This window comes from Perognathus longimembris, chromosome 7, assembly GCF_023159225.1.
Source record: "Perognathus longimembris pacificus isolate PPM17 chromosome 7, ASM2315922v1, whole genome shotgun sequence".
In the NCBI taxonomy this organism is placed as follows: domain Eukaryota; kingdom Metazoa; phylum Chordata; class Mammalia; order Rodentia; family Heteromyidae; genus Perognathus; species Perognathus longimembris.
The window spans coordinates 156,984-279,568 of record NC_063167.1 but is presented as its reverse complement, the minus strand read 5'-3'; the positions used below and the strand labels follow the sequence as shown (position 1 = coordinate 279,568).

General features: G+C 52.6%; 4 protein-coding genes and 1 long non-coding RNA gene across 9 annotated transcripts; 3 read left to right on the top strand and 2 right to left on the bottom strand.

The window, feature by feature from the left end:
• The first annotated feature begins 28,533 nt into the window (after nt 1-28,533).
• On the top strand, nt 28,534-44,359 carry C7H1orf159 (chromosome 7 C1orf159 homolog). 3 transcript variants are annotated; one of them, XM_048350037.1, is made up of 11 exons: nt 28,534-28,654; nt 33,018-33,133; nt 34,033-34,293; nt 34,516-34,624; nt 36,893-36,959; nt 39,571-39,666; nt 39,978-40,043; nt 41,408-41,542; nt 42,374-42,399; nt 42,492-42,522; nt 43,365-44,359. In XM_048350037.1, exons 4-11 carry the CDS (start codon nt 34,553-34,555, stop codon nt 43,460-43,462), a joined length of 591 nt encoding a protein of 196 aa, XP_048205994.1. In that variant the 5' UTR covers nt 28,534-28,654; nt 33,018-33,133; nt 34,033-34,293; nt 34,516-34,552; the 3' UTR covers nt 43,463-44,359. The 3 variants fall into 3 exon arrangements, with proteins under 3 accessions (XP_048205994.1, XP_048205993.1, XP_048205995.1); XM_048350036.1 differs by lacking the exon at nt 28,534-28,654 and having other exon boundaries at nt 32,556-33,133; XM_048350038.1 differs by lacking the exons at nt 28,534-28,654; nt 34,516-34,624 and having other exon boundaries at nt 32,556-33,133.
• Nucleotides 44,360-47,845: 3,486 nt separating this feature from the next.
• Rnf223 (ring finger protein 223) lies at nt 47,846-51,207 on the top strand. The gene is made up of 2 exons (XM_048349803.1): nt 47,846-48,369; nt 49,691-51,207. The coding sequence occupies exon 2, from the start codon at nt 49,700-49,702 to the stop codon at nt 50,465-50,467; it is 768 nt and encodes a 255-aa protein (XP_048205760.1). The 5' UTR covers nt 47,846-48,369; nt 49,691-49,699; the 3' UTR covers nt 50,468-51,207.
• An 8,597-nt stretch (nt 51,208-59,804) lies between these two features.
• Nucleotides 59,805-94,743, bottom strand: Agrn (agrin). Of its 3 annotated transcripts, XM_048350033.1 has the most exons (37): nt 94,350-94,743; nt 92,098-92,359; nt 79,579-79,626; nt 73,390-73,605; nt 73,084-73,308; nt 72,773-72,997; nt 72,389-72,595; nt 71,177-71,395; nt 70,906-71,100; nt 70,614-70,814; nt 70,386-70,534; nt 70,209-70,314; nt 69,558-69,674; nt 69,313-69,477; nt 69,025-69,168; nt 68,813-68,937; nt 68,631-68,736; nt 68,206-68,538; nt 67,987-68,124; nt 67,440-67,567; nt 67,202-67,316; nt 67,006-67,125; nt 66,538-66,885; nt 66,238-66,430; nt 65,865-66,080; nt 65,308-65,537; nt 65,088-65,222; nt 64,797-64,896; nt 64,545-64,709; nt 64,237-64,348; nt 64,013-64,024; nt 63,693-63,809; nt 63,369-63,561; nt 63,198-63,285; nt 61,765-61,989; nt 61,405-61,508; nt 59,805-61,123 (listed from the first exon to the last, which is right to left on the bottom strand). In XM_048350033.1, exons 1-37 carry the CDS (start codon nt 94,554-94,556, stop codon nt 60,966-60,968), a joined length of 6,147 nt encoding a protein of 2,048 aa, XP_048205990.1. In that variant the 5' UTR covers nt 94,557-94,743; the 3' UTR covers nt 59,805-60,965. The 3 variants fall into 3 exon arrangements, with proteins under 3 accessions (XP_048205990.1, XP_048205991.1, XP_048205992.1); XM_048350034.1 differs by lacking the exon at nt 64,013-64,024 and having other exon boundaries at nt 94,350-94,742; XM_048350035.1 differs by lacking the exons at nt 92,098-92,359; nt 94,350-94,743 and adding an exon at nt 80,209-80,446.
• On the top strand, nt 76,273-82,595 carry LOC125354446. Its single transcript, XR_007211491.1, has 3 exons — nt 76,273-76,284; nt 78,208-78,212; nt 81,482-82,595. It is a non-coding gene; the product is annotated as an uncharacterized LOC125354446 (long non-coding RNA).
• A 1,003-nt stretch (nt 94,744-95,746) lies between the features above and the next one.
• Nucleotides 95,747-97,626, bottom strand: Isg15 (ISG15 ubiquitin like modifier). The gene is made up of 2 exons (XM_048349802.1): nt 97,526-97,626; nt 95,747-97,074 (listed from the first exon to the last, which is right to left on the bottom strand). Exons 1-2 carry the CDS (start codon nt 97,526-97,528, stop codon nt 96,586-96,588), a joined length of 492 nt encoding a protein of 163 aa, XP_048205759.1. The 5' UTR covers nt 97,529-97,626; the 3' UTR covers nt 95,747-96,585.
• Between the last annotated feature and the right edge of the window lie 24,959 nt (nt 97,627-122,585).

Genomic DNA, 122,585 nt, shown 5'->3' with positions numbered 1-122,585 from the left:
ATACATGCAATGTGGCCTTCCCTGACTGGTCAAGGGACCCAAACTCTCCTTTACTCTTCCCACAGCTGAGTGTTGTCATGCGCTGTCCTTTGTTCCCTACAGCTACTTTGCACCTGCTCACTGTCTAACCTAGGGGCCTGGGAGGGCCAAGTTATAGGGCCATGTGCCCCCCAGGCTTCCTTGAGGTTCCCAGGTAACAGCTGGTTTGTGAGGGGTGATCCCACTGTCTCCATCACCGTTGGGACAGTTCAGCTTCACTGGGCAGCAGCAAGGTTAGACCTCCAGAGGACATGTGGGAGTCATGGGGCTTGAACTCAGAGCCTTGGACACTGTCCCTGAGCTTTTTCACTCAAGGCTCATGTTCTACTGCTTTGAGCCACAGTGCCACTTCTGTTTTCTGGTGGTTAACTGGAGATGAGTGTTAGAATATATCAGACATTGCCAGAAACCATGCAGACATCCAGGCACAAGAAAACAAAGGAAAGGTTTATTGCCAGCAAAGGGACCAGCAAGACCCCTTCTCACCAGGACAAGTGAGAACAACTGCGGTCTATTGTCTGGGGTGACCTATATAACCTAGGAGGTTTTGGAGGCGGGGACCTCGGTGTGGATGTGCAGACCAGGGGCTTCACCATGTAGGGCTATGATTGATGGCTGCTGTGGGGGGAGGGGGGGTCCTGCAGCTGCCTTGACCCTGGAGTGTCGCCTTGGGGAAGTGGGCGGCGGGGGGGGGGGGGGGGGTGTCTACATGGTTGCCGCCCTTACTACATGGGCCTATTGTTGCTTAGGAAGGGAGCATGCTAAACCTATGGGGGGGGGGCTATCAGGCTTACAATAAGAGTCTCACAGACTTTCCTTCCTGGGCTGGCTTTGAACGGTAATTCTCAGATCTCAGCCTCCTGAGTAGTTAGGACTGTAGGCATGAGACATTAGTGCTTAACTGTGCAAACCTTTTAAGGACTCTTGGTCCATGAGTTTATCCACAGTGGGGCCTCCTCATATGTCTCCTGCCAGGTACAACTACCTACTGCCTCTAGAGGAGGCCAGATGCTGAACGACTGTTGGTGGTTGCCAAGAACCAAGGCGGGTAGGCAATTGGCACTTGGGTCTCCACCTAGTCAGTGGTGCTAGGAACTGAATTCTGAGGACACGTAGCTTCTGGAAGGATCTGAGCCTGTCAGCTGCACCCAGAGCACAGCTATGTGGCCACTGTAGAGGTAGAATGCTATGCAAGCCCTGACAACTCAACAAGTGCCAACTATGACTATGACATTAAGTATAGATGCCTTAGGAGTCGTTAGAGGTAGCCTGGATGCTGAAGAGGTCACCAGAAGAATTTTCTCTCATAAAATCTATGACAATCAGCAGAGTGAGAGACAATCCATTTCATCACCTCCCTCACCATCCCAAGTGCCTTGAGATCCACAGTGAGACAGGAAAATGGCTTTCAAGAGCAGTACTTGGTATCCAGTATTACATTTCATTTGGGCCCTTGAGTCATTCAAGGAACGGTGAGGACAACACTGTCCAGAAACCATATCCATGCGGAGGAGGAGGGAGGGAGGAAGCCTGAGATGGAGACATCTGCATCACTGTCCGGTGACAGGCAATGCTCAGGGGGCTGGCCCAGCCTGAGGCCTCTCTGGTGCTGCTTCAGCCTCCTGGCTAAGTCCACAGGTTTTTGTTGTTGTTTGTTTGTTTGTTTTTTGCCAGTCTGGGCCTTGGACTCAGGGCCTGAGCACTGTCCCAAGCTTCTTTTTTTTTTTTTTTTTTTCCTCAAGGCTAGCACTCTACCACTTGAGCCACAGCACCACTTCTGGCTGTTTTCTATATATGTGGTGCTGAGGAATTGAACCCAGGGCTTCAGTGTATATGAGGCAAGCACTATTGCCACTAGGCCATATTCCCAGCCCCGAGTCCACAGTTTTGTTTTGTTTTACCAGTCCTGGGGTTTGAACTCAGGGCCTGGTCGCTGTCTCTGAGCTTCTTTTGCTCAAGGCTAGCACTCTACCACTTGAGCTGCAGCACCACTTCCGGCTTTTTCTGTTTATATGGTACAGAGGAACAGAACCCAGAGCTTCATGCATACTAGGCAAGCACTTTACCACTGAGCCACATTCCCAGCTATGGGAACCTGTAAGTACAGAGCTATGAGGTCTGCCAAAGAGAATTGGAATGCCATTCTCTGACTCTCAGAAGGCTGAGAGAGGCCAGAGAAAGATCTATTGCTCTTAGCATTACAAAGCCCACAGATTCTCCCCTAGGTGCAAACTATTCCGCTTCCAACTCCCTCAGGCCTTGGAGCCAGGCCGGAGCCTAACCAAATTGGGTTTGTTTGCTGCTCACCTTCATCTCCTGTTTTCAGGAAGTCACCAACCCTAGGATTGTTTCCCCCATTCTGGTGTCAATAACTTAAAAGAGACTGCTACCTTGCTTTCTGCATGCACTCCCCTATTTGATGACTAATAAAAGCCCTGTTCATGGTACCCTCTGGATCTGTTGCTGGCATGAGGCAGCAGGTCCCCTGGTACCCTGAAACCAGTTCCACGGTTCTGTCTCCATCATTGCTTTGCTTCAGGCTGCAGCGGGGACAAGGCATTCACAGTGGTTTGCAACACCTGGCCCCACAGTTCTTTGGTGAGGGGCTATTTTAATCAAGATAGGGAGTGTGTCAGCAGGGTTGTACTCATTGTCCTGTTCTTCCTTTGCTGCTCTGGGAGCTGGAGCAGCTGCATGAACCTGGTAACTAAGCACCAGCTCTGTCTATGGAAGGCCATGGACTCTTTGCTGGACCTCATTGCTCCTCAGGATCCTGTGGCTGAGCCACCACTCAGTCCTTCATGTGTGTTTCTGTGGGCATTCTAGGGACAGCACACTTATCCTGTTGGGTGGGTCAAGGGGTGCTTCCACCTGAGAGTTTTCCCCCAAACTTCTCACTCTGCAGATTCCCATTCCTTCCCCCAACTGCAGTCCATACTACCCTGAGCCCAAACTGCCTTGTGACCAGCAAGGTATCCTGCCTACATATGGACAGATAGGGCTCTTTTTTTTTTTTTTTTTTTTTGGTCATTCCTGGTGCTTGAACTCAAGGCATGAGCACTGTCCCTGGCTTCTTTTTGCTCAAGGCTAGCACTCTATCTCCTGAGCAACAGTGCCACTTCAGGCTTTTTCTGTTTATGTGGTACGGAGGAATTGAACCCAGGCCTTCATGCATGGTAGGCAAGCACTGTACCACTAAGCCACATTCTCAGTCCCAGGGGCTCTTCTTTTATACTCTATGCACCCCCAGATCCACTCAGTGGCAGGGAGGAGACCACATATGTCAGCTGGCACATGCGTACATTAACAGGTATGTCATCACAGATGGGCACATACACGTGTATAAACACACACACTGCATCCCTTCTTAGTATTAGCTGACAATGAAGGAGAACTGAGACTTTGGAAGGTACAAGTGGTGAGACCTCATGAATATTATCCTCAGGAAGGCGATGGACCTCAGACACAGAGCCTGGAGGAGCACAGCCCTGCCATTCAAGGGGGATGTAGGTGCTCACTTGAAGGGCTTCTGTGGCTGTGGGGGTAGTGGCCTGGGAAGCCCCACTGTAAAGGGACCTGACCCCCTCTCAGTGCAGAGCCTCTCAGCTCCTCCCACAGGTAGGCATGGTTGGCCACCCTGGGCAGGGCCACACATTGCTGCTGAGGAATCTGAAAGCACTCACAGTGAGGGTCCATGTGCCCGGTGGGGACTGAGAAGGTTGAGAAGTGGAAGGTAGGGTGTGGAGGCCTGGCTGACAGAGGCCTTGAAGCCAAGTGGACCTGGCAGAAGGATCCTAACAGGTGGAGCTTCTGGTGGGAAGAGTGAGCATCCCAATCAATGTACAGGGTCACACATATGCTCAGAAAAACTGAAGAGTAAAGTTATGCTCACACCTCAATCCGTTCCGCAAACATGATGCAAGCAAGGCCGCAGTGTTACAAAGGGACAACAGGGACCCGGGACTTAGAAAGCCACAGGACACACTTGTGACTCCAAGAGAGAGAAGCTTCTTGAAATACAAACATAAACAAAGAGGAAGACTGGAATTTGATCACATTCCAACAGGAAGTATTGTATGAAGGAAGATGCTAGAAGCAGAATTAAAATTCAAGTAATAAGCTGGGTGCCAGTGGCTCATGTCTGTAATACTAGCTACTCAAGAGGCTGAAACCTGAGGATCACAATTAAAAACCAAGCCAAGCAAGAAAATCTGTGAGATTTTTATCACCAATTTATCACCAAAAATCCAGAAGTGGAGTTGTGGCTTAAGTGGCAGAGCATTAGCCTTCAGCACAAAAGCTCAGGGACAGCACCCAGGCCCTGAGTTCAAGCCCCAGACCAGCACCCACCCCCCCCCAAAAAAAATTAAGTAATAAATTGACAGAAAAGAGCAGCATCATACCTTACAGACTCAGGATTAACATCCAGAACATATATGTCATCGACCCTGATCTCTCTTGACAACATTCCCACTATGCAAAGATTGATTAAGGCTTTCAGGCCTACCCTTCTCTGTCCTGAACCCAGAAGGCAAGGGGCACATGCAGGACACAGCACTCCTGGGCTATGAGGAAATTCTGTAGCCCACTTCTTTCCTGCCTAGACCATCCTGAACAAGCCTCAGTTTCCCTATCTGTACCAAGAGGTCACCCTTAGCCTTCTGAGATGACCCTTCAATTTCCTGTCTTTTATAAAACAATCCTCAGCCAGGTGCCAATGACCCACATCTGAAATCCTAGCTACTCAGGAGCTGAGATCTGAAGATTGTAGTTTTAAGACAGCTCAGACAGGAAAGTCTGGAGTTTTTTTTGTTTTGTTTTGTTCTGTTTTGAACTCAGGGCCTGGGTTCTGTTCCTGAGCTCTTTTGCTCAAGGCTAGTGTTCTACCACTTGAGTCACAGTGCCACTTTTGGTTTTCTGGTGTCTCTGTGGAGATAAAGAGTCTCACAGGCTTTCCTGCCTGGATTGGCTTCAAACCATGATCCTTAGATCTCAGCCTCCTGAGTAGCTAGGATTATAAGCATGAGCCACTGGCACCCAGAAAAGACCCTGGTTTTGATACCAGGTATCACAAAAACAGACAAACAAACAAAACAAAACCCTATAGACCTACTCAAGACCTGGACAAGATGTATGGTTCCTGGACTTTGGAGTAAGTTTGTGCCTTATTTGGGAAACAAAAAACACTACACACATTAAAAATGTACTGGTGGGCTAGGAATGTGGCTTAGTGGTAGAGTGCTTGCCTTGCATGCATGAAGCCCTAAGTTCAACTCCTCAGTACCACATAAACAGAAAAAGCAAAAAACCACATAAACAGGGGGGAAAAAAAAAGGTACTGGTAGCTACGTACCATGGCTCACACTTATAATCCTAGTGGCTCTAGAGGATGAGATCTGAGGATTTTGATTTTAAGCCAGTTGAGGTAGGCAAGTCCCTGAGACCCTTATCTCCAATTAACCACCCCTCAAAAGCCTGAATAGGAGGTGTAGCTCAAGTGGTAGAATGCCAGCCTTGAACGGAAAAGCTAAACAACACCACTTTGGTCCTGAGTTTAAGCCCCAGTACCAGCACAATAAATAAATAAGCAGGCAAGCAAGGGGCTGGGGATATGCCTTAGCGGTAGAGTGCTTGCCTTGAATGCACGAAGCCCTGGGTTTCAATTCCTCAGTACCACATACACAGAAAAAGCTGGAAGTGGCGCTGTGGCTCAAGTGGTAGAGTGCTAGCATGCCTTGAGTAAAAATAAGCCAGGCACAGTGCTCAGGCCCTGAGTTCAAGCCCCAGGGCTGGCAAAAAATAAGCAAGTAAGCAATGGCTCAAGTAGTAGAGTATTGCCTGGTAGGCACAAGGCACTGAGGCCAAACCCCAGTACCACCAAAAAGAAAACAGACAGGAAAACAGTCCTTTACTAACATCACTTTACACATCAAGGATGTGTGAGGTGCTGGGAACTGAAGGCAGAGTGTGGCTGTGGCAGGCACACACTCCACTGCTGCACCCCAGCCGCCGTAAGTGACTTTCCAGCACCAATAATCTAAGGATGTCTATCCTCTCAAGGTAAAAGATGCTACCTCTGTCGAGACTTAGCTTTTTGGAAGATTTGCTGCATTCCACAGACCATGCAAACCTCACTCTGAGCTGGCCCCAGGTGTGGAGGTGAGCCAGTCTGGTTCCTGGAGGACTCCTGCAGCCCCTCTGGCTGGGCCTTGTGCAGCTTTGTGCTGAGCTGCTTCCCTCTTCCCTATGCTTCCTTCTTTGACTCCTCTGTGTCCTCCAGAAAAAGGTCACTGAGGTCCATGAAGCACTGGAAGCAGTCAGAGAGGTATTACTGGAGGAATAGAGGGGCAAGGGATTTCCAGCCCCATTTCCGTCTGTAGAAGGTGGAGCCTGTGGCTTGAAGAGGCTTGGCCCAGCCCTCCAGCTCAGAGGTCAGTAGAAAGTCAAGAAGGCCCCAGACTACTGAGACCCTAGGAATGTAGTCTTTCTGCCCTGCCCTCTCCTGGGCCCCATGGACTTTGTCCCAGGCCCACAGGAGGCAGGAAGCACAGCGAGCCACGCTGGGGTAGTGCCCTCTGCATTGGTGTGCACTGTTGTCTGCTTGTGTGTAGGTGGAATGTGGGGTGTGTGGGTGAGCACATGTGGCATGTGACTGTGTGCAGGGTCGTGTGGGTGGGTGTACAACCACGTGTGCAAGTATTCCATGTGAGCAGGTACGATCATGTGTGTACACAAGTTAGGTCACTTGTGTGCAGATATATGATCATGTACATGCGTGTGTATGACGTGTAGGCAGGTGTCATGTGTGCACGGGTCGTGTGTCCATGCTCACCTGGGTGAGGAGCCCAGAGTAGCCAGGGAGGGGACAGGGAGGGAGGGGACAGGGAGGGAAGGGGCCCTGGGGGGGGGGCTGTGTCGGGGAGGGAGGGAGAGAGCGCCATCCCCAGCCCCTCCTTCTCACGGTGGGGCGGTGGAGCCCAAGCCCCTGAGGTCAGCGCTTCCGGGGTAGTGACCTAACGTGTGCTCACACACGATCTGTGAACCCGGCCGGGTCGGATGGCAATGCCACGCCTTGAGGACGGGCCTGGTGACGGGAAGGGGCCGAGGGCCCTCTCCAAGCTCCACTCACGCCAGGCTGGGGGGGGGCGGCGGCATTTCGGAGCTGGGGACCGAGGACAGGCCAGGGTCTGGCGGGGGGCGCGGGTTCGGGGAGGGCTGCGGACGGGATCTGAGCCCCTCGGGGGGCCCAGGAGCCTCCCCGTCCGGGCCCGGGGCGTCCGGGGCACGCGGCCCCCCGAGCAGGGCCCGGGACCGGCAGGCCGGCGCCGCCCGGGTCGCGCACCTGGAGGCTCGGGTTTCCTGGCTCCGAGCCCGCGCCCCGCCTGCCTTTGAACCCCAGAAGAGCAGAAGTGCGGCGTCCGAGAGACCCCGCCTTCCCGCGCGGGGCCGGCGGGCCGGCGGGGCCGGCGCGAGGCCCTCGGAGGCCGGGGCGCCCTCCCCGTCCGCGCCGGGGCGGGCGACCCGGCCGACCCCGTCCAGCCGGGCCCGCGGGCGGCACCTGGCGGGCGGGGGCGGGCGGCCTCCCGGGCCCGCACCTTTGTTTGTCTGAGATCCGCCCCGGCATCCAATTAACCCCGACCCCCCAGGAGCGCGCCGGAGCCCGCCGGAGCCCGACCGCCGCGGGCGGGGCCGCCGGGCCGGCCGGGCGCGGGACTCCGCGCCGCCCCACGGCGCCCTTCCGGGCCTGCGCTCGGGACTCGACTTTCAGGGCGGGTTTTTAGCCGTCTTCTTCGAGTTTGCCGTCTCAGACCCATGGCCACCCTGGGAGACCAGGGCCCACTGCCCAGCCTGCCCTCACCTCTCCTGGGGTTCTCTGCCCTGGCCGTTGCTCTATGGCCCCTTGTCCAAGGAGTGACCAGATAGGCCCAGCCGTAATTAAGCACTGGGAGGCTACAGGGGCGATGGGTATGGCCAGCCTCACCCAGGCTCCAGGCTTCCTTCCCAGGAGGACATCCTGACTTCCCATGACCCTTGGCCTTGCGGTCCTGCTGTGGGGTGGCTGCTGCTCCCCCACCCCACCCCACCCCACCCCACCCCACTCACAGCCTGACCTCCTGTGTGTGGATTTGAGGCTCCTCCCCAGGGCAGTAGCCTCTGCTCACTCCCCAAGGTGTGTGCTCAGCTCTGGCCTGGGTACTGCTTTCCTAACCTGCACTTTCCTCACCTTCCACCTGCTCAGAAAGTTTTGCCCACCCCTCCTCAGCTGCTCCACCCATGCCAGAGACTGCCAGCCCTGTACTGGAGCGCTGCCAAGCTCAGGCCATTTGTCGCACACAAAGCATCACCTACCACAGGTACAGTCCAAGTCCTGCCTTCAGATGTGGTTCTAGCCCTTGGGCAGAGGGACCCATTTCAGACTTAAAAGTAGGAAAGCCCAATTTCCAGAAGCCAGGCCTGTGAGCAGTGTGCCCCCCGGTGCAGGGTCCAGGTGGATGAGGACTGCCAACAGAGAAGATGTGGGTGGGGGTGGAATAACTGTTCATAACTGGAAAGCTCCAGAAGCCCCTTCCTGTGGGGGACTGGCCAAGGCCAGGCTGAGAGGAGCCTGGTAGGATGGGCACATGGAAATCTGTGGTTAGCCTCCACGGGGCCAGCCAGCATAGCCTGGACCCCCCCTTTCAGACCTTCCTAGGCCACTTCCCAGGGATGTGGCAAGGCCCAGGAATGGGGGGGTGTGGATCTCATCTATACCCAAAGGACATCAGGTGCCAGCCTCCTCCCACAGCCTCGGGCCCTGTAAGCAGAGTGGGCAGAGGGGAAGGGGGTCAGGAATGGATAATGAAGGGTGTGGGGGGGGGCGTTCAGGGGCTGCATCTAGGACATCAGCCTTGGGAGGCAGGATCATCAAGTGAATGCTTTTGGCAGCATCCAATGCTGTGGAGGTTAAAGTGCTTAGAAACCACAGACAAGTCAGCTGGGGACCCTGAGGAGGAAGGGCCTGGGGAGACAGTGACCCCTTCTCTGCCTTGTGGGAACCTGGTAAGGAGACCACATCCCTAAATGAATGGGCTATGGCCTCAGGTCTGCCATAGTTGGGGTCAAGGAGGCAGGGTAGGTCAGGGGTCCCCTGGTAAAAAGTGGTACTATGAAACAGGCTGGAGGGGCCATGAGGTTCAAAGCCGTATGTCCACACAAACTTTTCCAGGCCTGTGGGAAATGACTCCAGTCCACCTGGACTGTTGAACAAGAACATCATGGACAGGCCTTGGGGTGGTGAGGGGGAGGTGGTGTGGATCCATGGAGAGAGAGGCTGGCGTGTCTATAGAATATAGCAGTTTGCCGACGAGGAGGCTCCCGTGACGTGGAGGGCCGGGAGAGTCTGGAGGCCGCACAGAGAGGCTGGGTTGGAATGTGAGGCTGAGGTAGTCAAGGAGTTAAGGATGACAGTGGCTGGACCCAAGTGACCTGAGTGTAGATCTGGGGCCCCAGCGATCTAGATGCTAGTGGGAGACAACAGGCCCCTCCAGCAGCAGCTGTGATTGTCCAGGAAGTCCACACTCCAGGTCCGAATGAACCATGGCCATCCCAGCCTGAGAAGAGCCCCTTCTTGCCCATTGTCCCAGAAGCTTTCATGTCAGGGCTCCAACTGTGCTGCCCATCCCCTGCCTATAAATGCCCCTTCCTGCGGTGCAAACCCAGAGCCAAATGTAAACACTGATGTGAGTGCCTCCCACTGGGTCACTTCTGTGGCCTGGCTCTGGGCACCTGAGGTAGACCATGGGGTCCTGTAAGTGGTCTCCACTAGGGTCTTCCACAAACCCTGGCCTGAGTCACAGGTCTTTGGTGACTCTTGGTGGTGCTGAGATTCCCCTCACAGGCCACAGGCCTGCTAGGGGACCACATGGTGATGTCCTGTAACATAATCACAGGTTGATGCCAGTGGAAAGGCATTACAGGCTGATGAAGAACGGTCCAAAGGGGAGAAGCAGAGGCCTCTTTTGATCTTCTCTGAGGGGTGAGTAAAGCAAGAGACAGTAGACACCAGTACTTCGTGCTATGTTTATAATACTACTCACATTGGGTCTCTTTCATGAGAGAAAACCCTCTTCCTGACATGTCACCTACCAGTAATGAGGACTAGTTAAACCATTCTTTTTCAGGAAAACAAAACACATTCCACTCCCTACCTACAGGGCCAAACTACAGAACACTTCCTTGTCCAGGTCAGCCAGGAACCCCTGACAACTGGTAGAGAGACAGTGAGGGTCACACCAGAATTCCAAATGGGCCCTTAGGGGAAGGCCCAGGCCTCTCCCCAGGAGATAGCTGGCCATCTTGAGCAGCAGGGATCAAGGCCTGCCCTGGGTTAATCATACTAGAGAGGAAGTGAGGCATTGAAATACAAGTTGAGCATGGCTGCCTTCCCAGGCTCTTCTCCCTAGGAGGGCTTGAAGACATTTGGACAGACCTGGGGCACTGTGCACTGCCAGCAGTCTTGAAGCAAGGCAGTCAACATCTGTCCACTAGGAAGTGCCAACTGGGAAGGAAATGCCAGGGACATCAGACTGACTATCCCTATCTCAGAGCCCTGGGATCTCCAAACTAGAGTGTGCTTGGAGATGGGCCTTAGAAGAAGTAACTGGGCAAATTGGGCCTGAAAATGGCCCTTGTCCAGACCCACTTGTCCTTGTAGAGAAGTCAGAACACTCACTGAGTTGCCAGAGAGAGGTGGGTGCAAAGAAAAGATCACAGGAGGACATGTGTGACAGTGCCAGGAAGACACCTGAGAAGAAGCCCTGCCCACACCTTGGTCTTTGGCTGTGGCCTCAGGACTGTGAGGAAATGAGCTGACCATGGCTTAAGTGCACAGTGTGTGGCATTTTGTTATGGCAGCTGGAGTTCAGACACACCCAGCCAGCCCTGGGGCACTCAGCTTCCCATCAGGCAGTGAGGGATCCTCTTGGGGCCTGGGTACCCTCACTGAACCCTGGCACCTTCATCAGATCCCAGCGTGCCTGCACAGATAATCTTAGGGAGAGCTCAGACGGTCTATCCTGAGGCAAGGGCTTCACACCCATCCCATAGCAAGAGCCGCTTTGGTTCTTTCAGCTAGCAGACATTTCCCATCCCATTGCCATGGTGCTTACCTGGCCCCATCAAGGGCCAGTCCGGACAGCCAGGACTCACAGCTGCCCATGCCACCTGACCTCAGTGTAGGACAGCAGAAACAGCAGCTTCTTATCCCCAACTCCTTCAGGGGCCTTTTGTTAGGTCTACCCCACAACAGCCCCTCCTCCCTTCTTTACCTGCCTGAAACCAGTAATCACCTGCCGGTGAGTCCCCAAAGGACCCCAGACTCGGAGGTCACTTCCTCATCCACCGAGGTCACATCCTGGACCGCCCTGGTCATGCCTTCCTCAGACAGTGAGAGGTTCCCCAGGCTCTGAGATCACTTTTGTATCCACTGTGGTTCCACCTCCTGCCTTGCTCATCTTTCTTCCTCTCTTTTCAAAGTCTTCTCTTTCGGGCTGGGGATATGGCCTAGTGGCAAGAGTGCTTGCCTCATATACATGAGGCCCTGGGTTCGATTCCCCAGCACCACATATATAGAAAATGGCCAGAAGTAGTGCTGTGGCTCAAGTGGCAGAGTTCTAGCCTTGAGCAAAAAGAAGCCAGGGACAGTGCTCAGGCCCCGAGTCTAAGCCCCAGGACTGGCCAAAAACAAAACAAAATCTTCTCTTTCTCTCGTTTTCTCTTCTTTCTTCCCCTCTGTCTCCCCATGCCTCCAGGATGCAGTTTGCTCTTCCCCCAATAAACTCTTTTCTGCTTGAACCATGTGTCAGGTTTCCTCTCCGGTGAACCTTACACCTTTCTCAGGGAAGTTCCGCTTCCTGGGAGCAGACTTTGGGCACAGACGCGTATGTGTCAGTGCTCAAGATTTCCCAACACTCAGTAAGTCTGACTGTCTTCAAGCCTCACAATTCCTTGGATGCCCTCTGGATGCCCTCACCAGGCCTTCACCACCTTTCTCCAGCTTCTTTTTCTTGACAATTTATAAGACTCCTTAGCACATCATTTTTGTCATCAGTGTTAAAATATTTCCTCTCATCTGAGTCTTGTCTGTTGCTGTATTTGTGGAATGTGTTGCTCTATCCAAGTTGGTGTGTGTGTGTGTGTGTGTGCACATGCATGCACACCCATGTGAGTGCTAGACTGGAGCTTAAACTTAGGATCTGGGCACTGTCTCTTAGCTTTTTCACTCAAGGCTGGCAGAAAAGTACTAGGGTTTAAACTTAGGGTCCAGCACTGTCCCTTAGCCTTTCTGCTCAAGGCTGGCACTGTACCACTCTACTTCTACCTTCTTGCTGGTTAATTGGAGGTAAGAGTCTCATAGGCTTTCCTGTCTTGGCTGACTTTGAACTGTGATCCTCAGATCTCACACCTTAGTAGTTAGGATTACACGTGTGAGCCATCAGTGCCCAGCTGTATCACAAGTTTTAACTCTACTACAGCCAATGTGATGATGAAGCACCTTGGAGATAATCATTCGTAATAGTGATATATTAAATACAGAGTCTTTACTTGAGGACAACTAAAAACAACAGCAAAAAAGCAAAATCGCAACTATTTTTAGAATTTGCAAAGAGATAAAACATTGTGATTATGGAGTAAGATTAGAATGTTATACAAAGAGCTCTTCAGAGGACAGAGCTAAGCGCTTGGGAATCAGCTTGATCAAAAACAGTTGGAGGCCAGAGTTCAGCAGAACTCCTTAGAAGTGGAAGGACAAAGGAAAGGAAATAGAAAAGACAGAGGGCAGGACCAGGTTTCAGTAATGTTTACTACAGAGAAAATAAGGAAAATATAAGAGAAGAAATAGTTAAAATTATAATTTAAGAAAATCCCCCAGAACTAAAAGCAGGAGTTTCCAGATTGGATGAGGCATTGCGGACCTAGCAGAAGAGAGGAAAACAAATCCACATAAAGATTGATATGCAAGGAATATTGGTGCCAAGCTGAAAAAGGATGGTTCCTAGGGGGGCCAAACCAGGCTCATATTGAGTTCCTGGAATTCAAATGGCATCATACGTGTCCCCAGCTGCACTAGTGACACAGAGTCGAGGGACTGAAGACTGTTAGGATCCGGCACTCAGTTCAACCACTGACCGCCTCAGAGAATAGGGCGGCACGCTCAGCGCCACGTGGCTCACACACACCCCTTCTTATTCTCTGGGTGCCACCAAAAGGCTCGCTCCAACACTACAGGAGCAGCCCAAGGAAGAGGAAGTGTCGAGTCCAAAGAAGTATGTCCAAGGGATAAACACTGGGAGAATCTCGGGATGCCAACCCCACTATGGGACCAGGAGGGAGTTAGGCAGAGAGACCTCCTTAGGAAGACCCAGTGCATGTGAATCAAAGGCACTGACTGGGGGTGGAAAGTCTGAGGATGAATTAATAATGAGTTCAGGGAAAACCAAGCAAGCCAGGAAGAAGAAAGGCAATCATTAACTCCATGGAAAACAGCACAAGGGTCTGGGTTAGAATTGGTGCCAGGAGCTGCGGCCGATTGTGAATGATCTCATCACCACGGGTGGATCTGACTGAGCACCTAGCCTAATGGTGGGGAAGGTGGGAATGCAATGGTAGATTGCCATGGGAGGTGCCTGGGGGATGGGAGAAAGAGCCACCCTATTCTCCCCAGGTGAAGTCAGTGTGTCACACTGGGGCAGCCCTTGCAGGCGGAGGGGAACGCCATTCGCACCAGTGGAATGCATGGTCTTAGGCTGGCATGGGCTGGCCCGGGGGCTGTCCAGCCTGCAGGATGTTGTCTGGGAAACAGCATGAGCACAAGGGATGGAAAACAAGGGAACACCAAGCTGGTGCTGGGAGTAGCTGCAACACGCAGCCGTGGCCGGTAATTACAGGCCAGCCAACACTTGGCAGCAGTGAACTGCTCTCTTTCCAAGGATGAGTCTCTGATCACCTTCCCTACCTTCTACCAGAGACTTTCACGATTGACTCCTTGTTTTGATAGTTGGTATCAGGTTTTCCCATCAGCAGGCTTCATGCCCTCCAGCCCGTCCTCACCTTGTCTATTCATCCTCACCTGTGTCTACCTGTCCTCACCTGTGTCTACTCGTCCTCGCCTGTGTCTACCTGTCCTCACTTGTGTCTGCCCGTCCTCCTCTGTCCTCACCCGTGTCTGCCCATCTTCACCTGTCCTCACCTGTCTCTACCTGTATCTGCCTGTCCTCACCTGGCAAGGTCTCCATGGCTCCCACCCAGCAGAGTGCCCAGGAGCCTCACACAGGAGACCGGAGGCAGGTCCAGATTCACCCTGGGCTTCCAGTTCCCTGGGTAGGTCTGAGTCTTAGCTTGGATCAAACATGCCAGGGAAGTCCAGCCCTGTCTTGGCCAGTTCTGGATCCCCCACTTACAGGGCATACGTGCCTCTGAATGAGTAGAATATGTAAGTTCCCATAAACACACCTCTCCAGGGTGCCAGGCACAGGCCACAGTAGCCAGGCCAAAAATAACCCCCAGGGAGTGCATAGCTTCTCACAGGGAGCCTAAGAGACCCGACACAGAGATCCGAGAGACACAGAGACCCCAGAAGCCCTAACTTCTCCTGGGCAGGCATCGGAGTCACTTCATGGCCTTTATGTGAGTTTCCCCACAGCTCTGGCCCCGAGGGAGGGAGGCAGAGCCTCAAAGCAACTTGCTCAGCTGATTTCTCACCTTTCAGCTTTCTCATTTTCAAATGAGCTTAGACCACAACACAAGGCTCACTCACTCTAGCCCCCAGCACACAGCCTAGAGAGCTGCCAGCTTTCCTGCAGACACCCACAGTCTCCAGATGACCTGCCCTGAGAAGCCACTTTCCCAGCACATGCTACATGGGACCAGGGAGAAAAGCTTCAGGGTGGAACTCGGGCTTCTCGGAAGCATAGAGGTGCCAAGGTGGTGCGAGCCCACACAGGGCTGCTCAGCGCATCCTAGCAGACTCCAGGGGAGCCTGGGTCCTACCTGGTCCCTGGGGCAGGTCAGTGGGTGCTGAGTGGGCGAGCAGGGCTGTCTTATCATGGCCTGGCTGGGCGGAATGTGGTGGAAACCTTTGCCTGGTACAACTGGCTGCTGCTCCACAGCCCAGGAATTTTGCATTGAATAATTTTTAACTTCTGCTCTGAGAAAAAAACCAGGGTTTGTGTATAGTGTCCATCTACACAGGAATGCCAAGCGGCTTTCATTTAAAAGTAAATACCTTGTTAGCATAAGGAAAACCTGCTTAGAAAAAGAAAAGAGAGAGAGAAAAGGAAGGAAAAAGAAAGAAAGGAAGGAAGGAAGGAAGGAAGGAAGAAAGAGAAAGAAAGAGAGGGAGGGAGGGAGAGAGGGAGGAAGGAAGGGAGGGAGGGAGGGAGGGAGGGAGGGAGGGAGGAAGAAAGGCAGGGAGGGAGGGAGGAAGGAAGGAAGGAAGGAAGAAAGAGAAAGAAAGAGAGGGAGGGAGGGAGAGAGGGAGGGAGGGAGGAAGAAAGGCAGGGAGGAAGGAAGGAAGGGAGGGAGGGAGGGAGGGAGGGAGGGAGGGAGGAAGGGAGGGAGGAAGAAAGGCAAGGAGGGAGGAAGGAAGGAAGGAAGAAAGGAAGGGAGGGAGGGAGGAAGGGAGGAAGGGAGGAAGGGAGGGATGAGGGAAGAAAAAGGAGGGAGAAGAAAGGAGAGAGAGAGAGGGAGGATCATGGTTCAAAGCCAGCCCAGGCAGGAAAGTCCATGAGACTCTTATCTCCAATTAACCACCAGAAAACCAGAAGTGGTGCTGCAGCTCAAAATGGTAGAGTGTTAGCAATGAGTGAAAGAGCTTAAGGACAGTGCTCAGGACCTGGGTTGAAGCCCCACAACTGACAAAAAGAAAGAAAAGAAAGCAGTTCCTGGGTCTTAGGGACTAGCAGTCTCCAGCCAGGAGGCCTGATGCCAACTGGAATGCTGTGTAGATGACACTGTCCCGAAGGAGAAGCTGAGGGCCTTGAGGGGCAGAGATGACTCCCTGGCTCAGGGTAGGTCTGTGATCCTGGTTTGTACAGGAACACTTTTTCCCAGCAGAGCCTGGATGACCCTCAGCCACTTACCCTGCCAGCGTCTCCTGCTTTGTGGCCATCTAGGTGTGGGACAGCAGCCCTTCCAGCCTGTGCTTAGTGACAGTCACACAACTGAATTAGCAAACTCTAGACCTAAAGCCAGCCTTTTCTCTCTTGTTTCCCCAGCTGTGGGACAGGCATGTCAGCTGCAGTTTAGAGCACCCAGGGGTGACCTCCAGACCCCACAGGAGTAGTGCCAGGCCCCTCAGGGCCACCAGGTCTCTTGACATGAGGAAAACGTTGTGGGGCCCAGATGGTGGTGTTGGCCTCGCAGCCCAGGGCCCCAGTTCACTCTGGTGCTTACTCAGCCCAGCTGGCCCCTCCCACAGCCACTGTGGAGGCCATCTTGCACACAGGGTGGGAGGAGGCCACGCCACACATCCTTTATAGCACTCAGAACTTTCAGTGCCCCCCACATCCCAGACTGTGCAAATTTTTTTTGGTTGTTCATGGGGCTTGAAATCAGGGCCCTGGCACTGTGCATGAGCATTTTCTGCTCAAGTCTAGTGCTCTACCACTTGGAGCTATAGCTCTACTTCTGGTTTTCAAGTAGTTAATTGGAGAAAAGAGTCTCATGAACTTTCCTGCCTGAACTGTGATCCTCAGATCTCAGCCTCCTGAGTAGCTAAGATTACAGGTGTGAGCCACCAGCACCTGGCTTTTCTCTCTTTTTTGAGACAGTTTCACTCTGTAGCCCAGGCTGGCCTTGAACTCACAATTCTGCTGCGTGGCCTCCACACCCAGCATGGGCTTTTCTCACATAGCTGGTGCCAACACTCTAGGTTCATAAAGGCAACAAACCACCAGGGGTTTACAGAAACTGGTGGTTGGTGGTAGATGTCTACCTGAGACCAATTGTAGTGCTGTCAGGCTGAAGAGATTCAGGGCTCTTTAGACATAAGGGTTCGTGTTTTCCTTATCTAGGGGTCATTTTGAGTGTGGCACTGTCAACCCCAGATGGCAGGCTCTGGTGTCTTCTTAGCCCTCTCTCATTCACCCAGTATTGGATGCAGGATGTATCTGTGTGGTCCCTGAGTTACCATCCTCACATACAGCTCTTTAAGGACACCCCATGCTGGATTCCAGCTTGCCAAGTGTCCTGATGCTTGCTTGCCCTATCCACTTGTCCATAAAAACTACGTTCTTATACAAATATCGGGGCCCAGTGAATGGGTGATGGAAGCCCCTTCCTGCCCCTTATCTTCCTGGCTCGTCTCCAACTGCTGGGTACAGCTGTCCTCACAAGGGGCGTCCCCTTTGGGAAAAACACTGTTCATGATCCTTGCTAGTGTTTGGAGTTTCCATCTCCCCTGTCTATCATAGGAAGCCTTGTTTGGACAGGACCATATGCATGCATATTTTGCCTCTTGTCTGTATGCATGGAACTCTGGCTACAGCATTCTTTCCTTCACTGTCTTAGGAATAGTTAGCAATAGTTAGCATTACTAGTTAGCAATAGTTAGCTATTACTACTGCTCTCTAGACCATGAGCAGTTTGTCCAGATCTCGCTGTTCAGGGAGATAGGGTTCCATTTTGCTCTGTATCATAAGTGTTTTCCCCTACATTATCTGGCAGACACCACACACTGTTCCCTTGTGGGGGTCTACGCTGCATTGCATAGGGTCTTTGCCAGACTCCGTTGGCTCTTGGAGACAGAGTCTTTTTTTTTTTTTTTGGCCAGTCCTGGGGCTTGGACTCAGGGCCTGAACACTGTCCCTGGCTTCTTTTTGCTCAAGGCTAGCACTCTACCACTTGAGCCACAGTGCCAGCTCTGTCCGTTTTCTGTATATGTGGTGCTGGGGAATCGAACCCAGGGCTTCATGTATACAAGGCAAGCACTCTTGCCACTAGGCCATATCCCCAGCCTCAGTTGGCTCTTGGGCCCAGTGTGTTTGCATTGACTGCTTTCCAATAGGCCATGATATTTGGAGGAGCTGGCTCCCTTTGTTTTCTTCCTTCCTTCCTTCCTTCCTTCCTTCCTTCCTTCCTTCCTTCCTTCCTTCCTTCCTTCCTTCCTTCCTTCCTCCCTCCCTTCCTCCCTCCCTCCCTCCCTCCCTCCCTTCCTCCCTCCCTCCCTCCCTCCCTCCCTCCCTCCCTCCCTCCCTCTCTTTCTTTCGAAAATCCTGGGGCTTGAACTCAAAGCCTGGGCACTGTCCCTGAGCCTTTTGCTCAAGGCTAGCACTCTACCACTTGGGCCAAAGTGCCGCTTCTAGCTTTTTCTGTTTATGTGATACTGAGGAATGGAACCCACTCTAAGCCACATTCCCAGCTCCAATCTTCTTTCTTGCTTTCTCTTTTCTTTTCTTTGTGCTAGTCCTGGGGCTTGAACTCTGGGCCTGGGCACTGTCCTTGAGCTTTTATGCTTAAGGCTAGCACTCTACCACTTGACCCATTGCTCCACTTCTGGCTCTTTGTGGTTCACTGGAGATAAGAATCTTACAGACTTTCCTACCTGGGCTGGCTTTGAACCCTCATCCTCAGATCTCATCCTCCTGAGTAGCTAGGATTACAGGCATGAGCCACCAGCACCCAGCTCCCTGTTTTCTTTATTTCTTAAAGTTTGCTTAGTTATCTACACCTCCTCCCACTGACAAATTTTAGTGTAAATGTATGTGGTTTGTAAGAACTAGCATGCTGACAGTATTCCTCCAGGACTGGAACCTCTGTATTGATTCAGATCCTTGGAGTTTAAGGTTCTCCATAGAGGTGGTGTCTACTCACATGTGTTAATTTCTAGATACTTTACAGCTTCTCTTGCTATTGTGAATTATATATTTTTTCAAACCAGCTATTGCTGCTGTTGAGCAATGATAGTGATTTTTTTTTTTTTTTTTTTTTTTTTTTTTTTTTTTTGCCAGTCCTGGGGACTGGACTCAGGGCCTGAGCACTGTCCCTGGCTTCTTTTTGCTCAAGGCTAGCACTCTACCACTTGAGCCACAGCGCCACTTCTGGCCATTTTCTGTATATGTAGTGCTGGGAAATTGAACCCAGGGCCTCATGTATATGAGGCAAGCACTCTTGCCACTAGGCCATATCCCCAGCCCCTGATAGTGATTTTTTTTGCATTTAAAAATGAGGCAAAACTTATGTAATATAAAGTTAGCCATTATGAAGCATACACTTCTGCTCAACACTGGTGCTCTGCCACTTGAGCCACAGCTCAGCTTATAGTTTTCTGGTGATTAATTTGAGATAAGAGTCTCATGGACTTGGGCTGGGAAGCCCTGGGTTCGATTCCCCAGCACCACATATACAGAAAACGGCCAGAGATGGCGCTGTGGCTCAAGTGGCAGAGTGCTAGCCTTGAGCCAAAAGAAGCCAGGGATGGTGCTCAGGCCCTGAGTCCAAGACCCTGGACTGGCAAAAAAAAAAAAAAAAAAGAAAAAGAAAGAAAGAGTCTCATGGACTTTCTTCCCTGGGCTGGCTTTAAATCATGATTCTTAGTTGTCAGCCTTCTGAGTAGCTAAGATTACAGACATGAGCCACCAGTGCCTGGCTACTATTGATTTTTTTTTTTTTTTTTTTTTTTTTGGCCAGTCCTGGGCCTTGGACTCAGGGCCTGAGCACTGTCCCTGAGCTTCCTTTGCTCTAGGCTAGCACTCTACTACTTGAGCCACAGCTCCACTGCTGGCTTTTTCTGTGTGTATGTGGTACTGAGGAACTGAACCAGGGCTTCATGCATGCTAGGCAAGCACTCTACCATGCAGCCACATTCCCAGCTCCCTTGCTCACTTGTTTGGTTTTTTTTTGGCCAGTCCTGGGCCTTGAACTCAGGGCCTAAGCACTGTCCCTGGCTTCTTTTGGCTCAAGGCTAGCACTCTGCCACTTGAGCCACAGCACCACCTCTGCTTCTTCTATATATGCGGTGCTGAGGAATCGATCCCAGGGCTCCCATGTATGTGAGGCAAACACTTTATCACTAGGCCGTTGCCCCTTGCCCACTTTTAAGTGTGCAATTCTATGTATTTGAGCACAGTAATCTTGTACAGTCCTCACCACTGAGGTCTACAGGCTTTTCATTGTCCCACATTAAGATCTTGTTCTCAGAAAGCACTGACTTCTCTCTCACCCCCAATCCTGGAAACCTCCATCCTTCCATCTGTCTCTGAACATGATAACCATAGAATCCCATTTTAGGAAACTAATTGTGACATGGGGAAGGAGAACATACCTCACCTTTTCTCATGGGAAATATGACATGAAAATGCTGAGGATAAGGTCCCCAAACGTGTGAAGAAACAGAACATTAGAACTTTAGGTGTTTCTCAGTCCTTGGAAAGATTAGCATCAAGTGTCATACAACCAGAATAAAGAAGCTGTAAGGTAAATTTATTTGGATAAATGAATTGCTACAAGGTACTCATGTGCCACTATAGCAGACAAGAAAAAGCTACCACCTAACACCCCTTTTCTGAGGGACACCGCAGCTCCACCTGTGCCCCAGGCAACAGAGGGGCAGAAAGAGACCTGCACACAGCCCTAATGATATCCTGAGTCCAGTTAGGAGCAGCCCAGTGCCAGGCACAAGCTGAATAACAAAAGTGAGCATCGAGCCACATGCCGGTGGCTCTTATTCTGGCTCAGGGGGCTGGTGAGCATGAACCAGCCCAGGCAGCACCAGGAGTGGATGATGAGGCTCGGGCTGCTGCACAGGGAGGCCCAGCTACCAGCTGGCACTGAGGTCAGGGAGGGGGAGAACGTGGATGTGACCCAGAGACAGTCTCCTTACTGGGCATGAACTCTATATAGTGTGAGAGGCCTATGGGACACATCTGGCCGCTTATAGGGCCCTCTGTGTAGAGCAAGACTCCATATAGCGTGAGGGTCTTGTGGGACAGACCTGGCTGGCTATAGACCCCTCCGTGTAGTGCAAGGCCTAGGACAAGGTTTCTCGGAGAGCCTGAGGCACAGATACAGAACTGCCATGTCCTCAGGGAAAACACATCAGGGCCTGAAGTGCCAGGGTCCTGGGATTCACTTCTGAAGTGGAGTGGCTAATTTTCATCTCTGGAGGAACCACAGAGTTACTGGTAAGCTGATGGCTGCAACTTCTCTCCAGCCCAGACAGGAGGCCAATGAACTCTCTCAGGCCTCACTGAGCATCACCCCCAGGCATTTCCAGACCACAACCCTCAAATACAGAAGGTGCTCCCGCCTGAGCTCCTTTAATGGCCTGGTTCCTCTCTTATCATCTCATCAGAACACAGAGCCCAGGCTGGGAGGCAACAGGAACATCAGGATCTGTCCTGTGTTGGCATAGGACATCAGCCCCGCCCCCAGTAGCCAGCCCCCCCCCCTCCCCGCACACGCCTGTGGTCTGAGGCCATATCCCTGCCTCCAGCCGAGTGAGATGTCTTCCCTCAGCATCTGCACAACCTCAAGCACATCCCATGACCTCAAGACTCCTCTCCTTGGCTCCAGCTCTGGAACCTTGGGCACCCACTCACCTTTCTGCCACCCTGCTTCTTTGTCTCCAGGCTCACCAGCCCTGCCTGCAGTTGTTACACTTTGCTCCTGAACTGTCACAGCTCTGACAGCCTCCTATGGCCTTCATCCTGGAGAGCTCCTATTTGCCAAATAAATATTTGCCCAGGGTGGGGCTTGCTGCTCCGAGTTGAGTATTAAATGGGCCTCATGTTGGAGGATCCTGTGGCAGCACCAGAGGCGGGGTAGTCTGGTGTGTGGTGGGGAACACTGTGCCTGGGCCTCCCTGGAGGTGCTTTGCTGACTTACACGGGCAATGCTGCTCCCCCATCTGGGCACAAAGAGACAACCTACTCTGAGAAATGCCAGAACTCACAAAGTTGCCAGTTCTTAAGGGAAGGACAGGGGCTAAGGATGTAGGGTGAGAATGTAGGGTGGATGGGAAGCCACTGTCTACACTAGATGTCAGAAAAGTGCACAAAATGTAGGGCTTCTGAAAGAGCAGCCATGTCCTCTTACCTCCACTGAATTAACATGTCATTCTGTTTCAGTTACCTGTATAACAAGTGACTCCAAACCTGGCGGCTGAAAACACATTTGCTACTTCTGTTGTGTGGCTGGGAACCCGAATGCACAGTCTGGTCAGAGGCTGAAGTGTGGGTTGGCTGTGGTGAGTGAGCCATCATAGCAAAGCCCCAAGATGAAGCCATATGCTTCTATCACACGACCTGAGAAGTGCCACCCACCACGTTTGTGCTTCTCTAGAAGTAAGTCCTTGAGTAGTTGTGCCAAGGAGACTGGAGAAGGGTAGGCACCATTAGCCCTAGACTAGGAGAGCTGCTGCTAAGGAGCTTAGCCCACCTGTTTTTATTGCTTTGGCTTTTTTCCTGGAAACCTTTCATCCCACTTGTGGGTTTGTTTATATTTGCTGATAGGCTGGTGATTGGTTAATAGTACAATGTTGAAGAACTTTTGAAAAGACAGGCATTTTGTTTCACCTTAATTCACATAAACGGATTAGGCCTAGTTGCTCATCCATGTAGTTCTAGCGTTTTAGGAGGGAGAAAGTGAGAGGATAATTGTGGTTTGAGCCCAGCCTGGACAAAAAGTAAGAGTCTCATCTCAATCAGTAAGTCAGGTGTGATGATATACCTGCTATCTCAGCTGCATGATCAGTCATAGGTAGGAGGTTCACAGTCTGAGGAGGTCCAGGACAAATGCACTCAGCCTTCCTTGAAAGCTCATGCAGTAAAGGGTTAGTAGTATGATCAGGTGTTAGAGCACCTGTCTAGCAAGCACTAGTTCCTGGATTTGAACCCTAATGGTGTGTGTACATACACGTGCATGTTTGCCTTGCATGCATGCATGAAGCCCTGGGTTCGGTTCCTCAGCATCACATAAGCAGGAAAAGCTGGAAATGGCGCTGTGGCTCAAGTGGCAGAGTGCTAGCCTTGAGCACAAAGAAGCCAGGGACAGTGCTCAGGCCCTGAGTTCAAGCCCTATGACTGGCAAAACAAAACAAAACAAAAACAAAAAACAGAAACATACAGTGCAAACAAACTTATCAGAGAAAAGTCTTCAGGAAAGGTAGACACGGAGGCTACTAAGAACTCTATAGACACACAGCCATCAGGGTCCTGCTCAGGCCTCGTTCTATAGCATGTTTGTGATGGGGCTTTTTCTAGACTTTTGAAAGGGTTTGACTTAACTTTTATCAAAAGAGCTCCATTCCTGAACTTACTTCATTTGCTCATGGCTTATTTAATTAAATCACCTCTTTGCAGTGCCAAAGCTTAATGATGCCCTGACTCACAGAGGTCAGTGTCAGACCATGCACACTCTGCATGTTCCAGAGTGAATGAATGACTGCAGGGTGTATATGCTAGGCTCAGCCCAGGGCAGCAGGGAAGGTAGACCCCTGTGTAGGTCACAGAAGTGAGGGACTGGTAGATAGTTGGCCCTCACAGGGTGGAGAGCACCCTGTGGTTCAGAGTCGAGTTTGGAAGGGCATGGACTTCAGGAAGAGCCAGCTTTGCACACTGTGCTAACAATGAGAGCAAGATGGGAAGCAGGTGCCCTAGGCTTTAGGAGTTATAATGGGCCCTGTACTCTGTGGTGCTAGTGAGGTGTTGGAGACCCCAGGAAGCTGTGATTTGGGACTAGACTGATTGGTGCTGTGGTTTTTCCTGGGTGGGGCTTTCAGAAGGAGGAGCTGGTAACAGCTTCAAGAGGAGGTGTTGGCCTGGGGTCCCCCCATCTTTGAGAACACATGCTGTTTGGCTTTCTTGTCCTGAGTGGATGCCCTTGGGGCAGTGACATGGCTTGCAGAATGGACACTGGTGGAGACGGCTGCCACCTGCAGGCCAGCTCAGGAATCTGTCATCCCAGAGACCAGCTTGTGTTCCTAGTCCTGAGCTGGGGTTGAAGCCTAAGTCAAAGAAGGACTTGTGTCAGTCCTGTGTACCCACTGTAGGTCCTACAGTAGCCATTGGTAAGGACAATGGCACCTGGGATGGCATCTTGCCCAAGCCAGGGTTGGTGAGCCCAGTGGGGTCCTCCAAGCCTACCATGAGGGCCGTCCTGCATCTTTCAGGGCTTGCTAATGATAAATAGCCTGTCTCCTGGAGAAACCTGGCTTTCCCTGCGTGGCAGAGCTCTTGCCTCTCCAAGGTTCCAGACCCACAGACCACATGCTGGGTGGTTTCCTTGCAAACAGCACAAAGCCAGCAACACAACCTTGGAGGAACAGAGACAGCAAGGCTTGTGGCCCTTAGGCAGAGCTCCTCAAGACCCTGTCCTCCCAGCCCTGCACTGACTCTCTAACCAGTTAGGCTCACCCCATGTGGCCTCTTCACCCAGACAAGTACATCACCTAGCCAGGCCAGCCATGTCTACACTGTGTCCTCACAACTCAAGCTCCTGGGGCTCCAGGGTGCCCCCATTCCCAACTGCAGAGCAGGTCCCCTTTGATGCCTCACCCACTTACACCTGATGGTTACTAGTGGACAGCATGAGTACCCAGAGGTAGGACTTGTGGTTGTCACTGCTCACCTAAGCCCTTTGTTTCTGCGACCTACAGATGACATAGGGCGGGCTGGCTCTGAATAGGACACTGACACCTGAAATCTCCAGCCCAGGAAAAGGGCCTGGTGAAAGAGGAGGTGAGAGGTAAACATAACAATTATGGCCTCCTACGATTACAGCGATTATCTGCCTGGTAATTGAGCCTCCCCCAGCAGCTCCTACTTAGGACTAGCTGACTCTCACCTGCTCCTCCCAGGTAGGCAGGAGGCTGATGAGCCCTGCAGGTGGGTCCCTAGACAAGGTGCTTCAGACTCAGGATGTATCAGAAAGTCTGGGCCTGGGCTGAGGGCTCCATGTACCCTGTGGGGAACAGGTACTGCCAGCTTTAACCCGGCAAGTCAACCCTGAGGTACCTTCCTAGGAAGCCACAAGGCCTCTTCCTGGAGACAGAGGTGCCAGGCTGCCAGGAAGAACAGCCCTCGGGAACAAAGTGCAGGTAATTGCATCCCTGTGAGGAGCTCAAGGCTGGCGAGCCTGGGCACGCCTTCTTCGGGGACTTACTTTCCTCGGGTGACAAAGAATCAGCTCTGCCACCTTCCCCAAGGACCCCATTGGGACAGGCTCTGGTGATCACTAAGCTGAGCTAGATTCTGTGTTTCTCAGAAGAGGCTAGCTTAGTCCTCTGCCTCAGTTTCCTTCCTGTTTCAGCAGGTATGCTAGGGACTATAAGCTTTTTGTTCAAATAGCCTCTTTATAGGAAAAAGGACAGAAGTCATAGATTAGAGCAAACAGCCTCAGGTAACGTTGCCGTCTGCAGAGCCCTAGATCTCATCCATTCCCACTGGCACAACTGACATGGAGTCCAGTATCAGGAAACCATGTGCACGTGCAGTATGTGGACTTACATTATTTTACCACCCATGAGCCTATGTCATCTCCCCAAGAACTGTTTCATTCCCAGGAAGATCTTCCTCCCCTCCCCAACTCTGGCCCATTACTATGGTCTCAACCATGTTAGGTTCACAGCAGGTTTGGGTGGTTGGTTCTCTTTCATGTTGTGTGGGGCTCTCTAGGGAAGCTGCCTTAGCCAAGAGACTGAAGGATGGTGTGATTGTTTGCAGATCTGAGCTGATACAAAAAAAGCTGTTATGAACAACAGATGTAGAGTTTCTTCTGAAGTCATTTTTCATTCCTCTGGGACAGGGTTCTGGTCTATGTGGCAAGTGCATGGTTATGAAGGAACTTCTGGCTCTCCAGGACAGCAGTTCTGAGGCTCACCTCACCAGCCACGTGCCAGTGGGTTGCTCCTCTGCACTGTTGGCAGCACTGCAGTTGTCACTGTTTTTAACTTCACTTTTGATAGATGTGTGATAAGATTTCGCTCTGCTCTTAATGTACATCTCCCAGTGGCTGATGACACAGCATGTTTTGTCTGTTTATGTGCCACCTGTGTATATTCTTCAGTGATGAATCTTCATGCCATTAGCTGACCTTCAAAAATTTTTGTTTAGGGAAGTAATACCTTAATTTCTCTTTAAATATCTTGAGTAACAAAATCTTAAGAACTAAACATGTACATAGCTTATTTATAAAGTTCTTTTACTGTATATTTAGTAAGATTTTTACCCTAAGATACTGAGTCTAAGTGATATCCCTATTGAAATGGCAATTCAGTGGCCAAAATGGCTCTCATAGGATGATTCCTCTTAAATGTCACAAAACTAACATGGGTGCTGATGGTTCAAGCCTGTTATTCAAGCTACTCAGGAGGCTGAGATCTAAGGACCACTATTCAAAGCCAGGCTGGGCAGGAAAATCTGTGGCATTCTTTATCTCCAACTAACCCCCCCCCAAAAAAAAAAAGATAGAAGTGGAAGTGTGGCTCAAGTAATACAGAGCAAAGAAACAGAAACTAGTAGTCTGGGATTTCTGTGTGCATTGGGAATCAAACCAGGCCTTGTGAATGCTTGGCAAGCAGTCTACACTGACCACACCCTTAATCCCCAGTGGATGATTTGCTGGGTCTCCTACGCACCCCCATACTGAATTTGAAATCTTATTGGAGTGAAAAGTGCCTTTTCTCAAGGACTCTAATAGCTCCAGAGATTGTGAGATTCTTGGTGGACCTCTGTCCACAACCCACGCCATTCCTCACACCTCACATCCCCACCTAGGACTTGGTACTTCTGCCACCTTAAAAACAGTAAACATATTTTCTGATTTAGTCTAGAGATTTTTCTTCAACTTGCTGGGACCCTAAGATATGTCCTTGTTTTACACCAAATCCAGGAGAGTCTGCCACGTTTATAGACTTGGGAGTGTGGCATTCCTTAGATTGTTCCAAGGTTTTCTTACTGAGCCTTGTCTCAGGCCACTGTGTACCAGAACACTCACCTGACACTGACTTCTGTCCACAACTACCATATGCCTCCTCTGTCCTGGGAGGGGCCCAGGAAGTCCTGTTCACCTCACAGGATTGGGTTTCCAGACAGGCCAGGTGTGCATAGCCAGCAGGGCCCTACTCCCGGGATACCAGCTGGGATGTAAGGCCAGGGGCCTAGCAACGGAGTAAGTGTGCTGAGGTAGGCTCTGCTGGTGCTGCATCTGGCTTCCCATGCCTGCAGTACTCCTTTCTAGAGCCCACAGGCCTGGCCTGGCTTTTTTTTTTTTTTTTTTTTTTTTTTGCCAGTCTTGGACTCAGGGCCTGAGTACTGCCCTTGGCTTTTTTTTTGCTCAAAGCTAGTACTCTACCTCTTGAGCCACAGCACCACTTTCGGCTTTTTCTATATATGTGTTGCTGGGGAATTGAACCCAGGGTTTCATGCATGTTAGGCAAGCGCTCTACCACTAAGCCACATTCCCAGCGCTGGCCTGGCTTTTTGAATAAGTTTTCTGTGAGGAGGGGCGGCTCCTGGGTGCCTTCCAAGGCTGGGGAGGCTGGACCAGACCTGACCAACTGTGATCAGGGTAAGGGGCTCACAGTGACTGAGGGCCAAAATTGATGTCTAGTGAGCATAAGGCACATGGTGCTAGTGCCCCCCTTCCAGGCCTGTCTGCTGGAACATCCAGCCTAGCAACCTACACATACACACACCACCACCACCACCACCACCACCACCACCACCACCAAAGATGTGCCAGATAATTTGCCCCAAACAACTGACTAGGTGGTGAGCACCTCCTAGTGACAGCCCAGCACCTAGCAGTCAGATGGCGCCACCAAGCTCAAGGCGCTGGTTAGTTTCACTATTCATTTGTCTAGGCGCCTTGGACCGGGTGACCGACCCTGAGGGTCGCGACACCACCACCGGGGCCGCGGGGAGGCACTGCCACAGCCAGGCGGGAGTCCCACACCATAGCACACGTGTATGCCCCCTCTGCGTGTCAGCAGTCATTTCGCCTTTTCGGGAGCAAGGCGGGACACTGACAAATTCGAGAATGTCCATGTCTGTAACACGTCTGAGCGGTGCAACCTTCGTAATTGTCCGTGCTGGCCTGCGGGGCGCAACGCTGTGCGGGCTGCTGGGAGCCGAGGGGCGAGGGTGGCGGCGGAGGCCTCCTCGGTGCACAGGCGCCGCAGAGATCTGTACGAAGAGGAAGCCTGAAGGCAGAGCCCTCCGCTGGGGTCAAATCCCGGGCTCAGTCCCGGGACCTCGAGAACGAGCGGGAACCACAGCGCGTGTAAACAAGACCCAACCCCACACCTTTGTCTCCCATCGCCCGCAGCCCTACTCCGGCAACACCCACGACGGCCGCCACAAGGGATCCTGGGGAACGGAGTTCTCTCCCGCTTTCCATTGCCTGAAGACAGGCAGAATCGGACTACATTTCCCAGGATGCATCGCCCGCGCACTTCTTCGACCCCGCGAGAATCCCTTTGGAGGGGAGGGCTAGCCACTTAGTGGGGCCGCAGGGAATTGTAGTTTTACATATGGGAACTGCGCCCGGACTGGGGCGGTGGGGAGACTACAAGTTCCAGAGAGCCTGTGCGGCCGCCCGCTGAGCGGGGGTTACGAAAGAAGAACCCACGGAACTCGGGGTGAGTGAAGGCTGGGACCGGGAGGGGCCGGGCAGAGGCTGCGGCGGTGGCCCGATTGAGGCCGCCGGCGCGAGGGTCGTCCCGACGGCCGGGTCTGCGGGTCTGAGGCCCGGCGGGACGGCGCCCTCGTGGGCGGTTTGGCCGTGTTCCGCGGGAGAGTTGCGCCGCGCCAGGCCGGCGGAGCGCGGTGGCTGCGCGGCCTCAGGAAGGCGCGGCGGGATGGACAGAGGGACTGACCGATGGGGACCGGCGGAGTGCGGGCGGGGAGGGACGCGCTGGCACCGCGAGGCGGTCCAGGCCCTGCCGGCGGGTGGGCTTCCGGCCGAGAGCAGTCCACCGCACGGTCTGGCTGCCAGTTCGTCACTGAGGCACGCGCGGAGTGGATCCGTTCCCCGCCGCACTTGGGCGAGGGCCCCTTCCCTCCCTCAGTTCTTTCCGAGTCCTGTGAAATTCGAAGATGTCGCCTGTGCGCGTGCGTGCGTGCGTCTGCGCCGGTGCTGGGGCTTGAACTCAAGGCCTGGGCTCACGCTCTTAGCTTTTGAGTGAGACACTCTCTCCCACTTGAGCCGCAGCTCCACTTCGGCGCTTTGGGTGATTAATTGAAGATAACAGTCTTGGGCTTTTCTGCCTGGTTTGGCTTTGAACTTCGATCCCCAGATCTCAGCCTCCTGAGTAACTAGGCTTGAATATTTAAATTTCTGCCAGAAGTGCTATTTTTTCCCCCAGTTCTGGGGCTTGAACTCAGGGCCTGAGCACGGTCCCTGGCTTCCTTTTTTTGCTCAGAGCTAGCACTCTGCCTCTTGAGCCACAGCTCCACTTCTGGCTTTTTCTGTGTATGTGGTGCTGAGGAATTGAACTCAGGGCTTCGTGTATGCTAGACCAGCACTCTACCACTAAGACATATTCCCAGCCCTGCTTGTTGTTTTAATAAGCTTATCTGTTTTATAATACACAACTCTTGGTGTTTTTGAGTGCCAATGTATACTCTATGTGTAAATATCATTTTCTGGTTATTCGTTGCAAGGATAGAGAATGTGATTGATTGCATATATTGACTAGGTTCTTGGAACATTGTTAAATTTGCCCATAAGTCATAGCAGGATGTATGTTTTTTCAGGTTCTTTAAAAAACTTTTTTTTTTTTTGTAGCTTCTTTAGGATTCACCATGTAAGCAATCATATCATCTGCATTGGGATAGTTTTACTTCTTGCTTTTCAGCCGTGTGTGTGTGTGTGTGTGTGTGTGTGTGTGTGTCCGTGTGTCCCCATCCTACATCTTGAACTCAGGGTCTGGGTGCTGTCCTGATTTTTTAGTCTTTTTTATTTTTTTTGCCTGCTGAGAATTTTTTTTAAATTTTTATTGTCAAACTGATGTATAGAGAGGTTATAGTTTCATGTTAGGCATTGGATACATTTCTTGTACTGTTTGTTACCTCCTCCCTCATTCCCCCCTCCCACCAGTCTTTTTTATTTTTATTTTGTTTTCTTTATTGCATTGGCTAGAACTTGCAGGATAGTGATAAATCAGTGAGTGTAATCACATTAATACATGGGAAGCCTTTTGATCACTCTAATAGATACAGAAAAAGCCTTTGAGAGTGCTGACTCCCGACCACCAGACCACCCAGAGGAGATCAGGGAAAGTATTGCAGAGCTTTTGAAATCTTTTTTTGATTAGGGAGGGAAAAAAACCAACAACAACTCAGCAAAGTAGAAATAGAAAGAAACTTTATCAGTCTAACAGAAGACATCTGTCATACTAAGCAGTGAGATAATCAGCAGTGAGCACTTGACCCACCAAATCCAGAGCAAGATGACACTTTTCACCGCTTTTTTTTTTTTTTTTTTTTTTTGGCCAGTCCTGGGCCTTGGACTCAGGGCCTGAGCACTGTCCCTGGCTTCTTCCCGCTCAAGGCTAGCACTCTGCCACTTGAGCCACAGCGCCGCTTCTGGCCGTTTTCTGTATATGTGGTGCTGGGGAATCGAACCTAGGGCCTCGTGTATCCGAGGCAGGCACTCTTGCCACTAGGCTATATCCCCAGCCCCCACTTTTCACCACTTCTGTTCTGCATTATGCTAGAAGTCCTCACCACTGTAGTAAAGCAAGAGAAAAGCAATCTCATAAAGACTGGTGATGAGAAAAACTATTTACAGATGACATGATTATGTAGAAAATGCCAGAATTTCCAAATCCGCTGGAACTATTAAGAATATAAAATAAGGCCTCAGAAGTCAAGATTAATGCACAAAAATTAACTCTTCTGTTGTGTATTAACAGCTGACTATTAATAGTTTGTATTTATACAGAAATCCTTTTGTATTTATAGTAATACCAAAAATAAGTTTAATAAAAGTGAAAATTCCAAACTTTGCTATGAGAAATGGAAGAAAATGTAAAGGATGAGGTAAAGAAATGAAACAGGAAGTGGAGCTATGGCTCAAAGTGGTAGAGTCCTAGCCTTGAGCTAAAAAGCTCAAGGACAGGGCTGGGAATATGGCCCAGTGGCAAAAGTGCTTGCCTCATATACATGAAGCCCTGGGTTCAATTCCCCAGCACCACATATATAGGAAAGGGCCAGAAGTGGCGCTGTGGCTCAAGTGGTAGAGTGCTTTCCTTGGCAAAAAAGAAGCCAGGGACAGTGCTCAGGCTCTGAGTCCAAGGCCCACGACTGCCCCCACCCCCGCAAAAAAAAAAAAAGTTCAAAGACAGTGCTCAGGCCCTGAGTTCAAGCCCCAGTACCAACAACAACAACAAAAAATTAACATACAATACAATATATTTTTTCCAAAAGAATATGGCTTAGTGATAGGGTGCTTGCTTTGCATGCATGAAGCCCTGGGTTTGATTCCTCAGCATCACATAAGCAGGAAAAGCCGGAAGTGGCGCTGTGGCTCAAGAGTTAGAGTGCTAGCCTTGAGCAAAAAGAAGGCAGGGACAGTGCTCAGTTCTTGTGTTCATGTGTTAAGTATCCTATGGAAGCCCTTGTGTCAGGACCCAGATGCGACCAGCTAATAAATGGTGCTTAACCACAGCCCCAGTATGCTTTGTGCTAGTCAAGCTTTTTGATTCAGAGGTCAGGGCATACTAGGAAATGTAGTTTCACACACTGCATTAACACAAAGATAGCCATGTTTCTTTTTGGGGGGCTTGAGGCCTTAGGTAGCCCAGGATGGTCTCAGACTCCTGGGTTCAAGCAGTCCTTCCGCTTCAGCCTTTCCAATAGCTATCTTGATTGGACCTGAATTATTTCACATATTCCAGATCACAGATTGCTTTGGGCTGGGAATCTGCATCTAGCCTGGTAGAATATCTCTATTGACTTCCAGAGGTAAGGGTTCTTCTTAGGGCTACCAGATAGTGAAGAAGAGTACAGTTTGGAAATCACTGTTTCTGTTTTAGAAAAACAATCTCTTACCTAGATTAACAGCAGATTTAGGATCCATTTGGTGAGTTAAAAATGTAAACTGATGGGGCTGGGGATATGGCCTAGTGGCAAGAGAGCTTGCCTCATATACATGAGGCCCTGGGTTCGATTCCCCAGCACCACATATACAGAAAATGGCCAGAAGTGGCAGAGTGCTAGCCTTGAGCAAAAGGAAGCCAGGGACAGTGCTCAGGCTATGAATCCAAGGCCCAGGACTGGCAAAAAAAAAAAAAAAAATGTAAACTGAATATTTTTTTAGTCTTCTTTTAGCTTGTTATACACCAAGTCTTTTAAAAAGCCAAATGAGCCGGGAACTAGTAGCTCATGCCTGTAATCCTAGCTATTCAGGAGGGTGAGATCTGAGGATCATGGTTGGAAGCTAACCCAGGCAGCAAGGTGTATGAGACCATTATCTCCAACTAATCACTAAAAAAAGCCAGAAGTAGAGCTGTGGCACAAGTGGTAGAGCACTAGCCTTGAGCCGAAAAGCTCAAGGACAGCACCCAGACCCTGAGTTCAAGGCTTAGGACTGGGATATGTGTGTGCGTGTGCACACACATGCACGCCCACACGCGTGCATCAAATGATTCTTTGCTAATGGTTGGCTGAAACTCTTTCATAAAAACACATGTGCCAGTGTGAGCAGGAGAGTCCGGACAAGGCTTCATATAAGGCTGTCCTATAAGCCTAAGTACCACATCCCACATATGCAGTGTGGTCACTTTGCTGAAATCATTGGCCTGCATTTGGCATAAAGTGAATGATAAGACAGATTCCTGTCTGGGACTAGAATCTGTGTCTTCTTGGGCCCTCATCCTCATGGGCTGTGTGCTATACCCATGTAGTCCTCTCCCAAGGGGGCAGTGTCCCACTGCCCTAGGCCAGAGAGTATAGTTCCTCTTCCCCAGCCTGAAACTGAAACACCTCTGTTCTTCTAAGACCCCACCTGTAGGTGAAGCAGGGACCTGTGCTGTGGAAGGTATCTTCAGAATCAAGTCACCCGAGCATGCCTGTTGCTTCCATGATGCTCTGTCAAGTAAAAAGTCTTCTGAGAGGTAAATTTTATGGTCAGAATATTTGGGACTTATTGGTGAATACCACCTTGTAAATTAACAGGAATTTGTTTTTAAAAAAAACTGTACAGGTAGCCGGGTGCCAGTGGCTTACCCTTGTAATCCTAGTTACTCAGGAGATCTGAGGATTGTGGTTCAAAGCCAGCCTCGGCAGAAAAGTCTGTGCGACTCTTACCTCCAATTAACCACCAGAAAACAGGAAGTGGTGCTGTGTCTCAAGTGGTAGAGCGCTAGCCTTAAGCTGAAGAGCTCAGGGACAGTGCTCAGGCCCAGAGTTCAAACCCCATGACACCCCCCCCTCAAAAAAAAAAGTAGGGTTGGAGGTGTGGCTTGGGTGGTAAAGCATCAGTCTAGCAAGCTCAGGGCTCTAATATTAATACCCAGTACTGCAAATAAACAAAAAAAAACAAGACCTCAGAAAGCTTGAACATACAAATATACTCACAAGTACCTATTTCTCTGAGTACTCAGCTTCAGAAAGGATCATTCTTTTATATCTGAGTCAGGATGGTGAAAATGAAAAAAAATAACTTTTATTTATTATTTTATTGCTAATAAAGTATGTCCTGTCTTACTGTGTTTAAAAAAAAAACAAACAAAAAAAAAAAACAAGAGCCCAGTTATGATGTGTGGTACTCCTATTTGCCTTTCATGCCCTCACTGGTTTTTAAGGTCTCAAGTTTTCTAGACTGTGGTTTTTCATTTATACTCTTGTTATCCTAAGTTGACAGGCAAAGACACTGTACCACTGAGGGTCTCTTGTGGCCCCTTACACCCACAGGGAACAGCTGACTCTCAGTGTCAAGATGTGATGAGAGCCTTACTAGGACATGTGCACTGGTGCCCTGGGAAATCAGAGGCACACGTGGCTTTGCTTCCAGGGCTCTGAATGTGCAGCTGTTGGAGGAAATACCACTCATCCCTCAACAGTTCTGGGTGCCCTTTCCTGAGAAATTGTTCTCTTGGTCACCAGCAGTGAGCCTCACCCACCCTGCTTGACTCTTCCACCTTGGACCATGGGCCTACAAGGTATAGCTGACAGGCTCATGAGCTCTCTATGGCTCAGCAGACCTGGGTGTGCCGATCACTGACCATGTGGGGTGTGAGGGCTGATGTCTGCAGCACTCCTCGAGGAGGGGCAGGTAAGGATGCTTTGACAGCATCTACTACATGGAAGGCTGGCCTCTGCCCGAATCCTCCTGTTTTGGCTGTGCCCTTCTCTCCTACACCATCTTGCCCCATATGCCACTGGCCCCACCCTCTTCTTAGTCAAGGCCCTACCTTCTAGGGTCTAACTCCGGCTCCCCACCATGTTCTCATCCACCCCACCCCACCCTTGGCATGGCACTTCCTCTCTCATACAGACCCTGATAATCTCAGCTTACCAGCAGAGCCACAGGCATGGCACTGAAACACATCGTGCTTCTGGCTGGCCTCCTAGTAGGAGTCACCAACAAGTCTACAGAAAGCAAGGTTAGTGCCTCCGTCTGTTGCATATTTGTGTGGTCAGCAGCAGCAGGAAGTCTAGCTGGAGCCCTCACAGAGGCAGCAGGCCCTTTCCCCAGTGGGTGTCCTCTCTCCAGCCTTGTGAATCATTCACGCCCAGCCCTGGGTCAGAGATGTGTGTGCTTGCTCTGTTTTGCCTTTTCAAAGTTGCTCTGCCTAGTCTGTGGGGCTGACATAGGATCTCTGAAAGCTACCCTCTGGAAGTTCCTGAAGCCTGGAGCTGCCTGTCCACTTGCTGCTTGCTCAGACAAGCTGTATTGTCTGTAGGATTCTCTTAGTGGGGCATCCTCACTCTCACCAGAAGTGGTTCTGCCAATCCAGTGACACTGCAGTGTGCTGAGCTTTGTGCCTGGAAGGAATGATGCCAGAAGCTCTGAATGCTGAGCCAGATTGGGGTGAGGGCCCTGCAGAGTTGGGTGGCAGGAGAGGGTAACCTTCATCTTCCTGGCCAAGTCTAGTGCAAGGGCTGGACCATGCAGGCTCTGAACCCTCCCATGGTAGCATGGACACCCTACATTCCATAGATGCCCCTCACTGTTAACCAACTCAGGTCAGAAGAAATAGAAGTACCAAACATATTGGTGCATGCCTGTAGTCCCAGCACTCAGGAGGCTGAGGAAAGGTTGAGGCCAGCCAGGGTTCCAGTATGAGAACTTTCCTCAAACAGACAAACCAACCCAAACCACACCAAACAGAAGAGGTAGAAGCCTAGCTGTGAGGAGGACACACACAGAGACCACCCTGGAGGCCCCTCACTTCCACTGGAGGCTGGTCCCACCTGCCCCGTAGCCAGTGTGCAGCACTTTGTACAGGAAGCTGCATGTGGCACCGGGTCAAGGGTGTGAGTCACTGATCTGGCTTGGTCCTTTCTTTGGGGCCAAGCCACAAACCCCAACTGATGATGCCTTTGGAATTTCAGAGAACATCAGTGAAGCCCCTCAGGACACTGGGAAGTACTCAGCAGGGTACGAAACCTTTAGTTAGGGGTACAGGCTGGACATTTGGTGTGGGCCTTCCCGTACACTTGGGTTTTTTCATGGATTAGAAAGATGTGACCTTTCCTGTGAAGGAGGTCCTGGTATGTACAGCAGTAGCCTTAACAGGCAAACCTTTTAGTAGGTGACTAATACAGATAGTCTTACTGGTTGGAACGCCCCCACCCTGGGCTGCCTGTGACCTACAAGGTGAGAATTGGAAGCTGGACACCATATGGAGAAAGGTCTCTCGCCACCCCCCTAGCCAGGCCTTGAGGGACAGATGAAGAAGACCCCACAAATGCAGGGCGCTGTAAGTGGAGCAGGATACTTTACCTGTCCTATGGAAGCATAGATTCATGTTTAAGACACTTATTAATAAGAAAAACAACAAACGTAAGTTTTGTGTGACCCAGAAGCATCCACAGGAAATGGAGTCCCAAAGAAATGTACACCTCAGGTTTGGGGAAGAAGGGCCTTTCTGAGGAAATGAGAGCAGACAGAAGGTGTGATTGTATGGTCATTAACTGAGGACCTTGCGGGGCCAGTCAGTCCATATTCTTTCTATCCCTGTGTCTTCAGAAACAACAGCTCTCCTTTCCTGGGCACAGAGAAGGTACTTCAGTACCAGGGTCTTAGCCTCCCTGGAGGCAAATGGTTTGGGAAGGTTGGGACCACTTCTGTGTTGTTGTTTTTTAATGCCACAGTGCTGGCATCCTAGGCTGCCAAAGGCTCAGACCTCCAGGCCAGTTCTCATGCATGTGTGTGTGTGTGCATGTGCACACACACACACACACACACACACACACACACAGAGGCCCAGTGCCTAGCATGGTATACACTCAAACAGAGCTTGGCTTCATGCTTGGTAGTTTATTCAGTTATCACACACTCACTGGGTCAGTAATCAAACACTCAACGGAAACATGCCTTACAGGGTACAGACCCAGTTGTCCCTGGGCCCATGGGAGGAGAATGGGGACAATGACTCATGTGATGTGATGGGAGTATAGTCCAGGGGCTTACAAGAATATCCCCAAGAAGGAACAGCCCTATGTCAACTTCCCTTGCCAACCTCCCTTGGACCTTGAGCTTTTCAAGGCTGAGGTTTTCTTGGGTGCTGTCCATACCAAGGGTTTGAGCAGGGGTGAGGCAGGAGTCTTCACCTGCTCTTGGCCCAGTTGAGATGGTGTCACCTGACTCAGGAAGGAGGCAAAGCTGAGGGTTTGACACCACTGTGATCAATCCATCTTCCCTCCAGGTCCAGCAGCTCGAGTGTTGCATGGAGGTCAATACCACCTGCACAGGCACAAACTTGTGTGACCCAGGTAAGCTACATTGTCAAGAGCAGACTCCAGACTAGCTAGCCACCTAGTCACCAGTCCCACAATGTGTCCCTCTCTTGCTCATTCTCAAATGACAAGGACAGCTTAGGCTTGTACCTGCTGTGCCAGAAGGGCTAGAGGCAGCACAAGCGGGGGCACTAGGAGAAAGTTCAAAGGAGGTCTAGCTTGGGGTACAACAAAGGAGGGGCTTCTCTTCTGGGCATCCTAACCCCAGGATGTCCACGGTGTCTGGAGGTAGTTTAAGTTATTACATCTGGGGGTGGAGGGAGGTGGGTAGTTGTTACTAGCATCTGGAGGTAGATGCCAATAGTGTTGTTCAGTAGCCTCAGTGCAGAGAACAATCCAGTTCCAATGTCAGTATGCCAGGGTTAGGCCATGGAAGGTTCTGGGGAAGCCATGCAGGCTGGACTGTCTGGAGACAACTAGAAATTAAAGGTCAGGGCCGGTGAGAGAAGCTTCTGGGGATAGCCAAAGCAAGGAGGATGCAAACAAGACCCCAGGACTACCCATTGTCCCACTGTCCTGAGTCTGGCAGTATCTATAGAGGTGGGGATGATACTGGTCTGCTGGGGCTTGGGACTGGGCTGGCTCAGCACTGTCAGCACTGTCAGAAAAGGATCAGGTGCCCCAGGACACTTGGCTAGGTGCTTCCATTAGTGACCAAGATATGAAAGCGGGTGTGGTCCGTGCAGGAAGGAGTGGTTTCTGACTCTGCAGAGCAGAGGCAGTGAAAGGATGCCGAGGATCTTGAACCACAGCCCTCTGACCTAAAGTCAGAACAAGCTTCCAGAGCTTGCTCCTCTGGATTCCTCTGTGGTAGCAGGAGTGGCCAGTGCCTGGTAGGGTACAAACCATCCACAGACACTAGCATAGGTGCAGGCACCTTTGCTGATGCTGTGCTGCTGGCACAGGCAGGAGCCTGTGAACAGCTGAGGTTCACAGTGGGTCTGGACACAGATGCAGGGGTGGCAATGGCTTTGTCATGAGGCACAGCAGCCCCACAGACCTACAGAGCCACTGCTTGCCCTGCACACAGGAGCCCCACAGACCTACAGGCCACCCCTGCCACAGAACACAGGAGCCCCACAGACCTATAGGCCACCCTTGCCCCACACACAGCCACAGCCCTACAGCAGTGTTCCCAGAGCCAAGTTGCTTCCTGGAACAGAGCCCATGGGAAGGATGTTTCTGGGGAGAATTGGTACTGTTTTGTGCCGTGAACGCCATGTCTCCTGGGCAGAGACTTAGATAGTGCATATCTTCCATGAGCTCCTCTGATGCCTTGTGGTGCCACAAGAGAGAGCCAGGCCACTTCCAAGGCCTGTGACTTGCCTTGTGAACCCATTGGAGCAGGCAGCCTTGACCCAAGTAGACCTGAGTGGTTATACTTGGCTCCTGTGTGGCGTGTTTGCCCACAGTGTGGGAGAACCACTCTGGGTTGATGCCGTACACTAACAGCATCGGTGTCAGCGGGCTGCTTATGTCACTGAAGAAAGGCCTTTAGCTCACTGTAGTCTGTTTAGATTAAATATAATGTTCATTATGAAGGAGGCCTGTGGTTCAGCCCCAGATGCCACCCAGTGTTCAGTGCGGGCTTTCAGCACCCGCAGTCAACATGCATGATGCGTCAATCTGCCAGCTGATGTGTGTTGGGGAGATGTTGAGGATGTTAGAAAGAAGTAAAGGTGTTAGCTAAGAGTTAGTTAATGGCTCATATCTGTAATCCTAGTGACTTAGGAAACAGATGGGAGGATCACAGTTTGAGTCCAATCTCAAACAAAAAGTTTTCAAGGCCCATTTCAGCCAATAGCTGGGCATAGTGGTGTGTCTATTATCTCAGCCACACAGGAGGTTGAGAATTGGGAGGATTGTGGCTCCTGAAAAGTTCAAGCAAAAAGTAAGACCCTATCTCAAAAATAACCAGGACACAAAGGGCTGGAGTTATAACTCAAGTAGTAGAATACCTGCTTAGCAAGCTTGGAGTCCTAAGTTTAAACCCTGGTACCATTTAAAAAAAAAAAAAAAGGAAAGGTATAATTTCCTGGTCTTCAGGGTGCCCTTCCCTGTCTATAAAGTACTGGCCAGCAGAGCTGGGCTGTTGCCAGCACCTAGGCAGGGTGAGGGCAGGCTCAGAAGGTAATGCCAGCCTGGGATACAGCTTGATTCTGTAAAGACCACCCCCAGGGGAGGGTGCAGAGGTGACAGATGGATGGAGGGTCATACCTCCCCTGTGTGGGCTGAGCCAGGGTAGCTTTATTGTGTGCCCTGGAGGCAGTGGTCCTGAGCAAGGCCATGGTGGATGAGGCCATGGTGGCAAGAGGTGGAAGCCAGGCCCAATGTAACACCTGTTAATTTTAATTTCCATCATAAGCCTCTGAATGGTCTTGTAAGAACCCAGGTGTGGGGCTTGATCTGCTTCCTGTTGAGTTTGTTTCTTTTTCTGGAATTGGAGTCTGTCCCATCCAAACTTCCAGAACATGTTGATGTTCTTAAGTTGGATTACCTTACAAACTGACTTCAGGGAAACTCTTGGGACATGATGGGATGGCCTGGACTTGTGCTGGCTAAAAGATACCATTTCTTCTCCTTGTAGGCTGCTACAGGCACTGGAATGCAGACGGGAGCACCAGCTGTGTCCGATGCCAGAATGGGACCCTCCTAGCCTACAACAGCTCCGAGTGCAGAAGCTGTATGTTTCTACCCAGCTGCCTCTCCCAACAGTCCTGTGCCTCACAGGGGTCCTCATCTCCAGCTTGGGGTGAAACTGAGGGAGTTTCTATCCTTGTCCCCACATAGTAGGGACCCACCTTGCCCAAGAGCACTGGGAAGCCTCCAAGAGCTCTCTTCCCGAGTGCTTCCTTAGAGACAGCTGTGGGTGAGGGCTATGTGGTCACTTGCTCTCAGCTCCAGCATGAGATGTCCATTTAGGCAGTGTGTGGGGCTCCTCCATTGAGGTCCCTGGCACAGCCCAGGCCTCCACTCCGTTCTGCTCTCCCACAGTCACTGGCCAGGGAGCACAACTCCCCATGAACAGGAGCACAGGGATGCCTGGGCGACCACATTTGGGTAAGTCTCTCAGCTTATCAGGCCAGGGCTGGACTTCTGCCTGGGTCCTGGGGCTCATGAGTTACAGCTGGTGGCAGTGCTGACAAGGGCTGCTTGTGTTGGCCACAGTAGGGTATGTCCAGGTCAGGTTTCTGCAGGGAGCTCTGTGAGGCAGGGGCCATGGTCATGGAATGGCAGGCAGTAACCCCCAAGCCTAGGATCATTTAGCTTGATTAGAATATATGCTTGTATGTCATGGGGTTGGCTACTTTCTGGTCTCAGAAGGGCTGCATGTTGGCTTTTGCCTCCTATGGATACCCTAGCCCCAGTGACTTGAGACCCTTCAGGACCTCTAAGGATTAGGAAGCTACCCTGAGCCATCCCAAGTGGGTCTCCTAGGACCTGGCCTTAGTGGAGGACACAGTCTCTTTTCTAGATGGTCATGTCTCCCTTACCTGCAAACCCATTGGGGTGAAAGCCTGCCAGAGTGAGGAGTGAGTGGTGTAGCTGGGGTGGAGTGTGGGTTCTGGAGATGAATGTGACCCTGAGCAATGTGGCTCAGTGAGAAGTGCAATCTAGAGATGGAGTACTGGCCAAGGAGACAGAATTTGGGGAGTGGAACCCAGCTCCAGGGCTCAGCTGCCTCTTCTGAGGTTACCCAGTCACAGTAGGGGCCACATCATTTAGGCCCTTTCTTTAGCACAATGCTGGACCTAAAGCTTGGGCCCACCTATTCTGAAAAGGATTGGCCTTCCTCTCCCCAGAAAGTATACTTGAACTCCAGAGAGGGTTCTGGCTCAGTACTGAGCTGGACTATGAGAGGAGAAGCATTGCACAGAGCCGCAGTGTAGACAGGTCTCCTTGGTCTCCTGTATTGTATTGCCAAACATACAGAGCAAGGCCTATGTGTTTGCAAGTGTGATACATCTTAGTGAGAAAGGCATCTCCTCAGTCAGTGGTCCCTGCCTGCAGAGCCTTCAGTCACCAGCCTGTCTTGACTTCAGCAAGTGGAAATGGGCAGGGGCAGCTCCAAGTGTTCCAAAGGTGAGGTGTGGGAAGACCCCTTGCTACTGTGCTGCCAGGAGGAGGCTCCAACCTCACAGAGGTGTTGAGGAGTCTGTGGGCAGAGTCTGACAGGGAGCCCATGACCTGGTCCTCCTGGGTCCTGGAATTTGCCTAAGCCAGGAGTGGGTGGGAAATAACCCTGCCCCATGGCCAGGCATATTAGCCCTGCAGAGGAGCTAAGCCCCAGGGCAGAGCCTTCACCTCAGTCTGTGGCCAACCCTGTTTGGGGAGTTGTGGGTCTTAGGGGTCAGTGAGATGTTCTAGGTGATCTGTCCTCTAAGGCCTAGGATTGCCCCTGGCAGCCATTGGTTTGCTTACAGGAGGAACTTATGTGGCGGCCTCCCTTTTCCTTGGGACGTTTCTCATCAGCGCAAGCCTAATTCTCTCTGTGGCTGGTTTCTTCTACCTCAAGCGTTCCAGCAAGCTCCCCAGGGTCTTCTACAGAAAAGAGAGAGGTACTTCTACCCTTGGCCAAGGCTCCAGCCTTGGCTAGAGTCTGTCCCCACCTGGGGGGGGGGGGGCGGTGTGGAGGGGTATATCTAGAAAGCACAGATCAGGTGCAGTGAACCCCCCCCATCCCCTCAGCCAATACGTGGTACCTTCAGAGACTTCTGTAGTTCAGTGTCTGAGGCTGGGCCCCTGCAGCTTGGGGTCCTAGCCAGCATTAGGGTGGCTCCTCAGGATCCACCCAGACTGGTATGGGAAGCTCCCAGCTATCTGCTAACTAGATCCCATTCCTGCTCCCTCGTCTACCTGGCATGTCTAGTACCCTCAGTGGTCTGTGGGCTTGTAGAGCCCAGGGGACCGAGGACAGAGAAGCCAGCTGGGCCCAGGCACCACAGAAGTCTTGCTCCATAGCCCTGGGGGTTCCTGAGGGCAAAGTGTGTAGGGAATCCCTTCCCCCACACTGTTCTCATGGCAGCTGAGGCTAGACCAAGGTCCTATCTTCCTATTTGGAAGATAGAGAGGAGTGGTTCTCAAGTGCTCAGAATGCCCCACCTGACTGCATGGGGGACTCTACTTACCCTCAGCCAATGCTGGGTACCTTCCGGGGCTGCTGTAGCTGAGTGGCTGTAGCTCTGGCTGGGCCTCTGCCATTTGGGGTCTGCAGGTGAGAAATACGGCAGAGCAACTGGCCAGGTTGAGGGTACCACTGGGCAGAGGTGGAGAAGTAGAGCTAGAGCCAGTCTGGTCCTGGGTACAGCCTCTGCCCACCCTCTAGACTCCACCCAGGGCTGAGAGGGCTACAAGTCTTCAGGGTAACATTTCATTTTCTTCCTCCCCAGCCCCTGTCCTGCAGCCTGGTGAAGCCGTAAGTAGCCCTGGCTGGCTGGGCTAAGCTATGAGCCTGTGTGTGCCCGTGCCAGCTCACCCATGTTCTCACTCTGCTTTTCTCTTTTCAAGGCTGCAATGATCCCTCCGCCACAATCCTCAGGTAAAAGCAGTATCACATATCCTGTGGGGTTGTTTGTCCCCAGATATACAGGTCAGTGTCTAGGACCTCAGATTTATGGCCTACATCTTCATCATATCTGCTCAGGCCTTTCTTCTTTATTTTTGTTTTATTTTATTTATTTATTTATTTTTGGCCAGTCCTGGGCCTTGGACTCAGGGCCTGAGCACCACTTCTGTAGTGCTGGGGAATCGAACCCAGGGCCTCATGTATACGAGGCAAGCTCTCTCGCCACTAGGCCATATCCCCAGCCCCTCTTCTTTATTTTTGTTTTTTGTTTTTGCCAGTCCTTGGGCTTGGACTCAGAGCCTGAGCACTGTCCCTGGCTTCTTTTAGCTCAAAGCTAGCACTCTACCACTTGAGCCACAGCACCACTCCCGGCTTTTTCCATTTATGTGGTGCTGAGGAATCAAACCCAGAGCTTCATGTATATGAGGCAAGCACTTTACTACTAGGCCATATTCCCCAGGCCTTTCAGTAAGAGCTTATGTGTGGTCCTGTCTTTGGATGTCACCATTCAGCAATGATGGTACAATGCAAAATGTAGGTATGACCTGTGACTGTCTTTAGGGATAACCAGGTCCCGATCCAGGCTAGGGTCCTGGGCCCAAGGGGTCTGTCAGAGAACAACTGGGCTTCCAAAGCCTCTGCCTTTGCACAAATAGGAGTGCAGGGGGAGGAGCATTTTCCTTCCTCTTGGTCAAAGTAAACCATGTCAGCTCTGAGCCTTATGGCTACTTTCCAGGCTCTTAAGAGCCTCTGGTGCTGGCCAAGACCTGAGCTGTCCCCAGCTCTGACCCAGCCTGTTTTTGACCCTGTTTCAGTGAGGAAACCACGATACGTCAGACGCGAGCGGCCCCCAGAAAGATCCAGGGACCCCTCTGCCTTCTCTGCAGCAGAGGCCCGCGTCAGCAACGTCTAACCTGCAGGCCAGCCAAGACTCCATCCTGCAGCAACGGGTTCCAAGGAGCCCAGCACACAAAAGGGCCAGGGTTGCTTGTGGCTTTTGGGACAGACCAGAATAGGCTTCCAGAGACAGCGAGGGGAACCTGTCCCTGGATCCCTGAGGTCCTGCCATCCCACTCACTCTGTGTGACTTCACAGACCAGAGCGTGGGGCTTGGGAGCAAGATGTATGGGGAACTGGGCCCCTGAGTAGAAACACAAGGTCCTAGCAGCTACAGCCAAAACATAGGCCTGATCCAAATAGCTGAGACCCACACAGCCTATGGGGGCCACCACTGCTGAGCTGAGAGAGCTAGGGTTCTCCACCTTCTGGACTTCATGGCAGATAGGACCTCTTCAGCCCCAACAAGCCAAGTGACCCACACAGACCCCTCCAAGAGGAGGGAGACCAAGGCCCAGCCAGTGAAGACAGTTTGGGAACCAGCACCACAGACAGGTGGCTTCCAGATCAGCCACAGCACCCTGAAACCCCCAAGGCCAGTTTGAGGAGCTAAGAATCAATTTCCCTGTTTGTTTGCTTCTTTGTTTTAAGCAGAAATTCACTGTGCGGGGAAAGCCCAGAAGCCCTCTGCCTTCTGACCCCAACAGCCAGCTACTGAACCTGTGGACAGACCACAGCCAGCAGATACCCAGTCAGATGCCCACAGTGAAGTGTCCACCCACAGGACCTCCGCATCTGAACCCTTTGCATTACTGGGCCTTTTGGGCCTGGGAGGCCATGTTTGCTCTGATGGTCCTGTTAGCGGTGGCCCCTGGCCACTAGAAGATACCCCTTGTCCTTAGTCTTGTGATACCTGTTTAGTGTTTAGCATTTACTGTTCATACCATTGTTGACACTGATAAAGCTTGTTCTCCCAGACTTGAGTCTGCCATTTGTGCAGCATCAGGGTTCAGGCCAATCTAAAATTGGGCAAAGTAAAGTTGTCAGAGCTTCTCACCATTGAGCCATCTGTTTGGCTCAGCGTGGCTTAGGAGACCAGTGGTCCATGAGACTGAGGACTTGGAGGCTCCCCCTACCCAGGCCTGCCGTGTTCAGGGTACCAGGAAAGGGGCATATGTGTGTGGAGAAGAGCCCCTCCAGCAAGATCAAGGACACTCGCATCACCTGTTACCTGATGAGGGGGCCTCCCGGTAGAGGTCACAGCTTGCCTCCAGATGTGCTCTCTGCCATGGACCCATTCCCCAAATACAGCTCCCTCCCTCCCCTGGGACATTACCCTGGTGGCAGTCCCAAGCTGTCTTGTGTAAGGAACAACCAAGCCTGTATGCACGTAAGATGGAAGGATGTAGGTGTTTTGGATACTTTGCTACAGTGACTGACTAGCCTAGGTGAGAGCCTGCAGGCCACAAATCCCATTGCCATGCTTTGTTTGGCTGCTCAGAAGGAGGTTACAAACTGGCAGCTGTGGGCCATAGCCCATAAAGGGGCTTCTTCACCAGCCCCTGTATTCTGGGACCAAGAACTTTACCCTGGAGGCAAGACATAAGGGGCAGCTGGGCCATAGGGGAGAATCTGACCCAGCATCCCTCTTTGCAGGCAGATGCTCCCCAGGAACATGCCATCCCCAGCCACCTGTTAGGCCCACTGTACTCTGCTGAGGCTGAATGAGGGGCCTTGAGACCAGTGGGAGCTAGGAACCTCCAGTATGATGCCTGCTGGGAAGGAGGCAGGAGGAGACACTAGCATTAGCCAGAGAAGGCAGCATGGGTGCTTCCAGTCAGGTTCTCGGGGTCAGAGAGGGCCCCATCACATTGTAGTCTTCACCCTGTGGCCCGAACTAGAAAACCAGGGTCACTAGTCACCTCCTTGTCCTCCCTCACAGTCCAGTCCTATCCCTCATTCCCTTACCTCAGAGGTAAGCAGCACTGAGTGGGCCCTGTAACCCACGAGGGACAAGCCTAGGAGTGATGCTAGTCAGGGTCTGGGAATCACAGCAGGAGCCTTGCACTCCAGATTGCAGAGGAGCTGGCACAGGGTGGGTGGGCTCCAGACAGCAGATGAGTCTTTGGGGACGTCACTTTTCACTGGTAGGTACAGAGGAGTGGTGCTGATCAGCTTCTGAACAGAGGGGAGGCCATGCCTAGAGCTGGCCCTAAGATGGGCTAAGGCCACCAAGGGCCTCTCCCACCCCAGAGCCCACTTGTTCTAGCCCAGTTTCTGCCTCCTCACATGTACCCATGGGGAAAGCAGTTTTTGTCCAGCTAGCTGCAACACATACCTATGCTTGTAGGAAAGAATTCCAGCCCTGGGGCCAGCAGAGAGTTGGTGTGCAGTCAGCCTTCCACATCAACAATTTGAAACAGCAGAAGACCCAGTATCAAGAAGGCAGAAGTGGAGGGCTAGACTCAATCAAGTCTTGGGATCCTAGAAGACCTTCCATGAAGCATGAGGGGCCTCATGAGCCAGCCACTCCTATCTCCCCAACAGCATTTTCAGGGACTCGTGTTCAAGTCCCTCCACAACTCTGTAAGTGGTGTTTTGCCAGGAAGCCACTCACTTGGCCAAAGGTATCTTCTGTGTCCAGCCCACCTCAGGGCATCTGAGGGTCTCATCCAGGAAGCCTCCCCAGTGCTGTGAGGTCAAGAATGAAGAGACAGTGAATGAGGCTGGGCCCTTTGTATCCATGTTGTTAGCCCACAGTCACTCACTTGGATTCCTGTTTGTATGCTGCTTGTGAGTTTGGATGGGGGACCAGGTGGGCTCAACTTGCTGCCCTGGGCATTGGTGGACCAGTCCCTTTGCTGCTTCCCTGAGCCACCTCAAGTCCTAGCCCCAGCCCCTCCCAGAGCAGAGGCCTGTGCTGGAAGAAGGCAGGCTCCACCCCACAGCCTGCAGGGAGGCCTGGCACATTCCTAAGGCCCTATGACATACTAGCCTTTGGGCACTGACTGTTCACCAGGCTGCTCAGTGACCTCAGCGCTCATGTATTTCCAAGAGTCCTCTGAAAGATGTTTCCAGAGTAGCCAGGATTCAAGGCCTTTCCTGGTGGTGGCATGTGACTCAAAGTCATACTCCTCAGAGCACTTGCTGGGCTGGGCCCTCGGTGGGCTTCTTATCCTCTCCCTGAACCCTATTCCCCCTCTCAGAGCCCTATGTCTTCTCTGGGTCATCTCTTTTCCCCTCTCTGGGCCCCTTCTGAATCCTCACTCCCTTCTGGAACTATCAGAAGAGCCTCTATCCCTCCCTAAGCTCAGGCATTCCCTCTCCTAGGGCATCACCTCAAGGCTCCTTCAGTTTCTCACATCCCCTTGGAATCTTGATCCTGGACACAGAATGACTTCAGATGGGTGGGTGTCTGAGGCTGCTCTGTGGGGCCATTCCTCCCCCCTCCGATGACCCCTCCTGTGGATGGACTTGGCCTCAAGTCCCCTGATAATGCCTTGCAGGGCGGGGAGTGACAGGTTCACAAGACCACTCATACCTGATGAGAGGTTTTCTGGGGTCCCCAGAGGAGCCTGGCCCCCTCCCTGCAGCATTCCTTCCCCACAGGCCTGAGAGTGGGCTCCTATCAAGACCTCACTGTGCTCTGTGCTTAGTAGGCAAAGAAGCCTCGAGTAGGAGGCCAGGTGTGACCTGACCAAAGGGGGTGGGAAAGGCAAAAGTCCATTGAATGAAGCTGAGGCCGATCAGCAGGAGTACGACCTGTATACACTGTTGAAGGCCAGAGGGCTACCTGTGCCACTGATTACTCTGCTCAGTCTATGGCCCTCCAGAGGCCTTACCCTCTACCTCAACCCCAGCAGCAATCACGTATTGCCCTGTTATCTGCTAGGGTTCCAGAAGCTTTCCCGAGGCCCCTGATTAGGTTGGGGGATTTCTTGGGACCTGGTCCCTGTCCCACAGTATATAATGGACATTGTCCTAGAAGGACCCACCACAGACAAGTCCAAGGCCCTACCAACCTCATCCTGACCTTGTCCTTGAGGCTGCTGCTTCTTTTTTTTGGGGGGGGGAGCAGTTCTGGGCCTTGAACTCAGGGCTTGAGCACTGTCCCTGGCTTCTTTTTGCTCAAGGCTAGCACTCTACCACTTGAGCCACAACACCACTTCTGGCCGCTGCTGCTTAATTCTGACCCCTTGCACCTACTTCCTGGACCCCAGTGCAGGGAGTTGCCTCAGGGCCACAAGTCAGAGTTGGGACTCTGTGTGAGAATCTTGGGGACACGTGTGAGAACATGTGGGCATGGCAGTAGAGGAAGGAGCAGGGGTGGGGGGTGCCAGAGGAGGGCATCAGTGGGTACAGGTTGACAGGTGGTGGTGGTGGTGGGAAACTGGGTTATAACTATGAGAATGTACACAGGACTCACTGGAGGGTCCCTACTGGGCAGCCCCAGAGGAGCCAGGGTGGCAGGAACCTAGGACAGGACAGGAAGACTTGCTCGCCAAGGGGAGAGCACTGAACCTGGACCTCCAAGGCCACAGAGGCCTGTGCTGATTCTGGCCTCAGTCGGCCCTGGCCCTTACCCTGGCTCCCTGCCTTCCTATGCCTGGCATGCCAGAGAGAGAATAAGAGGCCAGCCAATTGCTGAGTCCCGAGGCCCAAGGCCACACCCCTAGCCACCATGACCTGGAGGGTATAAATACACCTGCCTGGGCGTGCACACCCTGAGAACTCACACCTGTCTCAGATAGCGAGCTCTACACCCGGAAGAACGAGCCCATCCCACCTATACAGAGCAGAGTGTGGCAGCCAGACCAGTGCTACAGGACAGCTGTTGGCTACTGGCCCATGTTGGAACACCTGCTAGGTGGAACATAGGCCACATCGGACCCAGAGAAGAGGAAGAGAACACTCCAGAAGCCAGGGAACCCTACTGTGGCTGACAGAGGACCATGCCTAGGAGCTACTGACCCTTGGCACCAGGTAAGGCCAGCTTAGCCTGTCCTCCTTGACCTATGTGGCCCCAGGGTGGGGGCCCCTCTGAAGGTTGAGGCCTGGTGCCAAAGAGGCAGTCTGCAAGGAACACAGTGGGAAGATCATGCCAGGGTCCCTCAGACCCTGCTAAGGCCGCTGCTGCCCCCAGGGAATGGTGAAATCACCTGCTAGAAGCCTGAGGCCCTCGTGACATCGCAGTGATGTCAGGTGACTCACATGTCCCAGTGACGATTCAGCAGCACCTGAGCATTCCACTCACTGACGGGGTTGAGCAGTGAGGTCTGGTCAAGCAGGGAGGGGTCACTTCTGGTGTGCTCCTGAGCTCCATGGGGTCACATGGCCCAAGGCCTTCCGGGTAAAATAGGAATCACCTCACCTGCCCTTCTCTAGACAAGATCTCTGTGGCTCCCTGAGTTAGAGCTCTGGCCCAGGGAAGGGGCAGCAGGCAGGGCCAAGTGGGTTCTGGTTAGCAGGGTCTTCTGAAGTGGGGTGGGTAAGGGAAGAGAAAGTTCCTAGATTCTCTAACATCACAAGGAATCATGTAATCCTGATAGTTGGGGGAAACAGGATGGTTGGGGCTGCCACACCTCTCTGGCCATGAGCTGGTGGCATTTCCAATTTCTGGCCACTCACAGCAGACTCTCATCATCCCAGACAAGCTGGCCCCACAGATTCTAGGCTGTAGCTGGAAAAAAAGCCTTCCTCAGGTCCCAAGTCAGACCCTGTCTACTAGAGGGGCTGGACGAGCTCAACTGCTCCCAGACCCCGAAACCTTGAACCTGGTCCTCATGCAGTTGCCTGCATCTAGGTACCACATGGTAGGATCCGAGATCAACCTCCTCTCAGCTGACCCAGAGCCATAGGCAGCATGTGGGCCTATAAGGATCCTGGTTTCCCCTGAGTCTGGGCTGAGTGACCCTGGTTCAGTGGCCCCACAGTTGCTGTGAGCATTCCATGGCATGAGCCCAGGTCTGCAGGGCCTGTGCATAAGTAGGACCTGTGAAGGACCACTGTCAGCATCAGCCTGGGGCTGGGGGAGGTACAGACCCTGAAGTAGGTGTCCACCCCTCAGTGTGGAACTCCTAAGCACATGGCCTTCATTTCTGGAGCCCCTCTGGGCCCTCCATTCCTAGGGCATCACAGGACACTTGGCTTGTGACAAGTAGGGGAAAAACAGGGTGCAGTTTGGACACAGGTGGAACTCTTTGGAGGTGTCCAGGAGATCCCTGGGATCTGTGGAGCCGATACTGGGTAGAAGAGGAGAGACAGGCTGACCTGGCTGGAGTCGCTCATAGTCTCTATTCCGCAGCTCAGAGCCATGTCATCAGGCCAGCAGGTATGGCACACAGCTGTGCCGCCCCCCTGCCGGAGCAGCTCCACAGCCACAGTACCCGGGTCCCCTGGTCCTGCCTGCAGTCCTAGATCTCCTAGCACACCAGGCTCAGAGAGGGTAGCCTCCCCCCTGGAGTGCTCCATCTGCTTCTCAGGCTACGACAACATCTTTAAGACACCCAAGGAGCTCTCCTGCACCCATGTCTTCTGCCTGGAATGTCTGGCCCGGTTGGCAGCTGCTCAGCCTACGGGCCGCCCTGGCAGCGAAGCTGTGCCCTGCCCATTTTGCCGGCAGCCCACAGCTATCCCAGATGCTGGGGCTCCTGCGCTGCGCACCAGCCGCCAGCTGCAAGCCAAGATGCCTGCACACCTGCGGCGGGAAGAGCCTGTGTGGCTTGAGGGAACCAAGTTGTGTTACCGTCCCCTGCCTGCCACGCCCAGCTCTGAGACGTCAGGCTTCGTGTGTGTGGATGTGAGCCTGAGCAAGCCCCCTGAGACCACCCCTCCCATGCCTGTCCCTGAGCCTGCCCCCCGCCAGGGCCGCTGGGCACGCTGCTGGGCGCGCTGTGGGGACTGGCGCCGTGTGGCTCTGGTCTCTGCACTGTTGCTAGTGCTCTTCTGTGTAGTGCTCTGGCCTGTGCAGTGTGCACTCAAGACTGGGAACTTGCACTGCCTCCCCCGGCCACCGACAGCCACCACCACAGCTGCTGCCATTGCTGATGCCTTCTCTCCTGGGCCCCTGACCAGCAACTAGGGTCATTGGCCTGGGCCAGACCAGGTCAGCCCCCCTACCCCAGGTCCATGGTGGGTCCCTGACCAATTCATGTCAAGGACACAACACTCCTGGAAGTTGGTTCTCCAGAATGGCTGGAGGACCCATTTGGGCCCCTCACTCTTTGGGGCTGGGTACCAATGAGATGGACAAAATGATCCCCAGTGCCCGCAAGAGCCACATTTATGGCTTCTGCAGGACCCAGAGAGCACCCATTCACCTTCATCCCACAGTTGGGGAAAGGGGCCCAGGAGCCCTGACATCCTACTCTTCTGAGCACACTGAAATGCCGAGAAGGGATGGGCTTGCCATCCCTCTTCCCACATGACATTTCATCAGGGTCCTTCTCCAGGAAGGGCTGGACCCTTCCACAGGGTGGGGAAGCTGAACTTGCTCTCTGAACAGAGTCAGAGTGCAGGGGAAGGACCCACCCTGTTTCTAGGCTACTGCAGACTTCCCAGCCATCCTACTTTGGCAAATGGTACATTTTAAAGTATTTTTTTAATTGGTTTTTATCAGTTGCATGGGGGAGGGGGTGCTGTTACATCTTCATACATGTTAATGCTGTATTCCTATCAGTATCACCCCCTTCATCCTACTCCATGTACCCTTCCCTCTGTGTAATTGTGTCCTCAACAGACTTCCGTGTTCCATTTTCTTAGTTGAGAATATTCTATTTTGACAGTACTCAGTCTAAAATAAAGTATTTTGTATTTATCACACCCCTTGGTACCCATTTTCCTATCCTTTGGGCCTCCACTACCACCAAGAAGACCCCAGACTCATGGCCCAGCTTTCATCTGGTTATGGATTGTGGTGGGAACAAGGTTCTGGGGAGCTCACCAGGACCCCTTCTGACTTCAGACAGGTAGGGCAGCCTGGGCTTGGCCACAAAGCTCCCCTAGGTAGAGGTGGGAGGGTCCGGAGCAGGGTGGGTAGGACTGGGTGAGGCATTGCCTGGTCCAGAGCCAGGGGCTTGAAGGGCCCTTCTCTCCTCTCTTCCCCTGCTGTGCTCACTGGAGGCACACATGCCGCATGATCCTGCGGAGCGTCCTGAGCTGGTGATCACCACAGCCGTGGGACCGAGGCACGGAGTTGGTGATCGTCAGCAGGTGGCCTCGCCAAAGGTCCCTCCAGTGGACTGAAAGCTGTTTGTGGGCCAAACAGAATCCTATCCACCTCACTTTATCCTATCCCAGTTCTGCCACCAACCCTAAGACTCTACACCAACAGGCTGGCATGTCCCATTCCAACTTGGCCAGATTTCAGCCCTGTTCCCACATCCCAGATACTACTTCTGGCTCAAACTAGCCAGATCTCTGGTAGGGGCAGGGAGGGGGCTCTGGAGGGTCCCAGGCAGGTCCAGCTATAGGAAGCCACATAAACCCCTGGCTCCAGCCCCAGCAAAGATGGATAACTGAGAACACAGCAGTTTACTGAAGGTTCCACAAAATCAGATTGCCTGTGATGGGGGAAGGGGACCTCCACAGGCCACTGTGATGGGAACAGGACCTTGGCAGACCACGGTGATGGGGACAAGACCTCGGCAGACCGCTGGCCAGTGACATCACTTCTTGTCACACATAGTCATGCACTTACGGAGCCACACCTTCATTTCTGGCAAGGCTAGGCATGTGAGGCTTCATTTCACATGGGCATTTCTCAAGTGGCCTCATTCCACAAGCCTTATCCACTGTGTATGACCAAGACCGGGCCAAATCATCATAGGAGCCACACCCCAGAACACCCTGTTGTGGGCAGGTCTACAAGGAGGCAGGGAGGCTGGGCTCCAACACCAGTTGCTATAGTCAAGGCAGTCACAGCTATTCCTGTCGCTTCTGTCACATACAGGCCACCACAGAGTGGCTGAATTTGTGGCACACACAGCTTCACTTGGTCACTGACCTGGATGACTAGAACCCAGCAGCTTCATCCGGCTCTCCCTTCGCAGGGGCCCAGGCCTAGTCAAGAGGAGGAGAGCCTGGCTCCAGAACTTCTGCAGCACTCCAGTCTCACAGTCCTAAGACCTTTGAGGAAGCGCAGGGAGGTCAGGGGGCCAGGCAGGGCAGCCAGGGCACCGACTCACTTAGGGCCCCTGGTATTGGGTGCTAGGGACATCCACAGAGTGGTGTATCGGAAAGGTCCTGCGAGACCCGACCCTGCACCCCATGTGGACTGACCCTGGCAGCACTGGCCAGGACGGGGTTGTCCAAGAGCGATGCGCTGGAGTGGGGCCTCCGGTCAACAGGTAAGGCCCATTCAGGCTTGCCCGTTCCTCTTCTCACCCACCTGCTCTGCTCGCGCAGGCGCACCTGTTCCTCTTGGATGCCCCCCTGCAGAGCTGGGTGCACGCCCTTGCACCCTGCCTCAGTCCATCCCCATCCAGAGCCTGGCGGCCCAACTAGCTGGATCATTTCGACTAAGCACTCTAGCCTGGGTGGCGCCGTCCGGGTGGCAGGGGCGAGGCCCATGGGCGTGGCTAAACTCTGGGGTGGGGCTGGAGGGGACGAACCACTGGCTGGGGCAGGGCCTAAGGGTGGGACCGATGGGGAGGGCGGGGCCCGAGGGGAGGGCGGGGCCTGAAGAGTGAAGTGAGCCGGGGGTGGGGGTCGGGGTGGGGGAGGGCAAGGCCAGTGGAGGGAGGGTGAAGCCAAAGAGATAGGAGGGCTTGAAGGTGAAGCCAGTGGGGAAAGGCAGGGCCTGAAGGATGGGACTGGTGGGGAAGACAGAGCCCATGGGGGAGGGTGAGACCCTGGAGCCAGGCTAGCAGGCAATATTGGCTCTGGCGAGAAGCCAAAGGAAAGGGTGAAATTGGACTCGCAGGGCCAAAGCCCATGGGGAGGGGCCAGAGAGCCTAAGAGGCTGCGGGAGAGAGGTCTCCAGGTAGTGGGACAACTCATCGTGCCTACAGATTGCATTCACGAGGGATGTCAAACTGAGGAAGAACCCAAGGTGGCCTGGATGGCGAGTTCCAAAAGCCGCACCTAGGCCTTCATAGTTCCCCATGGCCTGTCCTGGCCTCACCTGCAATGTACCAGGATGGGCCCAGCTAGGGACTTGCTGCTCACTCCAGGAAGTTGAAGACTTCAGTGAGCTAGGCTGGCCAGCCCAAGTACTGGCAGCACTTCACCAGGCACTGGGGCTCCTCCTGAGCAGGGCCAGGTAGTGGCTGAGAGCCCTGAGAACAGGGCTCTGAGGCCACACACTGGGTCTGAGCATGCTGGTGGAGGCCAGATGGGAGGAGGACAGGGGTAGGATTGGAGAAGAGACAAGGCAGAGCAACAAATAGGAGGGAAGTCGTGTACACAAGGAAAGGAAGGACTAAGACTGAGGGCAGCCAGTTCCAACTAGGAAGACCTAACCTTGAGTAGCTCCTGAAGGTCTGTAGGACCCTCCTAACAGTGGTTAGACATAGGTGTGTTGCATGGATGGGGTAAATCTTCCTTTGACAGAAATAGGCTGAGCAAGCAGAGAGAAATGTGAATGGGGAGAGGTAGATGTGAACGGAAGGCTACCTGGAGCCAGAGGACTGGGACAGGGTCCAGACCTGAACTATAATGTGGAAGCCAGCAAAACCAGTGGAAGGAAGTCAAGTTTATGATGGTATTTTAGCTTGGGTTTTCTCACCCTCAGCACATTGCACACATGCATGTGGCCACACTCTCCCTACAGCTCGAGGGGGAAGGGGTGTCATGTTTTGTGCCAGCGGTCTGGCAAACCAGTAGCACCCTGCTTCTGTTCCTGCAGATACAAACACATGCACATGCAGTTGTGAGGCTTTCAGGGCCCTTCCTCTACAGGCTCCTGTCCCAATCAAGGGGAACATTGCTTTGACTAGGTAAAGAGGCAAGGCAGGGATGGGCCAGCTGCCTCCCTTCCTCTACTCCACAGAGGTCGTAACAATGATGTGTTTATAAGGGGAGGCACACTTTGCTTACTCTAACATGTGGCTCCTCTCTGGGTCACCCTGAAAGTGATGGTTATCAACTACCCACGGATTCCAGCAGAATTAACATGTTTGGGGACAGACTTACACCTATGTCAATGTTTTACAAAATAGCCCAGGTGTTCCAAACACAGCTTCTCACCCTTGCTTGAGTCTGGAGAGGAACTCAGGACCAGTGCTCAGTCTATGAGAATCTGAGGGGTGGGAAGTCCAGCCCCATGCTGATATCACTGCCACACCCCCACTGGGGGAGCACAAAGGGAGTCCCATGCTGAGCTGAGGTCACTGCCACACCCTCCCCAGCTTGGGGGGCAGCGATGGGCTGGGCTACAAGAGGGCAGGCGTTCTGGAAGGTAAGGAAGGCTGCCAGAGGTGCCTGGAGAGGCATGGGCCTGGCCTGTGCAGAGGAGCCTGAGGCCTACCGAGGCCTGAAGAGAGGAGAAAGGCCTGTAGAGAACAGAGGCCTGCGGAAAGGAGAGGCCTATGGAGAGAAAGAAAGAAAAAAACTCTCCCCCTGGGAGGCTGTAGCTGCTCCTAGTTCCAGGGTAGCCCAGGGCAAGACAAGTTGCAGACTAATATAACATCTTTGTCACATTTAGCCATGCTTCTGTGGATTTTCTCACTTCCAGGTCACTACAAGTCCGGCTGCCCCAAGGTCTCCTTTGGCCACTACTTTGCCACTGGTCTTCAGTCCTGTCACAACTGACACATAGCCAGACCAGCTCAAGATGTGAAACAAGTTGAGGGGACACAGGCAGCGTGCCACACACCTGCCTCCCTCAAACGCACACCCGGTGTGGCTGCTGGTGATACCCTCGCTTCCAGGTATGCTGTTGTCCATAGCATGCCGGGTAGCATGGAAGGTGTCTGCTGAGAAGAGGAAGATGTTCCTTAGGTCTCCTGGGGAGGTAGGAAGTTTGAGTCTCAGCTTCCTTGGCTGCTGACCCCAAGGTGCACAGTGGTGAGGAAGGCCTGAGAGGTCTGGGTGGGTGGGAACTTCACCTCAGTTGTGGCTGACACCCCTCCCAGAAACCCTTACTGGAGGGACCCCCATTGTGCTGAGCTTCTTTATTTGCTCAAGGCTAGCACTCTACTTTCAGCCTTCTTGCCCTGGCTGGCTTTGAACCATGATTCTCAGATCACAGCCTCCTGAGTAGCTAGGATTACAGGCATGAGCTACCAGTGCCTGGATGTGTGTGTGCGCGCATGTGCGTGCTTGAACTCAGGGTTTGGGCCCTGTCCCTGAGCTGCTTTTGCTCAAGGCTAGTGCTCTACCACTTGAGATATAGCTCCACTTCTGGCTTTTTTGCTAGTTTATTCGAGATAAGTCTCATAGACTTTCCTGCCTGGGCTGGCTTTGTGTTGGGGATTCATCTTGGCCTTAAGGGGGGAAGGGCGAGGAGAGCGCTCCCAAGACGCCGCCCTTCCCCCAGCCCTGGGCAGTGTGGAAGTGAGCCACACCTATCTCCTTCTGGGTCGGGAACCAGAAGGGGTAGCTTTGAGACCATCCCCCACCTTGCGCCAGCGAGCACGTGTGTGTGCTCTTCTATCGAAGGCTTTGCCCAGAGGGCGGTACTATGGGAAATGACGTTACCCCAATGAGGGAGGTCCTTGGGAGCTGCTCTTGGATGGACAAGCTCGCCAGCCTATCGCCAGCTCCTGCTCAATCCTCGTCATCATCACTATATTACTGTGAGCCCCTCCTGAATAAACCGGATTGCTCTCTGTGTGTGCCTGGCTTCCTTGGTGGGTAAGGAGGGAGGAAAAGGGGATCTCATTAGGCCGCGTGCACTTTAGGCTTGCCCGTGTCCCTTCACTCCACCTTGGCCACCCGCGGGTCGGGCGCCCAGAGGAGAGGGTGAAAAGGGGAGCACTGATAAGGGAGTAAGCTTAGCAACCCCACACCAGGGGAGGTAAATCTAGTCCGGCAGCTTTGAACCTCAATCCTCAGATTTCAGCCTCCTGAATAGCTAGGATTGTAAGTGTGAACCACTGGTGCCCAGCTAGACCTGGGGCAACTCTTGACAAGGAAGGCTTCCTGGAGGAAGGGCTGTTCCTGGTATTACTCCAAGTCAGTTGCAGAAACAGGTATGGTTAGTGAGATGATTGTTAGGCTGATGATGGTTCCCAAATCTCCTGTACCTGCTGATACTATGGACAGGGAGAAGCTAGAGTGCAGAGACATCTTGGCTTTGGAGGAGGGCAGCGGTGAGGACCCCAGGCGTTCAGGCAATAGTCTGGGGGCTTGGAAAGAGGCAGTTTCCAAGGGTGTTCCACTTTCAAAGCAAAGGGATACACTTGTGCTCCCGGTGAGAGTGAAGGTGCAGTGCAGCCCCAAGTTGCCCCCAGACATGACTGTTCCCTGCCTACTGTTACTACTGTCCTCCTTGCCCACCTTTCTGGAGTCTAGGGTGGCTTGACCCTCCCCTAGGGTCATCAGCTTCTCAGAGCTTCTACCCTTGGACCCCACACCTCCACCACCACCTCAGAAGGCAAGCATTGTATCTTCTATTTAACTGGAACCATATCACCCCTCAGGTTACTGCTGAGTCCAGCAGACTCTGGTGTTTTTTTTTTTTTTTGGCCAGTCCTGGGCCTTGGACTCAGGGTCTGAGCACCGTCCCTGGCTTCTTCCCGCTCAAGGCTAGCACTCTGCCACCTGAGCCACAGCGCCCCTTCTGGCCGTTTTCCATGTATGTGGTGCTGGGGAATCAAACCAAGAGCTTCATGTGTAGGAGGCAAGCGCTCTTGCCACTAGGCCATATTTCCAGCCCCCCGGTGTTATTTTTTTGGGAGAACTCCCTTTCCTGGTCTTCCAAGGCTGGGTGCCCCACTTTCTGGGTTCTTCAATGATTCCTTTCTTCTTACCAGGATACTGGTAAGATACTCCTAGACTCCACACATGGAGCTCAGAGACCCCATCTTAAGACTCCTCCTGACCATCAGGAGTTCCTGCCTAGATGCCTGTTTTTTCTGCTCTACTGAAGGCTATTGATTTAACCCTGAATGACTTGTGCCACCTGGCACTTGTCCCACATGGCAGTCTTCCTCATGTCTGAACTGCCTCCTCCATAAAGCCTTCCAGGTCTCCTCTAACAGAGCCCACTTATGTCCATCATGAGACATCCACAGCTCCTGGTGGAGGAGCCCTCACCCTGACCTGTGCTCTTGGCAGGACCCTATCATCCTTCAGCTGGTCGGTACTCTCCCAACCTTTCCTAAAGACTGGGTGTCTGGTACACCCACCTTACTGTCCTTTGTTGGTGCCCTAACACCTGCACGATAGTGTACTATGGTCTCTTTTCCTCCTACCCAGCACCTGACATCTGGCTGGTCTGCAGCAGTTACTCATTGGTCCTGAAACAGCAAGTTAATGCAGAAGAAATAGGAAAACAAACGTCCGCACTCAAGTCAGGTACCAGTAGCTCATACTTGTAATTCTAGCTGCTCAGGAGGCTGAGATCTGAGGGTCACAGTTCAAAGCCAGCCAAGCAGTTAAGTCTATGAGAATCTTATCTTCAATTAACCACCAAAAAGCCAAAGTGCAGCTATAGCTCAAGTGGTAGAGCAGAAAAAGCTAAGGGACAGTACCCAGTCCCTGAGTTCAAGGCTCCAGTAATGGTACTAAAACAAAAAAAGTTCATGGACTCATGAGACCACTTGGGTATGAGCTTACAGATGCCTTTCTCTTTGGTGGGGGAAAGAGGAGGTCATGGGGCAGAGAATGTGGCTTAGTGGTAGAATGCTTGCCTAGGTGGCATGCATGAAGCCCTGGGTTCTATTCCTCAGTACCACATAAACAGAAAAAGCTGAAAGTGGTGCTGTGAAAGTGGTTCAAGTGATAGACTGCTATACTTGAGCAAAAGAGGTTCAGAGACAGTGTCCAGACCCTGAGTTCAAGTCCCAGGACTAGCAAAAAAAAAAAAAAAGTCGTTAACACAAAAAAGCACTCCCCCCCCCCCCCGTACTGAGTTCTGAACTCAAAGCCTTGTGCTTGCTAGACAAGCACTTTACCACTTGAACCATACAGCTAGTCCTTTTCATTGTCCTTCTTTTTTGAGTCTTGCCCAGGCTGGCATGGTCTTCCTACTTGTGTGTTCATGGAGCTGGGATGGCAAGTGCGTACCAGGCCCTGCTGGGTTTTATTGGCTGAGATGGGATCTGTACTTTTTGCCTGGATGACTTTTTTTTTTGTCAGTCGTAGGACTTGAAGGGCTTGGATGCTGTCCCTGAGCTCTTGCAGCTCAAGGCTAGTGGTCTACCACTTTCAGGCACAGTGCCACTTCCAGTTTTCTGGTGGTTAATTGGAGAGTTTCACAGGGATTTTTTTTTTCCTGCCAGCGCTGGCTTTGAACCATGATCCCCAGATCTCAGCCTCTCGAGTAGCTAGGATTACAGGGGTGAGTCACTGGTGCACAACATGCCTCGGTGATTCTTGAACCACAATTCTGATCTCAGACCTCTGCGTATCTAAGATTACAACTAGCAAAAAAGCACATTTAGAAGTTATATGTTTGAGGAAGGGGCCATCCTGTTGGCCTGTCTCCCTTTCCCCTAGCTCCTTGCAAAAAGCCTGGACTTCCTCCAGAGGGCCATCTTCTTGGGACCATCCACATGCACACCTACAGGGTGCCAGTGGCCATCTTCTCGGGGCGAACCCATGTACACACCATGGCATGCCAGTGGCATCTCCTTGGCTTTTTTTTTTTTTTTTTTTTTTTTTGGCCAGTCCTGGGCCTTGGACTCAGGGCCTGAGCACTGTCCCTGGCTTCTTCCCGCTCAAGGCTAGCACTCCGCCACTTGAGCCACAGCGCCGCTTCTGGCCATTTTCTGTATATGTGGTGCTGGGGAATCGAACCTAGGGCCTCGTGTATCCGAGGCAGGCACTCTTGCCACTAGGCTATATCCCCAGCCCCAGTGGCATCTCCTTGGGGAGACCCCGTGTATACACCATGGGGTGCAAGTGGCATCTTTTTGGGGAGCTCTCGTGTGTACACCATGGGGTCCCAGTGGCCATCCACTACCTCCTTGTAAAGGTTTCCTAGTTAGGGTCTCAGAGACAGTAGACCATGAGCTAAGGTGAAGGGGCTGCTTTCAGTCCCCAACTCAGATGTGCCCACCCACCCTGCTTACCTGGTTCTGCCTTTAGTGCAGCCAGCGGCACACTCAATCTCTCCCTACCTTGTGCAACCAGATGGCACCCCTGCTGCCCTCAGGCCATCAGATGGCAGCCTTCGCCTCCCCTTGTCCCCGCCCCCCCCCCAGGGCACAACTACATGCACAGTCACCACTTGGGGCTCCAGCCCTCCACCCCCACCAAGAATAAGGCCCCATGAAACTTGGGGACTGGTAGCTGGTGAAAACAGCCTCTTGTAAAATTTTCAGATTTATTTCATGGTGTTTGATACAGACATACTGAAGTTAGTAATGAAACACCATGCAACTCCCTCCAAGCCTTTCTCTTCCCCACAGCAGAGGGAGGAGGAGGCTGCACCTACCAACTTTATCTGGTCTTGTTCCCAAGATGACTAGGCTAGGCATTCAGGGCAGGCAGTGGGGGCACAGATGTTATGAATTTAAGGCATTTCTAGCATTTCTGCCCTTTGACCTTAGTCGTGATTGAGCTCATCCCAGTCATTCTCAGAGAAGGACAACCCCTACTCAAAACAGACCTGGAGGGTTGCTGTGAGACCCTCAGCTGCCCTGGGGCCAGGGCAAGGAAGACAATAGCTTTGCCATTCCAGGCAAATAAAATAAAAATTAAAAAAATGAAGAACATGTTCAGTGCCCAGGCCTGGGCAGCCATTCTTGAGAGGGATACTGCTGGCTGCCCACGTAAGCAGGAAATGGAGGTAAACCACATCACACCTAAGGGTCCACTTCCTTTTGATGCTCTTCATGGGGCCTGGAGTATGTGGTGGAGACACTCACTTCCAGGGTGGTGGGGTGTATGGGCAAGGCTAGTTGAAGGCTACTCAGGGCACCTTCGATGAGTTGGGGCCTGGCTTCTACCTGCAGTACTCTAGAATTGGTGGAGGTGGAAATCAGTGGAAGTGGAGGGTAACCCCAAAGCTAACATTATTTCTAAGTCACAGTACTGGCACATGACTGTGGAGTCCAGGCTAGTCTTGGATAAGGCCAGCCCAAAGCATACACAGGAAGAAAGGAGGAGCTCAAGTTGGAACCAAGAAGCGCCATATCAAAGCCTAGTTGTCTCCTCCTACTCTGGCACACAGCTCTCATCCAGTGCGGTGTGAGTGATACAGGGATCACAGATGGACGGGCACAGATGCACAGTACAAGGCCTGGAATTATCTAAGGCTGCCTGCTAAGCTAAGTGCTCCTGGCTGCCACACTGCCTCCTCGAGTCCCTTGGCACTGTTTGTCTCCACAGAATAGCTGCCTGGACGGAAGGTAGGCTGGCCCAACAGTCTCTCTGGCCAACATACAGGCAAGAAAATCATATCAAAAAGCAACAAGTTTACAAAAATAGAAAATAATTACAGCAGGAAGGGTGGGAGCTCCAGTGCCAGGTCAGGGGGCAGGACAGGGCTGAAGCTCTGGCTTGGTAACAGCATCTTCCAGCAGATGAAGCCGGCGCAGGCCAACCACCACGTCCCGCAGGCAGCCCACGAAGCCTGTGCTGTAGGCCTTGGGCAGGGTCTGGCCCACAGGCAGCTTCTGCAAGCCTCCTGCAGGATAGTCAGTGAGGTCACCCCGAGTGATCCAGTGATACAACAGGTGGAGGAGCCCCTGGCACCAGGCACCCACCAGCAGCCCATACACATGCTCCGTTCTCCTGGCCCCATAGCTGACCACTGCAGGGGTCAACTCGATGGGACAGAGCTATGCCTTGGAAAACCCATCTGCTGTCTTAAGGGGCTGATTAAGGGCTAGCCCCAGGGGATGGGTCTGTTCCTAGATATTCTGAGACACTTGGTGCCCCTTCCCCAGATTCCCTCCAATCACTCACCAAGCCACAGGGTTCCATCTGTGTCCAGCTGTGTGGCTCCCAGAGGTGAGGAGCCGGTCACAGGGGCTTCATTGCCCACCTGAAGGGAACCTTCCCTCTGTTCCCTAAGCACATGGGTAAGGCAAGGCTGTCAGTCAGGCCCCTCCTCCAGACCCCGAGGGCCACTGTCAGGCTCCTGCTGGCCTCCTCCAGACCCCAAGGCCCCACTCCCCTCCACTCATGCCTCAGTAGATGTGATACTCTAGGGGTCACACCAAGAATCACTCCTGCATCTTCTTGTCCCTCTCTCCTCCCCTCTCCACCCACAGAGCTTAGTTGAGGCCACTGGTATTCTGTTACTCTCTTCAGGGCCCCACTGACCTGTGGGCCCTGACCCGCAGCCAGCGATTGGTGTTGACCCTCACAGTGGAGCGCAGCACCACGGGCTGGGAACCCAGGTCATAGCTCAGCTGCAGGCGTCCATCCACGATAGCCAGTGCCACATAGTCTGAACGCTCCGTGGCCTTGCCGCTCCACAGAACCAGCCCCTGAGTGGCCTCGGTGCGCAGGCTCAATTCAAAGTGGTTGCTCTGTAGTGCTTTTTCACTGGAGGGCAAAGGGTTGGGTCAGGGCCTCTGAGGGGAGGGAGACAGGTAGCACAAGCCATGACCACAGAGGCCACAGAAAATGGTGGTAGGGCCTGGGACCAGGTGGATCAACATCAACTGTGAGAGACAGGACTGACAGAGGGAGAGCACAGATGATCAGAGAGATGGCAGCACATAGAGACAGGCAAGCACACAGAGAGGCGATGGTCAGCCTGGGGTCTCTCAGGCACTGCCACATGCTCACCTGTGCTGGGCCCCAGAATCCAGAGTTTCAGGGCTTAGAAGCAGGAAGAAAGGGAAGCAGTGAGCAGAGGAAAGAAGGCTGAGATGCAGGCTTATGTTCCCTTGTCAACATGGGTGGCAGGAGAAGCTAGCATGATCCCAGGGGATCAGCAGCCCCTCCCACCAAAGATCTGAGCAGTGACACACGTGCAACACTCATGGGAAGACACAACTAAGGGCATGGCTTGGACTGGCTGGATTCAAGAAGTGAGGCATAAGTGACATGGAATGGAGATGAGGAGTCACCTGCTGGGAACAGCCCTGGGAGCGCTAAATCATATACACATGTGGGTGCACACGTATGCATGGCTGCAGGTGCATACATTTGGACATACATGCTTGCATATATACATTCATACAAACTCACATCCCCCATATACCTGCTGTTGCCTACACATACATGCACGCACACAGCTCTTACAGACACATGCATGTACACACAGGAAAACATGTCCATGTAAACAGACACAGTTGAGTGTGTGCACACCAAGGCACATATACCCAACTGTACTGGGGCTTCAGTGGTTAGGGAGTAGTTGCTGAGAATAGATGAGGGGAGAACCAGTGTCCTGGGGAGGACAGTCCCCACTGCCCAGTTAGGAAGCTGAGTCTGGCAGCACAAGCAGATCCTGGCCTTATCTCCTTCTATGTAGGGTGGGACCCACAGTGGAGTGCAGGATGGGTGGGGCTCTAGGTGTGTGCCAAGGGAATACTTACGCAGGAATCTCATTGGTCAGCTCACTTGGGAACAAAGAGACAGAAATGTGAGAAGAAGGTGTAGAACTGAAAGGGACACTGGGCCTTTCTTCCTGGCCACAGAGTTGGGAGGGTCGGGGTGTGAAGGGTTGGGCATCCACACCCTGCATGGTGTGCATAGACAAGACCAGACAGTAGAATGGGTGCCTGACACTGGCAATGAGTTACCTCTCCGTCACTGCATTGAGGAACTCAATATAGGTCTGTCCATCAAAGGCCAGTGTCTCCAGGTCCCCCGCAGATTTTTCAACCAGTCCTGGAAAACAGGTGGAATAAGGCAGGCCCCAGGTGTGGTCTCCAGGTTGCATCTAGCCTCAGCCCTGTACCACCAATGCTCACCCTTCTCACAGTGTTGCCCTGAGAAGCCCCCAGGACACAGGCATTCATAGCCAGCTTCCTTTGGGAGACATGAGGCCCCGTTGAGGCAGGGGTGTCCTGAGGCTTGGGTACAAGGGTGATCTGCAAAGGATGAGACATCCACCACCTGCAGCATGTGCTCCTGTGTCAGCAGCTGGTGGCCTTTAAGGGAGATCTGCAGGGGGAAAGAGGAGTGCCTTCAACCTCCCTGTTTAGACGGACCTCACCTGGAACAGAGTCCCCCTCCACAACAGCCCTTCCTCCACCTTGGAGAGCTCTTGGCAGGCCCCTCTGCACCCCTCATACCAGCTGCATGGCGCCATTGAAGCCAGATGACACTGCGGCAGCCCGAGCCAGCTTGCTGAAATCAGGAGCCCCCCCTACATAGAGCGGCTCCTTGAGGTTAAGCATGGTGTGTGGCACCTGTTGGAGGTGAGGGGTGAGGGGCCATGGTAACAGGCTGAAATCCCAGACCAGAGGGCCCACTACCCGATGCCCCACAGCCAGCCCCCACTAGCTAAGAGGCAGAGTTAATCACACAGAAATGGAAGATGTGGGTCTTAGTGGGAAGGAGCTACGCTAGGGGTGGGCACAGGAGATGGTGAGCTGGGTGAGGCAGACAGTACCTTGCGGGATTTCTGACATCCGGAGAACGGGTGGGGGGTTGCAGAGCAAGAGCCAGAGAGCAGTGGGGGGCAGAGAGGAGACAGACCCAGACACAGGACAGACGAGAGAAAACAGTTCTGTGAGAGGTGACCATGGGGGGCTGCCAAGCCCCTGGGGAAGGAGGAGGGAGGCAACAGGAGCAGGCAGGAGAGGGTGGGGCGATCCACATGCCTCAGATACTCACTGGAGACTCCCCCAGCACACGGGGCCCGTCGCCCACACGAAGGGCACCCTTGCGGCCATTTCGCTCCACTGAGACCCTGGTCCAGGTACCTAGGGCTATGGGCTCCTTGCTCCTGCAAGGGGGCACCATGAGTAGGCTCTGGACTCTACCTATCCAGGGTCCAAGTGCCATGGGCCCACAACCTTGTCCCCACCCAGGACCAATCCCAGGTTCTCCCTGTGGTCCACCTGGGTAGAGGCCCAGGACCCACTCCTGGGCCTCTTGAGCCAGGACCCATTCTGACCCCCAGCCCACTCGTGCCTGCTCACCTGATGACTGCAGCCCCCTTGCCCAGATCGTAGCGGAACTCCAGGTGCCCATCGCGCAGGGCCAGGGATACAAAGTCCCCCTTGCCATCCGTCTTCTGCCCATTGTAGAAGAGCAAGCCATTGGGGTCACGGGCCAAGAACACCACCTCCAGTTCCATCTTCTCCCTGTGGCCATGTAATGTTATAGCTGTGTGTCACTGTCCCATAGGCAATGGAGTAGCTTCTCCCCCACATCCCTCCTGCCCTACTGACCCCAGGTCTCTCTCAAAGGTGTGCAAGCCTTTCAGTTCCAGGTAGGAGAAGCCACTGAAGTCAGCCAGGAAGGGCTGAGAGCTGGAATCCCTCTCCAAGACTGTGGAGGACAGGACAGTGGTCACACAAGACTAGAGGCCCTACCCCCTGGGTCTCCTGCACTACTGCAACCCAGCATCTAACCGAATGTAACTCTAACACCAGCTTGAACACAACCCCAAACTGGACAAGCCCACCCAAGAATCCGACTCTGACCCTTCTCCTCCCCACAACAGCCATGCATGCCCCCACCTGTCTGGCAGAGGGCGCCCCCACGTCCCAGGGGGCACTCGCATTTGGCCCCACCCCTAGGCAGCACACGGCAGGAGGCTGCCCCATGGCAGGGGTTCGGCTGGCAAGGGCTCTTTTCATCTGCACAGGTCGGACCTAAAAGGAGATTGGATGAGGGCCTCAATGGTACAAGGCCCCGCCCGCAACACTTGGTTTCCCTCAGCATCTGGCTGGCCCTCACCAAAGCGGCCAGGCGGGCACTGACAGTGGAACCTGCCGGATCCCAGCGCCCGGCATGGAGCTCCGACATGGCAGGGGCTAGGCAGACAAGGGTTGTCCCCACACTCTCCCACATCAGAGCTTCGGGTGGCCATCCCCTGCCAGTTGCTGAGCTCTAGCTGCTGGTTGTTAATGTCCAGTAGACGGATGCAGCCCCTCAGGCCGACACCAACAGAGGTCCTCTCAAGCACCCTGTGCCAGGAGGATACAGGGTCAGCAGTAGGCTCTAACCACCTACGGTAACCTCACCCCCCCCCCCCCACTTTCTATGCTCCAGGGGTTGCCAGTCTCACAGGGCTGAAGTCAAGGGTCAGAACAGAAGGTCAGAGCCAGCCCAGCCCCTCTTCAGAGACCACCCCCTCCCCTGAAAGCATGCTGTACACAAGAGGAGCAGGAACCAGTGGAGGATCAGGGGCTGGGTTGAGGTCAAGGTTACAGCCATCACCATCCCTCCCACCATCCCACAGTGAGATCAGGGCCTGGGTCAGCTTCTTGGTGGATCACCCAACTCCTGCTCACACAGCAGCCTGGTCCTTTGAGATGCCGCCCACAAAGAGGTCTGTGTCCAAGTTGAGGCCATCGGTGCCACTGGGGCTCTCACCCACAACAGGGGTCTCACCATCCACCGAGAGTGTGCCCTGGCGCCAGTGCCGAGACAGTTCTAGGCGGTGCCACTGTCCAGGTTCCACTGGCACCAAGCTGGTCAGCACTGCTGGCCCTGAACCTGTGTCAAACCTAGGGACAAGAGGTATTCAGAATGGTGGTCTGGACCCATTGCTAGCCCAGCCCACCCCATCCCACCTACGGCCCAACACAGACATGCCCTCTGCTTTCACAAGGCCTGGGACCTGGTCTGCTCATATTCAGATGCCCTGCCCTTTGTTCTGCCTACCTGAGCTGTACACGACCACCTAGCAGTGCCAGTGCCAGGAAGTCCTTGCCACGTGCATTGCCATTGTAGAGCAGAAGTCCCTGAGGCTCCAGAGCCCGGAATTCCAGTGCCAGGCGGAGTGTGTGGTAGGCACGCAGGGTAGGGAAGGCAATAAAGGAGTGGCCTCCAAAGGCTGGCACAGAGGAGCGGAGCACTGCGGGAGCAGAAGAACTAGCTAGAGGAGTGTCCTGTGAGCTGACCCTGCTCATCCCAGGTCCTTCCCCACATTGCCTTCCTACCCTCTGGGAAGATGACCCTTACCCTCTTCACAGACAGTGCCTCCTCTGCCTGCAGGGCAGCTGCAGGTAAAGCCCCTGCTGGAGTCTTGGTCCTGGCAGGTCCCCCCATGGAGGCAGGGCTGGGAATCACAGGGAAGTGACAGCTGATGGAGACCTGGAGGCAGAGGCCTGTCACGGCTGGAGGCAGTGGTGGGGGGCCGGCGAGTGGTAGGGGGAGCTGTGGTCCTGCCAACGGGCCGGCTAGTGTGAGTGGGGTAGACACGAGGGGTCACAGCAGAGGAGGGCAGTCGGCCCACAGTGGTTGCTCTGGCGGTGGCCACGGCAGCCGTGGCTCCTGTTGCAGCTCCCGTGAAGAATGCTGGAAACCAGTCTGTGGGGTGAGGGAGCTGTTAGGTCCCCCAAGGACCAGGGAACACAGAGGGCTGGCAGGGTTCGGGGAGGGGGGAGGCGAGGGTGGGGACAGGCAAGTCATAGCCCAGCCCGAACTCACCAAAGTCCATGAATCGCACATGTTCCTGAAGAGGTTTCCTCACCACCAAAGCCCGGCGTCTGGATGCCTGGATCTGCCGGAGCAAGGCCCGGCCCACATCGGGTGCCTGATAGGCTGTGGCTGAGAGAAGGTGGGTGCTGAGTATGGTCTGGTACCATGCAGCTCCCACCCACCAACTCCTGGGAAGGGGCCTCACTGGGGTCAAAGTGTACATCCACAATGGCACGCACTGATCTGCCAGGCCCCAGGTCCCTTAGACGGACACTTCGGTAGTCCTTCTTAACATCTGAGTTCCGGAACAAGTCGTCCAGCTGCAGAGAAAGTGGGTGAGAACACTGGGCATGTCCAGGCACTGCCAGAACTGTCAGTTGGTCCCCATGGGTCAATCCTCCTGGTCCTCCTAGGAGGACTTCCCCACCACCTTGCCCCAATACCGTGCTCTCAATGCTCCTAGCAGTCTCCCCAAACAGTTCTGACTTGGGGTCAGCCATTTCCGGTGTGTAGAACAGCTCCTGCCCCTCGACCCCCTCAAGCTCCAGCACTCCCTGGAACGCCTTGGTAGCTGTGGAAAAGGGGCAGTGAGGGCCTGCTCACAGCCCAGCCTCCTTGGAAGCCATGGGCTCAGGCCCCACAGCAAGCCACATAGGACAGGGAAAGGTTAGTCAGATGATCATGTGGTTAGTCAGTGGGGACCCCAGGGTAGGACTGGCATCAGTTACCAAGTGGCTCCTAGGAGCAGTTGCCCCAGGTTGGCTTGCAAGGAGAGAGAAGGATTAGGTACAGGGTCCTGGGCACACATGAGCATTCAAGGGCTGAGACCACAGAATGCATGCATGTGCTGACCTTCCACACCCCCACACATGCGTGTGCCAAAGCCTAAAGCCCACAACTCTGTACCAACCTGCTACCAAGGGTGAGGACAGCACCCTGGAGTGTCCAGGCTGCTTCTCAAGCTCCACCTTGTCCTGGTCACCCACTTACCAGGACAGTTGGAGCCCTCTGCATCCAGGGAAGGTGTTTTGCCATCTGAGCAGCAGCCCAAGGGTGAGTTGTAGCAGGAAGCCCTTTCGACAGACAGCCCGTGGGTGACCACACCGCTGCCATCAGGAGGCTCGAGGCCTGCGGAGGTACACAGCCTGAGCCTAGCCTCTATGAGGGGAAGCCTCTGAGTCCTACCCCATCTCTGAGGCCCCTACTTACCCCTGGAGCCGCCCCCACTGGCCTCCTGGTCCCCACTCAGCTCCTCATCACCACTCCCATCAGCACTGCCGGATTCACCAAAGGCAGACACGGCGAGACTGGATACAGTGGAGGGTGCTATGGGTGGCAGAGTCAGTGTGGGCTGCACAGTGGCCCTGGGGAAGCTAGCTGTGGTCTGAGGCAGTGATGCTGGAGGAGGGGTGGGCCAAGCATGGGGGGTGCTGCTGGGAACCCGCGGGAGGGTGCTGGGTGAAGGTGGCCATGCCTTGCTCAAGACACGCCCTGGGCTGGTTCCGGTCACCGAGGTTGGATAAGTGGCAGGAACAGCAGCCTCTGCAAGGAAAGGGGAGTCAGGTGGAGGGGGCTAGAGTCAAGGTGGGGCCTTTCCTTCCAGTCAGTTCTGGGTAGTGGCTCCTGGGCCTCACCCTGACAGGGGCCAAGGCTCTGGGTGGAGATGTTCAGCCTCTGGCGGCAGGCGATGGTCCTCATCTGGCACTCACTGCCATAGGTGACGCCGTCTGACCCACAGACCTGGAGCACAGGGCAAAGGTGCTCGGGCAAGACCTCTCTCCCTACCCCCCTGCCCTCCACGTGCTCCATCCCTCACCTTGGTGGCACTGGCCTCCAGGCAAGGGAGGACTGGACAGATACAATGAGCAGAACCGCCCTCCTCCACACAGGAGGCACCGAACTCACAGCGCATCTCCACACAGGTCTCAGGTGCCAAGGCATCTGGGGTAGGCACAGGACAGCCCTTACTGGTTTGGCCCACATCCTCCAACACCGAGAGCACTGGGTCAGCACTGGCCCTGGCCTCACCTGCCTCACATCCAGCAGAGCCCAGGACTTGACCACCTGGACACTGCCCGCACTTGGGACCAGCCACACCAGGCCTACAGGAGCACAGTCCAGTCATCTGCTCACAGTCATCCCGCACAGCACCCCGGGGGTCACAGTTGCAGGCTGGAAGGAAGGAAGACTCTGACGTTTGCACCTGAACAGGCATCCCCAGCTGACAGGGAGCCCTGTCAAGACAAAGGTCAGGCCAGGGCCCAAGCAGAGCAACAAAAGCAGGTAGGAAGGAGTGCTTAGAGCTCAGTCACTCACGAGTACAGCCACTTTGGCCATTAGTGACAATGCCACGGAAGTTCCAGAAGCCAGGCTCACATCGGTCACATCTGAGGCCACCCACACCTGGCCGGCAGGAACACTGGCCTGTGGCTGGGTCACAGGTGCCCCCATAGGAGCCATGCGGGTTGCACTGGCAAGTCCCTATAAAGGGAAGGAGCACCAGTCCATTACAGCTGCACAGCTCCACGGGGGCAAGGTCAGAACTGGGCTTGAATACTCACTGGGGCAGCCAGCCAGGCCCACACCCCGGGCAGCAGTGACATTATCCTGGCAGCAGCCGTATGGTGTCTGGGTACAGTGTGTTAGGGCCTCAGGCAAAAATGGGGCCAATGTGGTACCTATAAGAAGAGGCATAGGGTTCAAGACTTGATGCAGTGCAAAATTTCCACACTGAGCCCAGTTACTTTGCTTCTCCCTCACTACTCAGTCCTCTTGACACCAACTCCCACGAAGGTCTGAGAAGCTGTGTTTGAGGTTACAGGAGAGGCTGATACATCACACAACAGAACATGGCTGTAAATGCAGGATCCAGAATCCACAAAACAGAGACTACACATACACAGAATACTCCAACTTCATGGACATCCAGCCTCAGGCACACGCAACCAGATCCCCTTAAGTATGTTTTTAAAATACACGTGAACACGGGTGCATGCATGCACCTACGTTTCTCTACAAGAGCACACACATGTGAAGGAACGCATGAACACGTATGAACGCACACATTAACATGCATGTACACAATTTTGTGGCAAATGTGATGTATTTACTGGATCAACAGCAGCATCCGCTTCCTCAGTACCCAGCCAGTACCCCTCCAGATGTATGCTGTGCAGTGTGGTGTGGTGTGGTACGGTACGGTGCTCACTTACCGCGGCAGGCTCCTTGAACAGCCACATACAGTTCCCGCTGTGACTCGCACCTGGCCTTCTTCAGGTCACACTCTGTGTCGTAGGTGACACCATCTGAGCCACACACCTAGAGGAGCGGTGTAAGTGAGCGCAGCCTCCGCCCCTTCCCTCACCACCACCTGGAACCAGGGAGCTTACCGGGCTCCTCAGGACACTCTGGCAGCTAAAGTCACAGACACATGGCCCATCCTCCGAGTCCTCATCCCAGATGCCACCACGCTGCACGCAGAGCTCCTGCTCACACTCATTGTCCTCCCCAGAGCCAGAGCCTCCCGAGCCACACTCGGCTGCAGAGGAGAGAGGAGTTACCCCGGTTCTCCATCCGAGGCTGGTGCCCAGCAACAACCCTGCACTGCCCAAACCTACTCTGTTCACATGGCCCCGGCCGGGCTTCCTCAATGTGTGTCTGCTGCTGGCAGGCAGCTTCCTGCAGTTCACACACACTGCCATAGGTGATGCCATCGCTACCGCATACAGGGCCAGGCGGGGGGCGCTCACACCGAGGACATACGCACTGTCCAGAAGAGCACACTGCCCCAAAGGCACACACTGTGTCTCCACAGGTCTCTGTGGGAGATGGGTTGAGGCAGGGATCAGCAGACCCTGGCTAGGAAAGTCATGGGACCCCCCTCCTACCCAGCCCCAGGATCCCACTCACGGCAGTGCCCAGGAGAGGCCACATGCAGGCTGATCTGGTGTGTACAGGCATGGACATGCAGGTTGCACTCGCTGGCATATGTGCGCCCATCTGAACCACACACGGGTTGGGCAGAGGCCACACATTCGGAGGGACAGACACAGCGCCCAGTCTCCACCTCACAGAGGGCTCCAAAGCGGCACTGCCCACATCGGTCTGGGGAGAGGGCTCCATCACCATCCTGAACGGAAGCTAAACTCCCTACCCCCAGACCCACTTGCCCACTACTGACCACAGGGACCTTTGCGGGCCACCCGGATCTCCCGCCCGAGGGTGCAGGCCATAGCCTCTAGCTCGCACATGCTGCCATAGGTGACGCCATCGCTGCCACACACAGGATCGTAGACGCCTGGGCACACCTGCTGGCACTCGCACACAGCTTCCCCATTCCTCACAGTACACGTTGCCCCAAACGCACACTGCACCCCACGGCACGGGGACGGGGCCTGGGCTGAGGAAAATGTGGCCCTCAGCCCAGATGCTCCCCCAGCTGTGGACAAAGCCCCTGCCACCCCCACCACCCCCGCAGCAGCCCCTCTCTGGGTTGGGATGACAGAGGAAGAGCCAGATGCATAGGACACAGCAGAGAAAGGGACAGACACATGACAGAGGTAGATGGGGGACACAAGAGTCTTCTGACTGCCCACAGTGGGCCACTGGTCCCTGATGGCCAGCAGCCCCAGGATACCCCCAACACATATAGGGGGCGCTTTCTCCATGGGTTGGGGGACACTGCACCCCAGAGTCACACCCAAGACTGCAGTGGGGAGGAGGTGTCTGTCCACTTGCTCTGAGGACCACAAGGCCAGGCAGCAGTGAGCCACCCCCCACCAGCCACGCCAGGGGCAGACCTCGGGCTGTGGGCTCCTGGCAGACAGGCGCGGCACCTCATCCTGCCAGCAGGTCAGGCTGGAAGACACAAGAGGCGGGGCCAAGAGGGAAGGAAAGACCAAGAAGAGACAGACATAGAAAGGAAGACCAGAAAGATGGACAGAGCACCAATCAAGATGGACACAGAGGCAGGCAGGACTACAGCAGCTGCAGCCTCGAAAGGACCCACTGGCTACTGTCCAGCTTCCTCCATCTTCCATTGGCCCTTCAGCACCCAAATGAAATTCCACCCCCTAAGGGGGCTGTAGGCTGTGTGTGTCCCAAGAGCAAGAACAAGGAATCCCCAAAGCCATGTATATTTCTGCCCACCCAAGTAGATTGTACCCCATGCCATATGGAACAGGTAGACCAGAGGACTTGCAGGGGAGACAGTGGCCAAGTGCAGGTCTCCCTCTGCCCCACAACTTCCCCAGGTACCGTCTTCAAAGCCTCCACCCACCCCCCAGGGGAGAACCCCAGGAGTCACATCATGAGGGATGAAGATGGCATATGACGGTGGGTAAGGGCTGATGCAGGACCGACCACTCCCAGCACGGGCCTGGGGTGTGCTCACCACATGGGCCCTGGTGCTTAGGGGGGATGGCGCGCTGCTGCCGGCACTCAGCCTGCTGGCGCCAACAGTCGTTGTCATAGGTGCGCCCATCCTGGGCACACACAGGTCTATAGGCTCCATCACAGATGACCTGGTCACAGGAGCAATGGGGGCGTCCATGGCGGGATAGACACACAGCATTGAACTGGCAGGCCTCCGCACACCGCTCTAGGGGGAAGCAAGGAGGTCAGAGAGGCCAAAGCACCCTTTCAGCCGCCCACCACGCGCAAGAGACCCGAAGGAGGTGCTGAGTGAGGACACGCTGTACACAGGGAGGGCAGGCGTTGTGGGGGCCTCTTGAGTCCTATTGTGGCAGAACCACTGCTCTCCCTGGGAGCCACACACCTCGAGGCTGGCACTGGCCTGCATGCGCTTTCTGGACGAGCAGGCCACGGGCAGCTATGGTACGGTCCATGACACAGTCGTTCTCGTAGGTGACCCCGTCATCCCCACACACAGGCGCCTGCTGGGAAGGGCAGCTCTCTGGACGCAGGAGCATCTCAGGGCGCCGTGTGTGAGGGTCCACGCGGCAGAGGCGGCTCAAGTCGGCCAGCAGACCCTGGCAGGGGTCTGCACGGGAAGGTGAGAGTCAGGGCTGTCACCACATTCACAGGAGGAGTGACCTACAGAGGAGTCTCAAAGAGCGTGGCACTTACCACAGGGACCACTGAATTTCCTGAAGATGTGTTCTTGGCGGGTGCAGGCATGGTGTCGCAGCTGGCACTCGCTAGAGTAGTTAATGCCATCACTACCACACACAGTGCCCTCAGGAGCCCCGTGGCAAGTCGCAGGACACAAACACGAGGCAGTCTGCCCATCGGGTGAGCGTGCACAGGTACTGCCATAGCTGCAGGTCACATTGGCACAGGGGTCCGGGGATCCTGTGGGTGGGCAGGGTGGGGTCATGCAGGCTGCCTGCCCTGCCTGCGCACCAGGCTGAGCCACCCATGCCCTGCACTCACCACAGGGCCCACGGCGGAGCAGGCGGATGCGCCGCTGCTGCCTGCACTGAGCACGCTGCAGCTCACACTCATTGCTGTATGTTGAGGAATCTGAGCCACACACGGGTGCCACTACCAGGGGACAGGGACTCTTCTTGCACACACAGGAGGCTCGGCCTGGATCTTCCACACTGGGCTCACATACGGCCCCAAAGCCACACAGCATTCCCCTGCACACTGGAGTTAAATGTGAGGAGGGCTGTTGGAGTCCAAGCACACTTTCTAGAGTGCCAGGACACAGGGAGCCACAGTAAGCCCATGACAAGACCCTGGGAGGCAAGCAGTCACTAAACCCCATAGCCCATTCACACCCCCAGACACACACACGTGTTCACACATGTTCAAGTTCACACACAGCCACCAGGCCACAGACAGCCAAGGTAAAGCCCATGATGAGCCCCTGGAAGGCAAGCAGTCATTTACTAAACCCCACAGTGTATTCACATACATACATACATACATACATACATACATACATACATGTTCACACATGTTCAAGTTCACACACAGACACGTGTGCCCACCATAGCCTGCATTGACATTCGTAGGGCCTCATCCTCTTTCATTCCTTTCCCTGTAAGCCCCCCTCATCCCCCCCCCGCCCTTCCCCCAAGGGAGAATATTCTCCCTCCACTCCCTCTCCATTTACAGGGCATCCACTCCTGGCCCACTTCAGTGGGCCCTAGCAGACAGCAAGAAAGAGTACCATGGATCTTCCAGCTCTGCCCACATTAGTCTCAGAGCCGCTCTCCTCCCACTGAAGACCAGCCTCCAGTCCTCTAAATAGATCCAGAAAGCACCTTTACTCTCTGACTCAGACCTCTTGAAGCCCAGAGCTCTGCCCTCTCCCTCTCCCTGCACCCAGCCTTCCTTCTCAGTAGGCCTCCACTCTAGAAACGCATTCCACAGACCTGCCCTCAACCTGTCTCTTCTGTCCCCCAAACTCAACTCAGGCACCCTCCTCCTTCCACGGCTCCTCAGTGCACACTCCTCCCAGCCTTCCCAGGCTCAAGCTGATGGTGGTATCTCTCCCTTGGGTCCCTCAGGTACCTCCCTCTGTCCTCTGGAGCCCCCACCTCAGGAAATGTCCTCACCTAAGCCCTCTGCCACATACTGTGTGGTGCTCCCAGAATCAGTGTCACATACTGGCCAGTTACTTCATTTTCTAACATTTTAGTTCTCAGCAGAAGCAACGTCCAACACACACACCTTGTCCCTACCCTCTACAGCAAATCATAGCAGGCTCAGGGAGGAGCCTGCCATTGTCCACCAAGCAGACAAATGAAGAAAATAATACCAGGGTTGTTATGGCCAGGCTCTGCAGTTACCCTCTGAGCACAGCCTGGGCAAAGTAGGCTTCTGAAGGGCTGCAGCTGTCTGGATCTAATAAATGTTTAATTGGGACCAATTATCATTAATAAGTCATGGGGTGGGGTGAGGTCCTCATCACCTAGAATGCTTGGAAATAAAGCGGAAAACCCCTCTTCTCATCTTCTATGAGTGAAAGGTGCACCAGGGGCTGGAACCACAGCAACAGCCCACTCTAGCCTCTCTCAGCTGTTCTCCTAGTGTCAGAGTGCCATTGCCCTTATCTTTGGAAAAGGCAGAGTACAGGGGCCTCAGTCTGCCCTCTCTGAACCCACCTAAGCTCCTATCTACACACACACACATACATACACACACACACCACCACCACCACCACCACCACAGTGCCCCTCAGATCCTGGAGGCAAGGTCCCTTTCTGTCTCAGTGTCCCCTTCTGTGAATGGGAACAGTGGGCCTACTTCTCAGGGCTCTGGAGTGAAATAGACTCTTGTGAAGTGCACAAGAGGTATGCAAAGTTGTGTGGGGACATGTGCAGTATACACAGTACGGTTCTTATTACTAGCAGAATCCCCTATCCCAGTTCAAACCATGTCCATTCATGGCCCCTCATTACACCAGGCCATCACCTCCTTTCCCTCTCTCCCTCTCTCTTCCCAGTAGTTCCCTCACACTTGGCCCTCTCTTGGCCAAGGCTCTTGGGACTCCCAGGCCAGATCCTATACTCTTGAGCCTTAGCTGGACTTCCTGAACAAGGTCTCCCTTGAGGGTCCAATTCCAGAGTCAAGGACCTATGTCTGCCTGTTCCCAGCACCAGGTGACACCGTCATAGCAAAGGGGGAAGTCACAGTGGAACAGATGGTGCATGTCTATGTCTCTTGGACTTACTCTTTCCATCTGGTTGCCCTGGCCTTGCCAGACCTCTCCACAAGGTTCTGACCCCACAGCCAAGGACACTACCAAGAACATCACCAAGGGCTGGGGATATAGCCTAGTGGCAAGAGTGCCTGCCTCGGATACACGAGGCCCTAGGTTCAATTCCCCAGCACCACATATACAGAAAACGGCCAGAAGTGGCACTGTGGCTCAAGTGGCAGAGTGCTAGCCTTAAGCGGGAAGAAGCCAGGGACAGTGCTCAGGCCCTGAGTCCAAGGCCCAGGACTGGCCAAAAAAAAAAAAAAAAAGAACATCACCAAGATGTTCACCTTGCTCCACACCCTAGCCCAAAGCTCAACCACAAGTCCCAACTGATGTCTCTGTATATGTGGTGCTAAGGAATTGAACCCAGGTCTTTTTTTTTTGGCCAGTCCTGTGCCTTGGACTCAGGGCCTGAGCACTGTCCCTGGCTTCTTTTTGCTCAAGGCTAGCACTCTGCCACCTGAGCCACAGCGCCCCTTCTGGCCGTTTTCCATATAGGTGGTGCTGGGGAATTGAACCAAGAGCTTCATGTGTAGGAGGCAAGCACTCTTGCCACTAGGCCATATTCCCAGCCCTGAACCCAGGTCTTCATGCATGCTAGGCAGTGTGTGTGTGTGTGTGTGTGTGTGTGTGTGTGTGTGTGTGTGTGTGTGTGTGTGATATATTCTTTCCTTAAACTCTTCTCATTGTTTAAAAAAGAGTCAGATGGGGTCAGGGTGGAAGTGTTGCTCAGTTGATAGAGCAGTAGCCAATGAGCAAAAGCACCAGGTACCAAGCTCAAGTCCCAGTTTCAGACCAAAAAAGTGGGATTGGGAGTGGGATTGGGAGATAGGTACTGGTAGCTCACACCTGTAATTCTAGCTACTAAGCAGGCTGAGATCTAAGGATCCCAGTTCAAAGACAACCCGGGGAAGAAAAGTTTATGGGATTCTTATCCCCAATTAACCACCAAAAAGACAGAAGTAGAGTTGTTGCTCAAGCAACAGAGTGCTAGACTTGAGCAAAAAAGCCAAGCAAAGGATGTCCAGGCACTGAGTTCAACCCCAAATACTGGCATGCACATGGGCATGTGCACATGCATGCACACACACACACAAAAGACTGAGAATCACCATCTCCACGAAGCCCTTCCTCTTCCTCAATGAACTCAGGATCCCTTAAGGTGCTTAAGGGGTGCTCACATACATTCCATTGATACTTCACCACAGCCTGTTTATGTACCTTTCCTCCTTGTTGGGCTAGACCACAGAAGCTCAAGGCAAATATGACCGAGAAGAATAGGTACAATCCGAGACCACCTGCAGACAGGTGTACACTCATTCACATTCTCACAGAGGCACAAGGGGAGTTATCATTACAGCGACACCAGGCTGGGAATGTGGCTTAGTGGTAGAGTGCTTGCCTAACATTCATGAAGCCCTGGGCTTGATCTTACCACTGAAACAGAATAAGCCAGAAGTGGTGCTATGGCTCATGTGGTAGAGCGCTAGCCTTAAGCAAAAGAAGCTCAGGGATAGTGCCCAGGCCCTGAGTTCAAGCCCCAGGACTGGCAAAAACAACAACAACAACAACAACAGTTATGCCTCTGGGTATAGGAATGCAGAGGGAAGCAGAGAATCTTGAAGGTCTCCAAAAAAAGCCATAATGCTAAAACAGCAAAGTCAGTGTCAGATTCTGTGTGCTCCTGGTCACTGCCTACAAAACCTCTCAGAAATTCAGGAACATACCCACACCTCCAAAGGGTCACTTCTGGGAACCCCTGGGGGAGCCTCTCCCTGGCTGCCAAGCTTCCTGCCTAGGCAATCTCTCCATGCACTGTTGGAGGCCGAAGGGGCTTTTTATAACACGAATTTGGTAGTGGTGGGTCTACCTAACTTCTCTTCCTGCCTCTGGTGGGTTGTGGGGTAGAGCAGATGCCCCAAGCCCTGCCTTGTCCCCACATGTGTGATGTGAATGCCCAGCTGTGAAGTGGCCACAGATGTGAATGCCCAACTATACAGTGGCCACGTTTGTGCCCCCAAGTGTACAACAGACAGCTTGGTGTTGATGGGCAACCCCCAGTGGAGCTGTGGGGAGAACCATGTAAAGAAAGGATGTTTGGCAGCATTCTGGATGTCAGGAAAGGGGATTGATAATGCTGAAAAGGGGCAAACGCAACCTGAATGAGTCCAGGCAGCCTCAGGCCTCTTGCCCATGAGCTATGAACATTCATGTCCAGTCTCAGGCCCCAGGCCAGTGCACCCCTGTTTTGTCCTCATGACCTATCCCACTCAGAGGGCTTGAGTCCCTTCTTGTAGGGACTTGTCAGGTCACATCCTCCTGTCTCCCAGTCCAGGAAGAGGGCAGAGAGGTAACTACTCAGCCATCTAATACTGGTCTCCAGTCCCTGTAGCTCCAGCAGATATTGAAGGCCACACACCACATAGTGTTGCCCCACTACTCTGACTCAAAGGGCTCCTGTATCTCAGCAGGGACACCCATTTTGCAGGCAGAGGCCCCTTAGGGTCCAAGGCTTCTCTCCCTACAACCCAGGCCAGGCTGGGTTGAGCCTCTGTGGTCTTTTGGAAGAAACCTAGAGAAGATCACTGCTGTCAGGGGCCCCCCCCTCACATATATACAGCCCCAAGCCACTATTCCCACCACTCCAGCCTTGCATTGCCACACAGCCCAACTGTGTGGCCAAGTATGTCAGGAAGCACACTGCCAGCTTGCTTTACTACAATCCAAGGAATAAAGGATGGCTGTCTATAGATGATAGATGACCCTTGCCAGATGGCACCCAAATGGCTGCTGCCAAAGGGTATGAGAAGCCCATCCTGCACCCTTGAATCTAACTTCTGCGTGCCCAAGCTCCCCACTCACAAGGGAAAACCCCACTTCATTTCTCAGACTGCTGAGGCTCCCAGGGTGCCACGACCCCTTCTTTAACCTACTAGCACAGGGAAGTAGACAGAGGCAGGGAGGTCCTGCCAGTGCTAAACCTCCTCTTCCAGCTATTGTCTTCGACTCAAGACTCAGGAAGTGACCCAGACCGACTATGTAATCCAAGTTGCTTTCTGGGAGAACCCAGAGAGTGAGGCCCCCAATTCCCAGGATTCCAAAATCCTCCCACCTATGTTCTGCTGATGACAGAGTCATGGCCCTGCCCCACATAGGACAACTCTCATCCTTGTGACTTCTGTGAACCTGGACATGTTCCTACCCCGTAGAGGGCTTGTGATGGAAAAGATACTGAGAACAAAACTGGAAACTGCAAGGAGAGTCACAGACCACTCCTTTCCTTGTTTTCTTGCAACACTACTGCTACTTCTTCCCTCTACCTTTATCTTAATTACAGAGGCCCACATACCAAGTAGCACAGCTGGGAGGTCTTGCTCCATCCCACAAAGGAGTCAAAAGAGGTCACCTTTTGCATCTTCCCCACTCTAGCCTGCTCAGTCCTAGGGACAGACCCAGGCTTTCCAGGCCTCTCCCTCAGACAGCTGTCACTGGCCATGCAGAAGCCCTCTCCAACGCCAGCGCCAGCTCAGTGTCCCCTCAGTGATTCTATAACCAGCCCCACTCTTTCCTAAACAGGGAAAAGGGAGGACAAAGAGGAGGCAACTCCTTGCAAATCTCAGATGCCAGAGTCCCACCTCACAATGCATTGCTTGACATCATCTTACAACTTTTAGGTTCCAGGTTTAGCTCCTTCTTTTGAGGCTGAGGCCCAGTGAATTCGAAATCTTGTTTGGGTGCTAGTACCCCAAACCCCTGTGGACTCCTCAGAAAGGACTCAGGTTCCTTTGTTGAGCCTCCTCCCTCTATGAATGCACCTATGTACACACCTCAGAAAAACTCCAACAATAACTTCCCCCTCCATATGGCACCCCCACACTTGGCCTGTCACCACTGTGGCCCCCACTCACCATCAGGAGGTGTCAGAGGCACTGGTGTGAAGTGGGTCCCAGGTTTATCTGAAAAACAAAAACAAAAACAAAAAAACAAACCTCCAAGTTAGGCTCTTCTGAGCAGAGCCTTTCATCTCCAGTCCCTCTGTCCATCCATCCATACCCCTTCCCACCCATCAGAGATATGGGCTGGAGAGCCTGGGCAACTGAAGAATCCATCCTTGATACCTAAGGACTAGCTAAAACCTCAAGAAGAATGAAGACAGAAGCCTGTGCTTTTGACCTTCTAGCTGCAGGGGGGTGGGAGGGGCACGCAGGACAGGATTCAAGCTTCCTTAGTGAATACAGGCCTTGTCCCAGTTCCCAATTCCCCACCCCCAGTGCAGATATCCCCTTCCCATCTCTCAAGGTTGCTTGTGCAGCTCAAGATGTGGGTCAACCCCAACAAGGACCCAGGGACAGGTCTCAAGGGACTCAGGGGTTCAGAGTAACCACCCGGTCCTCAGAAGACAGAGATTGCCCATCTGAGCAATGTCATGACCCCTGGCATTGCTGTGACCCCACATGCTCTGTAACCCTTGGCCGCTAAGATGGAAGGCCTGGCCAGCAGAAGCAGGGCCGCTTGGGCCACACCCAGTGGCCACCTACAATTGTTGAGGAAGAGCAGCACTGCGAAGCCCAGTGTAGTTGTAGCCAGCAGAATCAGGCAGATGTTGCAGGGGATCATGAAGTACCGAACCAGCAGGGAGGCCCTGGGCTGTTGCCCAGGGCGACGCTCCAGTGGCAGCTGAGGCATGGCCCCAGGATCCAGCCCCCACTCTCAGGGCGTGAGGGTCCTTACGGAGCACCCTTAGGCCTCTTCAGGGCCACTCCCCCCATGCTGGGTCTTCTGGGAGAGCAGACAGCAGCCGTGCCCTCAAAGTTCAGCCAGAGACCGCCTGGGAGGTGCCAGGCCCTCCCCGTCCTCCAGGCTCATAATGAGAGGTAAGCAGGATTCTCCTGGAGCAGAAATCCCGGGCGTGGGCTCCGAGGCAGGGGACAGAGGACCACAGCCACCCGGGCTGGCCGGAACCCTTGAAACCCTTCGTTCTGTCCGCCAGCCGGCGCTGTCCTCTGGTGCTGTCCTCCGGAGCCCCCGAGCCCGTGCCGCTGAAGAGGCCGGGAGACGCGGGTGGCGGCGGCGCGGCGCGGCGCAGCAGGGCGGCGGCACGGCACGGCAGGCACGCCGCGGCACAGGGCCTGGTGTGCGCCTGGCAGAGGCGGGAGGAGCAACCACGTTGGAAAGAATAAAGGCCACTGAGATTTCCTCCAGCAGCAGCAGAGCTCTCCTCATCCAAGCCAGGAAACGGCGGTGGTGAGTGAGGGGCAGGGGCGCTGTGGAGGGAGGGCGGGGAGCAGAGACAAAGGAAGACGCCTCAGGGAACCCCAGCGCAGTCCGTGGGGGAGTCGCGGTTCAGAGCGCAGAGGAAGGGGGTGGGTGAGGGAAACGCCATAGGCAGCAAGAGAAGCGTACAAAAGGGACCAGGGCGCACGGCTAGGGATGGGGAGGGACTGGGGGAAGATGGTGCTGGGAAGACAGCAGAGCCCAGGGAGGGGTGGGGTAGACGGACGCAGGGTGGAGGGAAAGGGTGATGGTGTTAGAAAGGGGCAGGGGCTAAGGAAATGATTGGCCAGGGGCAGGGGTTGGGGAGGTGACAGTATTACAGGACAGAGGCAAAGAAAAGGAAGGGGTTGGGGCTAAGGGAAAACCCATGCTTGGGCAGGGACCAAGGACCTTGGCCAGGTGGGAGAAGCAGGAGCTGAGAATGTGGTGGGGTCACAGGCTAGGCAGGTCCTTCCTCCATTTGCAAACTGGCTATGAGATTTCTCAGTCACCACTGGAGATTTAGGCCTGTTTGAAGGACTCAATTCTGGGGTTCAGTGCTTGTCTTCAATGTATGTCTGCCAGTATTTATGTTCCTGTTGGTTCCACCCTGTTGTGGATGGGGGCCCTTAAGTCTTGAGGTGGGGGTGAGGTTTTGGGTCCAGAAATTGCTTTGACTACCCCTCTTTAGTAATTGACAGTAGCACATCAAATCACTCTTGTACCCAATTGTATATGATAAAAAATTCAAACAAACCATCAGCACTCTGAGCAGTCTCAAGTCTGGAGTGCTCCCCAAAGGCCACCCTGAGAACTCCAGAGCAGCTTATTCCAGCAGGAACAGGGGGAGGGGGCAGAGAAAGGCCTAACTGGAACCCTTAGCACGATGTAACTGGGTACAACTTTTCTATGAGGTCAGCCTTTTACCTGGCTTGTACCAAAAGTCCATTGAGTCTATAACTCCCACTACATTTGGGTGCACTGTGGGTTGGCAAAGCCCCATACAGGACTGCACCATCTCCACTATTCCTTCCTATCACATCCACCCAGGGGCACCAAGATATCATCATCCCTCCACTGGCTCTGCACACTCTACCACGTGCCCCTTCTCCAAGATAACGGCAAGTCCTTCCTGAACAGAGGGCTTCTTCTCTTGGCCAGGATAAACCATGTCAGGACCTGGGACACTCTCAAGTGTCCACCCACCTGAAATTACACTAACAGCACACACTCCCAACCTCACTGGATCCCCATCATACCAGGCTACACCAACCAGGCACACGCTACCATCAGGCCTCTGCATCTATGATCAGACAAATTGTTATTGCTTTGGCTACCAGTGCCACCCAGTGGTCACTCTCAGGCCTCATCTCAGTCATCTTGAGAAGACTACACCCACCTCCCTGGAGAGAGTCCTTTCTGGGGTCCTGATTTCACTGACACTGGCCAGAAATGGCTCTATTCTCACATGGTCTCAGTTGGGCTCTCCCCAAGGGCGCTCATTCCCACAGGTATCTAGCTGGAGCCCCTAGTTTGCCTACTCCCTCATCAAGCAGGTTCTTCCTAAGATCTCTCTATCCCACCTCATTGAGGGGCAACCACTTGGCACTCAGTGCCTACCCAGCTCCTCTGTTCTCATTCTTTTTAAAAATTAAATATCAATTTTATAGAAGGGTCCAATTTGGGGGCTGGGAATGTGGCTTAGTGGTAGAGTGCTCATCTAGCATGCATGAAGCCCTGGGTTCGGTTCCTCAGCACCACATAAACAGAAAAGGCCAGAAATGGTGCAGTGGCTCAAGTGGCAGAGTGCTAGCCTTGAGCAAAAAAAAGCCAGGGACAGTGCTCAGGCCCTGAGTCCAAGCCCCAGGACTGGCAAAAAAAAGAAAGGACCAATTCATAATTGGTCAGATGCCCCATATTAGAAAGCTTCCAGCACCACAATGATGCTAACAGAGCAAGCAAAAAATACCCCAGACAAAACAGCCTAAAGGTCTAGATTCTATTCAACAAAAGATTCCAAAGAAATGTGGCTGGGATTAGTGACCCCAGCACCTCAAGAAGTACCTGGAAAGCCAAGTGCAGGTGGCTTACTCCTATAATCCTAGCTACTCAGAAGGCTGTGATCTGAGGATTGAACTTTGAAGCCAGCTGGGGAAGGAAAGTCCCAGTGAGACTCTATCTCCAATTAACCACTCAAAAGCTGGAAGTGATGCTGTGGCCCAAGTGGTAGAGTGCTAGCCTTGAGCACAAAAAGGCTCAGAAACAGTGCACAGGCCCTGCATTGCAGCCCCACAACTGACGCGCGCGCGGGCACACGCACGCACACATACATACACACACACAGTATTGGGGAATAGAAGAAAAAAAACACCTAGAAATCCATATCTAGTCCTGGCTCTCTCTCCACCACACACACACCATGGAGTCTGCTCTCATTCTTTCCCATCCCACACAGCCATACACATACTGTCACATGCCACATAGGAGTCCTCCCTGCTCCATTACAGGTGTCCCATAACCCATGTTTTGGGTCTCCCCATCTCATGTGGTCCCAAATCTACCATTTAGTGAAACCTTGCAGAAAATCCAAAATAAAGTGGGGTCGCCCAAACTATACCTTCAAAGTCCAGGGTAGCAATCCATCAACCACCTGAAGACTCAGTCCCCTGGCTGGCCTCACCCTCTCCTCAGAGGCCTGTTTGACCACTCCCCTCTGGACCTTGGAACTGTCTACAGCTCACAGATAGTGCCCCTGTGATACTGGCTTCTACAGCACCCGGAATAGGGTGTCAGTTTTTATCTTCTAGAGCAAGGCTTGGGTCAGAGTTGAGAAAGCCAACTGGAGACTTAAGAGTGGGAAGCCAGTATGGCTCACACATGTTTTTGCATTTGCCTCACTGGCTAATTTGGAGAGCCACAAGGTTCTGTCCCTGACAGTGCTTTCCCTGAGATCTTCCTGTGTGCTCTGTAGGAAGTATAGGACCAGAGCATGAGAGGGGTTGGTCCAGGTGGTGGTAGGAACCCTGGACAAAGCTGGCAGTAGAAGCTTCAGTGCCCTAGGAAGTTTGCCTCCTCCAAGCAGGGTCTCTGGGATCTGCTATTTAAGAGGTCCCAACAGGCTGTGCTTTTAGTGCTCACTTGAGGGCTGCAGAGATCCCAGCCAGGAAGAATAAGTAGCCTGGTCCTAGCAAGCCCCAGTCAGTGTCTGAGTTCCTTGTAGGAGTGGGATGCCTTCAAGAGACAAAGAGCCATTGAGGCCCTAGGCCGGTTGGGGGGGTGGGGGAGGGTGGGCGGAGAATCAGGCTATTGGAGCTATTTTGGGATCTTCAGACAAAACCATTCAGCCTCGACCAGTCCATCAGGCTCATGCTTTGGAATGAACAAGATTCAGAGCCAGGAATTAGTCCTCTGGGCTCTGGGCTAAAACCTCACAACATGCAACCCCAAACATGTGCCCATAAAAGAGGCATTCCTGCTCTACAGCAGGCAGGCAGTTTACTCAAGTTTGTAGACACTGACTGTCACAGCCCTCCTGCCCCCAGCTGTGCTCACTGGGTATCATACACCTTTATGCATCACAAAGCTTGCCCCTTACCCCCATAGCACACTGTGTATGACCCTATCCCCTGCAATCTGGACACATGTAAATTCTGGCAGGGAACCTCCAGACACTCTTCAGACCTGAGGAGAGTGGATGGAGCCCCTGGAGGGTAGAATCCAGGCCATAGGCAGTCCGTGGGTCCACATTGATATACATGATCCCCCCCTTCCTCTGATGGGCTGGGGCTTGGCTCCTTGGAAAAGGACTATGAGTGGCCAGGGCTGGCTGAGCTGAAGCCAGTAAGTGAGCTTTTCTTCCCAGCCATCTACCTACCACACCTCACCCAGCCATGACCTGCAGATGAAGCCATCTCCTACCTACTGCCTACAGACATCTCTGAGGGTGCACTGCTTGGAAAGGAAACAGATCGACTTCAGTGTGGATGTTCAAAGCACTGGTTGGTTGACCTGGTATCTGGTCTCAGGCTTTCCCTCCCCCTCAACCTTAGCAGACAAATGAGTGTTTCACAGCAGGACCTCACTGCTGGGTCCTGGGCCAGCCTCCCTGGAAGAAGGCGGCTTCCATGGTTCCTCTTGCCAGCCTCAGACCAGGCTGGCAAGCCCTATCATCACCTTCAGGTGAGAGGTGTCTGGTGCCCATCCACCCACCTGACCCCCACCTCTGACTACTAGTCTACTCTGCAGGAGATGGAATTAAGTGAAAAATTTTGAAGCGGCACATCCAGGCTAGGTCAAGCCAGCCAACACACTGGGAAAGCCACTGGTAAACTGCCCCTTCCCCCTTTCTCAATCATCTGGCTGAGTCCCACAACCCTGGACCACTCTGCATAACCAGCCAGCCAGTATGGATACTTCAGTGTCTGGACGAGTAGTGTGGCTTGGTTTCAAATGACCAAGAAGGGGGCAGGGATCAAGCTTGCCAAATTTGAGGGACAGCCCCTCAACAGAGGAAGCTGCTGGTGAAGCTGATCCTCAAGCTTCTGAGCCTGAGCATTGTCTGCTAGAGTGAGTGGGTGCTGAATGATCATGGAAGAAAGGGCAAAGATGAAGTAGGGCTATTTATGCCAACTGTCCCTCTCTTTCCTGGAGACCCCACACACATCTTAACCAGGCCCTGCCCATCTCCAGGAGTGAAGGGAACTCAGTGGAGGCAGGGTGGCAATCAGGTGTGGTCAATGTCTGGTGAAGTCAGGGGACCCATGCTGAGCTGGGTGAGGCACCAGTCACAGGGGAGGGATGGATACAAGGGGTTCTGTGGCAGGGCACCAAGAGTTTAGTACTGGTAGACTTCATAGAGGTGGAGGTGGCCAGACAGCTGGGCATCAGAATGAATAGGAAGGCAGGGGGACAGGTTCAAAGGCTAAGGAAGGAGGGACAGAGACATACTGGGAAAACAGAGGTGGAGAAAAGGCCAGTGAGTCAAAAGGAGAAGCCTTCCCACTGGGTAAGTACATATGACCAGCAGATAAGGTGTGTCAGGAGAGCAGGTCAAGCAGGAAGGCCACTAAGTGTGGGTCAGCTTGCTTTCCCAGCCTTCTCCCCATGCCCCACAGTACCTTGTTCAGGTGGCCGGGATCCTATTTCCTGAGCTTACTTTCACTTCTAGTCACTGCTTATGCCTGGCCTCCGTGGGAAGCCAGGCCAAAATCCCAATATGGCCCCATAAGGAGGGGGCAGGCCCAGTGAGGATCTACTGCAGAGTGGTAAATTAACATACGTGGAGAAAGAGCTCTGAGTGAGTGAACCACGCAGTGCGCTGCTGCTGCTCACGCCGGAGCCTCGCTGCTCTCCCCTCATTAGGGTAGGGGGAACACAACTGCTCTCTCTTGCTGTTTTTGAGTTCACTTCTCCCAAACGTGTTTGACCCTCACTCTGATGGACTCTCAAGTCTGTGCAGCCACACAGCTGACTTGCTTCTCCTGAGGCCCACAATGGAGGTTGCCCACCTCAGGACAATGACAAGCACCCCAGAGCCCTAGCACTGGCCCCAGGTTAGGGAGTGAGGGGTCTGTGTCAGCTTCATGGTCTGGTAGGCCTGTGAGGGGCAGTGAATCTGACTGGCCACAGGACTCTCTCCATTTGCAATGCAGCTCAGCAAGCATGTCCTTCATCTCATCCATTCATTCACAACCTGTACCAGTTGCTCAGAGTCCAGAGGAGATTCCAGGCCCACAGAGGATAAACTGCCAGCCATGCATAGTAGATAGGGACAGACTGGATCACCAACAGCAAGGAGAGGCTGAGACCCATGTGTGCATGAAGATAGAAGCCAGAAACTGACCCATCAGACACAGGAAGAGGTTGCCCAGGCCCAGCCCACTGACCCAACACCTAAGTGCCCCACCCAGGCCGAGACCAGGGACACAAAGGGCAGTGGTGCCAGTTACCAGTGGCTCACACCTATAACCCTAGCTACTCAGAAAGCTGAGATCTGATTTGAAGCCAGCTCAGGGAGGTAAGTCCATGAGATTCATCTGCAATTAACCTCTGAAAAGCTGGAAGTAGAGGTGTAGCTCAAGTGGTAGTATGCCAGCCTTGAACAAAAAAAACAAGGGGGAACCTTGGCCCTGAGTTGAAGCCCCAGTATGGGCAAATTCACACACACACACACACACACACACACACACACACACACACACACACACACACACCCCAAACAGAAACCAACCACACAAGGACAGTGGGAACCATGGCCTCCAGTCAGGGCAGCTAGCAAGAGATGTGGGGGGGGGGGGAGAGAAGAGAAGGAGGGAGGAAGGGGAGAGAGAGGGAGGGAGGGGGGAGGGAGGGTGAAGGAGAGAGGGGAGGGGGGGAGAGAGAGAGAGAGAGAGAGAGAGAGAGAGAGAGCTACACAGCTGGAAACAGTCCTGGCCTGTGAGGACAGAGCCGCTCCCTCTCCCACGCCTCTACCTCATGGGGGTCAGTGCAGGGAGAGCCTGCCTGGGAGGAGTCATCTCTTTTCCCAGGTCCAGCTGTAAGAATCCCCACAGGGCTGAATTTCCTCAGAGGAAATTCTCAGGACCTATGCTGGGGAGGAAAAAATTAAGGGGAAGAAGAGGAGGAAAGGTCAAAGGAGAAGAGGAACAGAAGTTCCTCTCCACCAGAGGCTTCACTAGAGATTGTCCCTAGCTCCTCAAGTCCCAGCCTCAGTCCTGCCAGTTTAGAGCTTACCTGCACCCACTTCTGAGCCCCAAGGTAGCCCAAGAAGGCAGGAGGTGCGAAGGACACAGAAACTCCCTCTAGCGGTACCTGTCCCTAGGAAAGAGTCCTGTACCAGGTGGGCAGTGCAGCTGTGGTGACTGCCACAGCTCCGTGTCTAGCCCTGCCAGGGCTCAGTGGGAAGGCGGCAACTAGGACTCAGACCCAGCCCCCACACCACGGCTGCTTCCAAGGTGAGCACTGTGGACCTGTGTCCCATAGGTGAAGGCAAAGCTGTTTTTACTATGTTCTCTACTTTGCTTGGGTCAAGGCAAAGGAAGGGACCACACCTTCTATGCAGGGGATGCAGGAGAGCCAGTGGCTGGACCTCCGGCCCTTCAGTGTGCCTCTCAACCCTCTCTCAACAGCATCCTTCCATTCTCTAGGCCTTGTATCCCCCTATACTTCAGACTGCTGGGGATGAGAAGCCACAGACCTGGGCAGTGCCCAGACCAGGTGGGTTCAGGCAGGCCCCAACAGAGTTTATTCCCTCTAGCACTGACTGGGGAGGCTCATGTAGGTGGGAGGTTCAGAATAACTTTTTTCCACTTCCAACTGCAAGGAAATAAGGTGGGGCTTTTATTTGGGTGGGGCGGGGGGGGGGCTGGGGTGGGTCTGGAAAAAGCCAGCAGCCATTTTCAGTAGCTCAGTCCTTCCCTTTTCCACCTAAAGTGAGGTTATCCCTATAGAATCTCCCCATGGCTGCCTCAAGTGAAGGCAATCGTACTCGTGCAAATGCTCTGCCTTTCCTACTAGAGTCTCCTGGTAGGTAGAAGAGTACATTCTGGGTGGCAAGCCTCCAGAACCAGCAGCCTCAAGCCTGGACCTGCCAGGGGGAGGGGCCTTCAAGGGCTCTGGGTAGAACAGAAGGTGGTAGAGAACCTGGGGTCTGCAGAGAGAAGACATCTTTCCCCTTGGCAAGAAGAATGTGAGAGAGCTGAGGGGACACAGGACAGTTGAGGGAACATGCCCAGGGGGCCATCCTTTATGACTTAACTGGGGCCAGTAGCCTAGGTGGCCCCATTGCAGAAAAATCAAGTCTAAGACTGCTCTCCTGAAGACTCTGGTCAGCTGGCATGGCAAGGAGGATGGGTGCAGACAAACCCTGAAGGGCCAGGCCAAATTGGGGAGCATGGCTGCCAAGACCCCCGGCTTCAGGGCTGGGCAAGGCCAGGATGGGCAGGTGCCAGGCTCACTCAACTCTGGCCCCCTGCCCTGTTTCTGGGCCAGGCCCCAGCAGGGCAGACAACACTTCCTTTCTGTTGCTGGCTCTTAGTGGGAGGGACAGACCACAACTAGGCCTGCATCCCTCTTGGGGGTTTCATGGAGGTTCCAAGACTAGCCTTCCAAAGGTGGGGTGAGAAGGGTGGGAGGGAGGGAGTTCAAGCAACTCTCGCTTAGCACATCAGGTGCCCAGGCTGTGTTACACCTCTGCCATTTCTCTGACAAAGCAGTAGCTGGCATGTGCGTGTGTGTGTGTGTGTGTGTGTGTGTGTGTGTGTGTGTGTGTTCCCATCTGGATGGAAGGAGCAATAGCTTCCCCTGCCCAAAGGTGGCGCAGAGGGAGGGGCACATACCTGTCTCAGTTATGCCAGGAATGCAGTTCCCCAGGCAGAGGACTAGGAGGAGGAAGGAGCCTTCCTGACGCTGGGGGAAGGGCTGAATGGGGAGGGGGTGTTCCAAGGCCAGAGTCCCACACCAGGAAGCCCTCACTCCGCACCTCTTGAGGATTGAAGTGGTGTTGGGCCCAGGGAGGCAAAACGGGGACAGAGTCGGTCAGAGAGGAGGGGTCAGCTGCTTTCAGGTCCTGTGGTTGACCTGCCTCTACAGTGAGGACCTGGGATAGCATCCTAGGAACAGCACATGGACTCACCATGTACATAGCTTGGCATGGGTGGGCAAGTGTCACCCCTCCAGCCTGACCCTCAGGCCTCCAGGAGACTCACAGCCTGACCTCACCCTGCCCAATGCCCTGCTCACCCTCCATGGAACTGTGGTCTGCTTAAAAAACAGGTCCAGGGGCTGGGAATGTGACTTAGTGGTAGAGTGCTTACCTAGCATGCATGAAGCCCTGGGTTGGACTCCTCAGAACCATATAAACAGAAAAAGCTGGAAGTAGTACTGTGGCTCAAGTGGTAGAGTGCTAGCCTTGAGCAAAAGGAAGTCAGGGACAGTGCTCAGGCCCTTAGTTCAAGCCCCAGGACTGGGGGGAACAGGTCCAAGTCATTTTTCAGAGCTTCTGGGTGCCGCAGTCCCTTACAATGGAGATCAGGCTCCTCCCTCTGCGGCTTCTCTTTTCCCCCTGACCCTACTGCAAGTCTGCAATCACACCTCTCTGGACAGTGGACAGCACTGCACTCTCCACTGGTTACACACTGGTCTGTGGGAACAAATCGGCCTGAGTGCCAGGCACCCACACAATAGATAAGGTATAGCCACTGGTGGAGGAGGTCCTCCCCGGGGACCCCTCCTTCTCCTTCGCTCCACCCAAGCATTCCCATAACCAGAGTCAGAGCGTACTTTTTTTTTTTGGCCAGTCCTGGGGCTTGGACTCAGGGCCTGAGCACTGTCCCTGGCTTCTTTTTTACTCAAGGCTAGCACTCTGCCACTTGAGCCACAGTGCCACTTCTGGCCATTTCCTGTATATGTGGTGCTGGGGAATCGAACCCAGGGCCTCATGAATACGAGGCAGGCACTCTAGCCACTAGGCCATATCCCCAGCCCAGAGCGTACTTTTTTTTTCTTTTGGTGTTGGGACTTGAACTCATGGCTTTGCACTCTCCCTTGGCTATTTTGCTCAAGGCTGTCTATGCTACCACATGAGCCACACCTCCACTTCCAACAGAGTAGGCTTCAACAAGATGCTGGACCTTATTCTGCCCAGAGTGACCCTCCTACTCTGTGACACCTAATTCTAGCATGATAAGTCCTCCATTATTGAGTCATGGACCCTCCAGCTTTAGGGATAATGATTTGCCCTTTTGATATTATAGGGGCAAGGGACTGTCAGATTGTCCTTAGCTTCCTAGTTACCCCAAAGCCAACACCCTTACCCCATGGCCTCCTCTGCCCCCATGCTCTTGCCAGAACTTTCCCCAACCATGAGCTTCCAAAGTCCTGTGAGAGGGTTGGAATGTGGCTTAGTGGTAGAGTGCTTGTCTAGCATACATGAAGCCCAGGGTTCCATTCCTTAGTACCACATATACAGAATAAAGCCATTAGTGGCACAGTGGCTCAAGTGGTAGGGTGCTAGCCTTAAGCAAAAAAGAAGCTCAGGAACAGTGCCCAGGACCTGAGTTCAAGCCCCAGGACTGTCTAAACAAAACAAATCAAAGTCCTGTGAGACCACCAGACTGGGCTCCTGATATGAGCCAGTGCTAAGCAGGGTCTGGCCCAAAGGGCCTCAGATACAGCCCAAGAGCAGCTGACCACAGCTAAAGGGAAAGGCTATAGGGCTGCCCACTCTGGCCCTGTCTCCCTTGCAGTGCCCCAAGGCAGCACTGAGTCAGAATCCCAGAGATATCCTACAGGAGCCAAGCCAGTGTCAAAGCACAAAGGCAGACAGGAGTTAAGACTGCAAGTCACAATGCTTGCCATGGCCTTAGGAAGGAAGTTTTTCTGTTTCCAATCCTGCATTTCTTTCCAGGCATCCATGATGGGACAGGATGTGGGGAGCAGCCACAGTCACCAGCCAAGGGTCTCAACCTCTAACTGGGACTGTCCCAAGAGAGAATGCATATGGTTTCTGGTCACCTCCCAGAGATTAGAAAATACTCACCCCAGAAACCATCAGCAGCAATCCTAGGTCTTAAAGGTATAGCCATCCCCGACACCAGAGATTAGAAAATACTCACCCCAGAAACCATCAGCCTATGGGCCACACAGCACTGCCTCTACCATCTAATCCCCATGCTCTCAGCTGCAAAGGATTGCTTAAACATGTAGGCCCAATCTAGACAAGACTTTGGACATCTGCAGGACCAGGACAGCTGGTATCCATTCACCTGGTCTAGCTTAGAAAAGCGCCCTCATCTAAGGGGGAGTGTGGAGAGCTGGGAAGGAAGTGGGGGTTGAGGGGGATTCAGAGGAAACCTGTCCCTCCTTCAAAGGGCTGTAAGCTTGCTTTGGCTTTCATTCACAAAAGATAGTTATGTCATGATTTGGAGCGCTGACCTCTGCATGGCTAGCTATGTAGTGGGGAGGCCAGGAAGCCAGAATAAGGGTGGAGCATAGTCAGGCCTCAAGACAATGTATGTTCCACCTCACACCACACTCTCCTCTGCACCTCTCCCCAACCCCCAGCAGAGTTTCCATTCACCATTTCCAAGCCTGCTCCTATGCCTATACCTGTTGCCCCCTGTACCCCTGCCTTTCCTGCCACGGGCTCCTGCAGGTACCCCACCACCACTACGCACCTTCTACACAGAACTCCACCTCCTCCAAGTTCCGCAGAGTGATCCGCATGAGGCTGGAGTTGAGCATCAGCTCATTCTTGTGAGCTGGCCACAGGTAGGGAGGTGCTGGGTTCACAAAAAAGATCCTGGTGTCTCCAGTAGACACTTGGTTGTCACAGATGAGGGGGTCTCCAAAACCACTGATCACCACCTTGTTGCCACCATCCAGCAGGTTCTCCTGGGCCACTATATCTTTTCCCTTCAAGTATCGCCAGACACGAACCTGGGAGTAGATATGGGGGCAGGTATCATTAGTTCTCCTCCTACTTGAGGAAGAGGGCCAGACTAGGGGTCTGGCCCCTTCCCCCTCCTCTGGCCTCAGGTGCTCAGGCCAAATGTCCACAGCAGAAATCAGCCTTGGGCAGAGATGTGCAGCTCTGTAGATTAGGTAGAGGATTTGGGGAAGCACACATGTACTGGATGCCACTGTGTCACAGGTGAGATATGCCATCTACAACTACACTGACACCCCCCAAGAAACAGTGATTACTCCAGGTCTAACCAACCACAGCCACCTCAACTCTCAGTGCAGTCTGGAGCCACCTGGCCTGAAGTTCTGCCTTCCAACATCCCCTTTACTCCACTCTGCCCACTACTATGCAGGCAAAGCCAGGGCCAGACATCATGAGTGAAGGGGCTTCAGGGCAAGGGGCCTGCTTAGATCTTGCAACCCTGAGTGTGGGCTGACAGACTCTCCCTGGGAAGTGAAAGCTTTCTCTGCTCCAATGCTTTGTGAGTCTGTGCAATCAAAGCCTGAACCACAAAGTCAAGTTTGGGCAGAACAGGCAGCCCCACCCCTCTCCCTTCTCTTCTTGAGGCCCTGAGGACACAGGCTTTGACAGACAGGCAAGGGATGAAGGCTACATCCTCCACCCAAGGCAGTTCTCACAGTAAGTAGTCTACCACCCAGGCACTCCCTACCCTGAGAAGAGGCCCCTTCCTGGGGCGTTTGGGAGTGGAGGACTGTGACTTCTGGAATGGGGGGGGGGGGGGAGGGTTGAAAGACAATGGGTAGCCTGTCCACCTGCACAGCCCCTATCAGGAGCCTCAGGGCTGAAGCCTCTGCAGGGACCTCAGCCCTGGAAGGTGGCAGAGCCTCCTCTCTGCAGTCCCGGTCCCTTCCCCCTCCCCTCCACACAGTAGGCTCCATTAGAAGATAACCCAGGCCGGACAGACCAAGGGCCAGCAGCTTTCATCGCCTCCCCCATCCCAGCCACACCCAGAAGCAGCGGGGAGGAAGCCGGGAAAATCCTGCAGGGACTTGGCAAAGTGCCCTAGAAGTGAGGGGAGGGGGCCTCGTTGGGGGATCCCAGCTGTAGCCCACACAGGCCTCTCTAAAAAACAGCCACCTTCCCCATCTCAAAATGCAAGAATGCTCCAACTTCTGGTAAAGAGGTTTGGAGGTAAGAGGAAGACCAGCCCTGGGTCTCCGGAGTTCCCCCTAACGAATTGTGGGGAAACCTATCCTACCTGTTCCACCCGGGGCTCAAATCCAGCTGAAGCTGAAGTGGAGCAAGCGTCCTTGCCCCACCCCCACTGGAACCCCAGTTCTCCCGGGGGTGGGACAGCACCTGCCTCGGTCCACCGCCAACCCGAGACTCAGCCACTGCCCCGCCCACCTCTGATGCGGCCCCCACAGCACCACGGCGCGCCCCCCCCCCTGGTCCCTGGGCTGCGGGCTAAGAACTGTGCACCCCTTTCTCCCTAACAACTGCCCACTCACCCTACTTTACAAAGACCTCCGGGGCAAGGGAAGACGGTCTCGATTACGGGCTTGGCTCCCGTCCCTACCCCAGCGGAGAGCGTCACCTCAGGCCCTCACGGCTTTCCAGTGGCTGTCGGGGAGGGCCTGCGGTACCCACGCCCTGGGTCCGGGGGCCACACTCGCTCCCTACGACCCAGGCTGTGGAGGCGGCGGCTATCACCGGTCTCGACCCGGGCACCGCGAGCGGCTCCGCAGGAACTTTCCTGCGGAGCTCTGGAGTTTTCCGGAACCCGGCGCCCCACCCGGAGGCCAGGCGGTCGCCAAGGGAGCGGGAGCCGGAGCTGCGGAGCGACGCGAGCTCGTTCCCACGGCCTGGGCGAGGGTCCCCAGCAGGGCGGCTCGGCCGGGGGAGGGCCTCGGGGCCGGCGGGGGAGCGGGGGCCGGGGCCGGAGAGGGAACTGGTGCCGGACTGCGGGGGAACCGGGGCACGGGGCCGGCGGGAGCCCACCTTGCACGAGTACGTGTGCTGCACCGGGTCCACGTTGAGGATCTCCTCCACCGTGCCGGTGAGCACCACGTTCGCCTCTTCCTCGCGCCGCTCCAGCGCGCGCTCCGGGCACGTCCCGCCGGCGCCGGGCAGGGTGAGCGCGGCCACTACCGGGAGCAGCAGCAGCGACCTCAGTGGGACCGGGCTGGACGACCGCAGGCTGACCATGGCGCGGCCGAGGGCGGCGGGAGGCGGCCGCGCGGGGACCGGACTCGACCAGACGGGACGCGGCCCCGGTAGACGGTGGGAGGGGGCGGCGCGGGGGGCGGGGCGGGGCGGGGCTTGGCGGTGCCGCCTCTCCCGGCGGGGCCCCTCCGGACCCCGACCCGCGACCCGCGCCGGCCGCAAACAAAGCGCCGGGACTGCGGCGCCCAGCCTAGGCGGGGGGCGGGGGACAGGGAGCGGGGGGGGGCGGGTGGCTCGGGGCCGGCGGGGGCGGGGGAGGAGGCGGCCCGGAGCCCCGCCGGCAGGGGTGGGGAGGGGGCGGCTCCGGGCCCCGCCGCGGAGGGGGCGGGCACCGCGGGGAGGGCGGGGCCGGGCCCGGTGCCCGGGCTGCGGCGCCCTCCTGCGGATGCCCCTCCCCGCCCGCGCCGACGCCCCCCCCCGGAAATGCGGCTGAGACCGGGTTAATGCATAACCTGGCGGCGACGTGACGTGACTTCCAAGGGGCTGAGAGCCGCTCCGGGGCCGGGACCCGCGGCGAGGCGCCCGGGGCGCGGGAGGGGCTGCGAGAGCCGGAATCCGCCGCCCGACCCCCCGGCCACCAGCGGGGGGAGCGGCCGGGCGCTGACCCCCCGCGGACGGCGGGCTGCGCCGCCACTCTGGAACCCCTGCGGGCCGGGTACTGGGGACGACGGCCCGGGCCTGCACCCGGCCCGGGTAGAGCGCCCGCTACGATCGGGCCGGAGCCCGGCGACTGCGCTCTGACCCTCCCGGCCCGCCTGCAGCTCGGCGGCGGCCGGCGAAGCCCTGCGGCGTTTCCTGCAGTCCCGCGGAGGCAGCCTCTTGGCTCACGGAGCCCGCCGCGCTCTCCACTCCAGACTAGCTTCCCCCCCACCCCCCCACCCCGCTAGCTACCGGGGCTGCTTAGCCAACTACGAAGGAGGTAAACTGAGGCCCAGAAGGCCCAAGACTGAGGGAGAGGGAAGGAACACTGCTCTGTGTTCTCAGGACTTGTCTAGAGTGCACCAGCCACCGACCTCTGAGCCACTCTGACTCTGGTGGGATCAGGGAAGGGGGTGACATGGAAGAATCGTGCCCACACTTACTTCCTGACTGGGGTAAGGGTGGGGGCCCTGCTCGGCTCACATCTACACCCTGGGTACCTGTATTCAGACCTGCATGTTTCCCGGCCCAGGTGTGCGCCACACACAACAGAAACAGAGCTGCTGGGCAGGCTCTATCCAAATCGTCCCAAAGAGCTTCACACGGTCTGGGGTGGGCTTTCCCAGAGAGGCACACCCTGCCTATTTTGCCTGTGACTATTAGGCCGGGAGACTCACAGGGTAAGTTGATATAGGAGAAAAAGACAGAAATATCCAGAAATATGGGAAGAGGGTAAAGCTTGTTCCAAATAGGGCACCTTTTCTACGTGACATGATCTCCTTTGTGGATAGGGTGCGCCCCCTATGGCCTGCCCATTAGGCAAAGCCATGAAGGGTATGTACTTGCTGGCCACCCAACCTCTCTTAGCAGCTAGCTCTTGCTGTAAGTCCTTAGGCCGGCCTTGTCCCTGCACCAGTCCCCAGCGGTGGACATCAGCCTCCCTCAGCCCTCCCAGGAAGCCCAAGGGACCTGCCCTCACTGCATCCAGCAGCTCTAGGAATGTGGGACCAGATCGTACCTGACTCATTATGTCTGTTTATCCAGATGTGATGGGGACCAGTTGCTCAAGTGCCACCTGTGACTTCACCTGGCTAGGGGGCTCCCAACAGATGTGTCTCTTCATTTCTCTAGAAATGAATCCAAGAGTGTGGGAAAAGGAAAATCATTATGTGGATCCCACTAGGATCTGTGAAACCCTTATCCCAGGACTTGGCAACCCTGACCTAGTAACCACACCAGGATTCTCTCACCTGACTCCTTATCAAGGAAGAGTGCAGAGGAGAAGGCATTCGGGGGGCCAGGACAGCGAAGACAGGAGACAAGAGGTTTTCTTTGCACTTTTATTACCAGTGCTGGATCCCTACAAGGGCCCTCAGCACAGCCCTCCAGGCCCTTCTGCACCTCCTCGCAGGCGCAAATTCATGTACACAGTGCACTGGGGCTTGAGGTCATAGTCCCCCAGCAGGTGCTGGTCCTCCATGGGCTTTCCCTCAAAGCTCAGCCAACACAGATCTTCCCGTGCTCCTTCTTGCTTGCACACTTGCTGCTTGAGTTGTGCTACACTCTGCGTCAGCCGGACTTCATAGCTCCTGCTACGGCCCTTGTCATTCCTCACCAGGATGCTCAAGGGGTCATTGCAGTTCTTTACCACCAGCAGGATGGTGCTGCCAGGACCCAAGCCCTGGCTGATGAGAGAGACTTTATCCTGCAGCACAGTGCCATTTGGGTGGGCCAGGTGCTGCTGGAAGGCAGGTACACCAATCTTCTGAGTGATTTGCTGCTTCAGTTCTGACAGTGTCATGTACTCATTCAGGGGCACTGGGAACTCTTCTCCCAGCATCTTCACTATCAGGTCCCTGCCCTGCAGGCATCATATGGGTTTAGAAATTTATTTGACACCAGACCTAGCCACTGCCCCCCAAAGTACTGGCTACTTGGCCAGCTCCTGGGCCCCAAGGTGCACAGCTCTCCAGCCCCTACCTCTTCCACCCCCAGGTACAAACTCACTAACACAGTATATGGGAGGCTTGCGGGGGGGGGGGGTAATTTCTAGAAAGACCAGCAATCATGTTGCTTGTCTTCACCCACCTCCCTTCAACACTGGGCCTAGCCCCAAGGGTCCTAGGACTGATGGCTAAGCAGATGTAAAGGTGGAGCCCAATTGCTCCCTAACACCGCAGATAGACCAAGCTCTGAGCAGCTCTGTTGGCCTGAACTGTGAGTAATCTACCTCTGGAAGACCCCACCTAAGGAAGGAAGAATAAAGTGACCTAGAAATGAGCCCATCTGCCCTGCCAGCAAGTTGTCCTTACCATGGCTTCAGGCTGTAGCTCTGCGTCAGCTGCACGTACTGCTAAGTTTGCTGCAATTCAGCCCCAGGTACTGCAAATTTGGTAGCTGCTGTCAGCCTGATGCTGGGCTCAGCCCATTTAAGAACCTGAGCTGTGTACGTCACAGGGTGGAGCCTCCAGCAGTCTGCACAGTGATGAACTAACTGCCTTAGGTTTCAGTTTCCTTTTCCCAAGGCATGCCCTAAGTGAGAAGCAAAACAAAACAGTGACAGATGATATGGAAATGCCGGAGGAGGGGGCATCCAGGCTTTCTAGGAAACTAGGGCCAGGATAGCACCTCACCCCTCAAAGCTCCACCAGGACTGTGTAGTCAGAAACCACCCAAATAGCCCCTCAGGTCCCTCACAAGACAACCAAAGTCACTGCAACAAGAACTGATTGAAAACTTTCATTTTTCATTTAGCATTTGCAAGCTAGTTAACTTGGTAGGAAAACATCACCATGATTAATTCAGAAACATCATAAAATTGGCTGTCTAAATTGCCAGAGACAACTATCTTTGCTTTAGAACAATACTTGTTCTGATTTTTTTTCTTGGTTTGTTTGTTTTGGGTTTTGTAATTGTTATAGGAAGCACCCTATAGTCTAGAACACTTTGTTAAGACCTTATTGCTTAATTGAATTAGAATTCAACAATGAGGAAGATTGGGAGCAAAAAGGGACTATATTTCCGGATTAATAAATGTATAAAGATGTAACAAAAAGGCCTCATTGTTTGCACAGTTACAGAGACATTGATTAACCCAGACTGTCTTTTTGTTGTTACTGCTGTTATTATTTATTTTTTGGTGCTGGTCCAGGGCATGAAGTTGGGGTTTGGGTGCTGGATTCCTGAGCATTTTTGCTCAAATGCTCCACCACTTTAGCCACATCTCCACTCTGGCTTTTTGTTGGTTAATTGGAGATAAGAGTCTCACAGACTTTCCTTCCCAAGCTGGCTTCAATCCACAATCCACACATCTCAGCCTCCAATGTAGCTAGGACTGCAGACAAGAGCCTCTCTGGGGCTAGGGATATGGCCTAGTGGTGAGGCCCTGGGTTCGATTCCCCAGCACCACATATACAGAAAACAGCCAGAAGTGGCGCTGTGGCTCAAGTGGCAGAGTGCCAGCCTTGAGCAAAAAGGAAGCCAGGGACAGTGCTCAGGCCCTGAGTCCAAGGCCCAGGACTGGCAAAAAAAAAAAAAAAAAAAAAGAAGAGCCTCTCTGCTGTTTTGTTTCTTATTTGTAGTCTGCTATTAAGTTCAAGATAGTCGTGTTTATTACTACTAGGGCCAGGTTCAGATGGGTTGTTTATGGTTTTGTTTTTTATCTGTCTGAGACTGGGACTTGCTTTTATTCCCTGGCTGGTGCTCCACGACCCTAGCTGAAACTCCAACCCCTTGTTATTTTTTGTTATTGGGGTTTTTTGGCAGGTGGGAGGTGTAGTCAGTATAGGAGTTTGAACTCAAGGCCTCACACTTGCTAGGCAAGCACTCTACCACTTGAGCCATGACCTCAGCCCTTTCTGCTTTAGTTATTTTTCCATTGTCTCATGTTTTTACCTGGGTTGGCTTACATCAAAATTACCCTACTTCAAACCTCACAACTGGGATGACACGCTCCTGTTGCCGCACTCAGCTTTATTGCTGGAATGGTTGTTTTTTGTTTTTTGCTTTTTTTGTCCAAGCTGGACTCAAACTGAAAGCCTCCTGGTCCCCACCTCCAATGTACCTCTCTCTGCTTGTTTTTGGCAGTACTAGGGTTTGACTAGGCCTTGTGCTTACTCAGTCTGCTTGCTTTGCTAGTGTTCTACCAGTAGGGTCATGCCTCTAGCCTTACTTTATAGTTATTTTGGAGATGGAGTCTCAAGGACTTTTCTGCCTGGGCTTTCCTAAACTAGATTTCAGCCTCCTGAGTAACTAGGATTAGAGACATGTGAAAGCATATGTCCCAGCCATCCCAGAAGACCATGTGGAGATAATCACAGGCAGGAGAAGAAGGTCAGGGCCAATGGGTGTCATGGTCTCCTGCTGGCTACCTCCTGCAGCTTGGGCACATCAAAGAGTCACTGGGTCTGGGATCTTCAGGGTCCAGATCTGCACTGGGCAGAGCAGTGTAGTAAGGGGATGGCCTTGAACTGCAAGTTCCCAGGTGGCGTCCTGGGTGAGGGATGTTATCCAGTTAAAAGAGACTTTTGAACAGGGCAGGCAAAAGGCTAACAAGTTCACAGGACCAGTTAACATGAACAACATGGGAGAACACACCCTGGGCATAAGCCAGAAAAGTTCCATTTGGAACATAAACCCAATTGTGGCCCATTACAAGGAAGGAGGTTTATTAGTGGGGCCATAGTTCCCACCGGAGAGGGAGCTACATGGTGCCTGCACCTTATCCAGGTGGCAGCTTCTCTCTCTAGGGGTAAAGGGGAAGTAGGTAGGTAGTGAGTAGGAGTGGCTCATTAGGTATGGGTGGATCTGGGGGCTGGGAGGAGCTGAGGACCTGAGGCTAGGGAAATGCTAACAACATGAGTCACTGGCACCAGGCTCAGAATTTTTTTATTTTTTTTGTGCAGTCATGGGTTTTAATTCAGGGCCCTCACACTGTTCTGGATCTTTTTTGCTCAAGGCTAGTGCTCTTCCCCTTGAGACACATATCCAAGTTTGGCTTTTGGGGGTAGTTTATTGGAGGTAGGAGTCCTACAGATGTTCCTGCCCAGGCTGTCTTCAGACTGTGATGCTCAGATCTCAGCTTCCTGAGTATCTAGCTTTAGAGTATCTAGTATCACCAGTACCAGGCTCAGATAGCTTTTTAATGAGAGAGATATATCTTATTTTCTACAAAAATAATCAAGAAAGTGAAATGACAAGCCACAAAATGGGAGAAAATACTTTTAAATCATATATCTAATAAGGGCATAGTTCCCAAAATTTAAAGAACTCTTACAATTCTACAACAGAAAATAGGCTGGGGATCCCCAGCAACACACACACACGCACACACACACACACACACACACACACACACACAGATTTGAATACATATTTTTCCAAAACTGTGGATAATGAAAATCATTAGTCATTAGGAAATACAAATCAAAATGCATAATGAAGCTGGGCATAGGTGGTGAGAGGTACAGAAAGGAGAATGAAGAATTTGAGGCTAGCACAGGCAAAGTTAACTATCTCAAAGACCAATTACAAAACAAAAAGGGTGAGGGGCACAGCTCTATTGGTAAGAGTGCTTATTTAGCATGTTCAAGGCCTTGAATTCAATTACTACAAAAAAAAAAGCAAACAAAACACAAAAGCAAAAAAAAGTAAAATGAGATACTATTTTACCCTATGCTAACAATACTAATAATAAACACAATAATGAGTATTGGCAAAACACAGAGGAGTTGGAATTCTAATTCACTGCTGTTGAGAATATAAAATGATGCAACCACTTTAGCAAACAATCTAATCAATTATCATATGAGCCAGTAATTTTACTCCTGGGCATATACACCAAAGAACTGAAAATCAGTGTTCAAACAAATAATTGTGTGCAAATGTTCAAAACAGCACAATATACAACAGATAAAATGTGGAAATAATCCCAAGGTCTGTCAACAGATGAACTGTTGAATAAAATGTGGTCCATCCATATGAAAGAATATTACTCTGCCACAAATAATGAATGAATGAACCTTAGAAACTTCCTAAGGGAAAGAAGGCAGACTCCAAAAGCAATGTATTGTATGACTTTACTTACCTGAAACATACAGAACAGGCTGTCATGGTCTGGCGCTCAAGTGTCCCCCAAGAGGCCCACATGCTAAAGGCTTGGTGGCTAGCCTATGGAACTACTGGCAGGTGGTAGAACTTTTGGGAGGTGGGGCCTAGTGGGAGCAAGGTAAGCATAGAGGGTGTACCCCTGAACAGGATGGGACATTGGCTATTGGCTGCCATGAGGTGAACAGTTTCTTCTACCTCCAACAGGATGGGCCTCACCACAGGCCTAAAGGCAGCAGGCCAAGCAACCATGAACTGAAACCACTGAATACAAGCCAGAGTCACATTTTTTCCTTCTCAATTGTCACAATGAGTACGAAGCTTACTGCCACATGTGAAATCCATAGAAATAAGTAGAGGCTGCTAGGGTTGAGGAGAGGGAGATTAAAAATGACTACTTAATAGTGCCTTCTTTGGGAATGGTGATGTTTTGAAAAGTAGACAGAGATGATGGTGGGACAACACTGAAAATATACTGAGTGCTACTTAATTACATTTCCCCCCAGTTCTAAGGCTTGAGCACTGTGAGAGCATTTTATTTTACTTTTTGCTAGTCATTGGGGCTTGAACTCTGGGCCTGGAAACTGTCCCTGAGTTCCTTTTGCTCAAAGTTAGCATTCTACCACTTGAGCCACAGCGCCACTTCTGGCTTTTTTGAGTAGTTTATTGGAGATAAGAGTCTCACAGGGACTTTTCTGCCTGGGCTGGCTTCAAACCATGGTCCTCAGATCTAAGCCTCCTGAGTAGGTAGGATTATAGGCATGAGCCACAGGTGCCTGGTTTGTAATTACTTTTAAGTGTTGTAGTTTTCAGGATTGAACCCAGAGTCCTGAGTATGCTAGATAAGTACTCTACAACTGAAGTATGTGCCCAGCCTCTTTAAAAAAAAATATTTTTTTGAGGTAAGAGTCTTATTAAATGCCTGGACTAGCCTCAAAACTTAAATTTTCCTGCTCTCCAGTCGCTGAAATTATTGGGTACACCACCACAATCAGCAAGTAAATACATAATAGGAAAATAAAAGGGTGAAAAAGCAAAGTGTTCTACAATATCTCCCTCTCAAAATATCCCCCCCCAAAAAATATTAGGCGTACTAAAGCTGTTAACATGCAGTAACAAAGGAGATTATTTTTTTAATTGCCAGTCCTGGGGCTTGAACTCAGGGCCTGGATTCTGATCCTAAGCCTCCTTGTGTTCAAGGCTAGTGCTCTAGCACTTGAGCCCCAGCACCACTTCTGGCTTCTTTGGAGTAACTTACTGAAGATGAGTCTTACAAGCTGGATGCTGGTGGCTCTGACCTGTAATCCTAGCTATTCAGGAGGTTGAGAGAGGATTGCAGTTCAAAGCCAGCCCAGGCAGGAAAGTCCATGAGACACCCCCCACATTTCTACACCCGCCCCACACCTATACATCTCCCACACACCTCCACAGCCCTCTCCACATCCCCCCCCATCCACACTCCCCTATCCCCATAACCCCATCGCACACAACCTCAGGCCCCCTACATCCCCACACCTTCCACACCCTCACATCCTCACACACCTTCTCCCACAATCCCCCACAATCCTCCCTTGTAGCCCCGGCATGACTGACAGGCGGTAGGGTGGGGAGAGGAGGCTGGACCGGGCTGGGGGGCGGGGCTAGACGGGATGGGGCCGGACCAGGCTGAGGGGCAGGGCGGGAGCAGGAGGGAAGCGGAAGCAGGAGTGACTGGACACCGGCTGGACGGCGGGCAGGAGCGGGCGGGGAAGGGGGCGGGACTGGCCTCGGTCTGAGGGGTTGAGGTGGGCGCGGGCGGGGGTGGGGCGGAGAAGGCGGGACTGGACCCGGGCCGGGGGCGGGGCCAGGCCTCCCATTGGCTGGCGCGAGTGTGGGAACCTTCCCGGGGTGGGGTTCCCTCACCCATGGCCTCGGGCGGCGTTAAATAGCCGGTGGCAGGCGCCCAGCTCTGGCTCGGAGTGGGGACCCACCCGCGGTGTCCCGCCTTTCACTCCGCCCCGAGGGCACAGTATTAGAGAGGGCCGGGCGCGGCGGGGCGGGTTGTGGGGAGGGACGGCGAGACGCGGAACTCGGAGCGTGCGTCCGCCGAGCCTTGCTCGGCCCAAGACCTCCCCCGGCCCAGCCGCACGTGTTGAGGAAGGATCCAAGAGGGCCGGGGCAGGGCGGTGGGAGGCGCCGAGGAGAGGGCACAGCTGTGTTGCACCCCGCCAAACCGTGCCTGCACCCAGCGTTCCCGCCGCTCCCAACGAGAAGTGGACGTTCTGGAGATGACTGTGAGCCCCTGCGGTCCTGCCTCGGAGGCGAGCGACCGGTGAGGCGCGGACGCCTTGGTGTTGGGGGCACGAGGCGCCGCAGGGCCTTCGCCTTGGGGCACCAGCCGACCAACCTTGCTGTCCCTCCGGTAGCGGTGCTCAGCACCGACCCTGCCGTCCAGGGTCAGTTTCGCCTCGGCTTCAAGCAGTGCCTGGCTAAGGTGAACCCCTCCTTGGCGCGTTGCGAAGGTTCCCAGCTGACGTGCCCTCCCGCTTGTATAGCCATCTAGCAGCCGGCCTGCACAAGGTGAGCCTCACGCCGAGCGCGGTTTGGAGCTGTCTCCACCGCAGAGGCCCCGCAACTCCTCCCCACTGCTATGCCCCGGGACCACTTCTGCCCAGGGCCAGAGTGGAGGCAGACACTTCAGCGCCCCCCACCCCGGGGGGAGAGCTTCAAGGTCCGGGTCGGCCTTGAAGGCCATGGCTGTGGTAAGGGGTGGTCGTCCTAGGACCTTGGCCTTGGCAGAGACAGTGGCAGAGAATACCTGTTTCCAGAGGCCAGCATGGAGTATTTTGTGTCGTCTTTGTGAACAGTGATTTTGTAGGAGCCAGCCCAGCCTATTCATCAAGTCAGGCTGCATCCTAGGTGAGTGTCCGCAGTGGTCTCCTTGCCACGCCCATTCACCAAGCCCCCATCATCACCTGGCTCCATCCCTTCAGATTTCGCCTCACTAAAGCCTAGCCTGTGTATAGGTAGGCGGATGCCTCCAAATTAGCTTTGCTTTGGTCAGTGATGGAGCCTAAGACTCACCTCTGGGTAGGGAGGTGAGGGTAGTTACAAACTTTTCAGAATGTTGGAAGGCTGTGGCAGCATCATTGACTTTTCTTTTTTTGCCAGTCCTGGGGCACACCCTTGTACTCTCTCCTTACCTTACTTCTTGTCTACCTAGCTGACCTTCTGTCCTGTCCCTGTCTTCCTGTGCTCTTTAGTTTCTTATAGGCATTACTGACATGGGGATCTACAGTAGCCACAGAGCCACTTCCGGCCTTTTCTGTGTATGTGGTGCTGGGGAATCAAACCCAGTGCTTCATGCATGCTAGGCAAGCACTGTACCACTAAGCCACATTCCCAGCCCTGGACTCTTATTTTTTGCCAGTCCTGGGGCTTGGACTCAGGACCTGAGCACTGTCCCTGGCTTCTTTTTGCTCAAGGCTAGCACTCTACCACCTGAGCCACAACGCCACTTCTGGCCCTTTTCTATATATGTGGTGCTGAGGAATCGAACCCAGGGCTTCATGTATATGAGGCAAGCACTCTTGCCACTAGGCCATATTCCCAGCCCGCCCCACTCCCCTTTTTAAAGATATCTTTTCCAACTTCTCTGGACCATGGAAGGGGAAGACGTATACATTCACACTGTTGTCCTGGCAGATTGGGCCTCACAGGAGTGAGAGGTCATCTCTTCCTGCCCAAAAGCATTTGTTCTGGCTGGCTGCTTTATCCCCAAGGTTCAGCAAAAAGCTGCCTGCACCTGTCTGGGCTGAGAGAGGTCCTACAAGGAGAGACTGGCAAGGGAGCCTAGTGCCTAGATTCAAAGGAGATACTTTGGGAGAGTCCAGGTCCTGCTGCACACCCAATGGGAGAGAACTGGGGGTTCCTCCCTGCTTGAATCCTGAGCACCTGCAGTTGGGTGCCACTGAGAACTCCAAATGTTAATGGCAGGCTACCCTGGACAGCTACCCCTTGCACCACCTCAAGTCATCATCCACATCCATCTGCCTGTGGTCTCCAAGAGAAACGGCTAGGGATGTGCTCCAGGTGACTGAGGAGTGATTCTAGGCCGGAGCCCCCGCCCGAAGCTAACAAGATACATTTCCCAACTGTGGCTGAGTGCTTCCGACATTGCCTGGTGCCTGTCTGGCTAGGGCCACCAAGGAGGGTGAGTCACTCCACCATAGACCAGAGCACCCTGTCCTTTGACAGTGTCCATCTGAACCCTCCTGGACAGGACTATGTATACCTGGTAGAAATCTCCAAATCTCTATCAAAACAAGTATTCCTGTTCTGTAGCTGCCACTTCATCTGCCTGAACTTTCAGGAACTAGGGCAGGGAGTGTCCATGATGGTCAGCCATGTGGGCCAGTTGCTGTGCCATCGGACAGATGGGTACTCAGGAGTCCTAGCCCCTGAGGGTTCTCAAAGCATCTGACTCCCTCAGAGCTGGGTGGGGATGATAGGGTTGGTGTAACACAGGTCCAGGCCAAAGGGCTTCCTTGGCAGGAGGGTGCAGGATCTGCTAACAGCAGAAGGGAACAGAGGGAAGTGAGGGTACAGGTATAGTAGGTAGGGGCACGGGGACTTACTCAGATAAGGTTTCACACCAATTTGGAGAGGGGGTACTCCCTACCTGTGAGACCAGTGGGAGAAAGGCTTCCTGATAGGATACTGGGAGGTGGTTCATTATACCTCTCTCTTGATCACACCCTTGTTCTCCTCTCTCCTTACCTTACTTCTTGTCTACCTAGCTGACCTTCTGTCCTGTCCCTGTCTTCCTGTCCTCTTTTAGTTTCTTCTAGGCATTACTGACATGGGGATCTGCAGTAGGGACCCTACTTAACCCCAGGGACCTCCCTGGTACTGAAGTATCTACATGTCTCAAATAGGAAGTCCCTTCACAAGTGCTGACCCATAGTACTCAGCCACCTTTCTCAAATTCTCTCCCCTCTTTTCATATGCCTTGCTGACTATCCTCTCTGCTGCAGCTTTACTATTACCTGGACCCAGTAGGGAGTAGCTCTAGGAATCCAGAGCCACACCTGTATACTTCACCTCTGTCCTTAACACCTGTCCAAAACAAGGAAGCTCTACCCATATTGACCTAATCAGTTAGGGTATGTGAAAGGAGAAATGGGGAGATGGGAGGAGTGCATGGATTAGTAGAGAGGTTTTACAAAGCACAGCCTAGTCTGAGGCTGAGCCCCCATGGTGAAGGGTCACATCTCAGGGAGTAACAGGGTAAGAACCTTGAGAGCAATTTGGGACTCTCCTATTGTGCTCCCCTGAGACCTGTATATCATATTGCCCACTGCTTAGGCTTAGGGTAAATCCTTAGATTCTTTTCTTCAGGGCTTCTCTTATAGTAGGATCTCTGACCCCAACTGGGGAGGGGGTGCTCCACATCACAGTAGGGGTTCTTCCTGTCTTCTCCATCCTTTCACATATTCCTACCCCTCTGCTCAGAGGTGGCTCTGGGGGAGGGGCTCTAGGTCATTCACCAGCTTTTTGTGCCTTGACTCTTATCATTTAGAAATTCTTGCTGAACATAACAAATAAATCCCTTCTGGCTAGCCTCCTTCAAGCTCAGTGCCTGGAGCAATTGAAAGTTCAATAAATGTTGGTTGAATTCCTGTGCACCTCTGTACATCTAGCCTGAGCATCTGGGTCCTCTGTTTGCTGGGGGGGGGGGGGGGGGGGCAGGGCTTGGGGACAGTGGCAGAGATCATAGGTACATTAAATCTGGAGAGGAATAGGTCCGTCCCCATGGTAACACAAGTTCCTGGTCAGACCCTTTAAACTCCTTTCACTGGAGAACTGGAGTGGAGTGTGGTTAGGACTGCTTAGAGCCCTGGCTTCTGAGATATGTGTGAAAGCTCATTCACCCAACCTCCTTCCTCACATCGCATTCCAGCTCCTGGCTGTCCCACTGCCCTGGGTCCTTCACCTGTGCCTGGCTGCCCTTCCTCTGCTCCCTTCAGCCCCAGGGCTACATGGCCCCCTATTTCCTGACATCTGCACCTCAGCACACTAGTGTCAGCTTATGTGACAAGTAGAGTCCAGGAGAGATGATGGGATGTCATTAGATGAGATTACAAGGTCTCTCTGTGGTCTCTGCCTCTCACACCAATAGCTCTGGGGAAGTCAGTTTTCTTTCTTATAAAGAAAGCAAGAGGGGCTGAGGAGATAGCCTAGTGGCAAGAGTGCCTGCCTCGGATACACGAGGCCCTAGGTTTGATTCCCCAGCACCACATATACAGAAAACGGCCAGAAGCGGCGCTGTGGCTCAAGTGGCAGAGTGCTAGCCTTGAGCGGGAAGAAGCCAGGGACAGTGCTCAGGCCCTGAGTCCAAGCCCCAGGACTGGCCAAAAAAAAAAAAAGAAAGCAAGAGAGCAGACCTGAGGCCTCCTAACAACAACAAAAATGAGTCTAGCTGTGAATCTCCAGTCCTGCCAGATCTCCACTTCATGGGAGACCCTGAGCGAGACAGAACCACCAGCTGAGCCATTCCTGGACTTCTCAGAAACTGGAATCATGGCTGGGCACTGGTGGCTCACACCTGCAATCCTAGCTACTCAGGAGGCTGAGATCTGAGGACGGTGGTTCAAAGCCAGCCTGGGCAGGAAAGTCTATGAGACTCTTACCTCCAGTCACCAGAAAATGGAAAGAGGTGCTGTGGCTCAAAGTGGTAGAGCACTAGCCTTGAGCATAAAGAGCTCAAGGACAGAGCCCAAGCCCTGAGTTTGAGCCCTATGACCAACAACAATTTAAAAAACCCCACTGAGATCATGAGTTGGAGGCATGGCTCAGGTGGTAGAGTGCCTGCCAGTAAGTGAAAGCAAGCATCAGATAGTAAGTTCAGTTTGAGTTCATAATGAGTTCATAAATGATAGCTGTTTGAAGCTGCTAATTTTTTTGTGAGCAATAAATAATGTTAAGTTTTAGGCAGATTATACATTAATAACAATAACAGTAAACAGCCAACACAACCCCCAAAGGTTCAATAACATGCCCAAAGTCACCCAGAGGCCATGGGGTAAGGAAGCGGTCAGAGGGAGTAAACCCAGAAATACCTCCTGCAGCCATGGTGATGAGTAGATACGGATGGAGAGAATGCCCATTTCTACCTGAGCCATTTTCCTGTAGACCTCAACTGGTCAGAGACCTTATTGGCCTAGTGACATGCCAGTATCTATGTTGGAAACACATGTCCCTCTGTTGTCAGAACATGAGTAGACACACAAGAGATGTAGGGGATCTCTCAAGGCCATTTACTATGTAGAAGGGTGCATAGCCACTCTCCACACAGAGATAGGCAGGCACATTGTGGGGGGCAAGCTGCTGTGGTTTTTTTTTTGTTTGTTTGTTTGTTTTTGGCCAGTCCTGGGGCTTGGACTCAGGGCCTGAGCACTGTCCCTGGCTTCTCTTTGCTCAAGGCTGCTATAGCACTCTACCACTTGAGCCACAGCGCCACTTCTGGCCATTTTCTGTATATGTGGCGCTGGGGAATTGAACCCAGGACCTCATGTATACAAGGCAAGCACTCTTGCCACTAGGCCATATCCCCAGCCCCAAGCTGCTGTGTTTTTATCCTCACAGACACTATCCCTTCTCCTTGTTACAAAGGAGTCATCTTACATCCTTCTCCACAATTGGTTACCATGGTAATGAGGTAATGTTCCCTCCTCCTTGTTACTAAGGAGTCAGCTCACACACTACTCACAATTGATTAACAGGGTGGTGGAGTAATACAAAGAAGTTAAAAAGTATTCCAACCATCAGTGAAAAAGTTCAAATTCAAGCCAGGTACCGGTGGCATATGCCTGTAATACACTTAGCTACTTGGGAGGCTGAGATTTGAAGATGACAGTTCAAAGCCATCCCTGGACCCAGGGAGGTGTTGCATCCCTCCCTGATTCCTATCCCACCCAGCTCATGAACTGACCATGGCTGATGCCAAGCACACTCACAAGCCTAGCTAGCCTGGATACCAAGGCCCAAGCCCAGGCCAGGGGCGGAGCATAATAATCCTGTGTTTCTTCTTTGAGATAGGGCAGAAGGAGCCAGGTGTTGGTGGAAAAGTCCAAAGTGGGTATTCTTTGGTAGTGTGGGAGCACCTGACTTTGTCCATGTCCATGTCACTTGAAAGAGAAAGAGTTCTAGTATTGTGTCCCCAGAGTAGGTGAGGGAGGCAGCCCAGGGACTAAGCTGACCTGCCTCCTGCAGCCATTGTTCCTTGGCTAGACCTTTTCTCTAAGAAGCCAGAGATCAATGCTATCACACAGGAGAGTGTCCATGGCTTTAAACTCACTTCACAAATGCCTTTCCCTGCCTGATCATAGATAAACATTCAGGAGATGGAGGGGTGACACTTTTTTTTTTTTTTTTTTTTTTTTTTTGCAGATACTCTCTGACTGTATTGGATACAGGTGACTTAACCCAGTTTGATCATTCTCCAAGATAGATTTACAGGGATTTCCAACCAGTGAACACACAAATGAGTTTCCTACCATGGCTTAAGCATTCCTTCCTCTGATAAACACCCAAGGCATATCCTCTAAATGGGATTTCAGAGGACTTTCTTAAGCTGGGTGTAAGGGAATGATGTCCACTTGGGCACACAGAGACCTTTCCCAGCTGGGCACAAGACATTCATTACATGGATAAGCAGATGAGCACATAGAGAACTTCCCTACTAGTTCACAAAAGGACATTCTCCTGATGGACTCAAGAGGACTTTTCCAGCTAGCACAAGGGGACAGTCTCCAACTGGACATAGACATTTCCCAGATAAGCACACATGTGATCTTCTAGGCTGAGCACCAGGGGCCTCCCCTGCTGGAAATGAGGGGACATGCTCCAGACAGGCACAAATGTGACCTTGCAGACTGAGCAAAAGGGGACATTCCCCATGTGGGCCACAGGCCACCTAGACACACATGTGACCTGCCCAGGTGAGCACCAGGGGCCTTCCCCAGCTGCAAAGGAGATATTCCACAGATAGGAACACATATAACCTTTTCAGCTGAACAGATGGACAAAAGAAGACCTTTCCAAGATGGAGAGAAGAAGAACTTACCATCAATCACAAGAGGACATTCTCCAGCGGGCAAAAGGGTGCCCAGCTGGACACAGACAGCATTCACCAGACAGGCATACAAGGTCCTTCCTGTTGGACACAAGGGAGCTTTCTCAGTTGGGAACAAGGGATCTTCCCCAGATAAGCACAAATGGAACTTTGCCAACGGAGCACAAAGGGATTTTCCTTAGATGGGCACAAAGGAACCTTCCTTAGCTGAGTACGGGGAGACATTTCTCAGATGGGCAAATGGGAACCACCCCAAGCTGGCACAAAGAGACTGACATAAGGGGATATCTCCCAGATGGGCATGCATGTAAGCTTCCTAGCTGAACACAAGAGGACTTTCCCTAGATAGGAACAATTGGACCTTTACAGATGGCCACCAGGGAACCTTCCTCAGATGAGCACAGCAGTGCCTTCACAGATGGGCATGAGGGAATAGTTTCCAGATTGGCACAAAGGGGCCGTACCTAGATAGGCACACAGGGCCCTTCACCAGCTGTACACAGGAATAATCCCCAGATTGGCACAAGAGGATCTTCACTGGCTTTGCACAAGAGGTCTAGTCCCACAGGAACAGATGGGGACCTACTCTAGGGGTACTAGAGACCATCCCCAGATGGACAAAGTGGACCTTTCCCAGATTAGCATAGGGTTCTTTCCCCAAAATGGGCACAGAGGCCTTCCTGGCCGAGCACAAGGGGACATTCTGCAGATGATTATCAGGGGACTTCTCCACTTGAACACAAGGTGATATTCCACAGTGGGCACATATGTGACCTTCATAGCTGAGCACAAGTGGACTTTTCCTAGATGAACACAAAGAGACTTCCTCCAGCTTGGTATAACTGAACCTTTCCCAGATGATTACCAGGAAACCTTACCCAGATGAGAATAAGTGGACAGTCTATAGACTGGCACAAAGGGCACACAAAGGAGCTTCTCCGTTTCTTCAGAGCAACACAAGGGGATTTTCCCTAGCTGGGCACAAAGAGACATTCTACAGATGGACACAAGAGGACCTTTCTCAGCTGAGCACTAGGAGATCTTCCCTAGCTGAGCACAAGGAGACATTCCCAGATGGGCACATATTCTCTTTCCCAGCTGAGCACAAAGAGGCATTCCCCCAGATAGCGCAATGTGACCTTCCCATCTGAGCATAAAGGGACAACCCTTATCTGGGCACAAGCACAGCCTGCCTATATGGACACACACATACACACACACAAAACATTTCCAAGAAGGGAAAAAGGGAACTATCCCCCAGATAGGTACAGAGAAGTCCCTAGCTAGACACCCATGGGATGTTTCCAGCTGGGTAAAGGGAACATTCCCTAGATGGGCACACAGTGCCCTTCTTAGGTAGAGACAGGGAAATTCCTCACATGGGCACAAGGGAACTTTCCCCAGCTGAGCACCATGGGATCTTTCACAGATGAGCAAAAGGGATGTGTTCCTTCAAATGGCATAAGAAGAGCTTTCCCAGGTGGACAGGAGGAAACTTTCTCCAGATGGGCACAGAGGACCTCCCTCAAACTGGCCATTCTCTAGATAAGGGGAACTTTCCCAGATGAACACAAGGGGGCTTTCTTCAAGATGGCCAGAAGGACATTTTCCCCAGAAGGGCACAAGGGGTCCTTCCCTAGCTGAGCAGGAAGGGACAGTCCCCATAGTGACATAAGTGTTAGCTTCCCAGCTGAGCACAGGACAATCTCAAAGTGTGCACTAAAGAATCTCCTTCATGGGGCTGGGAATGTGACTTAGTGGTAGAGTGCTTGCCTAGCATGCATGAAGCCCTGGTTCGATTCTTGAGCACCACATAAACAGAAAAGGCCAGAAGTGGCGCTGTGGCTCAAGCGGTAGAGTGCTAGCCTTGAGCAAAAAAGAAGCCAGGAACACTGCTCAGACCCTGAGTTCAAGCCCCCAGAATCTCCTTCAGCTTATAAGGGCCAGTCAGTCCCCCAGAAGAGAACCAAGAGAACCTCCTCACCTGGGAGATGGCACACAAGTGAGAACTTGTCAAGTGAGCATAAGGAGATTTCCCAAGGTGGGCATAATAGGACCCCCTGCAGATGAGCTCAATTGGATCTTTCCAAGATGTGTAGGAGAGGACCTTCCCCTGAATAGTACAGGGGACAATCCCCAGATTGGTACAAAGGGACCATACACAGACAGGCACACAGAGCCTAGCTCTTTACAAAGGGGGTATTTCCCAGTGGGCACAAGGGGACCTTTCTTAGATGGGTATAGGAGGATCTTCCCAGTTGAACATAGTGGGACCTTTCCCTAGGTGGGTACAAAGGGGCCTTCCTCAAACTAGTACTTTGGATTATTCTTTAGATGGTGCAAGGAGATCTTAAGTAATTATAAGGGGACAGTCCCTAGATGAGCACAAGGGGTCCTCCCCTTATGTGTACTGTGGATATTTTCCAAATGAGTGGAAGCGTCCTTTCCCAGTATTGCACAAGGAAATCTTCATTGAACAGTGAACACAAGAAGACCTTCCCTTCCCAAGATGGGCATAAAAGAACCTTACCCAGTGGGCACAAAGGGACTTCCCCCAAATGGTTTACAATGGGGCTTTCTCCAGATGAGCGCCAAGATACCTCCCCCAGCTGAGCATAATGTGTTTTCCTTATGTTTAGGAATCTTCTCCAGCTATGTACAGGGGTATTTTTCTCCAAATGGATACAAAAGGTCCTTCTCTAGCTGTGCACAGGGGTATTCTCTTAGGTGAGCACAGGGCTTATTCCCTAGATGCTCACAGGTGAACTTCCCCAGATGAGCACAAGGAGACTTTCCCTCGCTTGGTACACTGGGACATTCCCCAGATGGTCATGAGAAAAATTTCTCCAGCTGGCTACATGACAGACATTGCTCAGATAGTCACTCATAGGACCCTTTCAACTTAGCTGAAGGGGACATTCCTAGATGGACACACATGTGACTTCCCACCTGAGCACAACTGGAATTTCCCCAGGTGGGCAAAAGAGGAAAGTACCCAGATTAGCACAAGCGACCTTGCTTGGAGGGGCCTCCAGTGTATACTTCTCAGCTGTGTGCAATGGGATACTCCCTGGATAGGTATGATGGGTATTTCTTTAGCTGTGCACAGGGTATATTCTCCAGGTAGACACAATGGGTTCTTCCACAAGTGGGCACAAAGGTAATTTCCCCAACTATGCATAAGAGGACGTTACCCAGGTAGGCACAAGGGTACCTTCCCCAGATGATCACCAGGGACCTTGACCAGATGAGCACAAAAGGGGACATTTCCCTGATGAGCACAAGGGGAGCTTCCCCAGATCTTCACCTGCTGGGCACAATGGAACATTACTAGATTGGCATATAGGAAACCCTCTCTAGTATGTTACAAGAGATTTTCCTCAGTTGGGCACAAGAAGATATTCCTCAGCATAGCAGAAAGGGACATTCCTCAGGCACAAGGAGATTTTCCCCAGCTTGGCCCAAGGAGAAATTCTCCAATATGGGATGAGGGGATCTTTCCCAGATGGGTACATGTAACCTTCCCAGTAGCACACCAGAACCACACAGGGGTTCTTCCCAAGCTACCAACAGTGGGTCCTTCCTCTGATGTGCACAGAAGATTTGTCCCCAGATGAACACATAGGGCTTCCCCTAGGTTGGCCGAAGGGCTTATTTCCCACATGGGCACACGGAGGCAGCTCTAGCTGGGCACAGAGAGGATTCTCTACCAATCGGCAGATCTGGGACATTGGTTACCTGGGCCTCAAACGGACCTGCCAGAGTTGGACACACATTTTCCTGCTGATCATAAGGAAAACTTTTGTAGCTGGGACCTTTCTCAGGTGGGCACATGTCTAGGGGATGAGGGCCCACCTCTCTCTCAATTGTCCATTGACTGGTAAATAGATTTAAAAACCTGATCAAATCATATCATGGAGTATCATTCAAAAATTAAAAGAAGTAATCATACATACTATAACATGATGGATCTTGAAAATACTATACTAATTGCAAGAAGACCTTCTGAGAATGTTACATAATATATGACTCCATTTCTTAAAATGTCCAGAGTACACCAGTTAACAAAGTAGATTAGGGAAATGCAAGCTGGAACAACAATGAGGTGCCATTGTACAGCCGACACAGGGGTTGAAATGATAGAAACAAGCCACACTGAGTGTGGGCAATGACTCATACAATTCTGGTGAGTGTGAAAAATAGTACAACCGCAATGGGAAAAGCTTGGTGATTTGTAAAAAGAAAGTTAGATATGTAGCTACTATACATTTTCTGGGGAGTAGTACTGGGTTTGCACTCAGGGCCTCACACTTGTTAGGCAGGTGCTGTACCACTTAAGATCCTACACCAGTTCTTTATTTGCACTGTTATTTTTGGCAGTACTGGAGTTTAAACTCAGGGCATTGCACTTGATAGGCAGCTGCTTTACCATTTGAGCCATGCCTCCAATCCATTTATCTGTTCGTTAATTTTGAGGTCGGACCTTGTTTGGTGCCTAGGTGGGCTTGGTTGCAGTTTTCCTACTTGTGCTTCCCTATGTTGCTGACACACTCCACTATGCTTAGCCACTGATTGAAATGAAGTCTCAAATTCTTTTATACCTGGACTGGTCTTGAACTGTGATTTTCCAAATAGTTAGAATTATAGGCTTGAGCCACTGCATCACCGGCCACATTGGTTTCTGTTTTTGTTGTTGTTTGGTTTGGTTTGGTTTGGTTTTATTGCCGGTTGTAGGGCTTGAACTCAGGGCCTGGATACTGTTTTATTAAATTTTTTGTGCTAAAGACTAGTGCTCTACCACTCTGAACCATAGCTTCACTTCCAGTTTTCTGGTGGTTATCTGAGTCTCACCGGCTTTCCTAGTCCTGGCTGGATTTGAACTGTGATCCTCAGATCTCATCTCTTGAGTAGCTAGAATTACAAATGTGAGCCACTGGCACCTAGCTAGCAAAATTATTTTTAAGGGAACGTTGGAAATACATGTTTTCAAGTGGTTTTAGACCTTTGGTATGCAGTCACTGCCCATTCAAGGTTAACTCTTCTATTTGAGAGCTGATTGTTCTCTAATGGTCTCTAGGGGCACAGCAGGTGAGTTCTCTTTCTTGGTGGTCCCTTCTTTCTGTCTCTATTTCCTCTCATCTGGATGGCCTTCCATCCCTCCTTCCACCAACTCATTCCTGCCTCAGGTGCTATCTCTGAGTTCTCAGAGTTTAAAGCCGCCCCTGAAGAGATTATCCTGCACTGAAACTGGCCATAGAGCTCACCTAGGTCCCTGGCCTTCCATAGACATCTCCTACCATCCCATGTAGAGAAGTTCTGTGGTTCGTGTGGGAGTGGAGGAAGGGTTTCCCTCTGAAGGCTGGTCAATGCCCTTGACACTTATACATGAGGGCAGTTCAACTCTAGTCTGGATCCTGCCCTCCTCCACACTCATTCTTCTACCATGACTCCCTTCCCACCACGGAGATGACCTTCCTCTATCCCTTTGCCCCATACTCCCTGTTCTCTCAGCTACATGGAAGGCATAGGAGAATTGCGATCCAAGCCCACCCCAGGCAAAAGTGTGAGACCCTGCCTGAAAAGTAACTAAAACAAAACAAAAAAACCAAAGGGGGGCTGGGGATATGGCTTAGTGGCAAGAGTGCTTGCCTCATATACATGAGGCCCTGGGTTCAATTCCCCAGCACCACATATACAGAAAATGGCCAGAAGTGGCGCCGTGGCTCAAGTGGCAGAGTGCTAGCTTTCAGCAAAAAGAAGCCAGGGACAGTGCTCAGGCCCTGAGTCCAAGGCCCAGGACTGGCCAAAAACAAACAAACAAAAAAACCAAAGGGTTAGGGCATGGCTCAAATGAAAGTACCTGCCTATCAAGCATAAAGCCCAGTACACACACACACAGAGAGAGAGAGAGAGAGAGAGAGAGAGAGAGAGAGAGAGAGAGAGAGAGAGAGAGAGAGAGAGAGAGAGAGAGAGAGAGAGAGATATGGCTCTGGGACATACAAAGTTCTCTAGAAAGACAGAAAACAGGCAGGGCTGGGTATATGGTCTGGTGGTAGAGTGCTTGCCTTGCATACATGAAGCCCTGGGTTCAATTCTGCAGCACCACATATATAGAAAAAGCCAAAAGTGGCACTGTGGCTCAAGTGGTAGAGTGCTAGCCTTGAGCAAAAAGAAGCCAGGGACAGTGCTCAGGCCTTGAGTCCAAGCCCCAGGACTGGCAAAGAAAAAAAAAAAAGACAGAAAACTGCTAGGTACTGGTGACGTATGCCTAGCCACTCAGGAGGCTGAGATCTGAGGATCGCAGTTCAAATCCAGCCCAGGCAGAAAGCCACTCAAAAACTAGAAATCTGCCAAAAGCTTTTGACAAAATACAACACCCATTCATGTTAAAAGCTCTGGAGAAAATAGGAATAGAAGGAACGTTCTTTAAAACAATAAAAGCCATATGACAGAACCAATAGCTAATATCATACTAAATAGGGAAAAACGTAAAACATTTCTCCTAAAATCAGGAACAAGACAAGGAGGCCCACTCTCTCCACTCCTATTTAATATAGTTCTAGAATCCTTAGCCAGAGCAATAAGACAAGAAAAGGACATTAAAGGGATCCACATGGGGAAAGAAGAAATTAAACTATCCGTTTACAGATGACATGGTCTTATACCTGAAAAACCCAGAAAACTCCACTCCCAAACTCTTAGAACTAATAAACCATTTTGGCAAAGTAGCAGGATACAAAATTAATCCACAAACATCAGTAGCCTTTCTTTACACCAATAATGTACAAACAGAAAAGGAAACCATGAAAACAACACCATCTACAATAGCTAAAAAAAAGAATAAAATACCTAGAAATTAACCTAACCAAAGACATAAAAGATCTATTTAGTGAAAACTATAAAAATCTAAAGAGAGAAATCAAAGAGGACACCAGGAATTGGAAAGACCTTCTATACTCATGGGTAGGTAGACTCAATATCACGAAAATGGCCATATTGCCAAAGATGATATACAAATTCAGCGCAATCCCCATCAAAATCCCAATGACATTCTTTACTGAAATAGAGAAAACAATCCAAAAATTCATATGGAATAAGAAAAGACCTAGAATAGACAAAGCAACTCTAGGCAAAAGAAGCAGTGCAAGAGTTATCACAATACAGAGCCATCATAAGAAGAACAGCCTGGTTCTGGCTCAGAAACAGATCTGAAGATGAATGGAATGGATTAGAAGACCCAGAAATAAAACCACACACTTACAGTCGGCTTATCTTTGACAAAGAAGCCAAAGACATACACTGGAAAAAACATAGCCTTTTCAACTATTGGTGCTGGGAAAACTGGGCAGCCACATGCAGAAAACTCAAAGTAGATCCCAGCCTGTCACTACACACTAACATCAACTCAAAATGGATTAAAGAACTCAACATCAGATCCAAAACTCTGAAACTACTACAGAATAGAGTAGAAGCGACACTAGAACTTATAGGCATAGGCAGGAACCTCCTGAACAAAGTTCCAGGGGCACAACAGATAGGAGAGACTTAAAAAATGGGACTATATTAAAATAAAAAGTTTGTGTACAGCTAAAGACATAGATACTAAACTAGAATGACAGCCAACCAGTTGGGAAAAGATCTTCACCAGCAATGCAACAGACAAAGGCCTAAGATCCATCATATACAGAGAGATCAAAAAACGAATCCCTCCAAACCTAATAAACCAATCACTAAATGGGCAAGAGAGCTATAGAGAGATTTCACAGAAGAAGAAATAAAAATGGCAAAGAAACACATGAGGAAATGTTCAGCATCCCTGGCAGTAAAAGAAATGCAAATTAAAACAACCCTGAAATACCACCTTACCCCAGTCAGAATGGCCTATACTCTGAACTCAGGCAACAACAAATGCTGGAAGGGTTGTGGAGAAAGAGGAGCCCTATTGCACTGCTGGTGGAAATGTGAACTAGTACAACCACTCTGGAAAGCAGTCTGGAGGTTCCCCCCAAAACTAAACATAGACATACTGTATGACTCAGCCATACCACTCCTAGGCATATACCCTGAGTAACAGGATCCAGGATACAACAAGGACACCTGCACTTCCATGTTCATTGCTGCACAGTTCACAATAGCCAACATATGGAAACAGCCCAGGTTCCCCACTACCCATGAATGGATCAAAAAAATGTGGTACCTGTATAAAATAATGGCATTCACAGGGAAATGGACAGGACTAGGATAAATCATGTTGAGTGAGATAAGCCAAGAACACAGAGACAAATGGTGCATGGTCTCCCTTATATGCTGGTGTTAGAGTTAAATAACAAAGAGACGTGACAAAGAAAACAAGACCCAAGATACCAATTCACAGAGAGACCAAAAAGTCAGTCTTGGGAGAAAGGCACCAAAAAGTAAAACCCGAACACCAATTCATATGTACTGAACATAATATCCAGACTGAAAAGAACTCCAAAGATAAGGAAGCAAAGGACCTCTTCTTAGTCTTATAGTATCTAGAGGACCCTATATTCTTTACCTCACATACGGAATATACATATGTAAATCTGAGGGAAGCTGGTAGGAGAGCCCAGAACGAGTGGAAAGCAGATGAAAAGAAATACAGTAGAGGGTACCTAAAAGCTGCAGTGGACATTGATGAAAGCAAACTAAGCAACTCAAGGGCAACTGGGAGCGGGAAGAAATGACAGAAAAAGAAGGAACTGATTACACTAAACAAAAAGAAAGAAATGTACATACCACCTGACCTGGAAGGGTTTGTTTTATTGTTAATATTGTTTAATAGTTAATATTCATAGAGTTCATAAGCAATGTAGACTAGAATGGTGATGTCTATCATTGGGAAGGTTAAAAAATGATGAAAGCAAGAGGGGTTGGGGGAAGGAAGGTGGGAGAAAAATGAGGAAGGGGGTAACAAGTATGACAAGAAATGTATATGTATTCCCTACTTTAAGTATGTAACTGTAACCCCTCTGTACATCATCTTGAAAATTAAAAAAAAATTGGAAAGGGGGCTGTGGCTCAAGTGGTAGAGGGCTTGCCTTGAGCAAAAAAGCTCAGGGACAGTGCCCAGGTCCTGAGTTCAAGTCCTACAATGGACAAAAAAAAAAGAAAGAAAGGAAGGAAGGAAGGAAGAGGGAAGGGGGAGGGGGGAACGAGGGAGGAGGTAACAAACAGTACTGTGAGACCCTTTCACCCTCGCGCGTGTTGGGACAGCTGGAGTGCGGCCTCACGTTGCAAGCCTTGGATTGTGTGTAGACGCGATGACACCCGTCCCCCCCTCACGCTTAGATGAGGACGCAGGACACGCGGGCGTTCTCGGGGGAAAGCTTCTTGGAATTTCGGTTATTCAGGGGAAAAAAGCCACATTGATAGCAGTAGTGGCGGCAGGAAGGGGAGGGATCTGGAGTGGCTAGCTGGACGCTAGTGACAGGCTACCTGGGCTGCCCCTCCAAGGGCGGTGTCTTAGGACCTCCTCACGGGCTAACACCACATCCCACCCCCTGGGCCCCCTGGGCTCTGCCCGGCGCCATTCTTGGCCTACACGTGCTCCGAGACAGGAGGCGGGGCTGGTCAGCTACCTCTCCCGGTGCCAGAGCCCGGAGGGGGGTAGGAGTGGCTAACGGCCACGCAGCCCCAGGGCGGGAGGAGAGTCGGCCTCTCAGGACCACCTCCCTCAATGCCAAGCCAATGACCAACAAGTACAAGAAATGTATCTAATGCCTAATGTATGAAACTGTAACCTCTCTGTACATCAGTTTGACAATAAAAAAATAAAAAGAAAGGAAGGAAGGAAGGAAGGAAGGAAGGAAGGAAGAAAGGAAGGAAATAAGGAAGGAAGGAAAAAAGACAGAAAGCTCTGGGTGCCAGTGGCTCATGCTTGTAATCCTAGCTACTCAAGAGGCTGAGATCTGAGGACTGTGCTTGCAAGCCAGTCTAGGCAGGAAAGTCTATGAGACTCTTATCTCTAATTAACCACCAAAAATCCAGAAATAAAACCATGGCTAAAGGGGTAGAGTGCTAGAGCTAGCCTTGAGCAACAAGCTCAGGGACAGTGCCCAGGCCTTGAGTTCAAGACCCAGGATGGGGCCCATGTGCCCGTGCACATGTGTGGACACACACACACACACACACACACACACACACACACACAGTATGCTAATTATAACAAGAAGTTGTTGCTAAGGTGAACTGTCATAATTTTAAACTTCTGTTCAGGGGCTGGCAATATGGCCTAGTGGCAAGGGTGCTTGCCTCGTATACATGAAGCCCTATGTTCCATTCCTTAGCACCACATATACAGAAAAGGCCAGAAGAGGCGCTGTGGCTCAAGTTGGCAGAGTGCTAGCCTTGAGCAAAAAGAAGCCAGGGACAGTGCTCAGGCCCTCAAGCCCCAGGACTGGCAAAACAGAAAAAAGAAAAAAGAAAAAAAAAATACCAAAAAACTTCTGTTCATCACAAATAATGTTGAGTGAGACAAGCCTAGAGCACAGAGATCAAAGGCACATGGTCTCCCTGATATGGGGTTGTTGGGGTCGGGGGGAGATCAGTAGAGACTATGTCTGTAAAACAACAAACTTCTTTTCAAATGGCATTTTCACATGTTTTGGTCAGTGACTTTACTTTATGTCTCTAAAACCAAACAATTACTGAATAAGCATAAAAAGGTCTAGGATAGACCTGTCAGAGGTTCACAAGAGCTCAACAGCTACGTACATATGATTGTAGAAGATGAGGCTAAGCAAAATGAACTCCAAGAGATGGAAACAGGAGGATTTTATCATTGTCGTTGGGTTTTACGTGCTAGGTGAATTTCCTGTGGCGTACCCCAGGTGGTTACTGTATATGATTTTGGTACACTGGATATTGTATATATGCTTACCTGAACTAGGGAAGGCAAAGAAAAATGAGGGAAGGTGTAACAAATATGACAAGAAATGTACTCATTATTTAACTGTACCCTCTTTGCACATCACCTTGTCAATAAAATTTAATTTAAAAAAGCACTATTAAAAAGGGACAAATATTCAATTTAAAATAACTCTTAGCTAGGCACTAGTGGCTCATGCCTGTAACTCTAACTACTCAGAAGGCTGAGATTATGAGAAATGAGGTTTGAAAACAGCCTGAGCAGGAAAATCAGTGAGACTCTTAGTTTTGTTGTTGTTGTTGTTGTTGTTTTATTTGCCAGTCCTGGGGCTTGAACTCAGGTCCTGAGCACTGTGCCATTTCTGGCTGTTTCTGTGGTGCTGAACCCAGGGCTTCATTCACGCTAGGCAAGCACTCTACCACTAGGCCACATTCCCAGCCCCCTGTGAGACTCTTACTTCCAATAAAGCACTAAAAATAGCTGGAAATGGAGCTGTGGTTTGAGCGGTAAAGTGCTAGCTTTGAGCACAAAAGACCAGGATAGTACTCAGGTCCAAAAAACTATCTCTCCTGGTGCCAGTGGTTCATGCCTGTAATCCTAGTAGCTCAGAAAGTTGAAGATATGAAGATTCTGGCTTGAAACCAGCCCAGAAAGAAAAGTTCATGAAACTGTTATCTCTAATTAGTCACTCAAAAGTTGGAAGTAGAGTACTAGCCTTAAGCCAAAAGGCAAGGGCTGGGAATATGGATTAGTGGTAGAGTGCCTTGCATGCATGAAGCCCTAGATTCGATTCCTCAGCACCATATAAAGAGAAAAAGCCAGAAGTGGTACTGTGGCTTAAGTGGTAGAGTGCTAGCTTTGAGCAAAAAGGAAGCCAGGGACAGTGCTCAGGCCCTGAGACCAAGCCCCAGGACTGACCAAAAAAAAAAAGCTAAAAGGCAAAGAGGCATTACTCAGGTCCTTAGTTCAAGCCTCAGTACTGGAACAAAAGAAAAAAACAAACCACAAAGCTGGGCTGGAGATATAGCTCAATTGGTAGAGGCAAGTAAGCAAACAGAACAAGTATGAAGCCCTAAGATAAAATCTCCATCCCAAAGCTGGGTGCTGGGAGCTCATGTAATCTTAGCTACTCGGGAGGCTGAGATCTGAGGATCGTGAATCAAAGTGAGCCTGGGCAAGAAAGTCCGTGAGACTACTACCTCCTATTAACCACCAGAAAACCAGAAGTAGAGCAATGGCTCAAGTGGTAGAGTGCTATCCT

Coding starts and splice junctions, on each gene's coding strand:
- Agrn (XM_048350033.1), bottom strand. CDS start 94,556: ATGGTCAGCCTGCGGTCGTCCAGCCCGGTCCCACTGAGGTCGCTGCTG. Junction 67,317..67,439: donor CTAGGAGCATTGAGAGCACG/GTATTGGGGCAA, acceptor CTTTCTCTGCAG/CTGGACGACTTGTTCCGGAA. Junction 65,538..65,864: donor TCAAAGGACCAGGCTGCTGT/GTGAGCAGGAGT, acceptor CTCCTGGCACAG/GGTGCTTGAGAGGACCTCTG.
- C7H1orf159 (XM_048350037.1), top strand. CDS start 34,553: ATGGCACTGAAACACATCGTGCTTCTGGCTGGCCTCCTAGTAGGAGTC. Junction 36,960..39,570: donor CACAAACTTGTGTGACCCAG/GTAAGCTACATT, acceptor TTCTCCTTGTAG/GCTGCTACAGGCACTGGAAT. Junction 39,667..39,977: donor CAGCTCCGAGTGCAGAAGCT/GTATGTTTCTAC, acceptor GCTCTCCCACAG/TCACTGGCCAGGGAGCACAA.
- Rnf223 (XM_048349803.1), top strand. CDS start 49,700: ATGTCATCAGGCCAGCAGGTATGGCACACAGCTGTGCCGCCCCCCTGC.